This window comes from Ischnura elegans (genome assembly GCF_921293095.1).
Source record: "Ischnura elegans chromosome 13 unlocalized genomic scaffold, ioIscEleg1.1 SUPER_13_unloc_2, whole genome shotgun sequence".
Classification (NCBI taxonomy): Eukaryota; Metazoa; Arthropoda; class Insecta; order Odonata; family Coenagrionidae; genus Ischnura; species Ischnura elegans.
In genome coordinates, this window is record NW_025791658.1 from 8,683,879 (window position 1) to 8,828,057 (window position 144,179).

The 144,179-nt window shown below is 38.9% G+C and overlaps 1 protein-coding gene across 1 annotated transcript; it reads left to right on the top strand.

Annotated features, from left to right (window-relative positions):
* Positions 1 to 19,425: 19,425 nt before the first annotated feature.
* On the top strand, positions 19,426 to 98,959 carry LOC124172780. The gene is made up of 5 exons (XM_046552275.1): positions 19,426 to 19,500; positions 20,071 to 20,200; positions 41,624 to 41,969; positions 88,384 to 88,870; positions 98,817 to 98,959. Exons 2-5 carry the CDS (start codon positions 20,100 to 20,102, stop codon positions 98,837 to 98,839), a joined length of 957 nt encoding a protein of 318 aa, XP_046408231.1. The 5' UTR covers positions 19,426 to 19,500; positions 20,071 to 20,099; the 3' UTR covers positions 98,840 to 98,959.
* The last annotated feature ends 45,220 nt before the right edge of the window (positions 98,960 to 144,179 follow it).

Sequence of the window (144,179 nt, forward strand, 5' to 3'; positions counted from 1 at the left end):
GAGCAGGTACCTGGACCCTTCGTCTTTTATAATCCCTCTCAGCGGTATGGGACAGCGGTCATACAATTGTTTATAGAGTCAATTTTCGAAATAAATATTAGTTCATTTCTCAAGAAATATAAACTAAGAATTGAATTGTTTGTCTTTTGAGCAGCGTTTACAATTTTTAAACGAAATTCTACGACAAATAATAACTTATATCTCGAGTTATGTATAAACATCAACATGGAAATTGTTGCTGCGTTAAATGCTTTGATGATGGCCTTAGAACTTCGTTTAAAATTTGACAATGCTCAGATAAAAATGAGGAATTATATTCAATGTCTGTAATTTACGTGCAAGCAACAATTATCCATTTGCTAAATACATATAAGCAATACATAAGTTGACCGCGAACCAATGCCGCAGGTATTGTCATAAACCTGGAAAGGAGGGAGCACAACTACTCTTGGAGTCCGAGATAATGCGGAGTCCCACCGTGGAGGGGTCGAAAAAGGTTCAGCGAGACCCTTCTTAACGAATGCCCTCCAAAAATGCTCCGTACCACGAGAAAGAAGAGTCTCTTGGGGCTCGGTACAGCAGTCAAGCTAAGACGAAAACTCCGCCGTCTCGAAAGGGTTAATAGGGTTATTTCCTATTATTTTTTTATTGCCTAAATCGAAAGATTATTGCTCCCGGAGTATGCATTTCATGCTTTTAGATTTTTAAATGACAATATCAATTTTTCACGACTAAACGAAAAGTGAAAAATTTCAAATGTGTGAAAAAGCGACGGCTAGGTAGGAATGATGGGAAAAGTCTGTGAGACATATTTCTGGTTCCAGCTGTCGGCACGTGAGGTGACCTTGGGGCGAGGCTTGAGCACTGATACGACGCGGGCTGCTAGCAGGTAGTTGAGTACCCTGCTAGCTGGTAGCGCTTGTCTTAAATAAGGATTATTATTCCCCTATCAAACGAAGGAAAATTTTCGAAATTAGGTATTTTTAACGTGTGATGATTAAGAGATGTTTCTCTGAGCTCTATGCCTCATGCATGCATTGATAATCTCAGACGATGTAAAACTCTTATCTACTCGCACAGAAACTAGGTCCCTGTGATGTCACGTGGAGTGGCATCGCATGGGTGCCGATCTGGCCTTTTTCAAATGAGGATAAAATTGGCCATTGCCAATAGTCTAAACTGGGTTTTCTAAAACCAAATAATTTGTATATGTATTATGAATACAGTAATGGTGTGTAAGGAATCTCAATCAATGTATTTAGTTTTCTTCCATGAAGGAAACTACCCTTTTTTGTTTTTTGGTCACCCCATGCAAGTACGTTTGCCTACGGACGATGGTATTGTTTTTATTACGTCCCGTCTTGTGCCTCTTACAGGTGACGCGCTCGGATGGCTATCCCCAGACTGTGTGCTCATCATGCCTGGACAAACTGACTGATTTCAAAATGTTCAAGGAGCAATGCAAAGGTTCGATGGCCGCGTTCGAAAATGGTTTTGACCCAGACAAGTTCAACTTTGTGGATGGACCTGAAACGGTGAGTCACTAAAGATATTTTTCACTGTGGCAATAAAGATCTAACGATTTGATCGTTGGGTCATTCTTCCTCATAGAATGATCCTCCAAGGTCGTTAGAATATTAATTGCGTAAGCTTGGTTTCGCTGTTAGTAGGGCCCGCCCGCCTTTGTGACGGTGCGGGACTGCTCGTCATCTCCCCTCCTCCCCCATCCTTTCCCTGGAGGTGTCGTCGGGCTCTCATTGCGGCGATGCCTCCCTTCCTTTTTCCTTCCTCTGTCCTCCCCCTCTTGAGAGGCACGGGTGTATAAGTCTCTGAGACTATTAAGAGTCTTGGTTCCCGGTCCTCAAGAGCGTATCCTTAGCGGGGCCCGCCCTGGGACCCCCGAACCCACTGTGGTAATAAAGATAAGAAAACAATATTTAAAAATTTAAGCAATGATATCTTTAACCCCTTGGACTGTAATGATGAGTCTAGCTCTTCACAAAATTTCGATGCCAAACTGCGCAATGACGAGTGTACCTTGTCCTTAGATTTTCATAATTATAGCACTACAGTAGATTCCGGTTAATTGGGACGTACCTGGACTTGTGCACTTTGCCCCAATTAGGCGAACTATCCTGTATATGGGCGTAAACAAACATTGAAATGATAGAAAGAAGACTAAAGAATGTTTATAATGCAATATAAGTTTATTAATCCATCAATTTGATTAATAAATCAGCGAGTTTAGTTAATTTAGTATCATTTTTAAGAATTATCACAATTTAGTTAAAAATATTTTTCTCATATGAATGTCTTTTATTGTGTCCTATTAAAGAAAAGTCCTATCCTCTTGCGGATAGTATAACAATAAGAGCTTTTAAAATAGGGAAAGAATAGGAACATTTGTGAAAATAAGAGCAAATCAAAGGGGAAAAATATAAAAGAATACCGTATAAGCGCGTGTAAGAGGCGCACCTTTTTTCCCAGAAATTGCAGCCGAAAATGAGGGTGCGCCTTTTACGCAAACTTCTTATCTTCCCCCCTCCTCTTCACTGGTCGCAAGTCTAAGGGGAACTGAGTAGCCTTTGTTTTTCAGTGTGAGTCATCTGTAATCCTAAGTCAAAAACAAGCGGCAGGCAGGGGAGTTTCTCCCTAAGTGACGTATTTTTAAAATGCTCCTGTTTGCTTTTCTTGTAAGCATCGCGCTGTCACGACGGTACCCCAGAGGTGAACATGGAAATGATTGCGCGGGGTTTTTCGCTCCGGAGGGCGTGCTAAATTTACTGCCACGAGTGGGCATCCGCGGCATTTATACTACATATAGTAATCGGTTATCAAACGTAGATAAACGCATATTTTTGAAGGACATACCTGGTTAATAGTCAATATCTGTCTTGCCGAGTAAATTCCATTATGCTGAGGACCTGATTTTCCAAAAATCATCTTCAGACGCTAATATGAGGATGAATGTAACGGAAAATTATATTGGTGTCAAAACCTGCGCTTTAAAAAATTCCAACGAGTGTTTTCATTGTTGGACTAAATTGTGGATGGAGGAAATCAGAAATGCTTATAAGTGAAGAGCGTGGAAGGAGAGTTCAAGGGTAAGGAGCGCGATCCCTCCGTCTTCGAAGCAAGCAATGAAATACGGAGGGGAAGGAGCGCGCTCCCTCCCCTCCGTATTTCAAGCTACTAGTCTATGAGCGAATGGAGCACGGGAAGAACACGTCCGATCTTGCATGTGACGTCGTTGCCTTCAAAGCGATGGGGCGAAGGCGCAGCAATGTGATATACGCTGTTTGCGTTGCCTGAAGTTTCCAGTCCGTCTCGTCTTGTTTGAACGCACTTATGCTACGCTTGTTTCTTCCGAAATTGTGCTGTTAGGACTATTTTGAATATTAGTAGCCTTGTTGTAACTATAAATCTTTGTGTCTAACAGTTAGAGCTTAAATACTTAAATTCTGTCAGATATGCGTCGCGTTAGATCTCTTTCCTTTTTTTGAACCTCGTGCGTGTCATACAATTATTGAAAGCTATCGAGATATCTTCGGGCTCACATCAGTAGATGACTCACCTAGCATTTGTCCTCCATAAACTGGGAGATCGATCAAGGTCAGTTGGTGAGGCGGGGTAGGGATGAAACACGTTTCCATTGTTCCCCTGTAACTTGATGTTTTCCTATTTTCCTGTGGGGTCTCCGAAAGGAAAAAAAACAGCAGAGGCATTGGCTGATGGAGGGCCAAGTGTGGCTCCGTTAAATCTACGACGTGGTTATTATCCTACGGTGCTGAGATTGCCCTGATTGTTCTCCCAGCTCTTGGGAAGGATCATGCTATGTGCCTGTCGTGTTTTGCCTTAAAATTTTCCACGGCTGCAATTCTATTGCAATACTCCTGCGAGAGCATTTAAACAAAATTGTTTGAGAATAGGACAAGCGTCGTAGAGCAACGGCGTATGCGAAGAGAGGATCGGAACTCTTTCTACTCCATCTTATGCCGCTATTACCGCCGCAATTATGAAAATTTCTCTCAATAAATATTGAAAGAGGAAAGTTCAATAACTGTCGAAATTCCAGGCGTACGTCTGCAACACCGCGTGATAGTATAAAAAAAAATGCCCCAAACTTTTTTTCTTCATAGCTCCGATGCTCAAAATAGGGGTGCGCCTCTTACACACGCTTATACGGTAGTATTCTGAAAACAAAAAATTTTAATTTCGTCGTGATTATGGAGTCTATGTCGCCGGCTCATGGCCCAATAATAAAGCGACATGCTGTCCGAATTAAGCAGAGAATACTCTGGGATATTCCTCTATCGGGTTCTGTTCTTCAAGATCTGCCCTAATTAAGCGGCAAGTAACTGGTGGACCCATTAAACAGAATCTACTGTATTTAGAGGAGCAAAATAATTATTTTGAAAGCTTAAAAATGTTAAAACATAATAATAATAATAATAATAATAATAAAATGCCTTTATTCGGTCGAGGTTGAGACTAAGAAGTCCCCTCTTCCACCTAGCCCCTCGATAGCGTCAATGCTAACTTATTGAAAAATGGTAGACAAACGTTTACAATACAAAGAATATACAATATACACTATTTGTGAGTTGTCAAAAATATAAATGACTATATGTGAAAATTTTATGTAAAAAAGATATATGTTTGTGGGAAAAAACATGAGGGTAAGGGTGTAGTATCCTTCAGGGAGAAAAGCCAGTGCAGGAAAATGCCCACACAAGGAGGGGGGCGTGAAAAATCTGTGAAAACCTATTGAGTGAAAGCTAAAGTCATGTTATTTGTAAAATACAACATAGTTAATGAGGTGCAAGGTATACACAAATATTACACATGCAATTAAGATGTAAAATATAACATGCATACATAGCATATATAAATAATTCATATTTGTGAAACATGATGCATTGGAAGGATTAAAATGATTTTATTCGAGCAGCAATAGCTGTGTTCTCCATGTTTAATAGTAATCACATTTTATTTCACGGTATTTCAAAAGCAAATAAGATGCAACATCAGACAAAGACAAAGAGCATGACGAATAAAAGTACGAGGGTTGTACCAAAAGTAAGGTTCTCATATTTTTTACAAATAAACTTTTTTATTGATATCAGTTTTCACATCGTTGAAAAGTTTACACTCTTGCCTATTTTTCAACGTAGTCTCCATTTTTTTTCGACACACTTTTAAAGTTAGTACTCCAGCTTTTTTATCCCTAAGTTGAAGAAGTCTCCCGCCAACCCGTTGAGGAAGTGTGTGACCTCTGCTCGGACTTCATCGTCGCTCTTGAAGCATTTGCCATCTAAGGGTTTTGTTTCGGGGATATAATGCAATACCCACGCTTCATCTCCAGTGACCAAGGCCTTAGCCAGAAAATATTTTCGGGGGGGGTATGGAATAGTAGACAAAAATGACATTATTTTTATAAGATAAATAAAATAGCGAATACGGTTAAATATACATAGTTATTATAAACCTTCAAGGAAAATATAAAAATATTATTATAAAATTGAATTTAGCCTTCTAGCTTTCTTTAGAGTGAACAAATGAATTAACTTCTCGGTGTCGATGTCAATTCTGCAGTCCCTCCAGGAGGCTCATAAGTCACTCACCTCTCTACTAATTCACAGCACTATTATTTCACACACTGCACTACAACTACACACACTACACATACAAATTCGCTTAGATAATTACTGACTTGATTCGCATTGGACTACTAGTGTCCCTGCACCGCATATAATATCGTCGTATGAGCACCAAGCAAGCATAAAGTATCTATTTTTTTTTTTCATTTCGGGGTGGGGGGATGAATCCCCCTTGATCTCCCCCCCCTTGCTACGGCCTTACCAGTGACGGTAGAGACCAACAACTTCCCCTTGTTGTCCCCCACCATAAAATTGTTGAAGAAAGGGCATAGCCGAGTAAGAGATTGAAAAGACCCCCTCACGGATTTTTCCCAGACTTGGGGCATAGGATTTGGGATCAAATAGGACTAACCTCCCAGCACTTCCAGCCCGCTAGAGGCCCACCAGGGCCGGCTAGCTCGAAATTTCAATTTCCACTCTTTTTTAAATATCTCGAGATAGAAAGCGTATTTTTCAATGCAGTTTGCACCGTTTGATGGCTTTCTTAATGGAGCGCACCTTTCCTACAACTTTTCAGGCGCATAATGAGAAATGGCGTCGATTTGAAAATTTCAAACGTTAGTTTTAATAAAATATTTTTGAGAGGGCCACAATTAAAAAATGTGTTTTGAAGGAGTATTTAAATACCTATCGGCTAATGCAATGAAAAAAGAACATTTAGGTGGTGGAACACCCCGGAAAAAAATAAAATATGCCATTTTGGCCATTTTTTGCCGTTTTTCCTGCGACCTTTGTCCCCATAACACCCGTTTCATACCATCTTGTTCAATTTTGCAACTTATTTACTGTTAGGCATACAAATAACAAAAAAAACTTATGAAAAATAAACCTGGTGGGCCTCTAGCGGGCTGGAAGTGTTGGGAGGTTAGTCCTATTTGATCCCAAATCCTATGCCCCAAGTCTGGGAAAAATCCGTGAGGGGGTCTTTTCAATCTCTTACTCGGCTATGCCCTTTGCGAGCAGTGTCAAGGTGTTGCTCCATGAGTCCGTCAGTCAGCATGCGGGAGACCCAGCAAGCACACATCTTGCGAAATCCCAACGTTTGTGTAAAAGTTCTTTCAATTGTGCCGTGAGAAGCTTCCGAAATGCGTTCAACAAATTCACGGACAGTGACCCTCCGATCTATGAGCAGCTCACTGTTGATCTTCTGGGCAATCCAAAACTGTCGGTCTTCCACTCTGTTCTTCATCGTGGCTTCACTTCCGTGTGGCCCTCAGCAAAAGCCCTGCAATATTTTCTGACGTGCTCAATGGACATGGACTCTTCACCATAAACGTCAGTCAGTTGCTGATGAATCTCTAATGGCGGTAACTTCCTTGTTAGGAGAAATCGGATTACTGCTCGATCCTCACACTTGGCGGGAACGGGGATCATCACTTTCATTGTTGACGGTTGCTAAGCCAATAATAAGCGACAAAGTGAATCCTGGACTGGCGGACTCGGGGAGTAGGGGAACCACTGCGCACGGCAATGTTGTGGGATTTATCTAGCACCTTCGCTCAACATTGTAGCTCATTGGGATCCTTACTTTTGGTACAACCCTCGTATATCATATGAACAGGCATGCAACTTCCGAGTTGCTTCCGTATTCATTTTCTAAGCACACAAATTTTATCAGTAAATCTACTAGCGCAATGAAGTCCTCCTTGCCATTTGTCGCACTATGCCAATAATCAGAATATAGGGCAATCAATCATTGATTCATTCTCCATGTTTAATGATCACATTGATACATTGACACAATGATAATGGTCTGTATGTCATGATGATACACAGACCTTAAGGCTGTGATTGGACGACCGTTAACCAAAGTGATCATTAACCCTGGCGAGAAATCAGACACCTCTTCACTTCTCTATCACCCTCCATTTTCTCACCCACAACCTTTAGCCGGCCCTAAATTTTGCTAACGATAGGCGACGTCATAAGTGCACTTTCATTGCTGCGTTATGCATTCCCGGCATTTATCGCTTTTGCTATATTTTAAGTTAACGTGCGGCCAGTGATTTATATGAGATCAATATTTCTGCCTGAAATGGCTTATCAAACAGACTGTGAATTTCACGGAATTTGGACCGTGAAAACCTGGAAAAAACCGTGAAATTTATAATTTAGTCAGAGTGGGAACCCTGTAATATGAATGCCTTTCGTTTTCTTTGATGAAGGAAATAACTAGTGATGGGTCGATTCCAAAATTTTATCGATTCCGATCCCGATTCCGATTCTGACATTTCGATTCCGGTTCTACCGATACCGATTCCATCGATTCTGATGCCATAGGCTCCAAGAAAAATAGTCAACTAGACAACCACTTAAAAAAATGTTACTCTGTGAAAGAATCAGTTGACAAAAGCATCTTTCATATCATCACTATGTAATTAAAATATAATAGCTATATTTCAAAACAGAACATACCTGAAAAGTGGTGTTACATGATAGGTATTACTTTAGAATATTGGCACTCATAATATGTCGACCATATATATGTATCCAAACTACAAGGGAGAGCCATGAGTACAGAAATTCTCATAGCTGTAATAAAGATTGTATACTACGTATATAAATCATGTAATATTTGGCCCTTTCAAATTCTCAAGCAGAAAAACCAATTATTCTACATGCTCACCCAGCAGGTTTTGACGTCTCCATGTTACAGTATTGCTGCTGCAGAAAATTGCCTTTTGCGACAAACTTGTGTGACTGAGCAAGTGCTTTCCTACCGAAATTGCAAGATTTCGGAGACTTTGGATTTTTTATTAAAAATTATATCAACGATTTTTTAGGATCTTGAATCTTCATGGAATTCAAGTGGACGAAGCGAACGAACTAAAGAACTAAACTTTATTTTGTAGAGCCAAAAAAATTCTATACTTCTCACGTCATTTAATCAACCTTAAAATCTCTTCCTTTTTTCCCTTCAAGAAAGAAACTAAACGCTACAAATGAATATCACATCGGTCGGACACAGTAATAAAAAAGGTTAAAAGAGCCTTGTGGTGTGAAAACTCCCCCTTCCGCGCGACTCGCCTCGGCGAATGTGGAAAGGGAAAAAGGGTATCGGTTGTTGCCTTTCACGGAAACAGTTCATTTTTCTCTCTCTTAACCCTTTCATTGCGTAACATTTTCTCAGAGTTATTTCACGTTGGCGGAGAATTTTTTTTCACTGCATTCACTTTGTTTTTCGAAAATATGAAAACATTTTCAATAATAAAAGGATTTTTATATTCATTTGACTATTTATTAAACAATTTGTTTATGGCATCACAGTGATGCCATCCGCACCCATATGATAAATGCTCCGGACATTTATGCAACCCGTTACACAAACATTAGGAACGACAGACAACATATTTTTACGTAGAAACTAAGAAGTTTTAAACAATTTCTGAAATGATGGCGGAATTGAATTATAAAGAAGATACATATTTTTTCAGATGTCATCCACTATCCATGCATCAAATTTTGGGTAAATAAAAGTTTTCGAATTTTAATTTTTACATTTCTAAATTTTTAAATTTACTAGTAACTTAGATTTGCATGCAAACATATGAAAGTTATTTTATTTTTTTGACATTTTCTTTTGCGTTAATGCTGCAAAAATTAACTAATAATTGTGAAATTCTTTGAAAAAAGGGTTCAAACACAGCCGTGGAACTTCTGCACATCATACACCATCAGAGGTATACTGATTCGCCACTTTTTAGTCTTTCTTGGAACGTGAGGAGGATTATTTCTTCCTTTTGCCCTTAGATTTTCAGTGGTGTGTCTTTGTTGAGTAACTCAATAGATATTTGAAAAGATAATTATAATTTTCCATGTATAAACTCAGTAGGGTAGCCACGGGAGGGGGGTTATGGGTTACAAACCCCGGTGAGGCGCCAAAAACGGGTAAAATGGCCCCCGCACCATCCAAAAGGGCCCCAAAATCTCCGGCAAAAACCCCCCATTTCAAAATCGTAGCTACACGACTGTATAAACTGTGCCCACGGAGGAGAAATCTATAAATCTATAGATTAATTTTCGCACGACTTTGTTTGCATGTCCCCTGCCTCCAACATCAGTATCCTTCGCCCCAGTGTAAATTATAGCATCTTGCACGAGGCCATTAGGCTCAGAAAGCATATGTAATGTTATGCCGTGTTTGTGACGCCAAAGCAACATGGACTCGTGAAGCAGAATTCTTTACCCAGATAGTAAATATCTTTGATTCTGTGAGTGAATGAATTCAAAAGGGGTCGAATTTTATGAAAGAGGTCTCTTTGTATCCGATCATGTATTCCAGGGTTCCTGCCAAAATGCATGCAACGGAAAATTAGTTGAAATCGGTCTCGGGAAAAAGTGCTGTGAAGGAGGGAAAAATCGAAGATATTTTCCTACCTTTTTCAATAATCTGGAATGGATGGCCATCTTACAATACTTCACACAATAATACATTTGGTATATCAGACCAAAAATGTCTCCCATGCCCCGGAAGTAAGATTCCTATGCTCGATTATCCTTGAAGAACTGAATGTTGAGACGCATTGGCAATATGGATTGAAGCCATTCAGACGAGAATTTTATATTTTACGTAAACGAAAGATAATGTCTACTTTATGTCAAATTTCACGTGAAAAACGGGTTGGCCATTTTGCGTTGTAAAACCAGACAGATGAGAGCCAAAATCTTCTAAAGTCATTGGAAGTATAGGCAAAGCACCAGATCGAAGGAATATTGTGTTTTTATTCCATAAAACTCGAAACTCAAAGGATTAACGAGATCGCACATGGTTTTGAAAATTTGGTCGTGTTTGGGCCACTGTATCATCACTAAAGGGTCGTATTTTTGTAAAGTGGCATATAAATCTATATCTGGTAATGATATTTGAGTATTTACGCTAAGTTTCAAGTCTCTACTCCCAAAAAGGTCATTTTGAACTTTATACCAGCTTTTTCCAATTTTGGACCGGTGTGCGCCGGGTCAGAAGACGATCGGCCGCAGCGGCTGGCGTAAAGGTATTCGGCGCCCACTTCGACAACTATAGAGTATACAGCAAGCTGAATCTACCAGGCCAAGGCATTAGAATGACTTATCGGCTTTAAAAACTGTATTACTACATGAGTTTCATGATAGCACTTCCTGTCGGCAGATTGCTGGACCTACTAGCCTCGAAAGCTCTGTAACCTTAACTACTCGACTCGACATTTGTGATGCTACTCGAAACGCTCGAGTCGAGTACCAACTACTCGACTCGAGTAGTTGGTACTCGACTCAACCGGTACAGTGACACCATGGATAAACTGTGCGGTCTTGAGTTATCGTAAAATTGCAATGCAGTGTTGCATTCTACAGGCTAAACACACTTCGATTCCTTGTATAGGTTTATCAACTTACGAACGAGCATTCAGAACGCATCTTGATCGTATATCGAAGAACTACTGTATATGTACATAATATAATCGTAAGACCGCTTTCAGACGAAATGATTTTCTGCTGGCTGCCATTAGGTAGAGAATATGCACTGCTCACGGCGTCTCGTCTGAAAGCCATCTGAATTTCTCGTGTACGGCAGCCAGCAAAAACTCGTTTCATCTGAAAACAGCATTGATGTAGCATTGTCTGTATTTCACGCCATTGACGACGCATTGCCGGGCTGGATTGAACGGCGGCACACGAAAAGTCAGCTCGTTTGAAAGCGGCAGCTTCAGAAATGTTACAATGTCGGCGAGAGTGACAAACTGACGATCCCTTAAATGCACGTGCTAGCAAGCAACTCTCAAAAGAAACAATTGTAGGCGACATGCGATCCAAACGTTTTTTAAATCTTTTTTTGTTTTCTCTTTTTGGCCTTGAATACACTGCAGACCATTGGGTGCAAAATTCAAATCCTTGCCACTGTTCCGAGCCGATTCCAAATAACCGACTGTACGCGATCGGTTCTCGATACTGGTTCCAAAGGCCAAGAACCGGCAGAGCCGAGAACCGGGTATGGGAACTGACCCATCTATATTCTATTTCTATCTTGACGGAACTCATGAATGTTTTATCCATGAGTTTTGTCAAGATACACACATATAATGAAGTATTATTTTTATTATTATTACATCCGGTACCTCATTCTGGTGATCAATGGTCTTACTTCCTAGGAATTTTGATAGACTCCATAAGCATCGTTGAGCTGATGCAGATCTTTATAGAATTTCATCATCTTGTTTATTTTCATTTGTTATTTTAGCACCCGAATCTTCAAAAGTATTTGTTTTTCCAAACTTAAAATTTAGGGCTTTAAAATCTGGTTAGTTATCAAAGGCAATGTTTTGCGGTGAATAAATTCTTGGAGTGTCGTCAAATAAATTGTAAATTTTAGTTTACTGTGAAAAAAAAAACAAAATTTCCTCATGCACATAATGTCTTTAAATATATTAGCTCCATTTTTACATGGCAAAAAAGAGATTTATCTAGGATTTTTGAAGGATGTGTGCTAGGGAAAAGCAATGAAATGAATAAATTAGCTGTTATCTGTAAATCAAAACATATTTTTTAGCGTAAATGAACAAATACAGTCGGATCCGGATTTAACGTCTTCTCATTTAACGTTTTATTTTTTGGGGTCCCGATTCATTCCCTATTAGGATAATGTAAAAATTATCCGTATTTAGTGTTTCCACATTTTGCATTTTCTGGATTTATGTTCGTAAAAATTTTTCCGCACAAGATTTTTTTTGCCCGATTTAACGTTTTTTCATGACGGCTCATGCAAATGATTATCCAAATCTTCGAATTTCTGCTCATCAACAAGAAGAGTCTCATGAAAGTTTACCAAGCGTCAATAGAATCTACGGGGGAACGCTTCTTCAACTGCTTTCTTCCGCGAGCGCAGCTTTGCGACCTTCAACTCGCAAGTTGGGTGATTTGTCTTCTCGTAATGTTTCGCTTCCCTTCTGATCCAAACGCCAGACATTTTTTGTATCAGATCCGATCTAATGGAGCTAAGTCATCCCTTGATAACCTCTAACTACCTTATCCTTCACTTCGTGAACTTCAATGGTACGTGACGACTGATGACACGAGTTATCCTCCGAGGGCCGCTACAATGATGGTTTCCTCGTAATGTTTTCAATTGATTGCTTATGCCCCTTTCAACTCTACTCTCTACGGGCAGTCCATTGTTAGCCCAATATTTTTCCAGTCAGCTGCTTTCTACTTTCAAAAGAGGCCCAATATCATTTGCACAGTTCACTAGAAGATTCTTTCTGTAATCCATTCCAAGGTCACTTTCCTCAGAGGAACAGCGAAAGAACCGAGGAAGTGTTTCCCCTGTCATGATCGTGAGTGAGAGCATTCTTCCCTAACGGAACAACATTATTTTACATCGTAATTTAGATATCCCGGAGCCCATATACCGACATGCGGCTGGTTGATATCGCTGTCGATTCAAAGATATTTATCTGGTGCTATTATATGTCAAAAGAGAATGACAATCAGAGTTTTGATGAACTATCACGGTCCATGACTCTAAATAAATCGCTCATGCTGGAAAAAAATCACCTCATACTCACGGTAAAATAGATGAGTGCGGAAAAATATGAAAATCCGGCAGGTATCCCTTGGTGGTTGACTTCGACATCATAACCCTGACGAAATTGCCAAACTCCAGAGGCACTGACAATTTTTCAGATGAAATCCAGTTCTGTTGAAGATTAAACCTTTTCACTTAACTTAAAGTTTAGCTAATCGTCATTCAAGGTCTAACCAAATTTCATTAAAAGCTGCCGGGAAACAAGGCGAGTCAGAGTTAAGGTGATCAGCGTGCCGCGTAAGCAACTTCTCCCGGCTCCATTCGACATGCATAAGGCTGCGGATATATGACAACAAATCTGGTGTTATCATCGAGTTGAATCACCATCGACTTGCACGCATACTAAAATAAGATTCTACTTTTTTGGATGACCTTGAAATCCAAAATGTGCGCATAGGAGGCTTTTTAAATGCTCAGAGATGTTCGGGAGATGCCTTAAACACATTGAAGTGTATTATTTAAATACTTTTATTGAAATTAGTATTTACATTTATCCTCTAATGCACAGTAAGAGCCTAATGTATTTTGATACCAATTTTTCCATAAACTAAACACTTGAAAAATGGGTAAATTCCAGGAAAAAAAGCATCATTTCACATTTCTGAGCCATTTGGATTTTTTTACCCTAAGCTGCCACAAGCCAAGTATTGCTATTAGAAAAAATGTATGAACAAGAGCCACATTCACTAGACTACATGTTTGGTCTTAGATTTACTGACCAATATTTCAAATATATCCTCATGAAGGTATGGATGCACTTATACTTATTATCTTACAGTACGTGTCCAAAATCCCTCTCACAGGGGCAGAAAAAAAGTAAAACCTGAAATACTCATAGTGGCAGTCAAAACACCACCATTTTTATTTCACAGTATATTGGAGCACATATTAACCTTCAATTTAAAAAAAATTGGATGAGTTAACTGCTCTGCCTTTTGGTGATAATTCTGAAAATATGAAGTAATGTTTTTGAGCTAAAAAAATCGGTTAATTGACAACTGTTGACATCATTTTGGCCAACATAGCAATGCAAGGGGAATAAAAGACATTACTATGGAAGCTATGTACTTGGGTAGATAAGGGGTCAAAATTTCATTCAAATATATTACATATTTGGTTTCTGAGTTATGAATTTTTACCCTGTGCCCTGCACTCTGGAATTTGACTCACACTAGCGCCACTTCTGAGCAAACATCTCAAACTTTGACTCCTCATATCTTGCAAACTATGAGAGTGAGAGAGGAAATATTTTACATGGGTCATTAGATAGGTGATAGTAGCTTGTGACAAAAATTTCATCAAAATCCGAGTCGGTGGGTGTAATTTTGAAAATTTCTGGGTGATTTGACGTGGAATGACCCTGATATAATTGGCAAAATTGAGATAGAACGGTATGATTCTACAGAATATTTCTTTCCGGATTTGAAGATTGGGAAAATGCTGAACAATTTTCCACACTAACGGAAAATGTGCCTTTGAAAGCCCAGGAAAGCCACTGTTTCTTAAATTCAAGATAATGACACTACCATGTTTGTTTATTTTTTATTGTGCACTATTTGTCAAAATGTATCCTGATTTATTCTGTCCGAGCTCTACCATTCATGATTATTTCACTCGGCGCAGAAATGATGTTCACCTGAGAAGGCAACCCTGTGCCTTATCTAGAAAGGGAACTCATCACTCAGCTTCCCTTATTTTTAATAAATTACCACCGCATGTAAAAACTCAGTCCAACATTGCAACCTTCAAGCGCGAATTGAGAAGGCTGCTTTTATCCAAAGCCTATTACAATCTAGACGAATATATGTGTGATAATGTATAATTGATCTGTGTCGTTTTTTGTGTGTTTGGTATCTCTTTTTACCTGTAATATTCTCTTGACCATGTTCTATGTTCTATTCCTTGGACCAACAGAACAATAAAAATTATTATTATTATTATTATTATTATAAAAACATCTGTTAAAAATGATGGATAGGGGTACAGCCAAGGATGGGGCTGCATTTTTTAGGAACAATGCGGCCAGCTGCTCTGAACCAGTTACACGGTTGGTCTTAAAGGATATCAACAATTTAAGACATTCATCGGGAGAAGTGGAAGGTGAGGAGAGAGAGTGGGAACTAATACAATTAATATAAAGAACAGAGGTATCCAAAAGTTGGTTAGAGTTGCAGGTGGATGAAAAGAACTTGGAAAAAAGGTCAGCACACCCAGGACCAACAGCAGTTTCATCACCAAAAGACATTTCCTAAGGTGTGGAAGCAGAATAACGCCTCGAGTTGATCATAGACGAGAACCGTTTTGGGTTGGAAACACATTCGGAGGAAATTGAGGATATATAGTTGTTAAAGTCTAACTTAGTTAGATAATTGGCATGGTGCCGAAGGTTTTTGAAAGTTTTTTTTATGTGCTGTGGTTAGGAAAATATCTGTACTGGCGCCAAGCACTTAGATTATTTTTTACAACAAAAACTGTCTCACTGGTCATCCAAAGTAGGAACCTTCTGGAACAGGTTTTCCGATGCGGAATGCAGTCCCTCAGGACACCTGCCAACCAGTCATTAAACATATCAAGGGCTTCGTCCATAGAGCCTTCTTCCAAGAGGCACCATGGGAGGCAGATGAGGGTGTCATTTACATGAACCCAATCCGTTCTTCTCCAGATGGGGGTTAGAGGACGTGGAGAAGGGGGCGGAGTAGACCTTGGTGTAGGGGTGGCCACCCGCTGGGTTCAAGCAAAATTTCTAGGGACTCGTGGTCGGAGCAGAAATAGTCGCCAGCAGGGCAAACTTTCAACTCAAGCGAGGATAAGACAAGATCCAGGACTACCAACCCTCGTAGGAAACATATTGCATTGCTTGAGGCCCAGGCCATTAATGAAATGATCAACAAAAAACTCCTCAAGGCCAGATAAACTCTTAACATTCACAGGGTAGGGCCAGTCAATGCCTAAATTAAAGTCACCTAGAGAATAACTTCACCCACACTGCGGGCTAGTGACACAGAGTTGAAACACCTTTCCAAAGTGTTCTTCTCATCAGAAGGTGGTCGATAAAATGTACCAATTAATAGTCATCTCCCTACAGAAGACATTGTATTAAAGGAGAGAGTTACTTCGACGCATATAATCTCGGGGCCTAACTCCAAATCAGGGCGACGTAGCGCCAAGAAACGATTGTCAACGCCAAGAAGGACACCTGCGCCACGCTTACCGACTCGATCACATCTGAAAATTTTATGAGAAGTGGATATAGATAATTCGCCATCAGAAACATTGTCGCAAAGCCACGTCTCCGTGAGGGATATCACATGGTGACTTCGTAGTTCATGAAAAAACGAGTCCATTTCCCCAAGCTTGTTTCTCAAACTACGTAAATTTTGGTAATATACACTCAACTTCGTTGCACACATTTTACGTAGAGAAAGGACGCAAAGAAACTAACACACCATTCATTGCATAACACTCAATTAGAACCTATGCACAAAATTTTTGGGATGGACTTGAAGTGACAATGGGAAAATACCGGAAGGGACGAAAAACGGTCGCCGGGGTGGAAGCAGGCCAAATCCCGGGAGCGACGAGTCACGTTGACCGAGAGTGTTGGGCCCGATTGAGAAGGGTGGCTAAAAAACACCAAAACCAGTATAAAGCACAATAATAAAAAAATTGCATTAACAACATTTCTGCAACTCATCCCAATAAAGTGAAACACTATCTGCGTTGGAAAAACACAAAACATAAACGAAGACGTTGTAACCACAGAAATAAAATAATACTGTGGAGAGACATGCACGCCTGGCTTGCCTCGCCACCATCTTGCTCTCGTAATTAGCAACCAGATATTGACTATGTAGATAGCTTTGAAAGTATTAAAATATCTCTTTTTCTGGCATTTACTCAATTCCACCTCGGGACACTCTTGTCAGTACCTGAAATTGCAAATGTTTGCATCCGGATTACATTGAGGACAATCATTTTAAAGAGTGACCTAATGGTACATATTTTCCCTATTCATGTACGCCTCCATTGGTTTCGTAAAACAAATACGGATAGAGATTAAATTGAAAGTCATCCGCTGTGCAGCATTTATACGGCGGAACTCTTCGCAATTAAAATGGCTTTGGAAGCCTTGAGTGACGAAAATGGCTCGTTTGTCAAATGCACCGACTCCCGTAGCTCCTTACAATCCATTTCTGACTTCTTACCCATGAATCCAGTTGTTCAACACATTCATGCCACGCTGCTGACTCTCATGAACAAGGGAATAAGTGTTTGCTTTCTTTGGGTTCCGGGACATGCGGGGATACGCGGAAACGAAAAAGCAGATTTGTTGGCCAAGGAAGCTCTTACTAACGAAGAGATTAAATCAACGCTAGTTCCGTACGAAGACCTAAGAGGGTCACTAAGAAATGTTGTACTTGAACAGTGGAGGGAGTCGTGGAGGACTTTGAATAACAATAAACTGCGAAGCATCAAACATACAACGTCAGCTTGGCCTTCCTCTACCAGGATCAATCGAAGGGAGGAAGTAGTTATCACTCGTTTGATGATAGGGCACTGCCCTCTGACTCATGGCTTTCTTTTTACCGAAGAGAAGCAAGCTCCTCAATGTGACGAGTGTAGGTGCCCTTTAAGCATCCGACATATCTTGACAGAGTGCGACAAATACCGTGATGCGCGGACACGGTTCAATCTGAATGGGGACCTAGAATCTATTCTAGGAGACCACCCCACCAATATAAATAGTACAATTTTGTTTCTCAAGGAAATAGGTCTTTTCAACAAAATTTAAAAGCTTCCCTCTTTTTTATGTTAAAAAATTGCATAGTAAAGATCCATTTATAATGAGTCTTGAATCAAACGATTGAGTAGTGGTGCAAAATGATCTTGCCGTCGACGCACCCTTTATCTCAATTCTACTACTACTACGAAAGTCAATTTCAACCAATACTCACACTTTTTAATGCTAGACTAACGTTTTATATGTCAAATATTTTGCGCAGAATTTAGCCGCTCCTTCGGCTCTTAACGCCGAATCGGGTACTCCCGGGCCGTAGTTTTGGTCCGCTGATAGGTCCTGCATCTCCTCTTGCCCTAAATCTTTGTCTCGACTTCAGCAGCCGGAGACGAGGAAGCATTTTACCTGTGGTAAAACTTGCACGCCGTAATGGATTGTCACAAACTTCCAAAAAGTGTAAATAGGGCCAATTTGTAGCTCTAATACATATATACATGTCAAAAGGCAGTGGTGCCAAATACATATCAAATAATACACAAATTGATATACTTCCAAACCAAAGTACATACCTGTTTCCAATGCATAATATAACCCACATATTTGTAAGCCATTACGCTATGCATTCCAACTTATTTCGAAGTCTGTGCAAATATTGTCTAATTTACACGATAATTAAATTCACTTACATCTATATTACTCTAGCAGAACATCCAATTATATCAGCAATCATGAAAAAAGTGGAATTATGTTATTAAGAGCCAAATGATTAACATAAACAACATCATTATAGATCACTCTACGCAGGATAAGGTGGGATGACACCAGAGTTTTATGGCGATTAAACGAATTTTGGGATTGTTAAGCTGAAAAGGCTATAGAGATAAGACTGGTAAATGAAATGTCTGGATACTGGATATCCGATCAGCAGCTCTTGGAATCGACCTCTGAAAAGAACATTGATTTCTAGAGCTTTTTTTACGCTGGTCCGTGGTCCTCCGCAACAAAAATCGGGAGTCAACAAATCCCGCCCCTCCTGATGCAGAGCTTCAATGGTGACCTCAAATATTCCTTAAGTAGCCTTGGGAATGGGTGACGAGTCGGAATACGAAAAGTCGGTGCTCATCGCGAGAGTGATGTCTGAGTGCAAGGAGGCATCGCGAGAGTACATAGTTTCAGAAAATAATATCGGCAACCAGATCAGATCCCGAGCATCATTTCAACATCGCATTAATCATTTATATTCTTGTGACCATCGGCACTCCTTAGCATTGCAAATCGTTGTTGTTTTCGAACTGAATGTCCATCTTGCTTATGACTGGTGGATGGAGAATACGGTGTAGATCCTCGCGAAAGGAAATGGTGAAGCAAGTAGAATTCCTTCCTCGTGGGGGATAGATGTGTAAAGGGACACGGCATCAACTGTTTCCATAAGGATGTCGCTGCCATTGGGAATGTGGGAAAAATTATGAGTATCAAGAAAGTAATAAAAGCAATAATAAGAAAGTAATGAAAGAAGGGAGCAGCATTCCATGCCCACTTACAAGGTAATATATCATATTAGTATCTGGTAAAATTCAATTTTGTGTTTGTATCTGAAATAGTTTAACTAGTCTTAATTAATTGCATATAGATAGATAGAAGAAGGTAATACTTAGTTCACCGGGTCATCTAATCACTAATAAAACTGCCAACCTTCCCGAAAAGGGGTCCAATTGCTTCTGAGTCGTTGCGCAAGTCTAGTCACGTTGCGAAGTACTCACACCACACTTGTCAAACTTGCGTTGGAAGTGGTTGGTGGTGTTGCATATCACACATCAATTACGCATTTCTTTATTGAGCGGCATGCGGAAAGGCATTTTCATGTTTTTCATCGTTGCGCGTGTTTCCAACGGGGAACGAGGTTACCTCGGAATGTGCTCTGGATATGTTGTTTCGTAATAATCCGCACGCATTGTCGTCTGTCGGACCTTGTGCAAGGACTACCTTTCATCCTCTACTTTTTTCTTATGGCAAACAAGAGTAATTATATTGTTGAGCAATAAATGTAAATCACATTTTCAGAATTTTAACTTTCTCTTCCTGCATTAACCTGTGGTTTTCTTCCGTATCCATAGGTTGCAGGTTCATTGCACTCTCGATTGCCATGGCCCTCTATCCATTGTGGTTCTCTGTGGCTGCTATTCTCTACCTGGGATTCCGCTTCATTTATCTCTACTACTGCAGTGCCGACCGACATAGTTACAGGTAAAGTAATGTTTTGCAAATTTAAATCATAAGAAAAGTCATAATCATTTAGTTTCTATTTCTTGCTCTATGGTCAATCCTTCATTAAGTGGCATGAATTATAAAATTTAGATTAGTGTTAGATGTAAAAATTTGAATTCAAATTTTGATAAAATTGACACGTCCTTTCCCTTGGTGAATTTTTTTACCTTAAATAATCTAGGCAAACTATTTTTGTCCACCCATTGGTATCAAATTCGGTGTGGTTCAACAGGATTGAGGAGGTACTACATTTCCATCAAAATGGATTAAACCAACGAATGAAATAAAGCCTCTTGTATCTTAGACCAATTATCGCTTCTTTCGTCGCGTGGTGTGGTCCTGAAACTGGAAATGAGCTAATATTGATTGTCAGATGCTATGGAAACTCTCATTAAGGCAAGCCGTATTTAAAAGTTCATATAAATTACGTAGGAAATTACATTTTATAATCAAAATGCAAGAAGAGGTATTTCCGAAAAATAAATGAATTCCTTAAGGAATCGAGACCGAATGCTACAGGCTACCTTTTTCTCACAATATATTCACTTTGTTTTATAATATTCATGGCTATTTCCTTTCGTAGATGTCCACTGCCATGTTAAAAGATTTCAGTCAATGAAAAAAAAGAAAAAGCGCTGCAAATGGCTACCATGGAATTTCACGCAGATAGAATCCATTCACCCCTACAGTTATTATTGCCGTTATTTCACCAGGTTTTCTTCCTTGTTTTTCTATAAGCCTTCACTACAACACCAGGGCTTCACTTTAAATACCTTTTGCTCAACATTTTGCACATGGCGCGCTCGCTAAAGACCGTGCTTTCAACTGCTTCTTACAACTCTTTCCCTGCTTTACTACAACTGCCTCGTCTACAAACGGCACTTCAGTATACATTTAAAAACTCATTTCTGCTATTTATACTCAACAATGGCCCTTCCGTTCACACAGGGGTACCTACTTAATTATGAGTCGCACTCAAGAGTCAACTTTTTTATTCCACTTTTATTTGCGTATATTTTTGTGGTAACGTGTATATTTTATGGCAGTAATTTTAAATCGATGGAAAATTTAGATGAGTAGAGTAAATTAGCAGTTTAATGAGTTTTGCGGGTAAATAAGATAAAATTACGAATTTTAAAGAATTAGTTTTTGTTATTTTTGGCGAACATTGGAGTTATTTTTATGCCATTTTCGATTTTAATGCTACTACAGGTCATTTCATGCGGTACACACATTGGTCACTCACACTTATTTACTATCGTTATTCGTGCAATCTTATGCATTAGTCCTTGTTTGAAGAAAACTATGCCGTGCGCAATAGCAAATGAATAGGCAAGAGTTTGCCACTTTCATATGAACACTAGGAGGACGGGAGTTTCGCGCTACGTAGAAGGACGGCTAGGGGTTATTTGACCCCTAAAATGTATTTGGGAATAAAACGCCTAATTTTCAACCAATATTCAGTTTAATCGTAATAATTGTTGAATAAGTTCATTAAAAACACTATATAACATTATTAAATATTATTTCCATCGTCAAAAGTTAATAACAATTATTTTAAAGAATCATGAATTAAACCGTACGTAGTATGTAGTTGATTGCAAATCAAATAATGAAAATACATACACTCAATACAAAAGTTGTGCTACATGTTTAAACAATAGGGGTACTGGGTTTACAAAATTTACATTAAAATTTTTAAAACTTATTACTTTGTTGTAAAGCTCAGACAGGCAGTATTTTTTCAGCGCTGTTTCCACAAAATATTTTTTTGCGCTGAATGCGTTCATTGGAAGATTTATTCATCTACATCTTAATCTACTCACTAACCTGCAAGCCACTTAAAAGCGTGTGGCAGGGGGTGTTAAGACACCAGCCATTTGAACATGAAAAGGAATTTGGAAAATGGAAAGGAAATTGGTGCAATGATTCAATTTGACGGTATTTGGCACCTTTTTCTTTTTTGTGCCCGTGGAGATATGGCTGTTGGATTTGGAGACGTGTAAATAAATTGATACATGTTATCCATCATGTCTACTCCCGCTTTGTTTTTATTATGAAATAGGATGGTCTCTGGTATTCTTTTATTCGTTTCGGAAATGGTGTCGCCTGAGATCATGCTGCTGAGTGAAAGTACATTATTGTTCTATTTTGCCTGATTCTACGTAAGAGTATGGCCTAAGGTATTTTTGAACACTCGCGTTGAATGGATTACATGGCTATTTTAGGGGTCATGGATATTTGTGCGTCACGCCTGATTTTTTCAGATCGTCCATGCAAGAGAAGTATTCCATTTTTTTATGACTTCCTGCCAGCTGGATGGATGGAAAATAATTGTTACAAGTTACATTTATTCCTGCATTCTTGTATTTTACGGTCACTTTAGTAACTATTTATTTCCCCAAAGCTTGATTTGATGGCATATCAACATCTTCGCCACAATGTGGAATTTCATTTGTGCTGTATTTTCATTTCACATCTGTCAAAACCCAGTACTCGATTCCAAATTTGTCTGGTTTATTTGGAAATTACCTCATAAAAGGACAGCTGCATTTTGTTGGATAGAGCTAAGCATTTGCTATCACCCCAAAGTCGCCATCGGATTCACTATCTTGGACTTCGTCGCTTCCATCACACGCAGATATTGATGGATTGGTCTTAATGTCCTTGAACTGATGTTTACGATTCACTTCCAGACTGATCTTCAATATTCCCTACAGGGTCATTCTATGTCAGTTCACCCAGGCATGGCACCCACCGACTCGGATTTTAATGAAATTTTTGTCACAAGCTACTATCACCTATCTAATGACCCATGTAAAATATTTCCTCTCTCACTCTCATAGTTTGCAAGATATGAGGAGTCAAAGTTTGAGATGTTTGCTCAGAAGTGGTGCTAGTGGGAGTCAAATTCCAGAGTGCAGGGCACAGGGTAAAAATTCATAACTCAGAAACCACATAATATATTTGAATGAAATTTTGACCCCTTGTCTATCCAAGTACATAGCTTCCATAGCAATGTCTTTTATTCTCCTTGCATTGCTATGTTGGCCAAAATGATGTCAACAGTTGTTAATTAACAGATTTTTTTAGCTCAAAAACATTACTTCATATTTTCAGAATTATCACGAAAAGGCAGAGCAGTTAACTCATCCAATTTTTTTTAAAATTGAAGGTTAATATGTGCTCCAATATACTGTGAAATAAAAATGGTGGTGTTTTGACTGCCACTATGAGTATTTCAGGTTTTACTTATTTTCTGTTTAAGGCATCTCCTGAACATCTCTGGAGGCTCTCTCGGGCAACTAAATGCTTTACAATACCACCAATTCCATCACATGGGGATTTTCGATATGGGTACATAAATTTCACTTTCACATCATGTTCTTCCTCGTGTTTAGAAATCACTAATCCAAAAAACCAGTGGTCATCATAAGCAAATGCAATGTACAAGTTTGTTAAGATCTGTGAAAAAGTGATTAAATGAGTCCCGCTGAACTGGAGTTGTACAAAGTTAGCCTCTCTTTCACAGAAGAAGTACGGTCTTCCAAACCCGTTAGTGATGGAAGAGCTGGCAGAGCAAATGGTATTACTTATAGATATGCAGCAGGTTGTCACCAATATCCACATTCCTTGATGGCAACTGGAGTATTAAATTTCTATTTCACTGGGAGAGATAATGCTGACATTATGTGCCCTTCTCCCCTGCCTCACATATGATTGTATTACATGACAAACTTGAGAAGGTAATGCAATCCCACCCATTCAGCCTCACTTTTCAGTGTTATTCCATCTCCCCAAGGAATAAGTGAATTAAGTGCAACCTCTAGGAAGAATAAAGTGTTACAATGTATCGCAGTGAGGGCATGACAAATCAAAATAGATTCTAGGGTACCACTTTTAATCTTCTGCCAAGTCTTCTTGTGTAAAGATGCTCCACGGGTGTCCAAGTTTATTCTGTGTGTACGATCAGTGTATTTTTACCTGTACATTAATTGTGTGTGCTATGAGTTAGGCGAAGCTGCTCATTGTGAACTTTGACATTAAAAAAGGTTAGTGTCTCCACTATGCTTCAAAATGAGCAAATTGTTGAACTGTGCAGCATTGGAAAAGTAACTGCATCTGATTGCCTCAAAAAAAGCTACACACCAGTGGTGCAACTGAACAAAATTGAGATCATGAGTATGCTTGAAAAACAGCTGTTATCTCTCAGAAGTGGTGTACCTGGGGAAGTCCTATCCAATGTCTGCAAACATCACAGAATATACTAGTTGAAAAAGTATGAAACCTACCAAATATATTGTCTTGATCCTTTTAAGAGCCACAAGAAGAAAATATCAAAATCACTGAGAAATATAAGTCTTGAATTTACAGAAAAGGCCTGTAAAATCCCAACTCTTCGGAAATTAGTGCCAGGAATGAAAGTATGCCAGCCATGTAGGGAGGAAGTACAGGAACACTCCAGGTTTGGAAATGAGCTTTCTGATGTTGAAGCAGTAGATAGTGACAGCAGTGATAGTATTTTGAATTTTCAAACAACAGTATCCCAAGAAAAATCAACTGAGCTACTTAACAGAACGCTGCAAGATATAGAGGCGTCACCTTTAAAATTTCATGGCATATCATCTCACAGAAGGTCAACCTACGCTAAAAGGAAAGTAGAGTCAGCATGCAGTAATTTTAAAAGGAAAGTTAAAAGAGTTCTTGATAAAGAATTATCTCCAGAAATCTCCAGAAAAGGATGACCCAAAACTGCCAAAAGAACTACTTCAGATAGTTCATGATATAGATGTGCTCATAGACTTAACCCGTCAACGCCCACGGGTGCCATAGGGCACCCAGTGCTGAGCCAATGCTCCGGCAATGTATTTAATACGCGAATTTTAGCATACACGTCGGTGCACATACTTAGTAGAAGGTTTCCTCCATTATTCAGTCAGTTTGAATGGTGTTCTTTGTGTGAAGTTCATATGTATCATATTTTTTAAAAGTGAAATATGTGTGAATTTAAAAAAAAACTTTGGACGCTGATGGGTTAATCAAACAAAAAGTTGACTCATCAAGCACCCATAAAGGAAAGGTACATCTGTTATCATTGGTACCAACTTCATGGAGCAGGAAGAAAGTAATGGAAGAGTTTCATGTGAGTGAGTACACTGCCCGCCAAGCAACAGAACTTTTCAGAGACAATGGAAAATTAGCTGCACCTGAATTGAGAAAAGGGAAGGCAAAAATAAAACATTACAATTAGTTAGGACTTTCTATGAAAGTGATAAGTACTCCAGAATGATGCCTGGAAAGAAAGATTCCATAAGTATCTCCAAAAATGTACATGTTCAGAAGAGATTATTACTTGCTAACTTGAAAGAATTGTATTCCACTTTTAAATTTGACTTCCCCAGAATTAAAATTGGCTTTTCTAAATTCTGCAACCTAGGTCCAAAATGTTGCAGGTCCAAATTGTGGTAGCAGGATGTCCTGGAACACATTCAGTGTGTTTTTGCATAATTCATTAAAATGTCAACCTATTGCTTAGTGCCTGTAATATAGAGGAAACAAGCCAGGACCTAATTGGTTATTTCGTGTGCTCTAGAAATAATAGGGACTGTATACTGCGACATTGCTCTCAGTGTCCTTCACGTGAAAAATTGAAAAGCTTACTGCTGAAAAAGTTTGAAGAATGTGACCCCGGAGATGAAGTTTCATACAGTCAGTGGGTTTCCAAACTGGTGAACTTCACGGTGACATTTGATGAGTACCCATCAACTTAAATTGAAAGAGTGGAAAAACTGGTGCCACATTCATTTATTACGAAGGTGCAGGCAAACTACCTTAAGAAAATGAAAGAAAATCTTGGACCCCATGAAGCAGCTGTTCTCTTTGACTTCAGCGAGAACTACTCATATGTTATCCAGGATGAGGCGCAAGGGAATCACTGGACAAGTGATAGTTGTACGGTACACCCTGTTGTGATTTATACTCTAGATCACCTGACTAAACAGCTTATTATTTCCAGTTTATGCATCTTGTCAGATGATTCAGAGCATGATGTAGCTTTTGTTTATGAAACCCAAAGAATAATATTTTGCTTTGTTAAGGAAAATTTTACTATAGTAAAAAAATTGAGTTACTTTAGTGATGGTTGTGCAGGACGGTACAAGAAATGCAAAATATTTCTCAACCTTTGCAAGCATTACCAGGATTTCTCCTTAATGGCATCATGGACATTCTTTGCTACAAGCCATGGAAAATCCCCATATGATGGAATTGGTGGTATTGTAAAGCATTTAGTTTGCCCGAGAGAGCCTCCAGAGATGTTCGGGAGATGCCTTAAACACATTGAAGTGTATTATTTAAATACTTTTATTGAAATTAGTATTTACATTTATCCTCTAATGCACAGTAAGAGCCTAATGTATTTTGATACCAATTTTTCCATAAACTAAACACTTGAAAAATGGGTTCCAGGAAAAGAGCATCATTTCACATTTCTGAGCCATTTGGATTTTTTTACCCTAAGCTGCCACAAGCCAAGTATTGCTATTAAAAAAAATGTATGAACAAGAGCCACATTCACTAGACTACATGTTTGGTCTTAGATTTACTGACCAATATTTCAAATATATCCTCATGAAGGTATGGTTACACTTATACTTATTATCTTACAGTACGTGTCCAAAATCCCTCTCACTGGGGCAGAAAAAAAGTAAAACCTGAAATACTCATAGTGGCAGTCAAAACACCACCATTTTTATTTCACTGTATATTGGAGCACATATTAACCTTCAATTTAAAAAAAAATTGGATGAGTTAACTGCTCTGCCTTTTGGTGATAATTCTGAAAATATGAAGTAATGTTTTTGAGCTAAAAGAATCTGTTAATTAGCAACTGTTGACATCATTTTGGCCAACATAGCAATGCAAGGAGAATAAAAGACATTACTATGGAAGCTATGTACTTGGATAGACAAGGGGTCAAAATTTCATTCAAATATATTATGTGGTTTCTGAGTTATGAATTTTTACCCTGTGCCCTGCACTCTGGAATTTGACTCCCACTAGCGCCACTTCTGAGCAAACATCTCAAACTTTGACTCCTCATATCTTGCAAACTATGAGAGTGAGAGAAGAAATATTTTACATGGGTCATTAGATAGGTGATAGTAGCTTGTGACAAAAATTTCATCAAAATCCGAGTCGTTGGGTGTCATTTTGAAAATTTCTGGGTGATTTGACGTGGAATGACCCTACAGCTATTTGAATCGCGACGATTCTCTTCTCTTGATATATTTCTCAACTTCTTACTTTGTTCCTCAACTCGTTATTGATATGAATGCAAAAAAATCTGCAAACCAAAGCGCATTATGGTAGAATCTTCTCTAGTTTTATTGGAGCTATAGAGAGCTGGAGAGCATTAGAAATTCATACAAAAGGACAACATTTTCAGAAGTAACGCTAATTGCCGCTCGAAAGGCAGGGACTCAACCGCCAACCGTATCCTGATTCGTGTCTTCCAGGAACTTGCAGTAATTCTTCTTCTCTGACCTACGTGCGGATTGCAAGGGTAGGATTTACAGTAGAGTTTTACAGTCCACCCAATTCCTCCGCTCTCTGAAAAAGAGACAGGATTTTTCCCCAGGAAGCAGCGTGCAGTCAACCCGCCCCAAACCCCGACGGCGTCAGGCGGCATAAATGCTGGACACACGGCAAAGGGGCCAGGTCAAGTGACAGTGCTGTCAGACCAGAAAAATGAAAGTTATTCGTAAACCTGATGAGTCGATATTTAAAATAATGTCTCTAAGAGCTCTGAATCTTGGACGACGGAAAACAATTCTTGGGATACGTGACGATTTTCCGGTGTGGGTAATATAATCATTGAACAATAATAATCATTGAACAATAAATAAAACAAAATTAAAATACCATAATTACATGAATTTACACAAATCAAGGATTGAAAAGGTTTTTTTCCCCCTTTGCTGCCCAAAAAATATCGAAATATTGTGCACAACAAGTCGCTATACCTAGGTTTTCGAATACAGATAGGAGCCCTTGGGACGAAACTGGGATTGAACCGGGTACTTCCAGATTCAAAATAAAGCAAATCATCTACCACACTAACCTCTTGCTGATTTTATGATATACATGGCACTCAAGTACCCACGGGCAAGAAAATAGCGCGAAAACTAGTTGTGGGTCAAATGACCCCCAACCGTCCTTCTAGGCATAACACGTCCTAAAAATTTAAAACAAAACATTATTGTTAAATTTTCACTAATTTATCAAAATATAGACCAAAATGAACAAAGTCAAAAAGTTTCAAAATTAAAAAAAATATTTTAATAAGAGGAAAATAAATTTGAATTCTGAAAATGGGTCAAATAACCCCTGCCGTCGTTCTAGTGTTAAAATAATACTTAATAATTTGCTCACAAAAACTTACTTATGGCATTTGAGTATTCCTGTTTTTCAGTCGATTCAATTTTTATATTCCTATGTCTAGAGCAGGGAACCGCACTATTCATATTTCATTAACTAGCATATGTACTATTTGTAGTTTTCTGAACTCCGTGAAGGTAGATGGTCGAAGGTTATTTTAATTTATATTTATTACATACAAATTAGAAATTACTTGTAGTGAGCATAGTGATTATTACGCTGTGTGCAAGATTATGGCGGCCCCGTGGCATTTCATGCCCAGCAAGTTTTACATCTTTTCATAGAAAGTAGGTGTCGGAAAAAAAACTCGCATGCTCATACTCAACGCACAGGCTCTTATCTTAAGTTGGTATGGCAATATGGGGTGCAATTAACAGCCTTCTCAGGTCACTTTTGTTTGTAAAATATTAGTTTAATTTTTTAAGGAATCCATAGTCTTACTGAGCACTATCTATAAGGTAAAATTAATTGCTTTTAATCGTTTTGCGGGCCATTTCGAAATGCAGTTAAGGGATAAGTACGGGCCGTGGATTACCCACGCCTGGTCTTCAAAAATGAAGGTTGTATTGGTGGAGATGAAGCCTAGGCTACTGAAGTGTTACGTAGCTGCTGCTTAATTGGGCAAAATTTCCGGTTTGGTTATACGAAAACGTAAATTATTTCACCTTTTTTTGATTATTCTAATGTGTGAAGTATGACAATTTTAAGATCCACCAATCCCACTTCCATGTTTTTTCTAAAATGCTCACTGAAGAGTTTTTAAAGCGAGGCCTTCGTAATGGAACATGTACTAGAAAATCAAAATCGAAAGGCATATGCGCTAGTTGCATAAATTATGTTATTGTGATAGAAAGCTACGCATAACTATATCTCATAAATGCAGAAGTAAAGGAAATGACGTCAAGTACTAAATTTTGGGGAACACTAAGTCCATTGTGGATTTCGTTTCCAATTTTTTCAAACTAAGAAATTCCAGAAAAATTATTTTGAGGACCAACGAACGAAATGAACGTCGACTAATGAATTTTGGATCTCGATGTATGTAGCGAATCTCGATCATAAACGCACACCTATCACTAACCAAGCTTGTCATGACAAGCCTGCAAGCTTGCGGCAAGCTTGAATCAAGCCTCCTAGTTACGCTTTTTCAAACTTGCAGCAAACTTGTCGCATCAAACTTGCAGCAAACTTGTCGCATCAAACCTGCGGCAAACTTGTCACATCACACCTGCTGAAAAAGTGTAGTGCCACACCTGCTACATACTAGAAAAACTAGTTCCACACCTAGCATTTCTGTAGTGACACTTGCTGAGGAAAAACTGCCTTAACATTTCTGCTAAATAAAATGCTCTCCCAAATAATGATCAATTTACAACAACAAAATTGAAGATTTTCCACTCTATCAATTGTTAGTCATTTCACATGCACAGAATTTGGGTGCTAAAATTATACAATAAAATGGGCAACAAATAAATGCTGAAGAGTTTATTTTTCTCATTATTTATGTACATGTTGAGGCAGCGGTGGACATACCAAAGATAGATATCTAGTCATCGATAGTTAATCATTATTAATGAAGTGAGTGAGATACTTACAAACTGAATAGGAAACATCTAAGACAGAAACACTTAAAAAAATTTATGACCCCCTAGGCCACACATGGTAATAACTAAATTACAGAAATCTTCAAAAGGTAAAAACATATTGCTCGAATTTTATCAAAACATTCAAAAGTATGCTGATTGGCTTTGAGGATTTAAAATTAAAACTTCATTCTTTTGAATTCTTGTTAAGTTATGGGAGCACAAGGCTGGGTATGGAACTTACATGGTTACATACTTATAGATCGTTACTGATGAACTTATTAAGCAAAATTATTGTCTTCATCAGCCTGATCCTCGGTCTGTTTATCCTGCCAATCCCTGAAGAGAAAATAGTAATTACTCCTTGTGAAATGATATATCATGCAGGGGCGGATCCAGGATTTCTTTCTGGGAGGGGCACAAGCAAGGCCGTATCCAGGATTTTGTTCTGGGTGGTGCATAAGGATACCTCGTAATACAAAACGAATGCAATGATAATGGGACCGTATTAAAAACCTTGCATATTTTTGAGGGTCTGGGGGGGGGCACGTGCCCCCGTGCCCCCCCCCCCCTCCCCCTGGATCTGCCTATGATATCATGTATCATTTGCTTAAATCAGGGAGGTAAATTGAGAACTTATTAACTAATATTCCAAAAAGAATAAGCAATCAGATTCAATAAATAAGATGTCCATATTGTACCCCCACATTCTCATAATGGCAGTAAATGATTCAACTTCCATGGAACATTATAGTGTATACCTATTGTAAGAGGGAATGGAAAATATGAAGAAAATGTCTGGGATGATCGAATTAATGTGGCAGGGAAATGAGAAGCGACTACTTACATTCTTATTTTCCTGACTTTAGCCAGGTTGAGCCAATTACTCAGACACCCTTTCAGCACCACATCTGATGCATCTGGGTAGACCCTTCTGCATACACCTATGAAATTATAAAAAAAACATACTTAATGCAGTACCTTAAAAGTTCATTTCAATGATCAATTATTATAATAATCTTAGAATATCTTATTGGATGCACTCACGAAAATTAACAGGACACACTGAAGTGCTATAACATGATTTCTTAACCGAATTCTTCTGAAGTTTGCCCGTAAGGGAATACAGCTCTGCTACATAGTCAATCTAAGACGACGCAACATATTTTGTAGAAGTGTTCATTCATTTCTTCTACCAACTGCTACCAAACATTGCATCTAGAGATAAAAAAGATCAGATCAATTAAGAGTTAACAGCTTATAAAAGAATAACAAAAATCATGTTTATAGCCAGAAGAAAAATTCACCAAAAAAATTAACACAATTGTCATGGTTAGTACGCACATGTAGTATGTGTGCAGAAGTGCATATGAAATAGCATAAGTCCAATCATACCATAATTGTTTAATATTTCATTGGACAATAATCCATACGCACTTCAAAATTATGTTGTACTTGAGTATTTTTATAGCACTTTAAATTCCAAACACCGAGTGTCTGGCAAGCTCCAGATTTACATCGATTTTGAAACTTTCTTACAAAAACTTAATTGTTGTTTCATTAAAAAAATCATACATTGTTTGAATCAGGATGGCAGCACACAAATTATCATTATTCACTTACCAACTTTGGCTCAAATGAGGGATCTTCACTTATCCTACGGCAGAGTTTGATGAAATCCTCATCTGCTGTCAATGGCAATTACGCCTCGCAATACTGAAAAATGAATTTCCTTCCTCCTACTGCCACTGAATTTTCGGCACAATATTCCACGAACCGATAGTAGTTGAATGATACTCGTTCTAGGATCGCAGAAGCACTACTTCTTCACTAATTTTTCATTGTGTCGTGCTCGCTGTCGCTGTGTTTGTTGTTCACTAACTCGTAGCATTCTTAGCTTATCCGCTTCATTTCCAGTTGTTCTATAACGAAATTCTGCCACAGCAACACGGCTATTTATTATTATCTGTCTCTCTCTGCTCATCAGTGCGGTTAGCTCGTCTCACATTTGATTGAACTCAACGACGCAACGTAAGTTTGGTCGCCATCTCCTTGGCATTGTAAAAAATTAAAGAATAGGAAGTTCTCGTGCAGTCAGCAGTTATTACAGGGTTCCCACTCAACCGTGAAAACCTTAAAACCGTGAATTAGCCGTGAATTTTGTCAACCGTGAAAAAACTTGGAAAAAGCCGTGAATTTCGTCCTAAAACCTTAAAAATCTCTCAATCTTGATAATAATACCTTCCCAGAAATTTTCAACTTCGTTCGTAGCGAGGGCACTTCTATTCATTGTGGCGAGCATCGTCGCATGTGTCAGAAAAGCGTGGGAACGAATGTTGCCTGAAGAAAAAAAAATATTTTCCCAGCGCAGGCCTTTTCTCTCCCCCCACCTGAAATATGACACCAATTCTCATCAGCTTGTTTATTTTCCTCGACTGTCTTGGTTTCCCCTCCCTCGGTCACTGCTTAGTCCCCCTTCCACCCAATTGCGCTTCCCACTGGCTGCAGCGACCAGTTTCGAAACTAAATCTAGATGGCCTTTGTGTTTGAAAAATTTGAGCGCTTATTCAACAGCCTCAATTCTGTGATTGGAAGACCGCTAACCTTGACAACCTGCCATGCGCTGTGGACACTACGCTCTTTGCGTTTGAACCGGGCAACAGCGAGCTTTCGGCGCGACGTTACTAATTCTCGTGCGTTGCGGCCTTTAAGCCCCTGAAGTCTCCGCTTATGGCAACACAGCATTACACGATTTTCGCATGCGTCGACCTGGGACTTGCCAGTTTTACGCCGCAACCGGAAAGTTTGTGTGGAGTTATTTATTGTCGGTGGTGATCCAGTTCCTCCGCTTTGTGCTATCTATGGTTATGCTGTTTGATTGTGTCCTGATCATACTGATACATTTGGGGACATAATTTGATTTTTTAGAAGCCTTCAGTGAAGGAATTGGTGAATAAGGTAAATAATACATTTATTGTATTTACAAGCCGTGGATTTTCCGCCAGTTAAGGGTTTCCAAACATCGTTTCAATTTAAATCTGGGTTTTCATTTCCTTTTCAGCCAAAAATGTGTCTTCATTCTAAACCAAGTTCGACCACTTTTCGGTCATCGTACCGGGAAGAATTTCCATGGGTTAGAGAGCACCCAACTTCTAAAAGAGTTACTGACGAAGGGATATCTTCTCAGGATTTTTGTTTCTCCCTAGTAACAATCCGAATTCATCTGCTCATCTGGCGCTACGATAGTTAGAAAAGAATGGGTATCTTTAGGGTAAAACATATCATGGCGCAGTCATATGGTCACGCTTCGCCCTGTACAGTATGCTCTGCGTACCCCCGTACGCGATAGCATCAGTTCCGAACTTCACCTCGTACGAGTGGTTCCCTACTTTCCAGGGTGGCTGGTCTTCGAACCACCGAGTGTTTTCCATGTGGGATTAATAAAGTCAGGTTTCATTTTCACTGGATTAATTTTATTCGTCTTCGGACCATGGCCCCTCCGAAGAAGCTATGGAGAACTTTAAGACATGGACTGAAAATAATTGAGGATGAAGAAAAGGATCCGGGCTAGATGCACGTGAATATTGCAGAGCGCCTTGGGTTGTCCGCTAGCACATGACGGTAGGGGTGGGGGTAGAGTGAGCTTCCTGGAGAAAACAAGTAGAGATATGAAGGCGAAGATCCGTATGGGCGTGCCACTGATGATTAACGCAACATTGTTCATGCTTTACACACTACCTCAATTATATTAAAAATGTATTCATTAGACGGGAACAATTCAAGTAACAGACTATTTTTGGCCTTCGTCATCCATCTCACAACCAGTCACTGTGCCGGCGAATGCGGTTGTTTTAGGCACAACATGCACATTGCTCTCGTGAGCACGTGTACTGGAAATGGTGTTTGATGGATAAGAATTTTTACATCAGACTGAAATCCATAATAGCAGTGTAAATGCCGAGTGGAGAGCAAACATTTTTTTAGTGAGGTGGCGTTTTCCTTCAGAATTTTGAAAGAGATATGGGTCGAATCAACAATATGACCTGTGTGTCTTGATAATGTACTGTTATTATCTAAAATATTGTTTGAAACCTTTAATGAATATCTTAATTACTCGCCAAAATCCTGCGTTTCCTGGGACATAGGCAACCTAGCAAAAAAGTAAAGAATTGATCGTTTTTCCGCATTCATTTTGTAATCGTATCGTTATTAGGAAAAAAATTTTTCTCCTAGTGGAGTTCCAAAAAAGGAGGGTAGTCTTAGAATCGTGTTCGCCTTAGATTTGTGCTAATACGGTGTATGAAATTGTTTTTCGTTTTATAATGTTCTATAAACAATTTTCATAAAATATTTTCCGTTAAATAAGAAAGAATCAATTTATTATATTCTATAAACAATTTAAATAAAATATTTTCTGTTAAATAAGAATGATTGGGGTGGGGAAATTCGGTTACTGTACAGTAATAACAACGTGCGCAAAAAACAATCTCTCGGCGAGGAATTGAAAAAGGACCTCGGGTGTCCGGACGGAAGAAGGTCCGAAGGGTATTCGGCGTCCAGTCAAGAGCGCGGTTGGGCTGGTCCTTTAGTCGGCCCTGAATTTAGCAAACGATAGATCACGTCATAACAGATATCACTTTTCATTGCGGCGTTAACATTCACGGCGTTTGTCGCGTACGTTAATTTTCTGTTGATATACGGCCAGTGATTTTCTTGTTGTTGGCTTATTAACGGACCGTGAATTTAGCGAAATTGAGACTGTGAAAACCTGAAAAATAACCGTGAAAACCTGGAAAAAGCCGTGAATTTCATTATTCAGGTAGAGTGGGAACCCTGATCGAGTTGAATCACCATCGACTTGTACGCATACTGGAAAAAAGATTCTCCTCTTTTGGATGACCTCGAAATCCAAAATGTGCGCACGGGAGGCTTTTTAAAGGCTCATAAATACCTTGTTTCGCCGAGGCAACAGATAACGTTAAGTTGGCAAAATTCCAGAAAATCTCCCTTTTACTAGATATTCGGTAGTTTAGAATTCGGAATTAGCGATCTTCTGCTGTCTCTTTAGTTCACTCATCTTTATTAATGCAATGACGATTTTTCGAGTACCTGCTTACAAATTTTTTATTACCTATATTAGAAATGCTTTAGTCACCTACATGCCACTTTTACAGAAAAAATTTTAAAATTTCTTTGAGGCCACTGAAATATGCGTAAATGGAATCACTAATTTCAATAATAATATTCCATGTGGGAATGCTTTTAAGTTGATCAATATTATAATTTTCTAAAAATATTTCGTTAAAACAATTGTCATCTTCTCATTACTTATTTTTACTACCCATTTTTTTAGCTGATTCCTGAAAAGTATTTTCCAACCTTAATTGGGCAAAGAACATTTAATCAATGAATTTTTTGCTGCATTCAGCACCTTTTAGTTACTTAGAATAATATTTCTTATTCATAAAAATCCATTCAAATCATTACAGACCCTAAAACCTGAAAAAAATGGCAGGTCCTCATTTAGTGTTTTTCCGCATTTAGTGTTTTAAATTTTGTCCCCGCTGAAAAACCTTAAATCAGGATTCTGCTGTACTGTGTCCATGGTCAATTCAGAATGGATTAAAATAGTGCTACGAAATTTTAACTCTAGATAGCTGATGCCAGATTCAACCAAAATTACTAATGATATGGTAAAACCTCTTCACATCGTAATGGAGGGGAGCAAAATTTGGGCAATTCGATGCATGGAGGTTCACTACAGAGAGGTTTTAGTGATAGGCACCATTTTTATGTATCCTTCGGAAATGAAAGGCAATACTGTCTTTTAAACCATTATATTTATGTGCTTAAACAAACATGCATGCATCAGTGATTAACATTGAACATATATAAAGCTGGTTTTAAAAAGTGTCTTCGACGCGAGGATTGGGAAGTCGTCAGACACTAATGTTCCTCTGGTTTAAATAATTCAAAACCTATGGAGAGTAATTCATTAAGTCCAAATAAAAGCCCGTTTTGGCAATAAACAGTGATAAATATAGCATTAAAGGTTATATTGACGAATTTTATAGTTTATCTAAAGAATTTTATGGTTTTACTATGAGTGAGAATGATCAACAAATGTAGAGCATATGCAACCCGCGTGCCACCAAAGATGTTTTCCTGGGGTGGGGCGTGCTCACTCTTGTGACCGTATCTCGAGAACCACTGGTCACAATTGGAATATATTTTAGGAGCAGCATTCCAAATGTCCAGTGTATCATTAGTTACTGTAGAAAAACAGTTGAAAAATACCATCACCTTCGTATCGCCATTCCTATCGGAAAAACAGCCGAAAATACCAAAACTTCTCAACTTTGAGTGCGATGCAGCACTTTCTCCTGTCATCCAATTGCAATAATATTTTACAGTCGATATGTTTTCACACACCAGTTAACATAAAATGAGGGGGCGTCCCAAAAGAAATTCGAAAAATCAAAAAAAATAAGGACCACCCTAATGCCATTGCATTCTTCTATTGAGAAACTGAGACGAATTCTCTTGTTTTTATGTATTTGTGCGTAATTTAATCATGTACATTTGGTATGGTTTTTTTTAACAAAAGCGTGGTTTCCTTCTTTTTGCCTAAATCGAAAGATTATTACTCCTGGAGCACATATTTCACGCTTTTAGATTTTTTAATGACGATATCTAATTTCGCGGTTAAATGAAAAGTGAAAAATTTCAAGCGAGAAATTACGTGACGGCTAAGTATGAATGCTGGGAAAACACTGTGTGACGTCGCTCTGGTTCCCGCTGCTGCAGTGAGGTGACCTTTGGGCGAGGTTTTGAGCGCTGATACGATGCAGGATGCTAGCAGGTAGCAGAGTACCCTGCTAGCTAGTAGCGTTTGGCTTAAATAAGGATTATTATTCCCCTATCAAACGAAAGAAGTTTCCGAACTTAGATATTTGTAATGTGTGATTATTAAGAGATGTTTCCCTGAGCTCTGTGCCTCATGCATGCATTGGTAATCTCAGACGATGTAAAACTCCTATCTACTCGTATAGAAACTAGGTCCCTGTGACGTCACGTGGAGTGGCATCGCATGGGCACCAATCTGGCTTTTTTCAAATAAGGATAAAATTGACCCTTGCCATTCATCTAAACTGGAATTTCAAAAAACCAAATAATTTGTATATTATGAATAAACTAATGGTGGGTGACGAATCGTAATCAATACCTTTCGTTTTCTTTGATGAAGGAAACTACCCTATTCCTAAAAAATAAACGGTTATACGAACATCGTTAATACGAACCTCCGGTTTTTCGCTCTCACAAACTTCGTAATAATGACAGTCTATTGTAGCTCTCACAGCTATGTTTGCATTCGCTGTGTCTTTTGCGTTTGATAAATTTTTTAGTTACCCTGCATCCAGTGATTGTTACGTGATCAATTTTTCTTACTAAATTGACCTGTCATAAGACTGTGAATTTGATGGCGTTAAGACCCCGAAAACCTGGAAAAAACTGTGAATTTTATAATTTACTTGGAGTGGGAACGCCGAAATTACTAATGGTGTTTATTACTGAATCTCCGGCAGGCAAAGCATTGGAAGTGGAAACGTACTTTGAGGGCCGGGGGTGTGCGGAGGAGTGTAAAGCACAGAAAAAAATAAAAAGGTACGGTTGAACACAAGTATCAATCCATTAAATAACAAAAGAAACTGTCGATTTAGAATAAAAATCACCTCTCTGAACTTTGGTAGCGAGGAAACCAATTAAAGGATGTGGGGAAAAGACGAGGTTAGGAACAGGGATGGAGGATTGCTCTACCTTGGCTGTAGGAGGTAGCGGTGGTCGAAAAAGGTGCCTTTGGTCGCCTCCCAGGAGCAGCTCTTCTCACGCCCAGACACTCGACAAGAGTTCAACAGATTCAGGCTTCAAGTGGTGGAAGTTAGACATTATAATTATAGTATTCTACCGATTAAGGTAGGTTTCCATGGAGTACGCAAGAAGTGATCTGGGAGCCTCCCTTTCCTTCCAGCACTGCCTTCTTTAACTCACAGTAAGGCCTTCTCTCTTTCAATCTACCTAAAAATCCTATTCTTTTCCTTCCCCTCCCTCATTTCCCCAACATTCTACCCTCCAACACCATTTTCAACATCCCCTCACCGCTAAGCACTAACTCCATCCAAACCTTCTGTCTCCTGCGTATCTCATCTAAAAGCTGCCTCTCCTCGCCAACCATATCCAGCACTTTGTCGTTCCTTTTCCTCTCCGTCCATTTCACCCTCTCCATTCTTCTCCATACCCACATCTCGAACGCCTCCAATCTTCTCTCGTCTTCTCTCCTCAGTGTCCACGTTTCCGCACCGTAGAGAGCTACACTCCAAATCAAACTCTTCACTAACCTCTTCTTTAAACTCTTACACAACGATCCTGTCAGAAGCTGCTTTCTGTTCATGAACGCCTCCTTTGCTAGTGCAATTCTCTTCCTAATACCCTTACTACTGTATCCGTTTTCCTCTAATGTGCTGCCAATCTGCTCAACCTGCTCAAGTTTTTCACCACCCACCTTTATCTTGACTCTCACATTTCTCGCTCGTGATGCTTTACAAAACCGCATAACCTTAGTATTCTTGTGATTAATGGAAGTTAGACATATTTAAGTTAATAAAAGATCGTAGCACTTTTCCACAAGAATTTTTAATGCATACATTGCGTTTCAGCTCACTCAATCTGGCATTTACAAGGTTAATTGTGATTCATGCAACATGTGTTACATCGGTCAAAGAGGCAGAAGTTTCATTACCAGAATGAAAGAACATAGAAGGTGCTAGAAAAATGGGGATGAAACGTCACTTCTCGCCAAACTCCTTCTACAGACTTTGCATTGTTGTAATTTTAAACCTGAAATTCTACATTTAGAAAGTAAGGGCACAAGACTGGATGTTTTTGAGCAATTCGAAATTGTACAAAGTGATTTGAATACGCTCGTGAATGAGCAAGTGTTTTTCACCCATGCCCCTCTCCTAAAGATACCCTTCCCCAAAAACAAATGGGGAAATTCTTTCTTCACCCACGCCTTAAGTGACCCCAACATCCACGGGGTGTTTCCTGTCCGCCCACCCTTTCTCCGTATTGTGTTTGACCATTTTCTTTTGCTTGCAATTTCCTCCCTTGTACCCCCGCTAACTTTCTCTCCTTCTCAGCTAACCCTAAGGGACTCCTCACCCCCGCCTCTTTTCCTGCGTTGCTACTTACTCCTCTCAATTTCAAAAGACACGCGGCCTCTTTTTACCCTAAACCGTCCCTTTTTTCACTCTTCTCAACACCCCCTCCTCCCGTTTTGCTATGGTTCTTCCCCACGTGTCGTCATTTTACAGTTATGACCAGAACCCTCCCTCCAACGTGGGTTCTCCACATCCCGTAGTTGTATCTTTTCCCACTGTCTCTACTCTGTACGCCTATTCCCATCCCCCATCCTCAAAGATGTCAAATCCTCTCCTACCCCCTCCTTTCTCAAGGGTTTTTCACATGTTCTGAAGTGTCTTGTACCAGATGATGGCTCAGTGAGCTGAAACACGTTGTACGCATTAAAAATTCTTGCGGAAAAGTGCTACGATCTTCCATTTACTTAAACTCGACTAGAGCTTTAGCAAAACAATGCACACCGCTCGCGGACAAACATTCCCTTATACATCAGACTCCCGAATATCCGGCTGCGGTGTATCTGTGTTGCGCATTATCCGTATGCATGATCTTCACTCCCACTCAATTTTTTCTGCCATCTTTATTTTAAGAAATCGGATGCAAATTCATTGGCATTACTGCATTAATGCGAAGATACACCAGGCTTATTATTTCTGTTAGAATCCCCTTCATAGAATGGAAGTGATCGCGCACTAGCTGCATTTAGTGGAGTACCATGTCTCTGTTTTCCAAGCTTTGCAGTGCGCGACCGTGGTCCTTGATCACGGATACACGTCCCGCAGCAGTTGCAACCCCGGCAACTAGTGCCAGACGCGACTACGTGGCGTGGTGCCTGACAGTGTAGTTTCCGACGTCGAACAGTGGTTTTGAGGCATTCCTGCAAACCACTTTACTGTATCCGTGATCACGCAGACACCGATGAGGGGTTTTTTGAAACCAGGCCTTACGTGGAGCATTAATGATACGACTACAACCATGTTATCATCGCTAAAAAAATTCAAAAACTGGCAAAGAAAATTCTCATTGAGTCCGGGGAGCACTCTAAAATAACAGAATAACTGCATAAGTAGTAGTATATTGTTTGTTTTATGTAAATAATGAAAATTAGAAGAAGTTTAAGCAAAAGTTTGGATTGATGTTTTCTGATTTCCGTATTTCTCCGAATATAGTCCCCCTCCGAATATATTCCCCCCACCTAATTTTGGGGTTTCAGTTTCAGGAAAAGTTAAAAAAATGCATTTGAATATAGTCCCCCTCCCCTTTAATTTTACCACGGGCATTTTTGGAAAAAAGGGGCGACAATATTCAGACATATACATATATGGTATTCGTGCCATCTCTCCCCATCATTAGCCCATATACAGTGAGACCTCATTCTACGTCACCGCGTTTAACGTCATTTTGCGATAACGTCACGAAAATTTTGAGATCGTTATTCATTTATCGCACCTTCGCTTCAGGATAACATCGAGTCTTTTAAATTTTGCACGAGAAAAAAGGTTGCAGGTTGTTCGTTTTGTGGGCGGTAATACAGTCAGTCTTTACAAAGTATAAAACGGTGTGTTAATTGTTAATTGCGATGACGGTTTTAGCAAATTTTCTTCAAAATGCATTCTTAGGTAGGTGCGCAAGGTTTTACTTGACATAATGGTTTTCAGGAACCTAAAAAGTTGTTTCAAGGAATTTTCCTTGTAGAACTCGGGAGTTTTTGTCGTCACTTTTTTCGCCGTCTTCACAATAATTTTGGTTCCTGTAACTGCGACGATGTTTCAGTGATGATAATGCCCAGGCGACACTCGCCCGGGCGGCCACCATAGCGAAGCCGAAAAGCAAATGCGGGAAGATGCGAAAATGGAGAAGGATTTACGTCACTGCTGCTATTGTCGTCGATGAAGACAGGAACTCGTATTTATGCCATAGTTTGGCATTCCCATCGTAAAAAATGCCCCAGATGTGATACGCTAAAATTTTTTTGCATAGGAATTGTGAGGTCTAGGAGCCGATATTCACTTTTAACATTGTTTCTTATGGGATATTATGTTTCGATTAACGTCATTTCATTTATCGTCATTTTTTTCAGGAACGGTAATTGACGTTAAACGAGGACTCACTGTAATCAGGAGTGTGCTGTATTTTATTTTGCATGGTTACCACCTATTGTTCATTGTTGTCTCCCTCCTAGATCTGTGGTCGTGCGTTCAACCGCAAGGACAAGCTGTCTCTCCACCGCAAGACACACAACGCAGAGAAGCCGTACCAGTGCCCCACGTGCCTCAAGCGCTTCTGCCACAGCGACTACCTGCTCATGCACCGCAAGACTGCGCACCCGGAAGAGGAAGTGTCGCAATTCCCTTGCTAGGCGTGCGGCACGGTGTTTGGCAAAGGCAAGGACCTCTCGGCACACATACGGACTGCGCACTTCTCGTGTGCTGACTGCGATGCGGCCTTTCTCACGGAGGGGGAACTTGCGGCGCACGCGGAAGCGGAGAAACACAACAGTGGCCAGCAGCTGGATTGCGTTGACTGTGGTAAGACTGAAGGGTCACTGAAATGCCACCTTATTTACAGTAATACCTCTTCACATCGTAATTGAGGGGACCAAAATTTGGGCAATTTGATGTATGGAGGCTCACTATGGAGAGGTTTCAGTGATCGGAACCATTTTTTCATATCCTTTGGAATTGAAAGGCACTACTTTCTTTTAAACTGTTATATTTATGTGTTTAAACAAATATGCATGCATTAGTGAACATATACCGTATATCTCCGAATATAGTCCCCCTCTGAATATTGTCCCCTCCCCTAATTTTGAGACCCCAGTTTTGGGAAAAATTTAAAAATGCAAAGGAAGGCAGTTTTTCTGTGGTTAGCAAGTTAAGATTCTAGAGTCAATAAAAACTATTTTTTTCTGTGAATAATAAGAACAAATCTGTTTACACATTTTCCATCACAACAAAATAACTATTCCTAAAATATGTTGTTATCCATTGCATGTATCAGTAATTTATAGTTCCTTAACCAGATGTAATGAAGTAATGAGAAAATTTTTCAACTATCCAAGGCTATTGTATTTTTTTAAACATTCACAAATTATTAATATTTTTGACTTCCAAATGACTACAGACAATGTAATTATATAAGCTTTAACATAAAGCCCATAAAGAGTATTGCATTTGGCCCTGAAACTTCCTTAGACCCAGTGTAACACACCCATCAAGTCATGTCAAATCCAAGTGACTAGAATAATTTAGGAAATCTAAATAAAATTGTGTTAAATAAATTATAAATATTATAAAAATATTGCCATCTAATGCCTGCTAAGCAAAATAATTAAACTACAGGACTTACAAATATCAAAGTAATAAAATTAAGAAATAAACTTTTTCCAACAAACATAAACACCGAAAAAATATGTTATCAATTTTCAATGCCTCGTTGCGAATCATTGCATAAGTTACACAAAGAGTTTCTGCTCTGCATTTGCGCACAAATTCGACGATATTTTCCTCTAATTCTATGAATCTGACGCATCGAGACCCCTGAAATGACTTCCACGATGTATTAGTGCTTTGCAATCTTTCCAAAGACTTTCTTTCCACGCCAAATTTTTCAGCCGTCATATGAATGCTATGATTTACGGTGCATTCTGCAATGTCTATTTTTAAATTGGCATCGAAACTCCGTCTTTGATGGCCTCTTATCTGCCGCAGGATTGATCCTCATCTTTCTACTTGATCCATCTCCTCTCTGTTCAACGTAAAATTGTTTTTAATAAAGAAAATATCGCGGAAATAATTGCGAAATATTATGTGACGTAATTTATCGATCCTACTTACCCTGGCAAATTGAAGATATTCCTCCATAAATTGATCGCACTTTCGATGCTGAGTCGCTGGATTTCGATCAAATGCAGTAATGCTGGCGCTTCTGGTTTAAAGCCATTGATTATTGTGCCTTTTCAGAAACAAATGCATAACTATTGCACATTCTTGTTCTGTGAAGGCGGTAAAGGCAGTGGTTGTAAACACGAACCGCACAGGCACATGGACATATAGTAGCTACGGCCGCAATGAAATGCGAAATCGTCACGAAAGGTTTACTTTAGTGATGGGTCGGTTTGATTCCTCGATTCTCGACCAAGAACCGGAATCGAAAACGAGTACTTGCCAAGGTGAAAAATCGATTCCGATTCCAGTAGTACTTCAAACAACAAAATATACAACCACGTTTCCAACAGTCATTTGAATTTTCGCACCACGTAATCGTAATGACAAAACACATATCTTCTAGGGATGTGCGAGTACTCGAAAATTCAAGTCGATTGAGTAGTTGGTACTCGACTCGAGCGTTTCGAGTAGCATTACAAATGTCGAGTCGAGTAGTTAAGGTTACAGAGCTTTCGAGGCTAGTAGGTCCAGCAATCTGCCGACAGGAATCGCTATCATGAAACTCATGTAATAATACAGTTTTTATAGCCGATAAGTCATTCTAATGCCTTGGCCTGGTAGTTTCAGCTTGCCGAATACACCATAGTTGTCGACGTGGGCGTCGATTACCTTTACGCCAGCCGCGGCGGCCGATCGTCTTCCTACCCGGCGCACACTGGTCCGAAATCAGAAAAAGCTGGAATAAAGTCTAAAATGACCTTTTTGGGGATAGAGACTTGAAACTTAGTGTAAGTAATCATAAATCATTACCACATATATATTTATATGCCGTTTTACACATATACGAACCTTTAGTGAGATACAGAGGCCCAAACATGACCAATTTTTCAATGCCACGCGAGATATCGTTTTTCCTCAAAGAATCTTTGAATTTATCCTAGTGGTTTTGCATTGGTATGAGTTTTATGGAATATAAAACACAATATTCCTTTGAACTGGTGCTTTTGCCCAGGGGCGGATCCAGGATTTCTTTCTGGGAGGGGCACAAGCAAGGCCGTATCCAGGATTTTGTTCAGGGGGGGGCACAAGGATACTTAGTCATACAAAACAAACGAAATGATAATGGGACCGTATTAAAAATCTAGCATATTTTTAAGGGTCTGGGGGGGGCACGTGCCCCCGTGCCCCCCCCCTGGATCCGCCTATGCTTTTGCCTATACTTTCAATGACTTTTGAAGATTTTGGCTCTCATCTGTCTGCTTTTACGACGCAAAATGGCCGACCCATGTTTCACGTGTAATTTGACATAAAGTAGACATTATCTTTCGTTTACGGAAAATATAACTCGGAAAATTTGAACCAAATTATAAAGTATAGATTTCTAAAAAGTAATAATTAGAAATCTTGGAAAAAAAAGTCTGTGACGAAGGAAATAAGAGCGATTTTTCAATCGCGCGTAAAAGCTCAGCTACACGCCGCGGAACTCTAAGGCTCGGTACCTGAGGTCGATTTTTCACGATGTAGAATAATTGGTTTTTCTGCTTGAGAATTTGAAAGGGCCGAATATTACACTATTCATATATGTAGTACGTAATCTTTATTACAGCTATGAAAATTTCTGTACTCAGGGCTCTCCCTTGTAGTTTGGATACATATACATGGTCGATATATTATGTGTGCCAATATTCTAAAGTAATACCTATCATGTAACACCACTTTTCAGGTATGTTCTGTTTTGAAATATAGCTATTATATTTTAATTACATAGTGATGATATGAAAGATGCTTTTGTCAACTGACTCTTTCACAGAGTAATATTTTTAAAAGTGGTTTTCTTGCTGCCTGGAATTAAGTCATATTTTTCTTGGAGCCTATGGCATCAGAATCGATGGAATCGGTATCGGTAGAACCGGAATCGAAATGTCAGAATCGGAATCGGGATTGGAATCGATAAAATTTTGTACTACTGTATATTCTGTCTTAACGAATGTGCTAACTTTGTGAAAACATTGTTTCTTCTTCTTCTTTGTGCCCCACCAAAATTTGTGTTCGTGTTGTCAGCACACAATCAGGGTTGATTGATTTAAATTCACGATTTAAATTACTTGATTTTTATTTTAAAAATCAGGTGATTTAAATCATAATGTGATATATATGTTTGATTTTTAAAGAGTCAAGAAAAGGAAGCTGTAAGTGTATAATTTTGATTTTTATTTCTTAATTAATACAATGAATCGACAGTTATCAGCACAATGGTGGCTCTTAAATAGAAATGATACTGTAGGAATGCATGTAACATGAACAATAAAAAAAATGGCCTTGGTTAGAAGACTAGTGTATCCGTTGAAAAAAATTGTTTTCTGATTTAACTTCTAAGCGTAGGCACCATACAAAGTTGCAATTACAGAATTTTTCTAAACTTCATATGCTTTAGAACCGCATAATATCGCACATTTGATACTTCCAATGGCAATTTTATATTATGCTGGTGTAATTTTTAATTTGATACCATTGGCATTTCCATAGTTCTGTCCCCTGATTGACTAAGTGTTGTATTAAGTTTAGAGTATGTTGCCTCGTATTGTCTCTGCAAACGATCATTCTACAATATGCTGCCCAAATAGTTAGTTTTGCAAATAACTGAATTTTTGATGAATGGAGAATCATAAAAATCTCATTTAAATCAATAAAATCAGATTTAAATAAAAAAAATCAACAAAAATGATTAAAAAAAAAAATCATGATTGTTATCAACCCTGCACACAATGCTACCACTTTATCTGATATGGAATGTTTCTCCAATGTATTGGAATTGTAGTTCTGCTGTTTCTCCTGGCAAGCCCTGCAATTCTAATGACTTTGTTTGCAATCCACTTGACGGTAGGAAGAACCGCACAATTATTCTCACAATTTTTAAAGCCTTGTGGTTTGAGGCATCAGCTAAAATAGCAATGAACTCTGATTCTTTAAGTTCCTTTTGCAGTGGTTCCATGGCAAAAGGAGGAAAAACATTTGTAACAATAGCCTCAGCTTTAGTTCTAGCACGTGCAAACTTGCCATTAAATAACTTTTGCTCAAGCTTTGAAGTGCAATCCATAGAACGGAAACTGTGATTGTGATTGAGAGTATGAAATGCCATTGCTTCTCCTTCAGCAGCTGCTGTTTGTAGTTCCTCCTTTCCTGCTTCTGTATTTCGAAATAAATTTGTTAGAACTGATGAAGAGGAAGCTGCTGTTAGGGTAGACCGGGGCAATCCCGACACCCTACTTTGCGGTCGTATTTAGAGGGCCAGGCGCTGCTTTTTAGTGCTGATGCATTGCGGACGACACTGCAATTAGTGCTTGGTATGCTCCTGTCGTCTGAGCAAACAAGTTGTTTTATGGTGAAGCATAATTCATTTTCATAGTTTTTCATCTAAAAATTGACTCCCATACAAATCAATGTAGCACTTTAACAGCACGTGTCATTGTTATAGCTCTTAGATTATTAAAAATTACGTAATATAACTAACATTTTGGTATATCTCTTGTTAAACTTCAACGTTCAGAGTAGTCTCCAGGGTTTTGTAACCACCATATTGTTCTTTCGGGGTAATGCCGACATCCTATGAGGGGGAAATACCAACAGGGTGTCAGTATTTCCCCATTTATTCTATACTTTTGCATGAGACTGTTAGGGCCTTATTGTTTATTTTAAATGACCTCCAGATGGTGAGATTGAGGAAACAGACCACGGAGAGGGGGAAATGGAATAAGGAGACTTATAAAAAGGCGTTTGAGTTGGTGCAAAGTGGAGGAACTGTTAAAAGGGTGGTGGCTGAATTAGATATTCCCAGAATCACCCTTAATGGCCGTCTGAAATCCAACTCTATGGCCAAACCAGCCTTGGGAGAAAATCTTACTTCACACCCGAACAGGAAAGCATACTATCTAATCATATTAAACAGTTATCAAACCAGTTATATGGCATAACTTTGACTGATTTAAGGCAATTAGTGTATGATCTTCCTGAAAAATTAAATGTTAAGCGTAATTTCAATAGAGAGACCTAAATTGCTGGCGAGGACTGGGCTAGTGGGTTTTCAAGTCCTGGTGGTCGTTTTTAAAGATCAGGCAAGTATTTTATTATTATTAAATAAAAGAAGCTATCGCCGAAATATCACGCGAATTTTTTCCTTCCAAAAGAGTAGTTACTTCTTACCTTCTAGTATTCATTTGTTTATCCGTGCTCTTCAATATGCCCAAAAATTACGTAAATAGCGTTTTCACAAATAAGCAATCAGCAATCTAATTATTTTCTTATTTTTTACCACTGTCGGGATTACCCCTAAGGCATGTCAAAATCACCCCAGTGACCGGGGAAATACCGACATCTGGTAACAGTCACAGAAAACACTTTTTTTACTTCATAAATTACATTAGTTTGTTAACATGACATATCATACGGATGTATAAAATTCGAACTAATTTGCAAGTAGTTCAATGAACGATGTAGCTAAATTAGTAAAAAACATAAAGTTAAAAATGTCTTAAGGTGTTGGAATTGCCCCAGTCTACCCTACTGTATTTCTGTGTTTCTCAGTCTTTAAGTGGTTGGAAATGTCTCCCCCACCACCAGGAGCTACTGAAAATTCACATCTGCACACTGTGCAGCATACATCAGAATCAGTCCTGTTCTTTTGAACGAAAGGAAATTCCTTTTGCAGTTCCCTGGCAATATTTGCAATGCCGTTTCCCCATTTTTCCTAGGCTGAAAGTTTCAGTCAGATTTTCAGTGGTGAGTGATGAGGAAAGACTAGGAGGAAGAAAGTGAGATAGCTATGCAGTAATTGGCATTTGTACTGTGTTGTCTTTTAGTAATTTATTAAAAAAATATATTAAATTTTGTACTTAAAATTTTCAGCATACCTGTCGTTTCAAAACGCTCAACCTTAGGTATGGTAGTTATGATGTTAAACTTGCTGAATTCCTTACTGAAGACATAAGAGTTAACCCTTAACCAGTGACGTGCAATTCTTGTTACACTACCAGTGACGTGCGGTCTGGGAGACCGCAATAAATCAAAAATTCATAAAATATTGCTACGCCATTTTTATTTCTTTGTTTAATTTTTCTTTGAATGCTCAACTATTTTAAAACTGATATTAAAACTTTTACACTCCCAATACGAACCAATTTGTCAAAAAAATTGTGATTTGAAGCAGGATCAAACAACTGATGCCAAAAACACTAATTGAGTTATAATTATTATATTTATGTATCAGTATTTCGCCAGATTCAAAAAAGGCCTTAAATGTTAAAGTTGGAAGCTAAGTAGTAAGTAGCCATGAAATTTATCCCGCTTATTCCTTTTCTTGATGCATTCTTAGTAAGTGAGGTGCGGTCTCACAGACCACTAATCGAGTTCAATTGCAAATTTACATAAATTAATAAAAGGAACCTTGAATTTTAAGAGTGGGATGTCCTTGTTATGCAAAAATATGAAGCTAACGAGAATTATAGACATTTTGAAATCTTAATTTTGAAAATATTCATAACTTTAGAAACGCAACGGCCTCTCAGACCGCACGTCACCGGTTAAGGGTTGAAGTAGGGAGTCAAATAGTGAAGTCTCGAAAATTAACTGATTTGTAAAGCAAAAGTCCAAAGCCTATGAAGATGACTAATCCCAATGGCCCAAGCCAAAGCCCAAATACCAAGTGAAAACCTAGCTAAGAATAACAAACGAAAGCACTGTCAAAGGCAAAGTCAAAAGACTAAATTCTAAAACCACAAAGAACATGCCATAAAATTACAAAGCTTTAGCTTAGATTCACAACTTACGGTCTGCTATGGTGTTTACCGTTACATATCAAGTTTTTTTTAACTTAGTTTTTCAGCATTCATTTAGAAATCAATGAAAAAGTCAGCAAACGCACAGTCAGTCTTCCGAAGACCGTTGAGATATCCATACTAGACGACGCAACCGCGAATCTCCCGCTTTGACGTTCAGACAGATCTCTGAGATTGAGCGATATACCAATACATAGTTCAATTGATACTCACTTGTGACTGTGCAGCACTTTGGCAAGGAAGTTAATTTTACTGCCGTAATTAAAGAGCCGTAAAATGTCCCGTTATTGTAGACGGCTAAAATAATAAAAGTAAAAAGTTGATGGGATAATTTTTCTTGTCTCTTGTTAATAATAACCCTGAATAAATCCCAGATTTTTGTTTGGGCAACAAATTTATAAACTAACGCAAAATAAAAGTTTCAGTATTTCACACAGATGCAAGTCAAAAACCAGGTCAATTGCCTGTCCCGGGGAACATTGCAGGGACACCGGGACAAGCATTCTGAAAACGGGACTGTCCCGGGTAAACTGGTACATACATATGGTCACTTTACTGTGGAGAGGTTTCAGTGATAGCCACCATTTTTTTCATATCCTTCGGAAATGAAAGGCACTACTGTCTTTTAAACCATTATATTTATGTGTTTAAATAAACATGCTTGCATTAGAGAACATATATTTATTATTTAATAATTCCAGAAAGCGAGTGCTATCGCGTGACTTTTGCCAAGATTCGAGAGAAAACGATGTGATCTCTCTTAATTCAATAGTCACTTAATACGATTAGGATACAGTAAAACTTCGATTTTACGCACTTTGATTTTACATCAAGGCTCGTTTTTACGCAGCAACACTCAAGTCCGACCGGAAAGCATAGGGAATTCCAATGATGAAACTTCGATTTTACATCTTTTCTTGATTTTACACAGTTTTTCGATTTTGTGCGGCATAACCCTAGTCCCACAGAGGCCGCTAATCTTGATTTTACATAGTTGTCTTTCGACTTGTTTTGAAAATTCCGACTGGAGCAATATGAAGTTAGGTTATGTATTCGTCTAAATGAGTTGCAAAAATGAATACAAGAACGGTTGAAATGACGTTGCGCTGTTGAGAGTGAACCTAAAAACATCGCAAATCTAATTATTGCTTCCCCTTACACCCTCTCAGTAATATTTCAGGCTCCTTTACGAACGCAAATATCGCTCTTATTGTTAGTTAAAATTTACCATAGATGGATATCGAAACCTAAAATATATGGCAATTGCAGACAGATGATCGCCGGAGATATTAAAATTATCACCTTTCGTTTATTATTCGACTTATTGATCGACGCTATTTATAACATTATTATTATTACAGTGTGTCCTCGTTTAACGTCGTCCCGTTTAACGGCGAATAGGACGCAAGCGCATCTGATGTATAGTAAATATTACTATATTAATGCGATTGGTAATTTTCGTTCGACAGAAAAGGTTGGCGTGGGTAGCGTATGTTAAATATGTATCTGAGCGAATAATTATCGCCTCCTTTACCCATTATTCGTATATTTTTCTGATGCCAACTGAAAACAATGTCCACGAAGAAGAGTGGCTATCCTGGTGGTTCTTCAGACGTGAAGAAAAAACGGCGACATTAGGACAAAAACTTGGTATTATTAAAAGAATTGAAGAAGATGCAACTGCTGGAGAGATTGGTCGAGTTTTAGGTTTGCAGGTCGAGTTTTTACAATAAAAATTTCTTCTGTTACTGAAAATATCGATGTTTCGCCATTAAAATACTTTCTTTTTAGTTTTTATATTTCATTTAATAATGCCTTCTTCCCAACCTTTTCGTTATGAAAATTCGTTTCATTTCGAATGAATCGTTATCATGCTGAAGTGAATAATCGGTAATGAATGTTTCTCGCGATTTCCGCCGCGTTAAAGAATTCATATCATCACGAAAATTGACTCGCCCTTCATCCTCGTGCTTACGAGTGTAAGATTCAGATTTTTTCATTTTGGCCTGATTCGATTGGTCACGAAGTCTGCTTAAAGTTACGGCTCCGATAATTGGCCTCCTTGGATTCTCGCCCGGGAAATTCTGGATTCTTCACGAAGAATGGATTGTTGTTAGGAGCATGGCTAGGAACGAAATTAAATTTTTTACATTGTTTCATTGCTGCATCGTTTAACGTTGTTTTGCTTAACGTCGACTTTTTCGGGAACGAATCAACAACGTTAAACGAGGACTCACTGTATAGTATTCTACCGATTAAGGTAGGTTTCCATGGAGTACTAAAGAGGTGATCTGGGAGCCTCCCTTTCCTTCCAGCACTGCCTTCTTTAATTCACTGTAAGGCCTACTCTCTTTCAATCTATCTAAAAATCCTATTCTTTTCCTTCCCCTCCCTCGTTTCCCCAACATTCTACCCTCCAACACCATTTTCAACATCCCCTCACCACTAAGCACTAACTCCATCCAAACCTTCTGTCTCCTGCGTATCTCATCTAAAAGCTTTCTCTCCTCGCCAACCATATCCAGCACTTCGTCGTTCCTTTTCCTCTCCGTCCATTTCACCCTCTCCATTCTTCTCCATACCCACATCTCGAATGCCTCCAATCTTCTCTCGTCTTCTTTCCTCAGTGTCCACGTTTCCGCACCGTAGAGAGCTACACTCCAAACCAAACTCTTCACTAACCTTTTCTTTAAACTCTTACACAACGATCCTCTCAGAAGCTCCTTCCTGCTCATGAACGCCTCCTTTGCTAATGCTATTCTCTTCCTGATGTCCTTACTACTGTATCCGTTTTCCTCTAACTTACTGCCTAAATAGTCGAATTGTTCAACCTGTTCAAGTTTTTCACCACCCACCTTTATCTTGAGTCTCACATTCCTCGCTCGTGATGCTTTACAAAACAGCATTACCTTAGTTTTCTTGTGGTTAATCCTCATCCCAAACTCCTCGCAACGTTCATATAACGCATCCACTAGGGCCTGAAGCCCTCTTGCTGACTGACTGATCAACGCCTGGTCATCCGCGAATCTCACTGATTTGAACATCATTCCTCCCACTTTTATCCCAGCTTCTAACTCATCCCATGCTTCCCTTACCATCTCTTCAGCATACACGTTAAAGAGCAGTGGCGATAGAGGACAGCCTTGCCTCACACCTCGGCCAATGCTTGCCCACCCAGATTCTCCGTCCGCTATCCTCACTTGCGCAGTCTGGGCCATATACAGATTACAAATCAGTCGTCTATCCCTCCAGTCTACACCTATTCTCTTGAGAATATCCATTAACTTTACCCAGTTCACCCTATCAAACGCTTTTTCAAAATCCACGAAACACACATGTACGTCCTGCTCATATTCTAGGTTCCTCTCCACGAGGGCCCTCATTATTGCTATTGCATCACGAGTTGACTTCCCTTTTCTGAAACCAAACTGATCTTCGCCCAAATACTCGTTTGCCCTTGCCTCCATTCGTGTGTTCAATATCCTCAGCACTACTTTAGCCGCATGGGATATTAGGCTGATAGTCCTATAATCTCCGCATTCCACAGCTTTCTTCTTTTTCGGAAGCGGAATTAAAACCGTCTTCACGAAATCCTCCGGCCAACATCCCTCCTCATAGATCTTGCGCACTAGTTCGAAAAACCTTTTCTTACCTTCCTTCCCTAGATTCTTCAGAAGCTCACACGGGATGTTGTCCACGCCTACTGCTTTCGTAGCCTTCATATCACGGAGTTCTCTCTCTATTTCCGAATCTAATATCCCCGGCCCAAGATTGTCCTCCTCCACTGCACTTTCATCCTCTAAACTCAATCTCTCCGGCCTGTTTCTTCCGTCATACAGATGCTCCACGTATTCCTTCCACCTACTCTGTACCTCTTCTCGCTCGGTTAGCATCCTCCCATCTTTAGCCTTAATTTTAGACATGGCTTGTTCTCTTTTGCCGCCTGATAGTGACTTAACTTTGGCGTACAACGCGCCTACTTCTCCATCCTTCTGGAACTTTTCCATTTCCTCACATTGTGTTTTCCACCAAGCCTCCCTTGCCCTCTTAGTTTCACGTCGTAAACGATCATTCAATTCCCTATACATTCTTTTGCCCTGTTCTGTGTCCACGTTCTTCCACTTCCTCCTCTCCTCCATTTCATTTACCATTGCCTCCGTTATCCACGGCTTCTCTATCCTTCTACTGTCAACATAACCAATTGACTTCTCCGCCGCTTTGACTATTCCCGTTTTTATATTATCCCATCTTTCCTCTACCGTCTTGGTACTTTCAATCTCCCGTATACTAATGTCCACTAGCTCCTGATATTCTCTCCTCATACTCCCCTTCAGGGCTTCTACGTTCCATTTCTTCGCCTTCCTAACTTTCATAAGTCTTTTGAATCTTACGTTGCATTTCATGAGCACTAGATTGTGGTCCAAATCCGCATCCGCTGCAGGGAAGCTGCGTGAGTTTTTCACACTGTTACTAAACCTCTATCTTACCATAATGTAGTCTATTTGATATCTCCCCGCATCCCCTGGACTTTTCCACGTGTACCTTCGCCCTTTATGATGATTGAACCACGTGTTTGTGATGAATAATTTGTTTCTCCTACAAAATTCTGCTGCTTTCTCTCCCCTGTCGTTCCGTATTCCTAGACCAAAATCTCCTATTTCGTTTCCATCCCTCCCTTCCCCGACTGAGGTGTTCCAGTCCCCCATCACTACCAGATTTTTCTTACGCGGTGTGTCTCTAATTATTTCCTCGAGCTGTTCATACACCTCGTCTACTTCTTCCTCCCTATGATTGCTAGTGGGCATGTAAACCTGGACCACCACAAGGTTGGTGGGCCGCGCCTCAATTTCTACCACCAGAATCCTATCGCTTACCTGGTCTATACGTACCACATGCTTACCCATCTTCCCGTTTAATACTAAAGCTACCCCTCGCTGGCTTTCTTCCCCTCCACTGTATATAACCCTATACCCATCACTCCAATAGTCCCCCCCATCCCTCCACCTCACCTCGCATAATCCTAAGACGTCTATCCTCCCTTTATCCATTTCCCTTTTGATATTTTCTAATTTCCCCGCCCTCATCATAGTCCTCACATTCCACGTCCCTACATTTAAAGCCGACTTCTTCTTCTCCATCTTCTTGGTCTTCTTTTCTTCCTTCTTCATTGCTGCTGTTGATGATGATGATGATGATGATGATAAGTCTCTGCAAGGATATCGCATGTTGACGACCCCGAGGACCTTGCCGACCTCGCTGCCGTGCGCGACACCCGCCCTATGCGGACGGGTCCCGGGCGATGAGATTCCGAGGCTCATTTGGTTGTACTCCATGTGTTCAGGGAAGAGATAGTTGGTAGGGTTTCCCACTTCCATTCCAACAGTGTTTTTCACGTGACACCATATTTATTGTAATTACAGTAGATGGTCATTAATACGGAATTATGAACCACGGAATATCTATCCCTAATGTAAGGTTTTCTAGAATTTTGCCGGCGCTATGTTTTCCTCCGCCCCAGCGAAATATAACAGCGAAATGAGCCGTTAAAAATCCTCCCGTGCCAAAATTTTGGCTTCCAAGGTGATCCAAAAAAGACGGTTGTACTTCTAATATGGACGTAAGTCGATGGTGATTCAACACGGTGGTATAAGCAGCATGCATTGTCTCATTCCGCGGGGTAACCCCACATCTGCGGGACGAATGGAGGCGAGGGAAAGTTGATTGCGCGGCGCGCTTATTAGAGCTGATTCAACTTGTATCTCACTGTCAGTGGGTTTAAATGAAACATGGTTGGAACTTTAATAGCTAGCTGCTTAACTCCGCTAGGTGGCAAGCGTTTATTTTTAACGGAACGGGAGTTAATGCCCTCGGAGAATAACTCGCGTCGTCATTGAAGTCAAATTCAAGATGTGAGTGATAAGGCAGTCCCTTTTAAACTCATGAATGGCTTAGTACCATTAAATCGAAATACAAAAGTGTCCGGTGTTGTTATCAGATATGGGGAAGCAAAATATTACGTTAAGATGAGTCACATGGCTTGTGAGTCGAAGGTCCCGGCGCTGAATTCGCGGAAGAATGCCGACAGAGAAGCTATACCCGTTAGATTCTATCTACTAATGCTAAAATTTCATGGGAAAATGCTTTTTAATGCGTAAAAATTATAAATAAGGAAAATTGTTCCGGACTATTAATGATTTTTTTTTATTCATCACTGGCGGCATGACGGTAGTTGCGCGGTTATTTAAATAGCTCACTTTAAAAAAGTGATCTAAACACTGGAAAAATCTGAATTTCCGAATTTCCCGGGTCCTGTGTGCTCCATATTATCTATGATACGCTATTTGGAAGAAGGTAACTGACAGCTGGGGTCATTAGTGCCATGAAGTAAGGGCTGGGGGGATAAGAACCCTATGTTGGCATTAGCCAGGTTGTAATGATAAGCTTAAAAGGTACGAGGACTTAACGTCCCATCTGATAGACAGAGTGGTGCACTGGAAGTGCCCTCCACATTACACTCAAGTAGGGATAGGGCCATCTCTGATAAGTTTCTGCAACTCCCAGGACTTGAACCCAGGCCCACAGGGTGTAAAACCTTTGTAATGCATTAGCAAAATTTTGCTCCCTGTTAATGGGATTAATTTGGATGACTATCCTCAGATATCTCATTTCTTTAATCCCCAATCCTTGTTTGTTCGCAGGTGGTTAAACGGATTTCCTGAAAACTGCTTTTAATGAGAATATTTTCGAAAATTAGCTTCTCTGCAAGCATTTAGTATCACCATTCCGAAATTTCTCCTGCGTAACAGAAGTAATCTTAGTGCCAGAAATGCTAACAGTTCAACCATTTTAGACATTGTTCAGGATTGCAACTGTGTTTCTCTTAAGGTAACACGTCATCTGTGGTGTTGCTTGCGAGAAAATAAGATTATTAGGCTTCATTTTCTTGCCTCCAAATGAGTAATTGAATCTGGGAAACATATACCTGATGCGATTGAAAAGGATTTCATGCTCTTTTAGTGTAAGGCCTCACATATGAGACTTTTTCTGGATCCGGTTCTGGCTCAAATCAGAACTGTACAAAAGTGTATGACTAAGCGTTCTAAAAATAATGATCAAGAGTTATCCTGAAAACTATACTTCGCCTCAATACCAACTCTTGATTTTACACACTTTGATTTTACACAGTGCCCATATTTCGGTCCCTCCAACTGCGTAAAATCAAAGTTTTACTGTAGTTGGATATCTTTTTTCTTATTTACTGTTAGGTATGCTCTCATATGGAACAATAAGGCCATAACTAATGGTTAGAGGTCCGCGAAAGTGGTTTTATTTTTTGCTCAAATTCGTTTTAAAACCATGTCATTTCGGTGTTATAGAAAATCTTGGCGGTGTTATTATAATGCTACAATTTTTCCACGTTTACAGGCATTTTATTATTTTATGGTACACATTTCATGAATACTTATACTTTCATTAAGCATTTTACATAACATTTAACACAAGTTTGATTGTGCAAAATTTCTGATAAAACTAAATGAAAGAAATGGTTCAACTTATATTGGTTCAAGGTATATGAATGGTTCAAGTATGTAGTCTTGGTGAATACGATCGGCAAATGGCAAATTCCCACTACACCTCATATGTGTATACTTCGAGAGCCATTCCAGAATTTTTGGATTGTCAAGTTTCTCTACCCTAAATAAATCCTTTAAAAATGCTTCTGTAGTAGCAACAACAAGCTCCTCCTTTGCTTTCTTTGACTGAGTGACTGTGTGTTCAAATGATAGCTGTCGTGTTGCGGGTGTCCCCTTTCTTTCGAATGTTTATATGCATCGCTACTGATGTGCTTTTACAAAGTGCCACATCTGTCAAATTAAAATATTTTATCCCAAACTTTGCACAGTAATACTCTGTCTTTCGCATAAAATCCTTCTCAGCTGAATTCACTTGCCCTGGTATGAGCGGTATCACTAGCTTTTGGCATTTTAAAATTCCCATCCTTCGTTTGATATTTAAAGCTGGAACTACGATAAAAAAAACAGTCCAACCGCAAAACACAACCACTCACGATGGTGTTTTCAAACTTGAGTGCTGTGTAGCTACGGTATAACCATAGTGCTGTATAACTTAGAAATTGGCCGAAATGTTTCATGTCGTGGGTTCCCTTTCGGTACCCCTCACCGGGACGGTTGACAGCCCCTGTGGTCACCACAGCGCCCATTTCAATCCCGGCGGTGTGCCGTCTACGGCGTGAAATTCAGGCGGCTTCCAGGCGAGACGACTCTCTGCCACTCTCTGTGAGCCGTGCCGTGAACGGCGGCCCGTTCCCAGCCAGCGGTCGTGTTTCAGTCAAGAGAATTGTTACATTTGATCCAAACTCAAGGTTTACCTGCGACAAGTTATCCATTAACACTGTCTAATGTGTCGCGATGAGTCACCGGAATTACTGCTTGGCATCGACGCGTGCCGGGTGCATCAGCTTACCTATATTTCCGCTCTTCGCGGCCGCATTATATTTCTTTCAGCCCTTTTTAATTCATAATTTCTAATTCTTCAGGTTAGAAAGCGCCTCATTCTAAATATTTAAGGATTGAAACATGTATGGGAATCGAAGAGAGAGACTGTGATAAATTTAACGGCAAATTCTGGTGGAGAAATCACTATGGTGCACGATATTACGCGGATGCGTTATGCACGAGACTTAACAAGCCAATTGACCTTGGAATCGTAATAAGGTTGAGCAAATAAACGTCGGCAGTGTCAAAAAATGAAGGCACAGGCTTTAATAGATTATGACTCATTGGATGCTATTTTTTTGCTAATTCACCGAAAATTGCAAAAAACGCGAAATTTCATTTTTAATTACATACCGATTTTGCATTATTTCGTGTTATTTCGCGATATCGCATCTCGCGAAATTCACAGACCTCTACCTATAGGGTAAATAGGGAAATCAATGAAACACTGTGTTACATCATGAAATTGTTTGTATTTACTGTTCACCACAACGTGATAAAATTGTTTGTATTTACTTCAGCATGATAATACAGGGTTCACTTGTCAAATGGAATTGGTCTTCATTTTCTTTCCCTTTTTTCCTTGAAGCTTCTTGTGTAGCTTTTTCCGCGATGAATCGCTTGCTGAACTTCTCGGTGAAGTACCAACAGTAATCCCCCATTATCTTCGTTCATTAGACTTACTTTTTCAATTTTATTATGACTGTAAAAAAGCTGTTAATTACTTAAAATATTGCTTGAGTTCATAAATTCAACTGTAAAAATGTGAATAAAAGGTGGGTGATACAACTTTAAAACCATCATATTTGGATTCAGCAACTTTAAAAACATTAGAATAAGGTATTTTCAGTAAAAAAGTTTTTCATTGTTGGCCTGTGTAATCTTAAACATTTTATAGATCCACAGTAAAGCGTAAAGGTTACATACAGAACTTCAACTGACACATGGTTGTACGCAAGGAATGCGGGGAGGCGGCAAGCGCACACAACCTACTACTACAGTGTACGGCAAAACGGCCCTTACTTAAAAAACAGCCCTCGTGGTAATAGGGTGGTTTCCTATTATTTTTTATTGCCTAAATCGAAAGATTATTACTCCTGGAGTACGTATTTCACGCTTTTAGATTTTTATATGACGATATCTATTTCTCGTGATTAAATGAAAAGTGAAAACGCGACGGCTAAGTATGAATGCTGGGAAAACCCCGTGTGACGTCGTTCTGGTTCCCGCTGCTGCAAGTGAGGTGACCTTGGGGCGAGGCTTTGAGCACTGATGACACGCAGGATGCTAGCAGGTAGCAGAGTACCATGCTAGAAGGTAGCGCTTGGCTTAAATATGGGTTATTAATACCTTATCAAACGAAGAAAACTTTCCAACCTTAGGCAGTTTTAATAGGTGATTATTAGGAGACGTTCCCCTGAGCTCTGTGCCTCATGCATGCATTGGTAATCTCAGACGATGTAAAATTCCTACCAACTCGTATAAAAACTAGGTCCCTGTGACATCACGTGGAGTGGCATCGTATGGGTACCAATCTGGCCTTTTTCAAATGAGGATAAAATTGACCATTGCCATTCGTCTAAACCGGTATTTCTAAAACCAAATAATTTGTATATTATGAATACACTAATGGTGGGTAACGAATCGCAATCAATGCCTTTACACCCATGTCTCGTATAGCGCAATTTCGATTAGCGCAATTTCGATATAACGCAAATTCGTTCCTCGGGGAAACATTGCAACGCAGTTTAGCCTAATCAAAAATCTTAAACACTCTCATGATAAAACGTGGACTTTCACTAAGTACACACGGAATTGCTATCATTTTACGCATATTAATATTATTCCTCGCCTCAAATATTCTTTTTTGTTTATATATTAATCGAAATCCATTGCTGTGCAAGTGCCAAAAGTATTACTCGTCATTTGGTCCAGATAGCCGGCCTACCGAAGTAATTTATCTCGTCTCCTTAACAGAATGATAATAGTTAATTTAGATCATTAATTAAGCGTGGGGCTATTGGAAATTATTATTATTATTATTATAGTATTCTACCGATTAAGGTAGGTTTCCATGGAGTACTAACGAGGTGATCTAGGAGCCTCCCTTTCCTTCCAGCACTGCCTTCTTTAATTCTCTGTAAGGCCTAGTCTCTTTCAATCTATCTAAAAATCCTATTCTTTTCCTTCCCCTCCCTCGTTTCCCCAACATTCTACCCTCCAACACCATTTTCAACATCCCCTCACCACTAAGCACTAACTCCATCCAAACCTTCTGTCTCCTGTGTATCTCATCTAAAAGCTGCCTCTCCTCGCCAACCATATCCAGCACTTCGTCGTTCCTTTTCCTCTCCGTCCATTTCACCCTCTCCATTCTTCTCTATACCCACATCTCAAATGCCTCCAATTTTCTCTCATCTTCCTTCCTCAGTGTCCACGTTTCCGCACTGTAGAGAGCTACACTCCAAATCAAACTCTTCACCAGCCTTTTTAGACTCTTACACAACGATCCTCTCAGAAGCTCCTTCCTGTTCATGAACGCCTCCTTTGCTAATGCTATTCTCTTCCTGATGTCCTTACTACTGTATCCGTTTTCCTCTAACGTGCTGCCTAAATAGTTAAATTGCTCAACCTGCTCAAGTTTTTCACCCCCCACCTTTATATTGAGTCTCACATTCCTTGCTCGTGATGCTTTACAAAACCGCATAACCTTAGTTTTCTTGTGATTAATCCTCATCCCATACTCCTCGCAACGTTCGTATAGCGCATCCACTAGAGCCTGAAGCCCCCTCGCTGACTGGCTGATCAACGCTTGGTCATCCGCGAATCTCACTGATTTGAAAATCATTCCTCCCACTTTTATCCCAGCTTCTAACTCATCCCACGCTTCCCTTACCATCTCTTCAGAGTACACGTTAAAGAGCAGCGGCGATAGAGGACAGCCTTGCCTCACACCTCGGCCAATGCTTGCCCACCCAGATTCTCCATCCGCTATCCTCACTTGCGCAGTCTGGGCCATGTACAGATTACGAATCAGTCGTCTATCCCTCCAATCTACACCCATTCTCTTGAGAATATCCATTAACTTCACCCAGTTCACCCTATCAAACGCTTTTTCAAAATCCACGAAACATGCATATACGTGCTTCTCATATTCTAGGTTCCTCTCCACGAGGGCCCTCATTATTGCTATTGCATCACGAGTTGACTTCCCTTTTCTGAAACCAAACTGATCTTCGCCCAAATATTCGTTTGCCCTTGCCTCCATTCGTGTGTTCAATATCCTCAGCACTACTTTAGCCGCATGGGATATTAGGCTGATAGTCCTATAATCTCCGCATTCCACAGCTTTCTTCTTTTTCGGAAGCGGAATTAAAACCGTCTTCACGAAATCCTCCGGCCAACATCCCTCCTCATAGATCTTGCGCACTAGTTCGAAAAACCTTTTCTTATCTTCCTCCCCTAGATTCTTCAGAAGCTCACACGGGATGTTGTCCACGCCTACTGCTTTCCTAGCCTTCATATCACGGAGTTCTCTCTCTATTTCCGAATCTAATATCCCCGGCCCAAGATTGTCCTCCTCCACTGCACTTTCATCCTCTAAACTCAATCTCTCCGGCCTGTTTCTTCCGTCATACAGATGCTCCACGTATTCCTTCCACCTACTCTGTACCTCTTCTCGCTCGGTTAGCATCCTCCCATCTTTAGCCTTAATTTTAGACATGGCTTGTTCTCTTTTGCCGCCTGATAGTGACTTAACTTTGGCCTACTTCTCCATCCTTCTGGAACTTTTCCATTTCCTCACATTGTGTTTTCCACCAAGCTTCCCTTGCCCTCCTAGTTTCACGTCGTAATCGATTATTCAATTCCCTATACATTCTTTTGCCCTGTTCTGTGTCCACGTTCTTCTACTTCCTCCTCTCCTCCATTTCCCTTATCATGTTCTCCGTTATCCGCGGACCACCACAAGGTTGGTGGGCCGCGCCTCAATTTCTACCACCAGAATCCTATCGCTTACCTGGTCTATACGTACCACATGCTTACCCATCTTCCCGTTTAATACTAAAGCTACCCCTCGCTTGCTTTCTTCCCCTCCACTATATATAACCCTATACCCATCACTCCAATAGTCCCCCCCATCCCTCCACCTCACCTCGCATAATCCTAAGATATCTATCCTCCCTTTATCCATTTCCCTTTTGATATTTTCTAATTTCCCCGCTCTCATCATAGTCCTCACATTCCACGTCCCTACATTTATAGCCGACTTCTTCTTCTCCATCTTCTTGGTCTTCTTTTCTTCTTTCTTCATTGCTGCTGCTGCTGATGGTGATGATGATAAGTCTCTGCAAGGATTTCGCATGTTGACAACCCCGAGGACCTTGCCGACCTCGCTGCTGTGCCCGACACCCGCCCTTTGCGGACGGGTCCCGGGCGATGAGATTAAATTGGAAATGAGTTTTTATAAACAATACTGTTTGAGATGTAATTTTGGCCGTCATAGGTTATTGGGCAATTGACTTCCAGGTAGAGTCTACGCTAAAGCCTTCAAGGTCATCGGTATTCACGGGGGAGAAATGGAGCGGTGGCCGAGTTGCGCATGAATAGCATCAACATATAAGAGGGTCCGCTATAGGGTCTCAAACACAATGGCTTCATTCCCTCCCCGCAGTTATATGCCCTCTGCGTCTCAGGAATACAGTTCAGCAGTAGCAGGTGATTTCGATAGAGCCATACAGAGTAAAAACCAAGAGAACAATGGCAAAAAATAGGAATGCGGGTAGAATAAATCAAGAATTTATCAAGAAAAACCATAAATCTAGAAGAGAAATTGAAAGAGGTCAATTGCTTTGAAAATGGAGCATGTCAAAGCGATATTGTGTGGAAGTTTAAACGCACGATGCTTTATTCTGAATAAAGACGAAGTTAAAACATCAATGACCTCAGCCGCACCAACATCAACCAAGCGGTCAAGACATAGGGAAAGTTCATTGTGAATCTGTACAAAAAGACGAGGGCGGTAATGGCTCCGAGACATTTAGTGAAAGCTTGGTTGCTTCCAGAATTTTAAACTGCAAGCAGGTATTTTCACTGCGGCAATATTAGGTGGATCTGCAAGTTTTGATAGCGCAGTCACCGCAACATTTTCTGATGAACTCCAAGCTGTGATTGAAAGTGGCTCCTTTCCCCTCGACTAGTTTCTAGTGTTGACGAGACGATATTGTTTTGGAAAAGAATGCATTCTCGTTCATTCATTTTCAGGGAAGGAAAACCTGGGTCAGGTGTCAAGGCATTTAAAGACTGTTTCACGTAGCTGCTAATGACTCGCAGGACTTCAAATTAAAATGATTTATCATTCATAAACTCCGCAAGCTATGAAATGTTATTCAAAGTAGCATTTTCCTGTCATTTTGATGAGTGACAAAAGGGCCAGGGTGACACAATAGTTGTTTTTAGACTGGTTTGAAAAATCGTCAACTATTCGCAATGCATTACAAACCCCTGAGATAGCAGATGTTAGCCCACCCGCACGAGAGGAGGAAATTTCAAAAGCTCATAAGAATTTTTATTTAACTTGAATATAAGTCTTTGAATGCGTGCATACTATCTTTAAAGATATTTTAAACTATAAACATTTATATAAATAATATTTTCTAAGGCTATTTATGCGAATATATGTTTTAGAGGAAATTCAGTACCCAAGACCTGTGCTACCAGGAACTATAGGGCCGGACTGGGACCTCTAAAAGGGCGCTGCCTTCAACTTAAGAAATGGCGCAGTCCGAGGGTACGGCTGTGGGATATTGCTTTGAAATTTAAAAAGTAAATTTTGAAAAAATAGGGTATTTTTTAGCAATGGTTTCAAAAAAGTTATTTAACTATTACAACGCGAATGCGATAGAAGGTACGCTAATTTAACAAGCGAATACTCCAAATGATCATGTGTAATTGGCTTCTACTTAACATGGATGTATTCTAAATATGTTATAATTTAATATTTTCAAAGATATTCATTATTAATATTACAAATTACACTACAGCCACTATTTACAATGTTTGAATGATGGAAAATATAAAACTTGTAAGTAAAATTAAGGCTTTTACTTATGTTTACATTTATGCAATCCAAATCGTACATGAAAGAAGAGACGTATTCAACTGTTTTATGAAATAAAACTAATACAAAATGAAACATATCTTTGTATAAATACAAAACAGCCTCTGAAAACTGAAGTTATCACTAATTATTGTGAAGGCCACTTTTTTGGAGCCCACTTTAATTATCAGAAGGAAAGTAGGCGCTTCATTTCCTTGCTTCGGAAACAGAGCTCATCTATAATTGTTTCATTGCTTATCTTTGTGACTAACTCTCATTCCGACTGCATCAAGAGGAGAGCTTCCAAATTCTCATCGCTCATGGATGAACGAATTCTCGATTTTATGAGCTTGAGCTTTGAAAATGCACGTTCGCTGCTCACTTGGGTCATCGGTATTGTTAAAAGGAACTTGTAAGCCTTATGGAGTTGCGGATACATTAATGAGTACATATTGTACTGATAAAGTATCTTGTATGCACATTTAATACAGGAGTGGCATTTGTTGTTGCTTTTAGACCAAATTATTTCTTCATCTTCATCTTCTGATTTAGAACTTTAGAATTCACTTCAATGTCACTGGAGTCCTTCTGAAAGTGATCTTGTAAATTCATATTAAAGATTGGCCTTTGCTCAATGAATGGTTCCAGTTCTTCCTGGAGCTTGCCTTTGTCAATGTTGGGGGGATCACAGAGCATATTTTTTCCAATGCAGGTTCTGGTATTCCATTTCTTCTTCACTCAGAGAATCTTACAGGATCAAAGCATGAAAGATCTTGATAAACCCGATTTTGATCAGAAAACCTTGCAACCATACTGGCGTTAATTTGGTCAACAACCACATAAAACACATTAACTTTAAAACTCCCTTCACTGCTGAATGGAGTTTCTACGACCTCATCACTTGTTTCATCTGGCATTTTTTTCCGTTTCTTCTGTCTCCTGGCTGGCAATTCTCTCTCTATGCTGATGTTGTTGGAATATTGATCCAAAATTGGATTTTCTTCGATTTTATTAAGCAGACTTTTTGACATGAACTTGACAAAGTTTTTTGCAGCATGGACAATGCCTGAAAACTCTTCTCTGATTCTCTTAAGACTGTCTTGAGCTGATGAAATCAAATTCCAAGCCTGTGCATGATCCAAATTTTTTGTTTGAAGATAGTCCGACAAAGGCGTTGTTGATTTGATAATAATCAAGAACATCATAGCAGTTAGGATTGTTTCAAACGACAAAAACTTTTGAAGAAGACTGTTTGCTTCATTTCTTGTTTTGGAACTGAATTCTTGGGTATTTGCCACGATAGAAAGAGAAATGATCAACTCTATGTACACAGTTTTAGGTTGTTTTCCTTCATCTTCCACCAATTTCATCCAGAAATAGCCAAAGATCTTGGAAGTGGCGTCACTCTTTGATCTCCATCTAGTTGCACCAATAGCACCCAACCTATAACTTGGATGTTGCTCCAAACAAATATCTAGTCTCTTGTGAGATTCCCTTACAAACACTTGAGTTTGCTGCAGTAAACCAAAAAACGAAATCGAAGCCGTCACAACTTGTGATGTGTCTACCATAACCAAGTTTAGGGAATGGGAATAACACCACGTATGAATGTGGTGTGGGATCTGCTCTTGCAGCCTGGCTGAAACGCCCTTATATTGACCACTCATGTTTGCAGCTCCATCAGATGAGTTGGCAATGCAGTTGTTGATATCAAGTCCTGCTTCCCTTATTACTTAGGTAAATGTCTTGAATAAACTTTCTCCTGTTGACGACGACTGCACGTTCTGTAAGCCAAAAATTCTTTCTTCTACTTCCGTTCCCAACACGTATCGTAAAACAATGACACATTGGTCAAAACCAGAGACATCTGTAGTTGAGTCCATTAAAACAGAGTACGACGTAGCTTGCTTTACTTCATGAGCGATAATTGATTAGATCAAACATTTTATAATGCTCATTATTTTATTAACGGTGGTTTTACTCAGAAATGTCACCTGGCTTCCCCTTCCTCTGGCTTTAGAAATATCATCATCGTCTGCTGATTTTAACGCAGCTTTACTCGTTTGAATGGTTTTTTGCACATGATTTTCTAAGTTTCTGTCATAATTGCAGAGAAGAAGGATTATATCTAAAAAATTTCCATGGTTCAATGAATGGTTATCAAGGGAATGGGCACTTTCTTCTGATGCCCTGTAAGCAAGGACTTGTTTTCCAATAAGTTTTATAACATTTATAATAGCAGACACCACTTGCCGTCGATCCCCTGTCATGCGCCACCTTAGCCTTAACTGATTCTTTGTGCGATACTGAAGCCTCATGTTCAAGTACAGTTTGTGTCAAATGTCTGTAACGGTCAAACCCCTGGCAGAAAACTGATGAACAATCCGTAAAAACTAAGCATATACTGCAAAACAACTTTTTTGAACTAGTGTTGTAAGTAAGCCAGCTGCGTCTAAATTTTTCGCCATCAGTATCTACCGTAAAAATGCTTTCACTAAAAGGCAGTCGTTTGGCGTTTCTGTCAAACTGAACAGGATGAAACTGGAAAAACGAAGTAATGTCCAAGTCTGTCCGATTTGGCTTTTTATAGTACTTGTCATTTTCGTTGTCCAACATTAACTCTTCATTTGTTTGACTCTGTACTGTCAGTGAAACTTCATTGTCTGTTTTGTCTGTCGCTGCTGCCGGTTCACTTGGCTGTACTACTTTCACTTCGGAAACTAACAAATCCACTTGAATATCACTCCCCGGGTCATCCTCCGCCACGGAATATTCTGAACATGAGATTTTTTTAAGTTTTCGATAGTCCTCCCCGATTCTCCATCAGCATTGGAAGAATAACTTGGCTGTAAACCATGACCATAAAAAGTGGTTATCTTTGGCAAATTTTGAGCAACTTTTTCCCTCTGCCTATCGTATTAATCTTTTCTGTATCCATTTCCTGATTTTCTTTTTTTCTTTGGCCTTTCTGCTTCCATTGTTCCCTAAAAAAGAAATGTATGTATGCGAAAATGTCCTCAATAATCGCTTTAAAGAAATACTGTATTTGCACGAATCTAAGACGAGGTTTTTTTCCCTCGCAACTCCTGCGGAAAAGAGGGAGTCTTAGAATCGGATGCAAAATTTTTGACGTCAAGCGGGTTGCATAATTTACGTCGGAAAAATTATGGACACCTGAGGTTGCCACCTGATAGCAATACAACGAAAAATCAACGTCAATAATAGCTTAACAGTAATTTAGCATATTTAATTTTGCGTTCAAGTAAAAAAATTTCATTTTTGGGCAGCAGGCAAAGATTCGGTGCGTGCCGATCAGCCGCCGGGTGCACTTTTGCCGTGTCCGCGAGATTGCCTGCTTTACCCTGGGTTTGGCTCCATTCAAGTTAAAGCTCGATCAACTCACAAAATGTTCGTGTGATTGGTTACAATTTACCTAAATTGTAACGTTAAAGCCTCAATGCCGTCGCGGAATAAACTGCTACGAAGTCGTTGCACTTTTCTCAGAGCAACGGTAAGAAGGCAACATGATTTGCCTCTGATTAGACAGATTGATTCAGTTGTGATTCCGTGCCTTTCAGAGTATTACGATGGCAGAGAAAATAAATTACCACACTGCAGCTTTCAAAAGAAAAGTTATTCAGTGGAACCCCGATCTATTGTACCCGTATTAATCATTTTCCCGCATTCATTGTTCGCCGTTTCTGGTCCCAAATAAAGTTCCATATAGACAATGTAACTTTTTCCCGCATCTCAGAAGTATTTTTTCAGCCTACTTGCTTCAAAGTTCCCAGTTTCTGGCGGTCAACCGCTGCATGCAATCACCTGTTAGCTCAAAAGGTGTCTCACAATGAATTTCGGCAATTGGTATTATACTTTTATTAGGCTGGAATATTTTCAATGTGCTCGTAATTCAAAAAAGAACGAGACCAAACACGACGTATTTCTAACGTTATTTAAGCATTTTTAAGCAAGGAACTAGTTGGAAAAATACAATGGTGATTTTTGGCGAAACTCAATATCCTCGTAGCTGAGCTTCTCGGCAGTAAATGCGGCATTTTTTTCCGAAAACACGATATCAGGTTATTATCAGTTATCAATTTACGAGTTATACCATAAGTTTCACTTGTCAGAGTTACTGAGGAAGGGATATCTTAGGATATTTTGTTCCTCCCTACTAACAATCCGAATGGGGTGTTTGCATGGATTTTTTTAGCGATATATACGGAAACTTCACTTCATCCTAGATACGGAAATGCTATTTAAACTTAAATTTACGGTAATTTTGGCCATTTCTGGCTGCGTAAAAATTACCCGGTTTGAACGTCCGCGAAAACAAGGAAAAAAGAACATGGCCGCCCGTGACGTCACTTGCCCGTAACTTCGAGCAACGGGTATGTTATAGTTAATGGTTTGACCTTGTTACGCGCTCTCTTGCACGAAAGTCAGAGATAAACTGTGCGTAATGTCGGCATATAAATGGTGTTTTGTACCTGAGTGTACAAATACTAGCAGCAGGAACCCCAGCAAAGTGTTTTTCGCAGTTCCAAAGGAAAAGAAACGGAGGAAGAAATGGTTTCGAGTTGCAAGAAGAAACTTCGATGTCTCTCTGAAATCAACCCTTTATTGCTGCGAGGACCATTTTGAGGTATTTTAATATTTATTACTGACTCTTATTGAATAGATGATAATGTATGTATATGACGCGTAAATTATTCATGATGAAGAGCCTTTAACATCTGCTGAATGAATCCGTTAATCGTACAAAATAGCCAACGTAATGAAATGGAAAATAGATGCTTCCAAAAAACTGCAAATCAAAGGATGTAAATTGTTGACGAAGAAAACCTTGGAAGAAGCATTTAGTAGATCATAAGTCAATAGTTTGAGGTATGATTTTGGTATGTACATTTAAAAATATATACCTAATGCTTTTGTTCATAGATGGAGGACGACATGGAAAATTTCATGAGGTACAAAATGGTAGGAGGGCATAAGCTAATGAAAAAATGTGCTTTTCCCCACATATTTGGCTGCCAGAAAGATCGGCAGAGAGCATTTGCGTCAACCACCAGAAAATTACCCATGAAGAGGACTCAGCAGAGATTAGTAGAAGACGCACTGAGTGTAAGTTATACATATGCAGCCCTCCCTAGGCTGGATCTAAAGATATTTGTAGCCTCAATGTGAATTGATGAATATTACTGCCTTATTATGGGAACTCTTTACAGGTACCTACTTTAAGTGTAGACTGCATTGTTTATATTTGCCCTTTAAATAAATTAATATTTTAATTAATTAATGAAATAAATGATAATCACTAAATAGAAACAGTTACAGAGACATAAATGTGTTCTACAGGCATAGACTGACTAATATATGATATGCTGCCACATTGAAGCCTAATAACAACACAGCAGTTAATATTTCTGAAAAATATTTCATATTAAAATGTGAAATCCATATTCTTGGCTTCTATAACTATTGGCTATACTTGGATTCTAACCCCATCATATCTGAAATAAAATGGGCAAAATAATAAGCTTGAAATTGAAATAAAATGTTGTCAATCATGTATTTAATTCTATACTTATTTGCCCAGTAGGAGTTTGTATATTTTCATATAAGCTCAAGTTATTATTGAAAATTTGAAGTGAAGAGTTTGGTACTGCTCAGTTACTCAAATTAAAAACAATCAACTTGGTACTATGGAGATAAGGGTCTCGTTAAATGTATATCAGTTACTTGAAAATTATTGCCTGAATTATGCAACTCATAAAATATATGCTTTTCTTTTAGGTTGATAAACATATCCCTCCCCATATAATAAGTCATAATTTGGATGAGGAGCCAGTGGACATAGAACTAGACTGCTCTGAAGCTCATGAGGGTGGAAATGCTGCATCCAACTATGAGCCATTGACTCTTACAAAGACATTTAGTGATTCTAGTGCCCAAACTTCTGTTTCTCACAGGAGTAAGGGTATTAATTGCAATATGACAAAAAAGGAAGTACTTAACATTGCCACATCACCCATCAAGCTACAGAGAGATGTGTCGACATCTCCACTGAAGAGAATAGGTGGGGCTGTGGATGAAGAGGAAATGGAGTCTGTCACAACAGACTCAGATGAAATGACTGAGGGTGTGGAAAATGGCAGTGGGAGTGAATATGAGCCACACTCATCTGAGAGTGATGAGTCTGCTCATGAATTTCAGGACCCTGATACAATTCTCTCTTGTGTAAATAGGAAATCCAAATTGTATATTGGCGTGCCAGATGAGTGGTTTCCTCATGCAATGTCTTTGATAATGAAATACACTAAACTTGGCCAGAGAGACATTGTATTGACTCTCATGAAAATCAAGGTAAATGATTCTTTTGAAAGGCTCGCGGATCAATTTTGCATATCATGTGGCCATGCATGTAAATTTTTTAACAGAACTGTTCCAATCCTGGCACACACATTGAAGGAACTGATCTATTGGCCGGATAGGGTGACTATAAAAAGGCAGCTTCCCATACCTTTCAGGTTCAATTTTTATGATGTGCAATCTATAATAGACTGCCTTGAAATTGAAATAGAGAAGCCTAGTGATCCTGTCAAACAGGCATTGACATGGTCCCAGTACAAAGGCTGCAATACCCTGAAGTACCTTGTATCATCAACCCCTGATGGATTTATAAATTTTGTGTCAGAAGGGTTTGGAGGCAGAATCTCTGATTCCCTCTTGGTAGAGGAGTGTGAGTATTTGGAGAGGCTACCAAAAGGGGCTGTGGTAATGGCAGACCATGGATTTAAAGGCATTGGCCAACTGCTGCAAGCCCGAGGATGCCAGTTGGTAAAGCCTCCATCTGTGGCAGCTGGCCAGATATCCACAAAAGAGGACGTTCTGGCAACAAAAAGGATTGCCAGCCTTAGAATTCACATTGAAAGGGTGATAAGAAGGCTTCGTGAATTTGAATTTTTAAAACCTCACTCTATAATCCCTAGCAAGCTTATTGCAAGCACTAATGATGTCATTGTCATAGCTTGTGGTATAGTAAATACTCAATCATCAATAATTAAAGTGGAGCTTATTTGTTAGTAGCCTGCATTTTTCTAGTTTTGAAAAGTTATTTGTTGTTGCACATGTCACGTTTGTGATTTTTTTGTTGTCCTTTTGAGATAAAGCTATTCTTTTTACTACAATGTAGCAAAATATTTTTTTTGAATTCCTGAGAGTTTCCCACCTTGTCCATCTGCTTCATCTCTGATTGATAACTCTGCAGTAGTTCTACCTTTTAAGTGAGATACATCAAAAAAGTGACTTCTGTTGATCATGTAATTTCAAAGATCTTATGTGAGGGGCTGAGAAGGCAATGGGTGCAAGGGACCTTTTTCTAAACAAAGCTAGACACAGAAAGTAGGTAAAGAAGACAAATTAGATCAGTAGATATTTAGTAGTACATTTGATTTTGAACTCTATGTCAGCACGGAACAGATACTTACTCACTCGTATTCCTTTTCTACCAAGTTTGTATATATTTATTCTATAAACTTCTGCACCTAACTCTGTTTAAGATAAAAATCACTTTTACCCCTTGGCTTCTAACCTCATCATACCTGAAATACTAATAACAATGGGCCAAATAAAAAGCTTTAAAATGAAAGTAAATGTTGTCAATTATATATTTAAACAATAATTGAGCTGAACCACTAGAATTAAGTAATTATGAACATCTTTATATATTGGAGAGGGTCATGAACAATAGCCTTTTACAAATTTCCATAAATACAAATTCATTATTTCTGGCTAATAATTTTTATTTATTTAAGCTTTACTTAGCTGCATTGAGAAGCTGGGGAAAAATATATTTTTTCCAGAAGTCCTTCACCTCCTCAACCATAGCTTCACAATACTCCCTATCATAATCAACCCAAGCAAGGTCAATGTGCCTACTTTCTTCAAACTGCCAATCAGCAACACAAAACAGGCCTCTCTTCCTCCCACTAGCATGCATCTGCATCTGTATCTGACTGAGATACTTAGCAGCAATTTTCCCATTTTTTAATATATATATTTTTTTGTGCCTTCGAACTGAAAGGACATTTTATTTCAACGACATATTCCTTGGCTATGCCATCTGGAGATGCACCTGCTATTGGACACCCAGGAAAAAGTAAAATACCACATTGGTTAATGTTTTCTTTTACTCTCGTCATTAATTCCCGCAGTACCAATAGTTCTAAGTTCCTCCCCCTGGCCATCGCCACAGTCTCGTGCAGTTTATTTGTTCCAATGATGTTCTGCACAAAAGAATTACCTACTGATTTAGAGTGAATTACACCATACACTTTAGATGCAGTCACTCTACCATATCGTAGTTCTTGCCACAGGAGATTGTAAGACTGCCCTGCAAGTCGATTGGGTGCTTGAATTCTTCAAGCGGGTAATTAGGAGGGTGGGAACATTGTTGTGACACGTGTTGTCGAGTATTGTGTCCATAAGTGTTTAAAATATTCAAAAATTTCCCTGCCGGTTTTTGAAAGGGCAAGGAACTTAATTGTTTACTTTTAAAATTATTTGTTGACTGATGCAATATCACCACAGATTGGATTGGTGAGCTTAGAGGCAGAAAAACTGAGGAAGTCGTCAGCAGAACCAGCTCCATTCATTGTAATATGGAGATAAAATCATCAGGTAACTTACCGAAGTGCCTTCGTTCCTCTAACTTCCGGAATGCTGAAGCAGTCATTTCCCTTCAAATACTCCGCCACCATAAATATATCTGCTTTTGGTAGATTATTTGTATTTCCTTTATCAAAAAACCTCTAATGCCATGTTTTCGACAATTTTCCCAGTCGCAATGAGGCCTCATATGGGTAACTACGGGCAAGTGACGTCACCAACCGATCGACGAATCACAGGATGTATCTTCTCCCGCCGATTTCCTTGGCATTTTAGCTATTTTATTATTCATTTAATAATATATTTCTCCATTTTACTGCATTAAAACCTATTTTTTCGTCATCTACCTCCTTTCCTCTATACGATGAAGAAATATTTAAGCGCAAAAAAATTTTATGCAAACACCCCATTCATCCGCCCATCTGACGCTACGCTAATTAGAGAAGAATGGGTAAGTTGCCCTATCTTTGGGACAAAACATTTCATGGCGCAGTCATATGGTCATGCTTCACCCCCTGCAGTATGCTTTGCGTACGCCGAATGCGATAGCATAGCTCGTACGAGTGGTTACCTACTTTCCAGGGTGGCTTGCCTTCATACCACGGAGTGTTTTGCGTGTGGGTTTAATAAAGTCAGGTTACATTTTCACTAGTTTAATTTTATTCGTCTTCGGACCACGACCCCTCCGAAGAAACTATTAGTCGAATCAACAATAAGACCTAAATGTCTCGATAAAGTACCGCTATTCCTGTCATTACGCGCCAAAAATCCTGCGTTTCCTGGGACATAGGCAACATAGCAAAACATTCCCGCATTGATCGTTTTCCCCAAAAAATTTTTTTTCCCATAGTGGAGTTCCAAAAAAGGGGGGTCGTCTTAGAATCGTGTTCGTCTTAGATTCGTGCAAATACGGTATGTCTAGTTTTGTGGATAAGTCCACCATAAATTATTGACGGTGACACGAATGTGAAGGTCCAAGGCCAAATATCGGCAATATATGATTATTGAAGTTTCTTGTGTAGTCAGAAGTAATCTTACAACAAATTAATGGATATTACCAAAATCAAGTAAATCAAAATATAGAGATGGGTCGAAAAGCAGATTTCTCAAACTCGAATATCGAATTCGAATATTAAATCATTGCTCGAATACCTCGGATTTCAAATATCTCGAATACTAAACGAAGAATGCGAGAATTTTTGACTCAGTTGCCTATGCAGCAGGAAGCCCTAGATTTTGGGGAGTAATTTTAATTTCCTTTAAAGGATTCGAACAGGAATTAAGCTGATTAATAGAATATTTTAATTTTATGGAATCAATTGGGCATACAGTTCATTCAACTAACATCTCTTTCAAATATTCTAAGGGGACACACCACCTCGCGAAAAAAGATTTCATGCCGTCTAGGCATTTACACTGCAACGATGGATTTCTGTCGGATGTATGCATTCTTATCTACCAAACGCCATTTCAGCGGTATGCCCATTTGATACTCGGCTTCATCCAACTCCTTATTTTCAACAGGTAGGTCGCTTTACTCCCTCTCCTGCTGTCAAGTGCTAGCGGACAATCTGAGGCGTTTTGCAAAATACACGCGTTTTTCCACCGGATTTTCTTAAATTATTTTCAGTCCATCTTTGGAAGTTCCAAGGAGATAAAAAGATGAATTCGAATTGCAATCAGAGAGAAACCAAATATCTTGAGAAAATATCCCTTTGTATGTGACTGTAACAATAGAATTTATAGCACAACTCATAAATTTTAACTTGAAATATGTTTTCGGAATAAAATACCGCATCAACTTCCGAGAAGTTCTGCTGCTCATATCGAGTCTCGCCAGAATGCTAAGTCTCCGTAGTATTTTGACATTTATTTCCTCGCGTAAAATGCTTAACCCCTCAACGCCGCCATGCGTACCCAGTACGCGCCCTTTAAATTTCGTATGCCGCCGTCATGGGACCCAGTACGCTTCCTGACCTATTGTATATGATATTTATTCTCCGCCAGATATTTTATTTTTAATTAAAACTAATTACTCTATCTTTTGAAGAAATGTTTTTCCTCTTCAATAATATATACATAGCGACTTTATGCCCTCAGGATTTTTTTAAATGTTTGGATGAAATTTCGTTTTAAACTAGCGCATTTACGAATTCGATCCAAAAACTCAACGACTTCCTTCAACTGTACTATCTTGAAAACTGCCGCCTATTCTGCTTGCGAGGCGTCAAGAAGGGTCAGCTACTTAAGATTGAGATACGGTATCTTCTAAGCTCACTGCCTTCTCTCCGTCTTCTCCTTTTGTGTTGTCTCCTCGAGCCCCAAGTGTGTTTGGTCCGCATCGTTAGTGCTAAACGTCCTAAGCGAAGGGGCCATGTTCTTCGTTGTGAATTTATTTATTTTTTCTGGACAGTAATCAACAAAGATAAGATTCCTTCTAAACAGTCAGCATATTCCAGGACCCCTTCGAGATATTTTCTCGTCTCTTGATGGAGCTTCGAAACCACACGTGCTTCAGTCCACTAGAGTCATTCATGCTGTGTGGTTTTCTTTCAGGCAGTGTGTTGAAATTCTCATCGGGTGTACTTCCTGTGGGTGGTATTGTTATTTATAATTGGGGATCCTTCGAAATGGGAATAGTATTGAAAGGCAAAAAAGAGACTCGGAAGTCTGTTAGTGTGTTAGGTTATAGTAAATTCATTGGTGGGGTGAATTTCAAGGACCTGTTGTTGCATTCGTACCTAATGGAAAGAAAGGGCCATGAAAAGTGGTGTACGAAGTTATTTAGGAAACTATTGAAAACATGTATAAAAAATTGGCACTTATCATTTTGCGTGCAATTGGTCGAGGTAATATTTTTGAAACATCCAACTTCATAAGGACTGTTTGCATAGGGCCGTCATTCTTACACAATTTAGTACCAAGACTCACAGAAATGCATTTCTTAAGGAAAATTCCTGCAGCTGGGAAGAAATCAAAGTCCCAAAGGAGGTGTGCAGTTTGTGCCTAATATGGGAAATGAAGAGACAGCGTGTACTGGTGTAAAAAAATGCAGTGGGCTTATGTTTGGATTGCTTCAAATCATGTCGCAGAAAGCAGATTTCCTAAAATGATATCATTTGAATATTCACATATTGACGTTTGAAACATTAGCACGTGATTACCTATATGGAATGATACGGTAATAAGAGAATAAAGTCAGATAAATGGGCGAAGTGATAAATTTTCAAGTAGGTGAAATGGGTAAACCTATCACAAGTATCCAAACTGTTATGAAATTTTCAACCCCAAATAACTAAAATAAATCATGTAATTGTGTTTTGAAAATGAATGGAATGTTAGAAGTCTCACGGCTTATTCGAAACCAAATTTTAATCTTTCAAAACTGAAAATTTATTCAATAGTTCAAAGAAGGAGATACATAGAATAATAAATATTTATTCAAATCGCTTGAAAAATTGATATATAGTAGCGCATTATACGACGCAAGTTCACAAACATTGTCAACGATACTGGTCGTATATCATAAAAGATATAAATTATTGAATGATAATATGCGAAAAAGGCGGTCATTTAAATATCATCCGGCGGCTGGAATGGGATTTAATTAAATTTCTAGTATTTGAGATATTCGAGTATTCGCGGATACTATTCGCACATCTCTATCAAAATATCTTATTTGACTCACCAACTTGGCTGCGGCGGCACGTCCGCACTTCAGCCTTCGACGCTCGGCGTGGACTATTCACAATGGAGGACTGTTGGTGGCAGTGGTCGGAGTAGTACTGGTCCTCTGTCGCCCGGGAGGCTGAGCTAGGGTGTTGCCTATTTTTTTATTTTTTTCTCGGATTTTTTTATTTCTACCTCTTAAAATATGCTCTGGGGTGCAGAATGGATATCCTAAAAATTTCAACTCAATAGTTTAACATTCAGAGGTCGCTCAAAGAGCATAAATGCAATAACATTAAATTTTCCCGATTTTTTGAAGTAACATCATTTTCAGGGGTAACGCACGATTTTGCAGATCTTGAGAAACAAAGTTCGCTCCATTTTATCGTCCGCTCAACAGTTTTCCAGGAATACAATACTTTTCCGCGAGCTACAGCAGCGCGTCACACCCCTGACGGCGAGCTGGTCGCTCGCAAGCCGCATCACGGTCAACTGATAAGTCCTCACTGCCTTACTCCCCCTCGCGCCTTCCCTAACGAGAGTCGGTGGAAGAAGGGAGGAGTTGCCTGTATTGTTTTACGTTGTAATAAATTCATGAGACTTTCGTTGAGATTAGGCAGAATAGATGGAACCATGGAGAATGATGTTTAGAGACGACTATGTGTATGTTTTCTTACCCGAGTTTGCGTGTTTCACGCCCCCTTTAGCCTAATCGCACTTGGATTTTGAATGGCGTAGAGTTAATTTTCGGAGTCGAGACGCTGTTGATAAAAACAGTGTCGTTTATCGCGCGCAAATATATTGAAATGTTTGTAATCGGTGTCCAAGCAGCTAAGGCCGCTTGTTTCGCGAAAAATAAGCTGTCTTTGATTCGCAAAGTGCTGCAGGTGTTCTATCACCACCACTTAACCCTGAAACAGGGAGTGTGTGCAAAATACGAGACTAACGATGAGGTTCGTGGTTCCATTCAGGAGTATTATGTCGAGAATTCAAATTATTCAAGAAATACGTGGAATATGTAAAATAGAGGCACTGTGCAGTGAGCTGTTAAAATTCAATAATTATTTTTGGCGGCGACCTATGCAACAGCTAACGAATGACATGGAATTGAATGAAAAATTGGATCGGTTGTTTGATATTGCCGCGGTAAGTGCTCCGGAAGTTATTCAAAATGATGTGGATAAAGTGCTCTTGAAAATAAAGAGGCGACCAGGATATCCGCTTCAAAAGATACTAAGTTAGCACTAAGAGTGTTTTCAAAATATTTTTCTTTCAGAAAAACTTCCTTATAATTATTAGTTTCCAGTTTCTGATAGCACAAAAAAACTAATCTCCCACGACATAGACAAATGCACATTATGAAATGCATTGTAAACTGGCTGATTGGGGTGGACTTGGTTTACCAGGACAGCTATAACGTGCCTTGGCTTGCTAAATAATGAGATGCTTATCTAGCAATTAAAGAGAGTGGGGAGTCAGAGAAGTCGGCGCGTCGAGTGGAGAGGAAGAGAAGATATGACGAGTAGATAGAAGAGAAGATAGATGGGTAGGAAAATCCTAATTACACCCCAAATTGCACTGATCTTTGATGCCTTGGGCATTGGCGCGAGAGGAGCGACAACGGTTCTTGTTGTTGCTATGTTGTGGTAACAGGGGTTACTGTCTACTAAAGGAAATATTTACTCATTCGTTGAATAAAGTAAGTAAATATTATTTTGCATATTACGACATTAAATGGTTCTATTAATCTCATGGCCGATTGAAGAAATAAAAACAACATTAAAGATTCCATAACTCACCGGAACTGCCAGTGGGTGGCCGGGCCACTACAGAGATTTTTCACGCCTGCGTTGAAGAGTGGAGATTAGCGAATATATTAAAGCACTTTCAATTGATTTGATAAGCGTAAATAGAGCAAATTAACTACTTTCATATTTTAGGTTCTCAGTCTATCATATTTTTTGGATTCTTAACATGAAAATTTCTTTTTTTATCATTAATTAGGCTCGAAGAACAGTGATGTAGTTATTTTAAAGGGTAAACTACAACATACACTCGGTATGAAAAACACCAACATAGTATTCGACTCCTACATTCTTAATCCGACTTTCGCTCGTAAAGGCGGAATGGGCGTGAGGCAGTCAGGGGCACAGGACTTATCAGTTGACCGTGATGCGGCCTGCGAGCGACCAGCTCGCCGTCAGGGGTGTGACGCGCTGCTGTAGCTCACGGAAAAGTATTGTATTCCAGGAAAACTGTTGAGCGGACGTTAAAATGGAGTGAATTTTGTTTCTAAAGATCTGCAAAATCGTGCGTTACCCCTGAAAATGATGTTACTTCAAAAAATCGGGAAAATTTAATGTTATTGCATTTATGCTCTTTGAGCGACTTCTAAATGTTAAACAATTGAGCTGAAATTTTTAGAATATCCATTCTGCACCCCAGAGCATATTTTAAGAGGTAGAAATTAAAAATCAGAGAAAATATAAAAAAATAGGCAACACCCTTCCGAGTAATCCCTAATAGCCGCTGGAAAAACTCGAAGAACAATCGCCTCTCATTTGGCGCCATGTCGTCTGCATCATAGGTCTGCATTCAGCGCCACCACAGCTGCCAACGTTGTCTCGTAACGCGCAAACCTTAGCAATGGCGCAGCGTGTCATTGCAATCATAGCATGTCACTGTCGTCTTAGTTACTGTATTATCAGTATAAGTTGTTTTTGTATACAAGTGTTGGGTTTTTAATTGACTGGAGCACCTTTTAGAAAAGACGTACTTGCGCCTTGCGGGTGCAGGAACGCATTTTTCTAAGGGCGCACCCTTAGACCACGTTGGTCTAAGGGCGCACCGGCCCATGGGCCGATGGGCTGGCGGGCCAGTCCGGGCCTGCAGGAACGTATCCCTATCTTCCCAATGTTAAAACGCTCTCGTATGGCGGAAATTTGTATAGCGCAAAGACCCCAAGGAACGCATCCCTGGCGCTATACGAGACATTGGTGTATTTCGTTTTCTTTGATGAAGGAAACTACCCTATTATGATAAAATATTTAAGTTTTCAAGCAACAGCATACCCAGGATCTAAACTAGGGCGGTGAGGGGGGAGACGAGCCATGGTCTTTTAAGTTGTAACATTTTAGCACAGAAAAGGTCAATGAGACCAAAATTGTAAGAAAATTTATTAGTTCTTATTATTATTTGTTTGGATAAATAATGATCTTTTTTTTAAGATCCCTGTCTTAAACTTAAATCATTTTTCTTCAAAAGAAAATTTATTCAAAAATTTCGTTTTGAATTCAAATTATTTTCACTTCTAGGGGGGTCTAGCTGCTGCTAGCTGGATACCCCCATGTTTTCAAAGAAAGACAGCACAAATAACCTTTGAGTGATCTCGTAAATATCGCTGAAATTTTGAATATGCTTTTAAAATGCATATTCTGACCAAATTAATTAATGCTACAGGCGTGCACAAGACAACATATGAGAACTTCAGTACTACATCTTATGTATAATTATTTTTTTTTCTTCTTACCTCGTTTAATACATGTTAAAATAAATGATTGACTGATTCATCAAAAGTCGCAGCCCAAACTGTGATAGGTGTGGGTATTTGGCTTATTGGACGTAAAAGTAAAAATAAAAATTCATCGGGAGGAAAAATCTGAAAACTTGAAAAAGTCAATTAGTTTTCGAGATATAGGTATTGACTTGAATTAACATGGTAGCCTCATGAGACTAAAACTTTTTCTCTTTTATTTTGTACTTTGTACAATAGACAGAAACAAGATTTTTTTGGTCAATTTTTTGGTACGGTTGACATTGCGACGAATTGATATTTAGTATTTTTTATGATTTTTTGAACGTTTCCAATGCTTTTCTTATGGGAAAAATTCAGGAATTTTTTAAATTTACTAAAACTTTACTTGTCTGTCGCCCGGGCGTAGCTTAGACTCAGTGAACGTACCGATGCTGGTAGAGATGGGGGTGGTTCCCCAAAACCTTGGTTGAGAGATAGACAAATAGGGCGCCAGGTGCATGCATTGGATGCACCACCAAGGTAGGTACGTCACAACCTTTTACGACGAGATGAAATGTAACAGATACAAGTTGTATTTCTACAAGACTTTAATACAAGCTCATTAAAATTCTGGGAGTAATGATGAATTTCCTCCATACACAAACAAGCCTCCAATGGGGAAGTTTCTAGACTCAACACACATTCACTCTCCAGCAACTTCATCTCTTCATCTTACCACACTTTGTAAGACGAGGTGAAAATAAAATAAAATTATGACTCCTGTCATTACAAAAAAAAATTAAGGAATGGCTGCATGCACCATCAGCTTTTTGGGAGAGGAAGAGAAAATCCACCTCACAGCCACATGGCGACTAACGCCAACCAGAGAGTAGCAGCTCTCTGCACTACAAAAAAAAACCCGAAATCAGGCGGAGCTGGCAGCTTTGTGGAGAGGACCTATTACTCGCAAGTCTGAGCAGTGCAAGAGCGACGGTCGTTCGCGCATGTCGCCAGGAAGGGAGGACTCCGGGGAGGGGAGGGGAGGTTAGGAGGGGAGGTAGGGGGAGGGGAATGCCAGAACCTGTTCTTCTGAGGTGGTCGGAGCGCATTGAGACCGCATAGCTAAAATTTTCCTACGGCTTGCAGGCATGCGCAGGAGTCGCGGCGGAGACCGTGACATCATCCGAAAATAAAAGCATGGTCATTAGTGCAACTTATGGTCTCCACTCCCATCCACCGCTGAAAAAGTGTATAATATGTATTGCTGGTGGAATTAAGAGACCCTAACATTTTCACAGTAAACTCGTTTAAACGTTTATACCATATCACGTGAAGTAGATTGTGAGGGTAAACAATACTAATCTTGAGAATCATAATCTTTTTACTAAGCATGTGAAATAGATTCGGTCATAAAAACAGAACGACAGAATTAAATATTTTAGTGAAAACATACTAGAAAACGTGAAACATTGAGATTAAAAAAATGCAAGAAAAAGACTCGGATGTACGATTTTACAGCCTTTAAAAGTTAGTTTCACAAGTCATCAGCAAAAGGTGGTATAACACTGGGTGCCTTCCATTCATGCGACTCATGAGTCGACTAGTGTTGACTCGCGGTAACTGTTTATAACTCTCCAATTCCTGCGCGTTATCGTTTGTTGACTTGTGTCACAACAGTCGGCGACACACATAGAACGGAACACGAAAACCGCGACACAAGTCGACTTGTGTTGACGTGTGTCAATGAATGGAAAGCACCCATTGTGTGCTCTTGCTAGCCATAGCATAAGCAATGGCCATGTTTTTGATTTTGACAGTGACGAAATTTTAGATCATGAGGTTAATTTGAGAAAAAGAATATTCAAAGAAATGGTTCACATATCTAAATCAATTTACAGTTGTAATAAAAAAACTGACAATGAAAATATTAGCAAAAATTATTTTTATTTAATAAATCAAAATTAATGGTAAATAGGTTTGGTAATAGCTTAGTAATGTAATATCAATAAATATGTACAAAGGTATATATAGTGTGCCGGTCCCGCCTCCCAGGTTTGGTTTAGCCCTAAACCCCCCCACCTCCTTTCCTTCGATCCGTTAGGACGAGTGGGTTGCACAAACGAGAAGACACGTAGAAATTTGTTTGGGAACTTCGGTTTCGGGCGACCAACGCCGTTGGATTTGCTATAAAGCTAGTAAAATTGGTGGGGGGCAGAAGAATCGCTACCTGCGGTGACCAAATTCCCACCTTAAATAAATTATATTCCGGTTCTTTTCCTTTTACCATAAGTAACTTTTAATGAACCGTCAACAATACAACAAAAAGAAATAATCCCATAAACATTTGAAATACCCCTCCAAAAGAAACACACAAAAAAAATATACCCTTAAACACAAATATACTCAAACACTTAATAAGCCCTCGTACATAATATTGATTACACAATGAAATTGCGAATAATTCAGTAATGCCTTCGAGCACAAAAGCAGTATTTTAGTCTTTAAGGCAATTTAAATATCTACCCATCTGTAATGATGAGATCAACACTCGTGAGCAATATCAGTTTGTTTGAAAAAGACGAATTATCGTCAATGCAATTTTGAGAAATCATTAAACAATGAGTGATTGACACAAATCACTGGTCCTTCCTCTTCTTCGGACGAGAGATAGGGAGAGAGAGCACGAAACACTCACTTTTTTCTTTTTGGGGCACACTACTTTGGCTATGACCAGTTGCACGAGAAGGGAAATTGGGCGTATTAGCTTACGCGTTCACTCTGTGGCGGGGAACTGTGCTAGAAGCCGAGCTCAGAGCGCGGGTTCAACTATTACATTTTGTTATGCTTCTTGATATGTCTTTTTATTTATAGTGGACGTAATAAGTGGAATGTCAACTTAAATGCCAAGAGGATGTTTCACTCGATAGTCAATGCATTTCTTTTTTTTTTTAACTTTTATTTACATTTTCTGCGTATTTTCGAAAGAAATTAGATGATTTGAGGAATTGTATTAACATATGTTATTAAAATTTAGTGAATTGAAATAAAATCCGTGAAAAAAAGGTTTTAGCACGTATGTTACGCTCTTTTGGAACGTAACCCCTAATTAGTATGGAAGTCAATGGTTCGACTTTCGTACATTCGACTTTCGTACACATTTTCGGGAACGCATTGTGTGCGAAAGTAAGGGACCGCCTGTATTTCTTGTCCTTTTATATATTTAAATAATACCTTCCTTGACATAAACATCCGCCTTGAAAACAATACCTTCAGCACCTCCATCCACAAAAAACCCACCAACCATGAACAATACTTGCACTACACCAGTTGCCATCCACCTCACACCAAACACGCAATCCCCTACTCCCTATCAGTCCGTGCCCATCGCATCTGCAACAATTCACCATCTCTTCAAAGAGCCACACAGAACCTCCATCATGCTCTCCTCAAACGAAAGTATCCAGAACCCCTGCTTAAAAAGAAAATACTCTCTCCCTCCGAACAGTACACCCCACGCACCAAAAAAGAACAAAACCACAGGAAACTGAATCTCACCACCACATTCTTCCCGGGCTCTCAAAAAATTAAAAAAATATTAAAAGATCTGTACCCTATCATCAGCAAAAACAAAATCACGGCTGCTCTTCTTCCATCCTGCCCCTCCATTGCCTACAGAAGAGCATCCAACTTAGGTAATATTTTAAAATCCACCCGCCCCCTCCTACGGCACGCTCTGCCCCCACCTTCCTCCCTGACTCCATGCAACCGCCCCCGCTGCAAGTGCTGCCCCCTGCTACGCCCCACCACTTCACCTGTCATCAATAGATCCTCCTCCACACCATCTTGCACCTCCTTCAACGTTGTATACAGGCTATTTTGTAATTTTTGCCCCGCGTACTACATAGGAGAATGCACCACGCCCATATCCATCCGTATGAATAACCACAGGCACTCCTGCAAAACTCCCCCCTTTCATGAACCCATCCCCATTCACACTTCCTCACACAACAGTACCTTCGACCAATGTTTTTCCCTAACCTTCATTGAAGTTTTGCCAGAGAGGGCAACTATCATCGAGGTGAGGACGAGGGAGATGGCCCACATCTGGGTTGAAAAGGCGTTTGAAACGCCCGGGCTAAACATCGCCCATTAAAAGCCGAAACAAACCCTACCCTCCCTTTCCCCCCCTCTCCCCTTCCCCTTCTTCCACCCCCACTACCTCACCAAGGAGGGCGACTGGAGGAACTTACCCGGCCTGCAGCAGTTCACCTTCAGCACTGAGGATAGCGGATCAATCCGCTGAAACGTCTGAACGTTTATTTGTGAGTGTCCCTTTTTTACGTGTGTCTATGTTTTTAGTAGTACAATTTTTGTTCGTTTGCCTCGATCGGTCACATTTATATTATCGCTTAGTGCGCTTTCATCAAGACTTTATATATCGGCTATTTAGCCCAAGTTCTATCATCTTCGTGTTCGTCGTCTCATCAGTGCTTCCAGCTGCTGTGACATCATTCTTGTGAGTGTTCCTCCTCTCCTTTCAATCACTTTCACCTTCTTACTTTTTTCCTTTCCTAACTATTCCAAATGTGCAATCCCTCACCCACCCATATTTGGCTCAAACATGCTCGTACCAACGCGCACAAAATCGCCCAGTACACCAGCCACACCGAGTTTCTCACCTCATGCTTATCCTTAAATATTCCCCCCAATGGCTTCACCATCAAGTTCCCTCTCACAGGTATTCCCCCTAGTATGCACCCCCATCTACGCATATCAATCTTTCATCAATCTCTTCTGTTCACCAATTTAATATTATCCCACTATCAATCCCTCCTCCACAAACACACCAGCAATCTCATATCCCTAACAAAAATCATTGCAATGTCCGAACCACATTTACTAACCGAGCTTAATCAAATTCTTTCTTCCGCCCGGCGACATCTTGCCCGTAGACGCGCCAAACATCTACATAAATTGTCGAATCTGTGTGTTTCATGCCTTCGCGCCGGTCTTCACCTCCCCCTCACTGGTCTCACACCCCCACCCCCACCCACTCCCCCGCCTCTCTTCCTTTACAAACCTGACCTGGCCACTATACTCAAACTCCCCCCCCCACCAATGGACTTTCCGGCACCACCCAACCCTCGCCCCCCACCGCGACCGCCTCCAGACACTCAGAGTGAGAACGAGGGAGACAATGTTGCGAACCCTTCCCCCCAAGACAATGTAGTGAACCTTTCCTCGCATGTCCTCGACGCCAACGAGCGGGCAGTCCTCAGCAAAGGATTATCTTTTTCACCCACGCCGAGAGTTAACCACGTGAGCCTTGTGACTGACGCCCTGAATTTTTGCCGGAACCTGCGATGGAAAGCATTCTGGCAGTCTCAACAAAATACATCTTCCAACCACGACACTCTTCACCCATTGGCTCAATTCGCCCCACCGTCTGTACGAGAGCCTAAACCACTCCATGCAAACCATCCCGTAGAGATATTCATCAAACTTTTTCTCAACAGAATCAGTGATCACAATTTCCTCCATTCTCTCACCCCACCCAAAAATCTCACACGCCTGGAATTTCAGGCCTTAAGAAATCTCTCCGCCAACAAAGACATCATCATAACCTCAGCGGATAAAGGCTCAACGGTAGTCGTTCTCGACAAAGAGAAATATGTGGCGGAAGGTTTAAGGCAACTGAACGACCCGACTTCCTATTCTCCCCTCCCCAATGATCCCAATCCGAAATTTCAAAAAGAAATCTTCTCCTTTCTTAAAAATTTCGGCCCCGCAGAAGGACTAAGCCCCTCCGATATTAATCTTCTATCACCTGCCGATTTCAACACTCCACAATTCTATCTTCTCCCCAAAATACACAAACCCAATAACCCTGGCCGTCCCATTGTGTCTAGCCGCAATTCCCCAACCGAAAGAATATCAGCCCTTCTAGATCACTACTTGCAACCTCTTGTCACCACCCTCCCATCTTTCATAAAAGACTCCTATCATTTCCTAAGCATACTTAACTCAACCCCTATCCCTACCGGTACCAATCTCCTAATGGCGACAATTGACGTCGTTTCACTTTATACTTCCATTCCCCACCACGAAGGCCTCAATGCCCTCAACCATTTTCTTGCCCAACGCCCTCAGCCTCACTCTCCCTCCACCAACTTCATCACCCAATTAGCTGAACTGATTCTAAACAAAAACGCCTTCAACTTTAACGACACCTTCTACCTACAGAAGCGAGGAGTCCCGATGGGAACCAGAATGGCCCCAGCCTACGCAAATCTCTACATGGGTCACCTGGAAAACTCTTATTTAAATTCCCAAACCCTTAAGCCTCTCCTGTGGGTCCGCTTCATCGATGATATTTTTTTACTATGGGCCCATGGGCGTGACTCGCTAGACACTTTCATTGCATCCCTCAACTCCACCTCATCCGTTTCTTTCACTTCATCAATTTCTGATTCCTCCCTCACCTTCCTTGACATAAACATCCGCCTTGAAAACAATACCTTCAGCACCTCCATCCACAAAAAACCCACCAACCATGAACAATACTTGCACTACACCAGTTGCCATCCACCTCACACCAAACACGCAATCCCCTACTCCCTATCAGTCCGTGCCCATCGCATCTGCAACAATTCACCATCTCTTCAAAGAGCCACACAGAACCTCCATCATGCTCTCCTCAAACGAAAGTATCCAGAACCCCTGCTTAAAAAGAAAATACTCTCTCCCTCCGAACAGTACACCCCACGCACCAAAAAAGAACAAAACCACAGGAAACTGAATCTCACCACCACATTCTTCCCGGGCTCTCAAAAAATTAAAAAAATATTAAAAGATCTGTACCCTATCATCAGCAAAAACAAAATCACGGCTGCTCTTCTTCCATCCTGCCCCTCCATTGCCTACAGAAGAGCATCCAACTTAGGTAATATTTTAAAATCCACCCGCCCCCTCCTACGGCACGCTCTGCCCCCACCTTCCTCCCTGACTCCATGCAACCGCCCCCGCTGCAAGTGCTGCCCCCTGCTACGCCCCACCACTTCACCTGTCATCAATAGATCCTCCTCCACACCATCTTGCACCTCCTTCAACGTTGTATACAGGCTATTTTGTAATTTTTGCCCCGCGTACTACATAGGAGAATGCACCACGCCCATATCCATCCGTATGAATAACCACAGGCACTCCTGCAAAACTCCCCCCTTTCATGAACCCATCCCCATTCACACTTCCTCACACAACAGTACCTTCGACCAATGTTTTTCCCTAACCTTCATTGAAGTTTTGCCAGAGAGGGCAACTATCATCGAGGTGAGGACGAGGGAGATGGCCCACATCTGGGTTGAAAAGGCGTTTGAAACGCCCGGGCTAAACATCGCCCATTAAAAGCCGAAACAAACCCTACCCTCCCTTTCCCCCCCTCTCCCCTTCCCCTTCTTCCACCCCCACTACCTCACCAAGGAGGGCGACTGGAGGAACTTACCCGGCCTGCAGCAGTTCACCTTCAGCACTGAGGATAGCGGATCAATCCGCTGAAACGTCTGAACGTTTATTTGTGAGTGTCCCTTTTTTACGTGTGTCTATGTTTTTAGTAGTACAATTTTTGTTCGTTTGCCTCGATCGGTCACATTTATAATATTATTTAAAAGTATATAAGTAATTTTGGGTGTTTTAAAATTCTTATCCATCGTGGTAATAACTTGGAATGTTGTAAAATTTCTCCACTCGGGGGAGCTCCCCTTTGCGTGTGGGGATTGCGGACGATGGTACGTCAAGGCGAGTGACCTGAACCAGCACGCAAAGAGCCATAGTGCCGTCAAACCGCACAGGTAAAGTCATGAACTGAAAGTCTCCTCTCATGGAAAATGCTTCGAATTGGAGGTGTAAGGAATTCTAAATTTTCTCTCATCCAATTCGTGAGAGATTCTCAGAAGTTCCCCGAGGGTGTCTGCTTACCTGTGAAGCTGTGATATCGTGGAATCATGTGGGCCTTTTTGTCTTTTCAGAATACTCTGTGAATTTAATGAAGTAAGACCTGAAAAAAGTCTGCTTTTGCTCCACACAGCAATCTGCAAAAACTATTCAACTCTATTGAATTTGTGCGATGACTTGATTTGATATTTCATATTCATATTTCTGGGTCGAATTTGGCAATTCTCCAACCCATACGCTCTCATATACAAATTTAATCAGTTACACAGCCTGAAAAAATTGATTTCACCCTCGGCCATGCACCTATTGGGACGGCTTGTGGGGTAATATGTTGATGTTGTAATTGAGATTGTTGATGCTTTCCAGGTGATTATAATATTTCAGGGCATCAGAACTCTTTCAAGGGCTTGGGAAAAATCATAGGCTTGACAATATTAAGAAATCTCTTCTTTTACTATTTTAAAGGTCGTTTTACAGGGTACATGGAATTGTGCAATCTGACGTACGTCCAAAGGCGCGATCAAAATTGTGTTGTGTAAAGCGGTGAATTGCTGGAACAAATGTGAGAATGCGTGGATGCGAGATGGCAGAATAGCCCCTGATCTAATTTCGTTCATGCATTCGTGCAATTCCACGCCATTTTAGAAATTAATGCACCTCTAATGTGCGCAATTCCATGCCCCGTGTAAAACGGCCTTAAGAATTCATTATTTCTGTCATGTAGTTTCTGTTTGCTCAGCGTGACATTTAAATTTTTACGCCGATGTTTCTCCTATCATTACAAAACCATTGCTGCCTTCCACACAAGAACCATCGCAATACCTTGAGTCACAGCCTCCGGCATCGCAGCCAGCTCCCCAGGCCCTCTCCCTGGAACAAGACTTTCGACAGCTTCTCCCGGCCACCGCGCCCGGAATGCTGCCCACACCCGCAGACCAGGAGGTTCTGGAGCTGCTTACGCTCCTGGCAAACAACAAGGACTCCCCGAAGCTCACCAGGTGGGAGGGACACGAGCTCCTTCTCTTACTCACATTGGGGTCTGAATGGCCGACTCTTTCGACCACTACGAGGAACATTGGGTACAACCGTACTAGGATCCTTGCCATCGCCGCCACCCATGGGTGGGAAACAGCATCACGGGTATCGACCCCAGAAGAGATCCTGCGGCGCCTGCACACTCTCTTGTGGGTGCAGACGGGGGAGAGGCCCTTTGCGTGTGGCGTGTGCCACAAGCGCTTCTCGCAGAAGAGCACGCTCAACCACCACGCAAAGATGCACTGAACGCTGTTCGTTGGGTGAGGGAATAATAATAGTAATAAATGCTCTCTGGAACTCTGTGGGATATCATTCTGGTTCCCGCTTTCGCCGTGTGAGGTGACCTTGGGGTGAGGGTATGTGCGCCGCTGCAATGCAGGCTGCTAGCAGGTCGCAGAGTACCCTGCTAGCAGGTAGCGCTTGGCTTAAATAAGGATTATTAATACCCTATCAAACGAAGGAAACTTTTTGACCTTAAGTAATTTTGATAGGTCATTATTAAGAGACGTTTCCCTGAGCTCTGTGCCTCATGCATGCATTGGTAATGTCAGACGATGTATAACTCCTATCTACTCGTATAGAAACTAGGTCCATGTGATGTCACGTGGGGTGGCATCGCATGGGCACCAATCTGGCCTTTTTCAAATGAGGTTAAAATTGACCATTGCCATTCGTCTAAACTGGAATTTCTCAAACCAAATAATTTGTATAGTATGAATACACTAATGGTGGGTAAGGAATCGCAGTCAATGCATTTCGTTTCCTTAGATGAAGGTAACTACCCTATTGATTCCATATTTCGCAAGGGGTGATACAAAAAGAAATAGCCTAGCGTAAATAGATTTGTGATAAGGTGGGGGGGTAGGGGGAAGGTGGTGGGGGGGGGTATTTCTGAACAAACATTTAAACATTTCCTAGATAACAATTTGAAAAATTGATATAACCATTTACTGCCAACAGGCTGATATATCAGTCCTTGCTGGTTGAGTGAAATTTTTGCACTTTTTTTGTGATTTTAGCCTTTTTATGGGCTGTAATTTAAGTAAGCCCCCATAATCTATCTATGGTTATAAGATATAAATATATCTTAGGAATTGGGAAAAAATCTAGAAGTATTAAATATTATTAAGTAGCTGAGAAATTTTTAAACCTGAAATGTTGCTAATTCCGGAAAATAGCCTTGGCAGTCTTCGTACATCCCACCTGAAATAGGCTGCTGCAGTAAAAGGGTTAAAATCAATGGTGTTTTGCATAGTGAAAATTATTAACAGGTGATATAATTGATGAACCATTTCTGGCGATACTACGTTATATCTTTCATGGAATACGGAAAATGTATTCCGTTTCCTTTCCTTGGAGATGATGACAACTGAAAAATTTTTGTTCTCACAAAATATTTTCTTCGAAACCATGTGATCATGTTAAAAATGCATAATTAATTTCCTCAATTAATCTTAGTTGTTTGTGTTGGAACTAATTTTCATTTTTGTCTCGCAGATATTATTTTCATAAATTTGCTTTTCCTGAAAACTTTTACATGACCATCTTCCAGCATTTTTATTTCACGATGAATGGAACATGCAGGAGAGGGAATTGCAATAATGGTCGTATGATATTCTTTAGAGTAATACTCCGAAAATGAACCAGGAGAATCTTTCAGAGACTAAAAGTTAGTCAGAAAAAGTCACAGATCTAAGACTGCAAAATGGCTGTTCCCCAGTGTAATTAATGATCAATATATTGTGGCATCCCACCCCCGACTCGCCCGGATACCACAATAGAACCGGGGGGAGACGTCGCACAAAAATAAAAAAAAATATACAAATCCGCGAAGATCCCTCCCGCATGGGACCTACGGGACAAAACTATGCCACTCACTTCTCGTAGTTCACATAAATAAAAAATATTCCCCTTCTTTGGAGATGATTGCGGGTGGGGGGTTCCCGATTCAAACTGATGGGTGACGTTCGGGCGCTGATGCACTCGTCCAACTCGCATTTACGGGAAGGAAAACGGACGGGGCGAAAGGAAGGACGAAGGATATTTTCCATGGGGTGACCCGTGGAGGAATCAGAACAAAACACTTACTCAAACACTTTCAATTAAACAAAATATAATTCACACAAATAAGGTTGCATATGACAAAAACAAAAGAAACCCTCTTATACGCTAATGAAATATGAATTGGTGAAAGCCACTCATGAAACATCAATGATAAAAAAAAAAACAATATAACTTGGTTTCTAGATGAAAATCAATATAGAAAATGATGATAACAAAGTAAAATTCAGTGGTGAACACGTAAATATGATACAAATTCAATGATTTCTTGACTGGGGAGGTAAATGATAGTCCATCCTGTCGAATGTAAATTTGTGGTGCGAACATTAATTGTACTTGGTGACTAATTTCACTTTCACTAATGTAACGGGTGCGTTCCGTGACTGTTTGTCTTAACTTGGCTTGGCAGGAGACACGAGGGGGCTTTGGGGGGGGGGGAATAGCTGCAATCTTACTTTATCGTAGTCCGAGTCTGGACCAGGTTGGATCCAACACTCTCTCGTTCCATTTACTGCACTCCTTTCTCCCTTGTTGGAGGAAGCTGCATCCGGAACGGAGATAATGCGTCCTCTTCAGCTGGTCCTTTGCTCCTTCGGAAGGGGGGGGGATTCTTCTTCCAGATCAATCTTTCTGAAAATATTTGGGCCCCTTGTCTCCTCCTGCCGTGCGTCGCACTGATTTTGGGCATAGGCTCCGCCCGACAGTCACTTAAGAATTCTCTCGGTTCTCTTACGCGCACCACCTTTTATTATACCTCAAGTTGGGGTGGGGTAATGCACAATGAAGAAAGGGAGGAGTAACACGCCACTCACTCAGGGAAAACCCGAGCTCCCCTCCTCCCACACACACACTCACACACAACCATTCAAAAATCGGCGAAAACACATTCATCCCCTCTTACTCATCCACGCCTTCCTCCACGGGCCATGGTCTGGGGGTTGGGTTTTGGGAAAGGTCGTGGAACGAGCGGGTAAACTGGTAGGGAAGAAAATGCGCAGAGTAGAAATGCATTGTAATGGGGCTTGAACCATTACAATATATAGCATGAGTATATAGAGTCATGCACGAGGATGGATCCCACGCAAGAGGTTGCAACGTGTTATGAGTTTCAGATACTGGACCCATCACTCGAACGTGACTCTGCGATTCTTCCATTACCCCGAGAGCGGAACCGAGCTGACACGAGACAGCAATCAAGACACCCTTACAAATATTAAAAAAAATTAAAAGTCAAAGTTTGGTTTATCCGTGTATTCCGATTGTTCGTGCCGTCTCTTCTCCCTGTCATCTCAGCCCACTAGGATATAATTGGGAGTGTAACGTACCTCAATGCGGCCGTTCTTGCACCGTGTGAGATGGGCTGTGGTTATGAAACACGTTCATGTGCAGGCAGGAAAGTTTCATTTTCACTTGCTATCCAGTGGTGTAGCGAGGAATTTTGTTCGGGGGGGAGGTCCGAAGCCATGGGGGAAAATGTTTGAAAAACAGGATACAAAGTAATGGTTTTTCAACTAATTTTAATAATCGACAAAACTTTATTTATTAAAGAAATAATTTTTAAATTCATGATTTTTCAATGTTTCATTTTCTTTTATGAAGGAAAATAATTTTGTTTTTAAATCCTGGGGGGGGGGAGGGGGTTTGGATCCCCTGGACACCCCCCCTGGCTATGCCAATGATGCTATCACGAGATATGAATGAATTAAATGACTACCTCTGTAAATGGAAAAATATTCATTAAGCTGTCCTAAGGAAATAGACGTCATAAAAAGAATATAAGCACAGATTTGGAATAAGAATGAAAAATATATCTAAGATCGACCAACTATGTCTCTAGGACATAATCTATGTTGAACAGTGAAAATAATGATGTATATAATTTTCACGATTATTTTAACAAAGTTTTAAGTTTATCAAAAGAGTTCTATGGTTTAACAATGGGTGAGAATGAATAACAAATTTAGTGTATGCCGTTTAAAATATATGGCTGTGTGTGGTATGACTACTTTTTGCCTTTTTGGAAGCTGAATTTTGTGGTGAATTTTCTTATTTTTCACGTATTATCCCTCTTCGAATACAGTGAAATGTCTTTATAACGAAATTGTATGAATTGCCATGATAGGTTTGTTAAACAGAAATTTCATTATGCTGAATTGTGCAAAAAATATTGCATGGAACCACACGAATGAAAGTACATAAAAAAACTTAACACGTTCAGGGCGGCATGACCCACCGGTGGGTCATGGCTGGTCTATCCCCGTGGGCGGCATGACCCACCGGTGGGTCATGCGTTTCTAAGCTCTATGGGCGGCATGACCCACCGGTGGTCACGTTTCCCATGCGAATTAAAGGAGCTTCTGGCCACGTACGACCATGAGGACGGACTTATTACGTTCTTCATCGCCCATGAAGGTGTTTTTAGTTAACTTTTTACTGATGCCAAACCGAACTTTTTGCCTAGAGAAAGGTAGCAAGTAAAATGACGGGCAATGATGTAAAGATTCAGTATTAGATGTTTTATTTGCATTTGTGCGTGAAATATTTTCAATTTTAGTTTAACTAATCGGAAAGATATTCAAATGAACTCGATCATCGGTAATCAACTTCCATAATTTTATGAAATACGTAATGCTTGCATTGCGGGTTGCCTATTCGTCGATTATAGGATTTTTAAAAAATTCTAGCTGTGTTACGTACGAAGTTCTCATTCATATCAATTCCACAGGCAGTATTATGAAGCTTATTCAATAATAAAAGAAAATAAAGAATATTGCAGTCATATTGAAGGTAGACGAGAGCTACATATAGTTGATTCGTTATTGAGCCATTATTTTCTATGACACGGCAATCTCTAGACGTAAATTTTATGTTTTGCATCGTCTATCAAAAGTATATCGAAATATAAATCAAGTTGGTTTGGCTTTATTCACATTTTACGACGAAGATAGGTTAACTACTATTTACGTGGCTACTATATATTCCTACTATTTACGTGGCATTATGCATCGCTAGAAATGCTTTTTCGTTTTCCATAAGACTGTAAGATGGCCCTACAAGAAGGACGATTACCTTCCTTGATTACACGTTGAAATACTACTACACTCATCGTTTCAATTACATGGCTTTCACGTATCGAAGATGCTCCACTTCCGTAGATATTTAGGAGGTAGCACAAACCGGAAAAATTATTTAGATCGAAAACAAAAATGGAGAAAACATTTCAAAACTATAATAAATGTCATTTTCAGTTTGGATATCCTAATTGGGTCAATGGAAACAATTTTATAAATGGGGAATACAAATGAGCACAGCGAAAACTTGCCGAATCTCAAATATAATTTCAAACTATTTTCTATATAATCACTTATTTACATTATTTTCAATATATTCACTTATTTTCTTTGACAATGTCAATGATGAATTTTGTTGAAACAATCCAAGCACAATGTAGGGTGTCCATCACATTCCTCACAAAATGTGTTCACTTTTTTTGCCCTCTTGCTTGCCTCTTTCGTTCCCTTTTCTTTACGTATTCTCTCGTACCAATTGAGGCATCTCTTCCTACCTATCCTCGCAGTACCTTCATATTTACTTAGGTTGTGCAAGGACTTCCACTTCTTCGAAGCTGGAACACCTCCCCCAGCCACATCGCTAAAGACGACATCTTCTTTCAATAATCCATCAATAACTTTCTCTTTGGCACTTCACTTTTCCTAGAGTACACTCTCAAACTATGCGTGAATGAGTCAGGGCTACACAGTTTGTAGCATTTTATTCCATATTAATGAGACTTTCCAGGCAGGTACTGCCTATAATGTAATCGACCTCTCCAAAGTACCATCTGTACGATTGGTGCAGTCTCCCCATTCATCGGAGCTTGATAACGCGGCATGCTCTTCCTCTTCAGGTGAATCTTCTCCAATTTCGTCCTTTGAATATGAAGATTCACTGTCTTCTTCGAAATCGGATGGAATGTATGAATCATCGGAGTCAGAACTAAATTGAGATGCATATGAGTAAGCCATCTCCTCTAATTTTTCTTTGCCACTAATAACACAAAAATCACTGCTCCACAAAAAGACAAGGAAAATGGACTCGTATATCCAGTGGCACTCGTTTATTAGCCAAGACTGAAAGTTCTTCTCTCACTGCAAGGAAAATTTTGTCACCATTGTACATGTAAGGCCTTCCGCTCGGCTCGACTAATTTGAAACTCGACGTGTGGATTGCGTTGTTGCGACAAGGCCACTATGTGAGAAGCGATGCCGCACAAGATTATTCAAAAACGAAACTGTCGGATTAGCCTCCTAAGGGTTACTTGCAACACCCAATTGTGGGTAAGCTTACGATAATAACTGCACCCACGAGTGGGTCTGCCTGCAATAAAATTGTAAGCAAAGCTTCACCTATGCCAATAATAATTTGGTTTCTTATCCGCAGACTATGGAAATAATAGATTCAAAGGTTCCGCCTCAACCACCACCCCTCTCCTAGGAGGCGTGAGGTTGGGTGCGGAATATCGTCAGCCCTAGCCTTTTCTAAGCGCCGGACAAGTGCGGTTAGGCCCGTCTTGAGTCTACAAAATCCCATGGAACGTCCACCCCGAAAGGCGAGAGAAAGGGAAATCCATTGTTTCGTATCGGGTGCTACGGACTGAGCGGTCGGTCGCCAGCGTCACAAAGGTAGAGGTTTTCCCGGTTCTTTTGGGGATAATCATTTTCGCGACTTTATAAAAGCATAGAACCTCTAACAATGACAGCAGGAACAAGATGTATGATTTCCTCCCGCTGCATTTTGTTCCCAAAGCAATAAAACCGAAGCAAGGCATCACAGCGAAATAGAAAGAGAGTAATGAAGGCTCAGAAGATAAATTCGAAACAGTTGCAAAAAAACTATGAAATACCGAATTTTTTCCCATACTCATAACTGAATTATTCCATTCTGAGCTTATAAGAAGGGTAAATAAATTATTTCATCGTTTTTATACCTAAAATCACGTCTTATTTGTTCATTTTGAAGGTATTTACGTGACAGTAAATAAATATCGAAGAAAATAAAACGTGTAATACGTTGTTGCATATGCAAAAGGGGATTAATTAATAGCTAAATATTGCATTCTGGGCTTATAATAAGAGTAAGTGTATAAATTATTTCATTGTTTCCATATTGTACGTTTTGAAGGTATTTTAGGCGACAATAAATAAATACAGAAGAAAATAAAACGTGTAATGCGTGGTTGCATACGCAAAAGGGGATTAATTAATTACTAAATATCGGTGCATAGGTTTTCCAAAATTTATTGCAATTCATCATTTTCAGCTATACCAAAGAAGTGTGCATTAATTTTAACATGATTGGATCGATTTAATTTTTACGAAAATTGACGCCCACGGGGAAGAAACGGCAAATTTCACGATAGCCGCGAACGTGTGAAACATCATTAGTGAAAAATATATTTTGTCAAATACAATTGAAAATAACTAAAATTCAAATTCATGTACTTACCAACAGTATCTTCGATGGTGCTTATCAGTGAGGTGGAGGATTGAAAACTTTTTATGTCCACACCACGTAAATTCAATCATTGACACTACTCCTTCATGGAGAATGTCCAATAGGGGTTTCCTTCATTAAAGAAAACGAAAGGCATTGATTGCAATTCCTTACCCATTATTAGTGTATTCATGATATACAAATTATTTGGTTTGAGAAATCCCAGTTCAGACGAATGGCAACGGTCAACTTTATCCCCATTTGAAAAAGGTCAGATTGGCGCCCATGCGATGCCACTCCACGTGACGTCACAGGGACCTAGTTTCTATACGAGTAAATAGGAGTTTTACATCATCTGAGATTACCAATGCATGCATGAGGCACAGAGCTCAGGGAAACATCTCTTAATAATCACCTTTTAAAACTGCCTAAGGTCGGAATGTTTCATTCGTTTGATATGGTATTTATAATCCTTATTTAAGCCAAGCGCTACCAGCTAGCAGGGTACTCTGCTACCTGCTAGCAGCATGCATCATAGCGGCGCTCATAGCCTTGCTCCATAGTGGCTTTACACGGCGGTAGCTGGAACCAGAATGACGCCGCATGGGCTTTTCCCAGCATTCATACTTAGCCGTCGTGTTTTTGCACGCTTGAAAATTTTCACTTTTCATTTTATTGCAAAAAATATATATCGTCATTTAAAAATCCAGAAGCATGAAATACGTACTCCAGGAGTAATAATCTATCGATAGAGGCAGTAAAAAAATAATAGGAAACCACCCTATTATGAACACTTTTTATATTCACTGTACACAAATCTATTTACACACGACACTTTTTAAAATAAATCAGTTACTTTTTTTCCACACTGTGTTTCACACAAGATCGTTCTACAAACTTGCTTACAAATTCAACTGAGTGCTCCCGACAATTGATTTAACGTCCTCCTTCGACATTAGAAGTTTATGCATATTCAGAACAAAGTTGTGTGTCATTGTTGTATGTGAATGACTGTAACCAATTGATTTTTTTTTTAAATTGCAGCTGATTATATTTGCTATATGATTACAAATTTTTACAGTGGAACTTGGTTAGTACGTTCCTTGTTAGTACGTTTTTCTCCTTAGTACGACGATTTCTCTCGGTCCCGGTACCATCGGAACAAAATACAGGCAAAAGTATTTGGTTAGTACGTTTGAAAAAATTGCGCTTTCTTGTTAGTACACTCAATTGCTAGCCGTGATGCAACCCGGAATTTGTTCACCAGTATCTTCTTAAGGGTCGTAAAGCTCCGAATTCATGATTTAATTTATTATTACTAGCCATTAACATTCTTTCATTCATTCTACATATCTATCTTCGACCGTGATTTATCCAAATGCATTTCTCAATTCCTATGACGTGATGAATTTATCAGGAATGTCTGACTATGCAAAACTACAGCCAATGAGAAGCCCCAATTTTCCCCACCCCGAGCTCCTCACCTTCTGTTGCCTCTGGAGTGCCCACTATGCACAAATTTAACAAGTGGGCAACTGTTGCTATTACACGAGTTATCATGATGAAGAAATGAGTCTTATCCAATTCCCACTTTATCTAAAGCAGTACTGCACGTACTTCATAAACTCTATGTCAGTGCTACGGGGTACGTGCGTATTTGACTACTGCTGTGGGAGCAGACAATGCTCTGGATCTGCATGCGAAGCTTAGCTTAAAAATACTTGATCTCGGCACGAAAGCAGACGACATTACACAAATTTTTAAAGTAAATTTCAATTGTATAATATAAAGTCTTCTTGTAATTACGTCATATTCTAATAATCTTGCGTGTTATTATTCGATATATCGATATATTTAAGGTTAATATAATTTTGTCCAATTTCTATGATGTTTAAATACAACCCGTTGACATGCTCAGGTTTGTTGTTATATTCTCCGAGTATGCTGTGACAAAAAAGAAATGACTTAGCCTTACTTGTCCTCTTTCTATAAATACATATAGGATAAATCACGGGAGAAAGACGCCGTTTTCATGTAATTGTCTTCGGGAAATCTATGAAACATTGTGATTTTTATTCACATAGTATTGTTTTTCAATGTAGCGCCCATTTTCTTTATTTTAAAGGTGAAAAGAGTTCAGGAAGGCGATCCTACGAGAACTACCGATAGTAATTGTAATTACGACGACTTTTCCACAGATTGCAATTACCTCGACTGCTATTTTTTACTTTCCTCGTTAGCACGTTTTCCTGGTTCTACTGTATATCTAAATACTTTACGCATGGCTGATGATATTCATGAACTATTAGCTGATCAAAATCATTTAAGTTGAATGTCAGATATCTGATATTTTCTTCTACTCTTGTTTGAATACTCTAAATTATAAGCATTATGCATTTTGCGGATACATAGTAAATAGTCTTAAATTGTTGTTAAAATGAACTAAACTCACTATGGTCCACAAACCTATTGTTAAATTTTTAAAATGCTCAGGATAGTTATTTTCAATATACTTGTAATGGTAACCAATTAATTTATAAAATAATAATGGGTTCTAGTTACTGATTACAATTTTTATTGCCAAATATATTTCACGCACTCATGATAATCTTCTTGGACTGATAGATGATCAAAATTTTCTTTTCATTCCAGGTGAATTGCAGTTGAGTGTTTAGTCCAACTGATGCCAAAGAAGATGAGAAAATGCCCTAATACATATTAGGCGGAGAGAAGGTGCCATTAGCCATCTGGGCTCTGGTACAGGATTTTTTAGTTAATAAAGTGAATAATTACTGGTCTGGAAGTTTCTATACAGTCAATTCATATACATCGTTTTGCCTCATTTCTGTTTTTTTTTATAGAATTCTTTTTATAAGATTTTCTTTTATATTATTTTTTTTCAAGAGTGGGGCTTTACTGGAGGATTTGCGGCGTTTATATTCCCTTATTGTTGATGCCAGTTATCCCCCAAGAGAGATCTGTCTCCGATGCAACAGTTTACGTCCCTCATATCAGTTTATCTTTAGGCTGCCCTACATCAGGCGGCGATTCAGCCGAGAGTGACTTGTGTCCGGACAACATCATCATGGTGGTGATTTAATAAAAAATTCTGTGGAAAAACAAATTTTTAGGTATTCATTAAAAAATGTCTTGCCAGGTACAAGATGGTTCCTTAACCAGAGTAATTTTTAATAGGAGAATACTCAGTCAGGTTTAAATGGAGATCATAATCACTTAATTAACCACGCTTTCACTTAGCTCCTGCTATAATTAAGGTTAGCAATGCTCAAGTAATGCAACGCCTTCATTTACCTGCAATGAAACAATTTACATTAACTTATCCCTGTAAATGTATGTAATCAGATGTCAGTTGCCTACTTCAAAAATATAAGCCCTGGTTTTTCCTGAACCTGCTTTCATGACGGCGTGGGATAAGTAAGTGTTATTTTTTTTTGATTTGGTATTGCAAGAATCATCAGTATCTTCAGAGAAATATTACCCAGGATTCCAGGACACATACAATGGTCTCTCAGGTCGGCCTTTGGTCTGCGTTGGGTGGCAGTGACATGGGGAATACGATCGGGGTGGGACTGTCGTTCTTGTTCTCGATATTTTACCATAAATTCCAAGTTTCCCACTTGTATGGGTCCTCTCCTTCCCTATCAATGCGAGGGTGGCATGCTTGTATTTTTTACAATATTTGCTTTTTTCAAGCCAAAAAATTAAACAAATAGTGTGTTTTTTCAGCACGTCATTCCATGTATGTATGTATGTACAATTGAGCAATGTAAACACAGTATGTTAGGGAGGCATATATATATGGTCATCTGCTATATTGCAAGTTATTTTGACTGCTAATAATCAGAGAAAAAGATGACATATGCTTACTACTTCCCTTTCAACAGAGGATATATGTATTCAATGTTTTATTTAGAATCTATCTGAAATGGATGATAATTTTTACCATAATTACTTGTCTCAGGCGTGACATCATGGAATTGAATCAACATAATAAATAATTTGGGTTGATTTTATTAATAAGTTATAAGTTACAATATGTTAGAGTTCCTCCAGATTAGATCTGAATCATTTCTCTCCATATACCTAACATTGATTTCTGACTCTATATTGTTCTCTGGAATTCTACGTTCCTATCCTTACTCTTCAAAAATCACTCCCCATTGTGTTGGAAATTGTCCTCTTAGTAAATAGGAAATATAATTGCACTGTAATACTCGACACTCCAGTAAATACACCTTTCTCCAACCTTTTCTTTTGCCCTCCTGTACTGTGCGTAGAAAACTTTTGTGAAGGACATTGTTGAGTATTTCGTGGGTACCCCATTTACAATTCATAAATTATATGCACTGTTTTAGTATTTCCTGTAATTCAACGCCATGTCTTTCTTTTTTAATTATATAATATCTTGTTATGCATAATTCATAAATACATAGGAGGCTACATTTAGGTTTTTACATTTATTTTCTCCGAAATGGCAGTCGAATATTTCATATTAATTGCTATTGCATGTAACTGTGCATTGACTATCATGGAATGGAAAAACAACTACTAAAGGTGCCATCATGTAGAATGTTGACATTGTTGAAGGGGTAAGTTAATAAAATTTATTGCATTCAACTTTTATCCGTGCACTCATATGAATAAACAAGTTTTTTTTTTCTTCCCACCAACAGCTGTGGGGTAAATCTCAAAGTTTTCAAAATAAAAATTGAAGTTTTCAAAAACAATATAAATGTTTAAAAAATCATCCATCATCTAAATAATGACCAAGTGGTAGAGCTCAAGTACAAAAATTGTCTAAGGGACAAAATAATTAAAAAGTTAACAAGATTAACGTAATTTGGGGTGACTGAGTTATTCACACAGCACAGTCACGGAAAGGTTGAAATTCTTATGTGATGATCCTCTCAGAAACTCTTTCCCGTTCATGAATGCTTTGGTTAAGGGTTTGCCCCCTTGTATATTGTATTTATAGATATGCTTTCCGTTACATATATATACCTACTCTAACGAATTGATATAGAAACTAGCTCTAAACATAGGCCCTATTTTACGTGCTTTTTTATTATGTTGCAATTGAGTGGTATAAGTTCTTTAACCTGGATCCGCCCAATGTAACATAAATGTCACACCCTGTATCGCTCCACTGTAATGGCTCTTGCATCGTTCGGGCACGGTATATTGTTGTGTTTTATACCTTATAAGAAAGAGGAAGCTAAGTGCTTCAATTCAAGGCAAGAATTGTCAAGTGAGAGTGAAGACCTATCCTTTGAGTACCCCTGGTACTTATGCGCCTTCCCTAGACACTAAAAATGGACGTTCGCTTTGTGTAAATATTTAATTTTTTCATTAACTATATGCGCTACAGCGACAATTTTTGGTATGTATCAACATAATGATACAAAATTATTAATAACACATTAATATGTTTGGTATTGCTTTCCATTTCTGTAATATACTCTGATAAATGTTACTGTGACATAAATGTCACATTGGGCGGATCCCTATGCAAATCTTCAAAGTTTCGAATTTTATGCTCTAGTTAGAATTTATTCCATTTTCAACGTTTTTTCCTTCGTATTCCCGCCAAAAGACTTATTATTTATCAATTAGTCGATAAATTTGCATTTATTAACTTTTATTCCGGTAATTACTTTTGAATTAAATTTCTTAATACTAGGGATATCGATAGCTCAGAGATATTACACTGTGTGAAGCCAAATAGCTTCCGGAAAACGAAGACTTTGACGAAGTACAATATACCTTGAGCTACCAGAAGCAGCAATTGTCACTGATGAGGACATTGCAGATGACCAGGCTGGTGGACTTGTGGAAAATTTAACGGGAAGACAACTTCGGGCAAGAGTGGAGCTTGTTTTGCAGCTTGATAATGATAATACTAATGAATTTCAAGAGAAGTCCTGAAGTATTTCGGTACCAGTTAGATGTAAGGAAAAGGATTTGAAGTCAACGAAGCTTACATCACTTCTTCAATAGAAAAAAGTAAAAAGAGAAGCTGCCAATTTGCGACAAGAAGGTCATTTTGTAAGAAATAGGTTATTACCCGAAACAGATCTTCCTGAATAGAGGGAAAAATTAGGTGTAGAAAATTTTTAAATAGTTTTTTCGGATGACATTCTTTTTTCTCATGGCAGAATTAGATAATTATACTACTTCTATTGTTTTTTCATCTTCTAGTATCAGTAAAGAGGAGATGAAAATTTTCATTGGGATTTTACTGTTATGAGGTTGTAACCGGTTTCCATCCAAGCGATGCTCCTGGGAAGATTCTGGGGGTGCTCACAACTCAATGGTTACCGTAGCCTAGCGAAGGAATAGGTTCTTTGTGATGAGTAGATACCTTCACTGTGCAGACAATACGATGCCCGGCATAATAGACAAATTGTGGTAGCTTCGCCGTAGATCACTAAATTGAAAGAACGTTTCAGAGGGATTTTTCCCACTGAAAAAACTCTCTTTTGGCAGGAGTATGATTGTGGAGTATTTTGGTATCCATCCTTGCATGTAATTCATTCGGCGGAGGACAATCAGTTTTGGTGGTAATGGTGGAATATTTTCCTTGACTTTTGGATTTAGCTGTTCACAATCTGAAGCTGTTCACAATCTGTTCACGAGCGAAATCTGGTCATTGCATGTCACAATTAGAGATCAGGCGTGTAATAATGCAAACATTACTGACCATACATCGATGCAAAGGCAAGTATAGCCGCCGTACTACTTCATTTTCAACAGAGGCAGACAGTGAAATATGTTACGATGCTAATAATCAATTAGTCTCAAAAGATTGCGTCGCCGTACTGGAGAACATTGCGCTTCCGTCAAATGCACTGCATGCAATGCATGAAATATGGACAAATATTGCTTTACTACTTACCACTCAAAATGGTACGTATACACCGGCATTAAACTCTAAAGAAATCTTAAGTTTATATGAAACAAATTGATTCAAATTTAATTCAATTTTAAAAGGTATTACACCCTTATATGTTGTGAGAATATTTTTCAAACATGTATATTTATTCTATGTATTTTCCAAAATTGGGAAATGTATTTTCAACTATTTTACTTATTAGCCATGTAAAAATATTATTTAAATGTACCTTCAACAAATCCATTGATTGTGTCAATTCAAGGTTCTGTAATTTCATAACACTACTGCCGAAAACTTAAATTTATACATAAATTTAAAATAATTTTTCTTGATGTGTATTTGACAAGTTTATAATATAAACATTATAAATTTAAATATACCCCAAACTTGTGAAATAGCATTGAAAAAATCCAAAACACTTCTACATCTTAATAAATCACAATTTACATCGAAAAATTTATGAATCGCGGGCAATGGAACTCTGAAAATTATTGCTAAATTTTTAAACAATTTACTTTAAATTTAAACAAAAGCTTGAAAATAGTGTACGTAAGTAATAAAATGTTTTTCTAGTGTTTTTTTATCATTTATAAGAACTTTGCAGCTCAAATGCGAAAAATATTTGCTTTTTCTGGGGAAATATTACCTTGCACCAAAAGACAACAGATCCGCCCAATGTGACATTTATGTCACAGCCCGTATCTCGGAAACTACACAACCGATCAATGTAATATTTTCAGAATGTATTAAAGATGAGATCCTGACCATTCCCCTAGAATATGAATTATTAATCTCAAAAAAAATATTTTGGGCGGATCCAGGTTAAAGGGCCACAGCCCTCCCCTTGGGTGTCCAATGTATGTATACACACTAGATAGAGTGGTGATTTTGTTCGAACCCCCACTAATCCAGAGAGGTAATAGATACCTGCTTTGGCCCTTATTCTGCATCCACCGCTGGCAGTTACAATTATACATGCAGAACCTATTGTGCGTGTTTGGTTTTAGTATAAGAAGCAGAGAAGAGTTTCACAAAGAAATAAGTAAAGGCCTCTGGACTAATATTACCTTGCGTTCACGCTTTTTGGCCAAGATCCGCCCAGCTGGGAATAATTCAACCCCTTTACGACCCTCCCCTATCAGACCGTTGTGTTTTTCAGTGGCACAGCGCACAGGGGGATTTAGGGGGATAAACCCCTCCCCCCCCAGAGCTCATAAATTTTTTAAAGTTTAATCCATCTCACTTAATTAGATCGATATTACTAATAATATAGAATAGTGTAAGGATTAATAAAGTTTCCCTCAGAAAGCCATAAAACTCACCATTTTGAACCATTTATCTTTAACAAATATTTCTTGGGTTTGCATCCAGGTTAAAGCTTTTATGCAAGCCTGACGTTTTGGAAGACGACTTGTCTTCCATCCTCCGAAACGTCGGCTTGCATAAAAGCTTTAACCTGGATGCAAACCCGATAAATATTTGTCAGAAGTATTCACCAGGAAAAACTGAAATCGTTTATTTATCTTTAAAATTTCTCAATTTATTAATCTCGCACCTACTGCTTATCCTGGTGGGTATTCCATACACCCACACACCCCGCGGTATTAGTTGCACGCAAACCTCCCCCCCCCCCCCCCCCAGCCTTAATTGCTAGCTGTGCCCATGGTAACTGCGATTCTTACCCGTGATTGCGATCACCGATAGGAGAATCACTTTTAAAAGTCAGCCGTGATTTGTGGCGATGCTATTCTTGCTATGTATTTTGCCCGATTCCAATTAATGAACGAGCTCCATAGAAGACCTTTGTTCGTGAGATAAAAAAAAAAATACTTTTGTGTGTGTGACTGTTTATTCTCTTGTCTTCTATGCATCTTCTGTTCCAGGCGTCGAAGGCTTAGGTCGTAGCATTTTCGCATCGAACTTCGGGTTAAGCAGATTGACGTTTTCATACTCAGAAGACTAATGACGTTGGGTATAGTTGTCGCGGATGTTTTTGATGTAAACGATCGGAGGTTGTGTCTTGCTGTCGAGAGGGAAGGGAAGCGACCGCTGAGGTAGCAAAATCTCTTTTTCTAAGATCGTGGTAGCCATTGCCGGATGCATTCAGGCCCAGCCTGAGACACTCAGCTTGGCGAGTCCTTTAGGGCCATTCTTCGACAATTAAACCCAACCCTTCAACTCATTTATGATCATCTTCACTGCAGGAATCCGTTGCTATGTGGTTAAATAGTCGATAGTTTTTTTTTCAATGAGAAATTTCGATGAATAGTACTATTTTTTCTACTTTGAAATGAATTCTTCGGCTTTTTTCTGTGAGTAAGCAGTTTTTAAACACAATTTTAGAATTAAACATTAACAGACTTCTTCGGAAAATGGATTCTGGGGTTCCGTAGGGGAACATATTGAGCGATCCTTCTGCGTCTAAAGAACGTGAGTGTACATTGTATTTCGATAATAACCATTAATAAATAGTAATGCCAAGAACGCACCATAACCAATCAACCAATGAAGTGTGTGCATCAGAAAAAATCACTATCAAGTGTTGAAACTTTAAAAGCAATTCAATGTGTGAAATATAACTAAGCAAATTCATGTGAAAAGTTTCATGACCTTTTCCACACAAGAAATTAAGAAAAAAATTGCTCAAATATAGCATATATGCCAATGAAAAAATAATTTTGCAATAAAGTATGCGTTCTAAAAATACGCAATAGCCATTTTATCTATCTGTATTAATGTTTGCAACTTATTGCGGAAGACGAATGTTGTAGACGTATTTGTTATACCTAGGTTGAGTTGCAAAGCTCACGAAGTTGACAAAACGGCTAATTTTATGGTGCGCGGAGTCATTTATTGCACTGGCGTGTCTTGATTTTTGAATTTTTCATAAAAGAAAAGTATGAATCAGAATTGAGAAAAAAATCATTAAAGTGACGTATTATTATTTACTTTCTTCACCAATATGTGCGGTTTTAGAAATCCGAGTTGAGACGAATGGCAACGGTCAATTTTATCCTCATTTGAAAAGGCCAGATTGGCGCCCATGCGATGCCATTCCACGTGACGTCACAGGGACCTAGTTTCTATACGAGTAGATAGGAGTTTTACATTGTCTGAGATTACCAATGCTTGCATGAGGCACAGAGCTCAGGGAAACATGTCTTAATAATCACTTATTAAAACTGGCTAAGGTCGGAAAGTTTTCTTCGTTTGATAAGGTATTAATAATCCTTATTTAAGCCAAGCGCTATTAGCTAGCAGGGTACTCTGCTACCTGCTAGCATCCTGCGTCGTATCAGCGCCCAGAGCCTAGCCCCAAGGACACCTCACACCGCGACAGCGGGAACCAGAATGACGTCGCACGGGCTTTTCCCAGCATACATACTTAGATGTCGCGTTTTCGCGCGCTTGAAATTTTTCACTTTTCATTTAATCGCAAAAAATAGATATCGTCATTTAAAAATATAAAAGCGTGAAATACGTACTCCAGGAGTAATAATATTTCGATTTAGGCAATAAAAAATAATAGGAAACCACCCTATTTATAAATTAGGAGATATTTTCAGCCGAACGCATAGCTATGGGAATTCATTTTCCCCCCGACAACAAGATAGGACTTCTTCTTTAAATTCTAATCGTAATAATGTTTGAGTATTTGTTTTTTCACGTGTACACATCTGGTATCCTAACACCCCCTGCCATCTTGCGGCTTGCTGGGTAGTTGGTAGATGTAGATGGTCGCCAAGTTTTCACTAAGAATCTTTCTGATGCCTTCATCAAAATCGATGGTAATTTTATTATCTCAAATAGAGAAATTGACTGCTACGATCAATAATTAGATTCCATTTAAATCACAAAACAGACAAATTAGAATTCACTTAGAAATTCAATCCCCATGGTAATTAGTAATGCATGTTCTGTAAAAGTAAAATTACTCTATAGCGATTAAAAAGGCGATGAGAGATGTAATTTTTAATTTAAATTTTAAAATTATTTCGAAAGAAACAGCTGAAATTTCGCTCTCGGTATCCAATAATGCTTTCTCCATAACTCCATTCGTATATCGTGGGCATACCCAGCGAGGGGCAGGAGGGGACAACGCGACCCCCCCCCCCAAGAATCATAAATCACCAATGTATTTAAGGAAAATAATATTTTTTGAAGCAAATAATTTTAAAAACGAATAAAGAGCTGTTACAGTTTCCTTAAAGTATTGATTTCCTTTTTCAAGCTTAAATCTTAGCTACAACTTGAACAGCGGAACTGACTCCATGGGACCTGAGGGGACCCGAGCCCCCTCAAAAATTCGCTACGGTTGTGAGGAAAAAATGTGTCGGGCTTGTAGATTTTCCCTGGAGTGTCCAGATATTGATATCCGAGTTATCAGGGTTCTAATGTTGATCATCTGACTCTTTTAAAATGCTTAAAAAACTTAAAACTCACCATTTAAGAAATTTCCAGGGACAAAATCCCCAGTTTTGGCCCCCCCCCCCAATTTTTTGCAAGTCGGCGTCCCTGAACTTGAACATCCATGGCGTCCCCCCCTAGTTTTTTGATCCTGGTACACACTTGGTTCGGAGGGCACAATGTATATACAATGTGGCTTTTTTTAGTGAACCCCCCCCCTCCAAAATTTCTGTGCCTCCGAACTATGCTCTCTGAACCACAGGCATACCTGGAGATAAAGACTTCTTTAGCAAGTATTAAAACTGCAGTTTGGGGTGAGAAGTACTCCATTTTTCACCTATCATAATAACTCTCTCTCCCTCCTTCCAAGGCCTCGTCCTACCATACGTGTATATCCTATCCTTAATCCACGCAGCACAAAGTGTATAATATGCACATAATACTATTCAAATTTTATGCGAATATTGTGCCACCAAAATGGTATAAATCGTGCATAAAATGTGCATATAAAAAAAAATAATGTCCTCATAAATGGCGACATATGCTCATAAATTGCGGAATATACGCACTGATGGAATTGCATTATGTTTTGATATGTACGGAATATATGAGGACATTATACCATTTATATATACCTTTTATGTACATACATTTTATGCACGATTTATACCATTGATGTGGCTATATATATGCACATATTATTCCCATATATAACATTTATATGCACCTTACATGTACATATTAAGCACAAATTTATACCATAGATGTACATAATCGACGGAATATTATTTGCATATTAAACGAATCCATTTACGCAACTTTTATATGGTATGAATTTTGAGTGTGCTGTGCGGGGATTGACTTCCAATGGCTTGCCTCAACCATGCGTTACACCACTTTGCCACGTCTCCAAACCAGAAGAGAGACAGAGGAGAGGAAACCCGGCGCTACGCCGAAGAACCGCGATATTGTTGTGAGGTGACCTTGGGGCGAGACTTTGAGCGCTGATACGACGCAGGATGCTACCAGGTAGCAGAGTACCCTGCTAGCAGGTAGTGCTTGGCTTAAATAAGGATAATTATTACCCTATCAAACGAAGGAAACTTTTTAACCATAGGCAATTTTAATGGGTGATTATCAAGAGATGTTTCCCTGAGCTCTGTGCCTCATGCATGCATTATTAATCTCAGATGATGTAAAACTCGTATAGAAACTAGGTCCCTGTGACGTCACGTGGAGTGGCATCGTATGGGCGCCAATCTGGCCTTTTTCAAATGAGGTTAAAAAATGACCATTGCCATTCGTCTTTAACTGGGATCACTAAAACCGAATAATTAGTATTTTATGAATACACCAATGGTGGGTAACTAATCGAAATCAATGCATTACGTTTTCTTAGACGAAGGAAACTACCCTATTGGTCGTGCCTGTTTATTATTATGGGATAGGTTGCCGCCAATAGTTCTCTGAACAACTATGTAGATAAAGACGTTTCTGAAAAGTAGGTGTAATTATTAAGCTCAAAGTTATAACAATATGGCTGTAAAGTCATCTATTTTTTTATTATGAGCATTTAAAATACGTCTTACAAGCCATCAAGGAAAAACGTAATTCGCACCGCCGCCATCTTCAATGACGTCGGCTCATGCAATAGTGTTGTTCTTAACCACCTTGACCGTGCACATTATTGAAGTTTACAGTGGAGATATTGTGGTTATTACGCCGTAATTTTCGTGTCGTAGTTATTCCTCGATATGTCGCAGCGTATAGCTTCAAGTACTGCATTGTGCCTAAGTGCAGAAATACGACTGGAAATGCTCCAAATTAATATTTTCATACAGTCGTCCAAGACGTAGAACGAAGATTGGTTCAGATGAGAAAGTGCCGACGAATGTGAATGAATGAAAAAAATGAATTCTAATATTAACACAATGTTTATCATATTTGACACAATCCTATACCTATTCATCTTCACCAGTGGAAAGTTTTTCACTTGCTGGCTTTATCCACTTCGAGGGGATCTCTGTACGACACTTTTGAAAAAATTTATATTCCTCAGGGAGACTAATTCAACCATATAGAGCAACATTTGAGAAGTTTTACTTTAAAAAATAAAATATATATTTTTAAAACATACCTATCTCGTGTACTATTTGTAACTATCCTTACGAGCAAAAACAGGTTAAATATTTTTTAAGATACCTATCTTAGTTTCCATAAGGTGAGGTGGGGTAAGTGCGACTGCGGGGTAAGTGCGACCCCCCTTCAGGTAAATCGTATTTCCGTTCTCGAAGCAGGTGGCGGTCGTGCAACATGTTCCACACATTGTTATGAAACCAGAGCGAACGACTTTGTAATACTTATCCCTTAATTTCTCGTTCCCCATGCTTAGGAAATATACCCGTCCGTTCATCTCGTAGTCTTAGTTGGTTGTGAGGAGAGGCTACACCGCAGTTCCCTCTGAATCCATACCTCCGAAGAACTCAAAACTAGTAGGTATCTTTTGATATCGTGAATATTTTCACTTGTGTGCCACCAGAGGAAGCAACCGGCCTAGCAACAGATCTCCTGGGGGCAGCCAATATTGCAGAAAAAACGAAGCACGAATTATCCACCCTTCTCAAAATATGTGTGGCGGAAAATTATGCCAAGTTCAATGGTAAATTTTACAAACAAAGTATTGGCCTCGCTATGGGCTCACCACGTCCTCCGTTGTTGGCAGATGTTTTTGTTAATTATTTGGAAGGAAGAAGTTTTTAGCTCAGGACACAGCCATCTACATTCGGTGGTATGCTGGTACCGGTACATTGACGATATTATGATGCTTTGGAATGGAACCGATCGGCAACTGAATTCGTTCTTGAGTTTTTTTTATTTATAAAAAAGTAATTTTTATAAACACAATGCAATGACCGCCGTGAATTGGACTCAAGAGAAGAGTTAGAAATTTTAAAAATTATTGAAAGTCAGGACGGTACTCTTATAAATGAATATCTTTACTGCCGTGAACTGGACTCCAGAGAGTAGTAGGAAATTTTAAAAATTATTGAAAGTCAGGACGGTACTCTTATAAATGAATATCTTTACTGCCGTGAACTGGACTCCAGAGAGTAGTAGTTTTACGAAGGTGATTGCTTGTTTGGTAAAAATTATCAAACTCTAAAATGCTATGCAAATTTGGTTTGATAGAATTTACCAAGTGTTTCGTAATCTATCGAACGGTCTATCGTTCCTCTTATGTTTATATCAATACACATTTGCAGTTGAAAGATTCTTAAACAGGCCTTACATAAAAGATAGGTTGGTAGAAGTGTTTTTTTTTTCATTATTTGTGATGGCGATAACGTTTTAATTTTGTTTACGTTCATTTTTCTGTTATTTCCTGCTTTAAATTGCAATACTACCCGTTAGCTGGTGCATCAAAGACATTGATTGAATAGCATATTATCATAGATATTAAAGCTGTAAGGAGATTTTTGTGTGTTTCGACACATTAAAACTTTAATTAGAGGTATTCCTGAGGTATAATCATTCGCGATCATGTTTAATAACATGTGATAAAAGCCGTGATTCTAGACCCAATCCATGCTGAGGATATCACCCAGCACGTTAAAGCCATCTCTATATCGATGTAAAAAGCCTGCAAATAAAGTTTTCTTGCGCACCTGCACTAGATATTCATAAGGAGTAACTACGTAATGCAATTGTGTGCATCAAGTATTCCTCTTAAGCATACAAAAGGAAACTGTAGTCACACCTTATTCACATTTCAAAACAAAGGTTAAATACTTACAATGATAATATATTACAGCGTTTAAGTAAGCATTTATTATGGCAGCCGATTTAGACTAGTTGCTAGAGTACGTTGCTACCACGCGGGGGGTCCACGTTCTATGCTTCTTGAAGGCTTGTTATTTTTCCACTTTTTTTTGTATTTCTTTTGCAGAAACTTACGTCAAACTCCTAATTTTATGATTTTCAATCAGAATAGTGTTTTCTGGGTTGAAAATCTTTCACATGTGCACGCTACGTCGGTTTTATTACCCTTTCGATTTTGATAGTTTTTATCGAACTGCTGTAGCCATTTCGGTAACAATTACCAAATCAGTTTGATAGAATTTATCAAACTGGTTTGGTAATAATTACTGAATTTTTCAATGTGCCATATGAACCCAAAAGTTTGATAAATTTCATCAGAATTCGATAGTTCTAACTAAACTTTTTTTTCCGTGTGTAAAAAAAGAAGTGTTATTAGTAATTGTGTGATATCCAAGAGAACCAATAACACTCTCTTTATGGCAATTTTGGAAGTGGAAGGTTCGCCGTGGCGTACGTAGCAAAGAGTTAACTTTTACTTCCGCGGTGATTAAATTGATGAAGGATTTTATGGTTAATGAATGAAATTAATCATTAAATAGTTTTTTTTCCACCGAAAATGAGTCGGCGTTTTATAATCATGAAAAACCATCCTCAAAAAGTTTACGATTTGAAATGGAGGCCACTGATATTCGCAGGTGAAAATTTATTATTTCGGGATTTCTTTCGCAGAGTTTTATTTTCTTACAATTCCCATTGTTTTTTTTACTAAAGGCTGAATGACGCAATCATTGTTTTCCATCCTATTCAAGGAACAGGCTAAAATGATCGCATCAGTGATAGTGGAAAAATGACCGTTTCCCTTATATCACTATTTTCCGCCTATGCTCCATAGGGATGGCAATCCCATCCCTTATCCCTTCATTGGGCACGCCCCTTTTCCCATCGCTGACACGGTCCTTCAACCAATCAGAAGGCACGGCTGCTCACCGCGACCGTAACACCTATTTGATTGGCTATAAATTGAATGACAGGGCTAAATTCAGAAACAGAGTGAATAAGCGATTTTCAAAAAAACTGCAGTCGATGTGAATGACCGAATGATGAGTCAGGAAGTGATAGGTCAATGAACAATCACATTCAATGTCCCTAAAAAAACCTATCATAGGAGATATCAGTCAATACCGCTACACACTACCACGGAATTAGCCGCCGCAAAAAGGCGTGTGTTTGTGTGTTGAAAAAGGCGGGGGTTTATTAAGCCAAGAGCCGATCAGATAATAGTGTGTTGGAAGCCAAGGGATACAGGTGGTTATTTTCTCAACAGAGTTAGGTGAAGTTAATTGTTAGAATAAATACACAAAATCCTGGTTGCCAAGGGAAACGAGTGAGTCTCTGTTCTGTGCTGACATCCAGTGGAAAATCATATGCACTACTAAACAAACATCCAATTGATCCCGTTTGTTTTCTATACCTTATTTCTGTACCTAACACTCTATAGAAAAGAGAAATCACTTGTACCCCTTGGCTACCAACCCACTCATATGAAAATGGAAGCGCTCCATCGAAATCACGGCTAGCATTAATAATAATAACATTAAGTTATAGCATCATTAATTTTATTATACGCTTTATTTATTAGTTTTCTTTTAGTTCTGTTTGGTCAATTGAAACGCAATTGCGCAATGTTTTTATTTACCATTTGATAGCACTTATTGTCAACACACGAATCACCCGTTGCTATGCATTAGTTGAGGAAAAATGAACTCCCATATCCATCCGTTCAGCTAAATAAATATCTTTCTTAAATTATCGTTTCTTTCGGAACTGGAAATATCGTACGGTTCTCTATGTCGCTCTGAAAGAGATTATTATGTAGACGAAGATGTAGAATGGAGGGTGATAACAATAATTATGAATAATATTTTCTTAAACCCAGTGAGTTTCATTCCGTGAACGCATGATTTCGCATTATTTCTTATAATGAGGAGATCGTCTAAAATCCAAAATCGATTCATAGATACAAGCGTTAATAATATTTCCCTTTTGATTCGAGAAAACGTGCAAGTATAAGTGTCCAAAATTGTTTGAAATTCGTTTTCTTAGAGGTTGCTGTATCTAAAAGAGTATTGATGCTGAAATGAATTTGCATAAACTTTTCGTATTCAACTCGTGATTGAATACGAAACCGTTTAGAACGGATGGATCTTGTGATGCATGCTTCTTATCTTGTTCCTCTCTATTTTTGTGTTCAAAATGAAATAGAATTGGATTTAATGAACAAAATGTGTGGTCATCATTCAAACAGTGATTTAACTCGGTTGGTTGGTTGGTTCGTTTGTATACATGATAGAGATCCTTCCAGGCTAAGCAAGGGGTGTACGAATTTTACGTATTAGGGCAGGGAAACCACTCTCTTGACTTCACCGAAATTGGCGAAGTGGCAGTGTAATTTGTTAGTATGCGTGACTTTTATTGGACCGTGTGGTGTGCATGTTGCATCCATCTGCATGCTGGTGATTGATCACCCCCTGCCAAACACCCCAGAGGTGGCCCGAAGAGTATTATGCAGATGTAGATTTAGACATCAATACTCAATTGTTCAGGCAATCTGTTGAGGATAAGTGAATAATTTTGTGTTATTAGTGCCACCTGGTGTATGTTGTGTGCGCATGCGCATACTGATGGTACATGTCCGTTGTGTGTGATGTACGTGAGCAGGTGCAGTCACCACGAACCCACCAACCGGTGAGGAGCTATGTTGAACAATCTCCTGTATAGATCATCAGTTCGTGGCAATATTAAACGTATCTTTATCTTAACAATAGTGATGGGTCGATTCCAAAATTTTATCGATTCCGATCCCGATTCCGATTCTGACATTTCGATTCCGATTCTACCGATACCGATTCCATCGATTCTGATGCCATAGGCTCCAAGAAAAATATCACTTAATTCCAGGCAACAAGAAAACCACTTTTTAAAATATTACTCTGTGAAAGAGTCAGTCAAACAAAAGCATCTTTCATATCATCACTATGTAATTAAAATATAATAGCTAAATTTCAAAACAGAATATAGGTACCTGAAAAGTGATGTTACATGATAGGTATTACTTTAGAGTATTAGCACTCATGTTTAAATTTAAAATAAAAGTATCTCCTTTAATATCTATCTTTTATTGATAATATCTTATCATTATCAATAATGTCTCACAAATTTAGTCTCCTTTTACAGACTTTAAATTTTTGCTCAGAAAGCAAAGCATCTTCACTCTGTCAGCTGACAGAGTTAAGATGCTTTGCTTTCTAGGATGTCCTAGGATATCCAAGGATAAAGCCTGTTGCATTTTACATCACATACTTTTCCTGCAGAACTAAATGTCTTTCGCTGAACACAGTGGATGGCGGTATGGCAAGAAACCTCTTCGCTAATACTTTCAGCCTTGGGTAGGAGATATAAGTCTTTCGGTATTTCCCAGGGAAGGAATTTGGTGGTGCATTCATCTATGATAAATAAGCTTCCACTTCAGCTTCAACAGTGTTTGCTATGGTGACTTTGGGTACTTTCCAAATGCATCACTGTATCTTGCAAGATACTATATACCTGTCACAGGCTCCCTAGTCTGCATTTGCTCCTTTGGAATACAAAAGGGATTTCCAAGTAGCACTTTTTGATCTCGAGTCGAGTTGAAAATTACTCGCAAGTATCAAGTCGAGTATGATAATTTCTGAACCAGGCAATACAGCAATGCATACTACAATTCCACGCGACTCACCTCAGCGAAGGTGGAAAGGGAAAAAGGGTATCAGTTGTTGCCTTTCGTGGAAACTGTTCATTTTTCTCTCTCTTAAGCATGGTGACTTAATTTCTTCACTTTACTTCAATACCCGAGCCATATTTCTTATGCGTGGGATGGTTCCGAAAAATATCCAATCCTTAGTATTTTCTTTCGAGTAATGCGCTAAATGGCCAAGTCGATCTATACATAATCCTTGTTAACATCCTCATTTTAGTGTTTTAAGTCAATTAAGACGATTATCCATGCTTTACATGACGATTTTCAAGACTAATGTTTTAAAAAACTTGAAAAATCGGCCTCAGTTACCGAGCCACAGAGGTCCGCGGCGTGTAGGTCAGCCTTGACGCGCGATTGAAAAATCGCTCTTATTTCCTTCGTCGCAAACTTTCTTTTCAAGATTTCTACTTAGTAATCTTTAGAAATCTCTACTTTATATTGTGGTTCAAATTTTCCGAGTTATATTTTTCGTAAACGAAAGATAATGTCTACTTTATGTCAAATTTCACGTGAAAAACGGGTCGGCCATTTTGCGTTGTAAAACCAGACAGATGAGAGCCAAAATCTTCAAAAGTCATTGAAAATACAAGAAAAGCACCATGTCAAAGGATTATTGCGTTTTTTTATCCCATTTAACTCATCCAACGCAAAACCACCTGGATAAATTCAAAGATTTTTTGAGGAAAAACGATATGTCGCGTGGCATTGAAAAATTGGTCATGTTTGGGCCACTGTATCTCACTAAAGGGTCGTATTTATGTCAAACGGCATATAAATCTATATCTGGTAATAATTTATGAGTATTTACGCTAAGTTTCAAGTCTCTATCCCCAAAAAGGTCATTTTGGACTTTATTCCAGCTTTTTCCGATTTCGGACCAGTGCGCGCCAGGTAGGAAGACGATCGGCCGCCGCGGCTGCCGTAAAGGTATTCGGCGCCCATGTCGACAACTAGTGTATTCGGCAAGCTGAAACTATCAGGCCAAGGCATTAGGATGACTTATCGGCTTTGAAAACTGCATTATAACACGAGTTTCATGATAGCACTTCCTGACGGCAGATCGCTAGGCCTACTATACTCGAAAGCTCATAACCTTAACTACTCGACTCGACATTCGTAATGCTACTCGAAACGCTCGAGTCGAGTACCAACTACTCGACTCGACTTGAATTTTCGAGTACTCGCACATCCCAGGAAGATATGTGTTTTATTATCACGATTACGAGGCGCGAAAATTCAAATGAATTTTGGAAACGTGGTCGTATATTTTGTGGTTTGAAGTACTACTGGAATCGGAATCGATTTTTCACCTTGGCAAGTACTCGTTTTCGATTCCGGTTCTTGGCCGAGAATCGAGGAATCGAAGAATCGAGGAATCGAACCGACCCATCACTACTTAACAACTTACGTTATTTATCGCAAACCATACCTTTCCCAACACAATCTAAGCCTTTAATTATATAAAAGTGCACAAGCAAAATCATACTACGCGCACTACTAAATCAAAAGCATTCATTTAAGTCTTTTATGGTTCGAGGGAAGAACGAATAGTGTAGTTTCCTTCATCAAAGAAAACGAAATGCATTGATTGCGGTTCGTTACCCACCGTTGGTGTATATATTCATAATATACAAATTATTTGGTTTTAGAATTCTCAGTTTAGACGAATGTTAATGGTCAATTTTAACCTCATTTAAAAAAGGCCAGATTGGCGCCCATGCGATGCCACTCCACGTGGCGTCGCAGGGACCTAGTTTCTATATGAGTAGCTAGGAGTTTTACATCGTCTGAGATTACCATTGCATGCATGAGGCACAGAGCTCAGGGAAACATGTCCTAATAATCACCTATTAAAACTGGCTAAGGTCGGAAAGTTTTCTTCGCTTGATAAGGTATTAATTATCCTTATTTAAGCCAAGCGCTACCTGCTAGCAGGGTACTCTGCTACCTGCTAGCAGCCTGCATCGTATCAGCGCTCATAGCCTCCTCCCAAGGTCAACTCACACGGTGACGGGGAGAACCAGAATGACGTAACACGGAGTTTTCCCAGCATCCATACTTAGCCGTCGCGTTTTCGCGCGCTTGAAAATTTTCACTTTCCATTTTATCGCGAAAAATAGATATCGTATTTAAAAATCTAAAAGCGTGAAATACGTACTCCAGGAGTAATAACACTGGACGGAAAAAAAAATATTTTTTTCTCGAGCCCTGGTACCATTCCTGCTGATTCTTCTGTAAAATGACCTCCTGAATCCGAATATGACATCCCTTTTTTTCCATCACCCACCATTTTGGGGGGGGGGCAGCCCCCCTCTGATTTTCATCACTTTTGCAATAATTTGTAGGAATGAAAAGGATTATATCAACATATATATTTCTTACTAGGCTTTCGAGAGGTAAAAAGTTCTAAAACATGATGACTAATTATAAGGATGTAGATTTGGGGGGATTAGTTTCCGTTAATGATTTTAAAAACGCATTAAAATTATCAACCTTTCCTTTTTTCGCAATTTTTTCACTTATTTTCTTCGTTTTTAAGCTCCCATTTCATCTTCCCCCACCCGAAATGTCCCAGAATTACGGAAAAATATATCAACAGCTCATATTATCAATTAAAAAAATATTTAAGAACACGGCATAGGTAAAATAATGAAAATTTGTGCCAACAGTTCAGAAGGTACGCTATCACGCTGGCGCCCTCAATACCACACGCGCATCAACAAAGAGAAAAATAACAAATGTGAAGAATGATGAATAACAAAAGTTATTTGGTATTTGATTTCCCTTCATACACTGAGGTAGAAGTTTCTCATACAAAACCAGCAGTAGGCCGAATATACATACCAAGATGCCCGCATTCAACATCTCTGAATATCTCCTCTCCTTTGGTGATACCTTCATGGAACCATTCCCTATGTTAATATTGAAACTGCTCCAAAGTATTCTATGAAAAGGTCCAGGTGAGAATAAAGGAAATGCATTTTCATAGTGATGCGTTTCACCCCATGGCCTAATACGCTGACAGCAACTCCTCTACATGGGCGACATAATCATCACTTCATTGTCACCCAAAAAGTTCTAACACACGTTTCAGAATCCAAGGCAAGCACAATTTTCTTTATGATTCAGGTGTTTCATAAACGTCGAACCTTGGAAAAATTTCCTATGCTGGGGCCCACAAATTTCTTCCTTGGTTTTAGCCTCACTGAAACGAGGACTTTAAGTTAAAAATTGAAATTCAGCTACTGTCTTGTCGATTGCTTTCACAAAATATTTCATCGGTCCTAGTTTGATGTGCAATGGTGGCAAGTGAACATTTTCTGTCGGAACCAGGGAAACATGAGCGACATTTTTATAACCATGTGTAAAGCTTTCTCGCAGAGTCCATGTAATGTTTTTTCTCAGGCTGTTGTAATCACAAAGGAAGCAGTTCAGAAGCAGCAATAGTAGTTTGGCCAAGTATTTCGTCAAATTACTATAACAGGTGGTGCAGCAAACACTCAGAGCTTAATCCTAGCCCTGACCGCCAATTTGGCAGTCAGAGTAAAATTTATATGCAGTTTTAAGAATTAAAGAAAGAGGTTATTGTTGCGATGTTTAAGTCAATTCACCGCAAACATAGCTGAAGCGATGAGGACGATTTTTACACACGCGTGACATAATTACACATTAAATCACGGTAATAATTACAACTCAAGTCCACATATTGACATTCACTCGGAAAAAGCCGGAGTAATTAGAAAGTATTACTTCTCCTTTTTTAGCTGCGAAAGCAAGAGAATTGCCGTTCAAGCCTGAGCGGGACAGGCGGGAGAGGCAATCGCAGTAAAGTGATTCTTTCGAGCCATTGCCATATTTTTTGATTGCTGTTGCTGTGCTATGAAGCAAAATATTTTTATTAATACTGATGTTTCTAGTTGTTATATATTTCATCATTCGGGACAGGATGATGTGAAATGGAAGTTGAAATTTTTTTTATATACGTGAAAATTTGCGAAAAAATGCAAAATTTATCATTTTTAATGCGTTTTTAAACAAATTACGGAGACCAATTCCCCCCAAATCTACCTCTTTACCATAAATAATAATTTTTTAGGATTTTTCTCCCCTCAAAACCTCTAGAAAAAATTTAAATGCTAAAATAATCCTTTTAATTCCTCCCAATGACCGAAAAGTGATGAAAATTAGAGGGGGGAGCTCCCCCGAAAATGGTGGGTGATGGGAAAAAACGGAGTTCATATTCGGATTTAGGAGGTCATTTTACATGAGAATCAGCAGGAATGGTGTCAGGGCCGATTTTCATGCCGCCCAGTGTAATCTTTCGATTTAGGCAAGAAAAAAAATAGGAAACCACCCTTTTTCCACATCTATCCTTTGCAACAGAATCTAGCAAAAATCTACTGTTACTGAAAGACCACTGTGATTAAATTGATGAAGGTTTTTCTGGTTAATGAATCAATCAATGGATTGATAAAAATCAGTCTTCTATGGGGTGGAGTCCCCTTTTAAAACCTATTTGACGGTGCGATCAAAGGGAAAGATTTCTCTGGATTCCAAATACGAAGACATCGTGAATAACCTCTGTCGTTCAGCTCGCCGCGTCGTCGCAGAAAATTCTTATCGTGTTTGTTTTTCTCTTCGTGAAGGCGGCAGTACGCCTGCGATTTCTAATTCGTGTTTGTTTATGGGAAACTTATAGGTATGCGCATCTAAATACGCGCTAAAATCTGCAGGAGTGGCTCAAATGGAAATGACGAATACTATTCACTATTGTAACGAATATTAACGAATACTAATTCGTTATTCACTATTATTTCCAAGTTTTAAGCAAGGATATTTCGAAAATTTACTGAACGAGAGATAAATGTTAACCCTAGATTAGACTACAATCACAGAGGAGCATAGATTAGCGTTGCACATACCCGAAGAATCACTGTGGATCCGACACAAAGTCATCGTGAATGATCGTCAATTTTATTCAATCGCGCTGTTAACATGACGAACAACTGCCGTTCGGCTGGCCACATTTTCTTAAATGTTTGCGGGCTTAAAATTGCAGAGAGCTGTGGTCACGTACTAACCGTAGGAAGAGATCGTGTCTATAAGGCATTGGGGCATGACTCAATTCAGAGTTGAGGGGTTGAGGGTGGAGAAAAAATATCGCATCGACTATGCGAAGCGACTCCGAATATTGTTCAGTTGCTGGGCAACCGTGTGACGAGAGTGTCGAATTTTATTCACGAGTGTGCCTTTTCTGTCCAGTGAAGAAATTATTCCCGTGTTCTGACAACATGAAAGAAGTGTTTCACACTTATCCAAGATGTTTATCTTTCGTGGTGCAAAGTGAATGAGTGCATTGGTGAATGTGGATTTATAAAATAATGCGAATTTGGAAATCGCTGGATTAGCGCATGGTTCGTATAGTGTCAAGTGTGTTCGATGGTATACGTGTGGAAGCATCTTGTGGTGATTGTGTTGTATTGTGTAGCTTGTTGTGTTCAAAAATAAGTAACGGAAAAAGAGTAAAGTATTAAACGATTTTCAGATCTTACGACTTGGCTTCTTTCTGGTGGAAAGCGTCTAAAGGCTCCAATTGCAAGGAAAAAATCAAGTAAGGATAATTTTCATATTTAATTGAACTAATTATGTTATATTTATCTATACTTTTTCTTGTGGGAATAAAATTTAATTGGCTATATCAATCACACTGAGTGTAGGTATTTAGAATTATTTATCGCCAAGGTGTAGCATAATTATACTATAAAACCCACTGCCCTCCTCTGATTGACTGATTCATAATAATGTTTGGTGTGAACGAACCGGAATACGAAAAAAAATCATGGTATCCACCCCTTCTGAAATTTGTAGAAACACAAAATTCTCCATCTAATTTTAATCAAGCGAAAGTTGGGTATCGCCTACACAAATCCTTAGACCAATAGAAATTATCTTCCCACATCGCCTCCTCCGTGGCGAAATCGGCTGGCGCGTTCGGCTGTTAACCCAGAGGTTGGTGGCTCGAGTCAAGCCGGGGGCGTTATTTCTTGGCGATGTCATTAAGAGTGACTGGAAAAGGAGAGAGGCCTTTTTCGGGGGGGAGAGAGTGTTTGGGGGACCCAAACCACCCAACCACGGGAGAAAGCGATTGCAGATGAACGAACGATTTGAAAAAATGACGTATTTTTTCTCACAAGGAGACTTTACGTAAGTAATGTCAAAAAAGGAAATGAAACCATTTTTATTTGATAGTAGACACTTAGTAGGTACGAATACTGTCGAAGGGTTTTGTGCATATACGCACGGGTTTGAAGGAAAAAGGCATTTGAAAATTTAAAAATACGGTCATATTGGATTTTGGTAGCAGCCCCGAGTTAAGTTATTGGGCTACACAAGATGTGAACTAACCTATTTCTAAGTAAGTCCTAACGCTGCCTTTATAGTATCGTCTCTATCTATCGTGGAAAAACCGACATTCTGAATCAATGTGTCCTGCAGTCTATTATATCTCTCATTTTATTTTTATGTTCTGATCTACCGTAGAATGTTGGCGCACGTAATATAGCTAACTAACTCCCTCTATAAACACACTCATTACTTCTTTACAAGGATACAAAAATTGTTGAACCAATGAAAATAAATGTTTTTTAGATAGAATTTGGGGGGTTATGACCCCTGTTACTCCCCCCTACATCCGTGGTTAGTCGCATCTGTTTTCGCAGGATTAGGTCTTCAGTGAGGGTAAGCTGAAGTGCAGCCATGGGGTTGGGGGGGTTGGCACCCATGTGTAGATTGAAATTTCACTTACAATCAAATAAAAATTCATTTTTTTACTCACGTGTTTACTGTTATTTCCCCTGAATTTCTGCTCCGATGCCATATTCGCACCAAATGCCGACACCTTCCTTGCTTATTTCTCAAATCTTTGACAGCAGCCCAGACGAACACCAGGATCAATGCCCAGGAAAACGATTGGTACAGCGTCACTGCAAAATCACACCAAAGAATAAATACAGCATTAGAAAGGATTTTTGAAGTAGATGCATGAAACACATATTGCAAGAATCCGATAGTTTGAATAAATATTATATCATTATCGTTATTTACATCACTTATAGGGAATATATTGATAAGATGATTAAACAAATAAATGGTGCGTGTAGGTAAATGTCAAAAGTGACTTCATTTTTTACGTTGATTTTCATTCAATTTATGGGAGGTTATCCCATAAACAAAATTCACCGCGTAAAACAATGTCGATAACCCATCCTATGCAACCCGATAAGTGTATGGAATTTATTCATGAGGGATTCCTATTGACAAGACAACACAAAGGGCGCCATTGAACAATTGCAACACTTACGGCCTATTTACACGGAACATCAACCATTTCGAATTAATGTCTGAATGTATTTAAACGCGTGAATGAACAATGGAAAGCACCGTGTAAAATACTGAAGCGAATGCATCTATAGAAAATAGAACCTGTTGTAATTTGGTTCATTCATTCGTGAATGCTCCGTTCATATCGACCGAACTCGTGCGTGTTAATGTACCGCTTAAATATGCCTTAAGAAAGAAATACCGTTCGAAGGGAAACCGATTTTCCCGCTGATAAAACGCAGGGTGGCCAGATTTATAATGAGTTGTCAAGATAAGAAGTGCAGCAAATTGAATCATATGACGCCAACAGTTCGCATTAATGTATTTTGATGGAAATTTGCCAAAAAACGACGAATCAAGCAATGGAATGCATATTATACGATGGCAATTATAATGATAATACACATTAATAATAATATTCTACTCACGGACCCAAACACTGCCGATCACGTTAATGTCGTCCCAGCAAGCAGCTTTTTGCACCAGGTTTTCTTCCAACTCTGACCTCTCATGCACACGATATTTCACTGTTTTTAAATTTCTCCAGCAAACTCTGCGTGCACGAAAAACAGTCACGTCGCTGCATCCGTGTATCCATTGGGTCGTCATACATACGTCAATGGAGGTAGAAACAGGTGTCCGTTGATGTAGACAATGTTACGCTATAGCGGTGTGCAAGCAGTTTGAAATGAGACAAAAGATAACGAGTCATACGGTGTTAAGAAGACCGTTGAGCTGTGGGTGGGGGAGGAAAGTCAGGGAGTTGGGGAGGATTCGAAAATGGAATGAGGAGACGCTTACAGTTGAATAGAGCATTTAAAAACCGTCGGAGAGTCAAAAGGACCTAGACACCGAGACGGCCGAATTTGTTCCGCCTCACAAGGAAAGCAGACGTGACGTCAGGAAAACAAAAGCCAATCGGTGTTCGAAATCGTTAATCAAAAAGTGGCGTAATAGTTTATAAAATTATTTTAAATGAATTTATTTAAAATATTACATTTAAAAATTAATTAAAATTTTTTATTACTTATTACCTGAACACTGATATTCTATTTTTATTTTTTTTACGAAATAAATGAGACTCAAATTTTCGTGACGTCATAAACGTCCTTCACTCAGGTGACGAATCGCATCCACGGAGCCCCAATCTTTCTCAGTGTCCTGCTAACCACCGTGGAGTTAAGACGTAAGTAAACAAGCCATTCATTAGTTCACGTTTTTATCGTGTCATACATATGTCATTGCTAAATCATTTTAGTGTTTAAGATATGAGTGAATCTCCTTTTATCAGTGCTTATAATTATTCGCGAGTTTCTCTGCTTAATTGAGATTTATCCCGCCTATGATTATTTTTATTACCCAATGCAAAGAATCTCGAAGGTTTGAAGGTAGCTTAATTGTGATATATTCGCCAGTGATTTGTGTGTTTCCATTGTTCCTATACGACGATATTGGGGATGTATTTTCTTTTTTTCGATTTCCAATCCGTCCCTTACATTCACCGCTCATTCGCTTTCACGAGTTCGATTGCTATTACGAAAGGAGATACGTCTGAATTGTTCATAAATTGAGTTCCATGTCTAGTGATATAGTTTCAGTAATGTCGTCGGAATGTCTCACATATCAGATGTTCGTAAATTGTCCGTTGCAGCGATCCATTGGTCATATTGCGATCTTATTTTCACTAATGTAAGGCGGATTCTGATCAATAAGACATGATTGTGATAATATGTGAACTGCTTGCTAAGTACTTTTTCCCTAAGGTCATACGAACTAACTCCTCCGGTGATTTCTTTAAGAGGTTTTGAGAACAACTTACACGAAGGAATTCGTCCCCTATCGTTTGGTGGAAGGGATTGTTATCTTGTATTCTCGTATTCGTAGGTAGCTCTTGCCGCAAGAATATTCCGAGTTTTATGGGCCTTATCACCAAGGAGATGGAATTCTTGCAAGACTGCCCCATTTGACCGCCGACTGCTACACCCAGATGTTTTCAGTCACAAGATGTTAATTGGAGATCTCACTGGGCTCATTTTTAAATATACTTCGTGTTGATATTTGAAGTAGACGTCCCTCTCCCTTGTGTCGTCGGCAAGCAGTTGTGATCGCTTAAATTTATCGTAGTTATTCGGATATTTCGTCTGAATTCAACCGAAAAAGACTTCTCAAGTTTTATTCGCTAACTTTCTCTTCTTTACCGTTGAATCACACGACTGTTGCAAATTATAAGAATTGAATTGAATAGTTAAGTGGATTGACTATCATTTTTCACTAATTTTTTATTTCCGACTTAAACTTTTCCGTGTTCACAATAGCCGGACGTTGCTTCGAAAATATTTAATCATTCGTATTTTGTACTCTTGGTTTCTGCTTGATGATAGCATTATGTTAATGCGTGTCTATTTCTTATTATTTCCAGTAAATTGTTTCCGCGTGTAAATAGTGCTGTGTCAGTTATGCGAGTGAAATTTCTGGGAATTATATTACGTCGGAGAGAGATCCTGAGGGGAGAAATGGTGAGTGGATTTCATTTTTTAATATTATACATCATTTCATTATGTTATATGCCAAAATGTTGCCATTAATATGCTAACCTTTACTTCAAATAGAAGTATTTATTTTTTTATTTGCACGGTGTTTATATTCTTTGTCTACGTATTAGAGATTTTATTTTTCTTTGGCTTGTTCCTCCGCGAATGGAATTATTAGAAACAATTGCAGGGAAAGTACAAAATAAGATCGATAGAGCTTTTTATGCGTTTAGGTTTTTTTGAGTGGATCTCAAGATGGAGGTGACTGATTATTTTAATTTCCCTTTCAGAATTTACTTGTTTCAAAATTAATCATTTTACCACTTAGTGGATTCTAAAATTTTACCTACACTTGAGTATTCGTCATGGATATTAGCGTCTTGTGAATAGGCTTAATAAGGGTTTTTTTCCGGCTATATTAGCATTCGGTGAAGGATTGGCCTTATTCATTTCGCTGCTGTTATTATCTGTGGAAAGTATTATGTTTCCTTGGCAACATCAACACGTTTATGCCTCAATGCTACTAATTGATTCGCCTGCTGTTGTTCGATTATATTTTAAATAGTGATGAAGTAATGTGAATAGTCTTGTCTAGTTGGCATTTACTGAAAACCTACACATTAACCTTTAATGAACGTTATTCTTCACAACGGAATTACCTTTTCATATGTTCTTGCGTCGATATCCACTGAATGTTTGAAAGCATGGCAAAGGCTCCTAACTTAATCGTTCACTTCTTCCTAATGCATTTAGTTATTAAATAAGTTAATGAATTCTTAGTTATTAGGAGATCCTTGCTATAGATATTCAAGTTAAACTCTTAAAGAACCTGTCCAGCTGTTTTCATTTACACTACGGGACACCTACCGTCACTTTATATATTTTTACGAAGTCATTTAAAAGGGCAATCTTTCGTCGCATATTGCCAGATTTGGAGTTAATGTCTCCACAATAAAATAATAATAATAATAATAATATTTATTATACGGACAAATGTCCTTTTACAAAAAATTACCATAGAAATTGTTACATTGAAATAAAATACAAATGAAAGTAAAGTTACACATTTTGGCGAACAAATTTTTTGAATGCATTTTGGGATAAATGAAAAATATCTGATGAGTTACAATGTTTGTTAAAATCCCTCATTATCTGAAAAACTGGTAGGTGAAACATGTAATTGGTTCTCAAATGCGGAATATGAAAAAGGAAGTGACATCTGGAGTGAACTGATGGAACCCTTAGGTTAATTAATGATAAAAGATAAGAACACTTAATGTGATTATTAAGCAATGAGTGTAAAAATATTAGTCCTATTTGTTTTCTACGTGCAGAAAGGGTGTGGATATTGAGTACTTTCAAAATATTGTCATATTCACCACTTTCCCTTACCATTCCGGCCTTAAAGGCCACAAATCTAAGAAATTTATTTTGAACCTTCTGTAGGCCTAACTCATATTTATGATAGAATGGAAACCAAATCATAGAGCAATATTCCAGAATCGGTCTAACTAGGGTGATGTATAGGAGTCTAATACAAGCCATATTATTAAAGTCTCTGGAATTGCGAAAAATGAAGCCGAGAGTTTTGTAAGCTTTTGTAATTGTAACTTCAATGTGGCTGTTAAAAGTTAAATCAGAGTCAAATATTACTCCCAGGTCAAGTTTCTGGTTCACTCTAACAAGGTCTTGTCCAGACATAGAGTAATCGACAAGAACCGGAATCTTAGATTTACAAAAGGTTAGTACATTACATTTACTAATATTTAAATGCAAGGCATTCATTTTACACCATTCGGAAATATTTGTCAGACATCTTTGAAGTACAAGAGCATCTGCATAAGAGTCTATAGTGTGAAACAACTTTATGTCATCAGCATACATAAGATAATTAACAGGTTTAATTACAGTTCCAATATCATTAATAAAAATTAGAAATACAATTGATCCTAAATGTGACCCCTGGGGGACACCAGATACAGCTTTGAAGGAAAAAGAAGTGACGCCATTGATTATTACCATTAGTTTTCTGTTTGCCAAGTAACTGCTAAACCAGGATAGTAAGTTTCCACTTATGCCATAAGCATTTAGCTTTGCTAGGAGTATTGTGTGGCATACCTTGTCAAAAGCTTTGGTAAAATCACAATAAATAGTGTCTACTTGATGGTGTTCATACGCTGAGGCAGTGACAAAGTGCTGAAAAGTTAGTAGTAGGTTGGTGACGGTAGACAAACCACTCCTAAACCCATGTTGCTCTTCGGCAAGAATATTTTCAGTAAGTGGGGTGAGTCTATTTGTCACTAAACTTTCAAGCACCTTTGCAAAAACAGATTGGATAACAATAGGTCTGTAGTTATTCACTTCATTTTTATTGCCACTCTTGTGCACAGGAATTATGTAAGAGGTTTTTAGGAAATCAGGAAAAATGCCATTCTGTAAGGATTTGTTGAAAATTATGTAAAGGGGGAACACTAAGGCTTCACAACAGTTTTTGATAAGCAGTGGAGGTAAGTTGTCAGGACCAGAACTCTTTGATACATCTAGTTTTCTCAATATGTACAGAATTTCATCGACAGTGACATTCACAGTTGAAATATTAATATTATGACTAAAATTAAACTCGAGAGGGGAATTACTCTCGATAGGTGAGTAGACCTCAGAAAAGTACTTTGCGAATAGATTTGCGATATCACCATGATTATCACACTTAATGCTATTGTAGGACATTGTTGATGGGATGTTTTTTGTATTTCGGCGATTATTTACATGCGACCAGAAATGTTTAGTATTCACTAATATATTATCCTGCACCGTGTTTAAATAGGAAACATAACTGGATTTTGAAAGAATTTTACATTTTTTACGAATATCTGAGAACTTTTGGTAATCTACAAGGTTCCCAGAGGCTTTATAAATTCTGTGAAGGATTTTCTTTTGATAGATTAATCGCTTTAAGCCCGTATGACACTTGCCAATTTATTGGCCAATATATCGGCGTGCAATATTGGTTAAAATATTGGGCTTTAGGCATTGTATGACACGTACCAATATTTACACCAATATTGGCCGTTATAGTGTTCTAATACCCCACTAGAGAACGCCACATAACACAAAATGACAAAAGAGCATCTCAAGACGCAGATTGATTGCCAATGAGCTACAGAATGGGAGGTGGCATAATAATTGTAAATTTAATAACTATTTCGAGGGGCTGCAAAGATATTTTCGAATTGCTCGAAATTTCATTCGGGTGAGTTCCTTGAATGATGAGAGATAGGAAATATTGTGATCTCATAGGTGAGCCAAGATAACGTAGCGGCTCGTTTTGGCTGGAATATGTTCATCGAATAAACAGAGATTGTGTCATCAATTGGGACTTTCACCCGAAACTTTAGCGCCCAAATCATGAAAAATAGTTTAATAATTGTAATTTAAACAAAATATAGACGCAATCGAGGAGAATCACGACGTTTTTATTCATTAAATATCCGAAATGTTATTTCCGAATTACCCACTTAAGACAGTTGATTTTTGTGAATTTATGTTCTCTCAAAGTACATATTAATTATTTGAGCTATTCCATGGATTGCTATGCTTCTAAAGTTTTTATATATGATATTAAATTTCCGAGGTGAAATGTTTTGCAAAGAGCTTCTAGATTTGGCCACTAGGAGTCGACAAGACTGAGTTCTGATTGGAGATTGGCCTCGAGAAAATAGAACCCGTTCTAAAATCTAGATTGGCCAAGAAATTGTGCCCAATATTGTGAAACGGAGATTGGGCTAGAAATTGGTGTGTGTCAGTGGGTCCACAATCCAATATCCAATGGATTGGCCAATAAATTGGCAAGTGTCATACGGGCTTTAGGGTCGGTGTAAACCATTTGGGATAACTACTGTTACAACATAATATGACAGGAGTAAATAATTCTATAGCTTGATATATTATTGAATAAAAGGAGTTCACTGCCTCATTACAATCTGATTTACATAATACCATAGGCCAGTTTACTTCATTGAGGTAGTTATTTAAGCCAAGGAAGTCACAGTTTTTATAGTCAAGAATAAGCTCATTTTTTTTACTATGTCTACTTTCTTTGGTACAATCATCACAAGTTCAATGGGCGGATGATGAGAATCACATCTTGTTAAAGGATCATCAACCATAACACATGAAACATTAGCCGAATTAGAAAATACAAGGTCAAGTAATCTGTCGTATTTATTTTTTATAGTATTAATTTGTGCTAGACCCAGGAAAGAATAGTTGTCAACAATAATTTTTAATTTTGGTGGAAATTCACAATTAATGGGAACTACCTCGTTTTCAAATGGAATATTACAATCTATAAAAGGTAAATTGTAGTCTCCCAATATTAAAATTTCATCAAATTCTTTAGTTAGAATGTTTTCCACAACAATGCAATGACTATCATAAAATTCAGCTGGAGAATTAGGTGGAAAATATACAGATCCAAATAAAAATTTTAAACCAGCAGAAGAAATACTGACAAACACATGTTCTACATTATAGTCTGACAAAATTAGTTCATGACAATTAAGCGAAGATTTTTCTGCAATTAAAACGCCGCCACCACGTCTTTTACTTGAATGTGTGGAGTCGCGATCTCTTCTAAATACGTTATAGTTTGGCCAATTGAGTTCAGATGTTAACACGTCACTCGTTAACCAGGTTTCGGTTAGCACTAAAACATCATAATTGGAAATACTTACGGCTAAGCTGAGTTCCGTAAGTTTTGCTTTGATACCCCTGACATTTTGGTAATAAATAGAGAGATGAGAGTTAAGCCGGGAATTATTTTGAACATTAATCTCACCTCTCACAGAACCCTGTTTTTTGGTACGATCTTAGGCATACCCTTGATATATTTAATCGTGAGATCTTGTTCGCCAGCTTCCGATCTAGTTCTCAGCTCACTTATCAGGGTTTGGAGGTAGTTTCTTTCCAATAGAGTCCGATCTCGGGAGCAGGATAATGGACGGATGAAATCATTTCCAGCGGATTTGAGGGAGTTGAAATTCTTGAAGAATTCAAGGACTTCCTCCTCATACGATAGCGTGATCTTAAGCGGTCTCATTTTGTTTGACACATTTCTTCCGAGACGAGTGCTACGGAAATCAAGGTTTAACGAGATATTCGGCAGCACAGTATTTATCAGTCGTTTTGTGATTTCTGAATCATGGGTCGCATTATCTCCAACCATTTTCTCCGGGACACCATAAACAATTGTGTTTTTGCACCTTCGGTTTCGTTCATTTACCTCATGAATTACGGAATTCATTGCGTCACAGTCCAATGTATTGGATGATGCAGCCGAACCATTCTTCATTGATTCGATTTCTTTTTTTAGTTCCAGTATAATTTGTTTCAACTCACTGATTACTTGTCCATAGGAGCTGCAGTCACAGTTACCATGAAACACTTCATTGTTTACTTGTTTCGGATTGCACTGACTACAGAACCACTCGATATCAGGCTCAGCAACAATCATTTTGAAGATATTGTCCTTTAGATTGGAACACTTTTTGTGATAGGCATTATCACATTTGCTACACACTATGTGCGAATTTTTTAAATCAATGTGCTTCACACAAGCCGGTCATTTCACCTTGTCGGCCATCTTGATCACCGACAATGAGACAACATAATGCAACAGGATGCTAGCAGGTAGCAGAGTACCTTGCTAGCTGGTAGCGCTTGGCTTAAATAAGGATTATTAATTCCTTATCAAACGAAGAAAACTTTCTGACCTTAGCCAGTTTTAATAGGTGATTATTAAGACATGTTTCCCTGAGCTCTGTGCCTCATGCATGCATTGGTGATTATTAAGACATAGGCAACATAATGTTCAGCAAAATATATGGTTGAGCGTACGAGGGAATGAAGATAACTTTGCTGCTTACTCCTTGACGAGAGAGAGAGACGTTGACCTTCAGATATATTGACTTCGAATTTTCGTCTTTCGAAAAGCTTTGCCGGTTCGAAGGACTGGTTGGTTTGGGTTCTTCTTCTTTTGGAGGTCGACCTTGTTGCAGCAGACATGATGTCAAATTTAACTGCTTTTTCAACAATTTCTTTATCTTTTCGATGTCATTGTTGGAAGAGAATCTCATTTTCATCGCTAACACTTTTACGAATGGAATTCTCGGTCGTCATTTTTTTTATTTTTCTACGAATCATTTCTTCTGTAGTACTCTTCATTAAGAATTGTTTTCGTATGAATCGACTGATGAATTTTCCTTTCTCTTCGGCTATTATTCTTTCTGTCGTTATGCTAAAAAGGCGTGTGGCATGGGGTGTTAGGACACCAGCCGCTTATATATGAAAAGTGAATCTTCAAACAGAATTACGCCTAGCATTTATTAAAGTCCGTAATGATTCAGGGCAAAAGAAAATTCCCATATCTATCCGTACGGCAAAATATTTCTCTAATTTTATCGTTTATGAGTAACTTGGAAATATAGTGGCCCTAATATTAAGTTCTCTGTATCGCTCTTAAAGATATATCCATTCTCAATTGTTCAAGCAATCTAAGCCTAGCGCGCAGCCTCCGAGTCTCCAGCGGCTCCCAGCCTAATCAACGCCACCTAGACTAAGGCCTGAGTGCTGAAGGCTTGAAATCCTCTGACCTCACGAGGCGGAGGCCTAGCGAAGTCTGTCAACCCTCTCGTTGCTAGGGAGACCTAATAATAAATAACGTGAAAAGTACATTTAAAACGTGTATCCTGCGTGCATGCCTGCTTGTATTAGTGAAGTTTTGCGCGGATTTCGGCGGTTTTAATTAAAAAACTTGAAGTGAACGAGTGGATAAGCGGATAATGGTGAATAAGTGCTGTGTACCTCACTGCCGAGGCAATTATGCGGGTGGTGAGAAGGTTTCCGTTTTTCGTTTCCCGGAAGACGACGAGCTGAAGAAGAAATGGATTAGGAGAATTCCGAGGGAGAATTTCATTCCTACGGCATATTCTAGGGTAAGTTGACAAGGGTATGAACAATCTTAATGCCTGGTTGTACAATTAATTAATATTTACGAGTTAATATACGAGGGTTTGGACGAAAATTGAACCGATACTATTTTATGGCCATCCATAATCAATGCATTCGTGCAGGTTGTTGTTATTTTTTGGAACGTGCACTTGTACGTTATCTCTTATGTTTTCATTCATCTTGTGTAACCAAGCAATTACGAGATATATTTCTGAAATATTGTAGTATTTAGTTTTTCGCGGAAATAACTTAATGCTAATGTTTGTAGAAGGCTCTCATAATGGCGCCTAGTTTTTAGTTTATGGAGGTTCTGTATTTGTATACTGTAATCATGCAATACTATTTTCCCTTGTACTTTAGGTATGTATTAAGCATTTCCTGGCTCATGAAGTTTCCTCGGAAACATCCGCCTTTGATGAGAAGACTGGCAAGGTATTTACAGTGAAATTGCCAACACCCAGACTGAAAGCTGGTGCAGTACCTTCTGTTTTCCTTGGCTGCCCGTCTTACTTAAGTTCGGCTTCATCATCACGTGAGGAACCCGAGACGAAGCGACTGAGATTGGAGATGAAGCACCTGGAGAGGTGTATTAAAGAGAGTGATGAAGAGAGAAGGCTCTCCGAGGAAAAGGTGAAGTTTAAGGATTCATGTGAACTTCATAACAAATTGGGAGAATGTGACTGGTTGGGTAATTTTTCCATTGTCAAGAGAGATGATGAATTGCTTCTCTGCTATATCACAACCGATCCTTTTCCAGAAATTAGGGCGAGTGTTTTGGTGGGAAATGATTTGGAAGTCAGAAGCTTTTTAGGCACTGTTTCCTTGAAAACAGTTGGTAAATATAAGTTTCCCATGTATGTTAATGATATGAATGTACTGAAAGAAATTTTGGATGGGCTAAATGTTTTGATGGGGAATAGACCCAAGGTTGAAAAGTCAGAAATGTGCCTTAAGTTAGAGGTCATTTTGTCTATTTTAGATGTTATGGCAGCAGATGATGAAGTAGGAGTGAAAGTTAATTTTATCATTGAACAACTGAAGCTTATGATGATGAACAAGTTTACCTATCGTTATAGAAGTGAGACTTTAGTTTTTTCTTGTATATTGTTTACAATTTCTCCTCATGCCTATAAATTTGCTAGGAATTCAGGAATGTTCTCTCTTCCACATCCCACAACCATTCGTCAAGTGTGTTCTAGTCAAAATTTAAGCCCAGTAGCAGATTTATGTAACTCACTTACATATGCCAAAATTGTCTTTCCCAAACTTAAATGCCATGAAAGAAATGTCATCCTCATGATGGATGAAATTCATTTGAAGACATATGTTGATTACAAAGGGGGTAATGTAGTTGGCTTTAGTCATAACTCTTCCTCAGTTGCCAAAACTGCACATGTTTTCATGATTTCAAGTTTAATGTCACCATTCAAAGAGGTGGTTCACATACTTCCAGTGTGTAATTTTTCGGCTAGGGAATTGCATGATGTAACAAAAAAAATAATCATCACATTGGAGGGTATTGGATACAGAGTGGTGAGCATTGTCTCGGATAACAATGCTATTAATAGGAAAGCAGTTTCAATGTTCACAGAACCAGAGAAACTAAGCATTGTGTATCCACATCCTTACGATACAACACGGCCCCTCTTTTTTGTATTTGACTCCGTTCACTTAATCAAATGTGTTAGGAACAATTGGTTAAATCAGAGTAATGGGCAGTCATTCTTATTCCCTGATTTGAATGATGACAGTGCACCAAAATTGACTGCGTCCTTTCAGACTATCAGGGAATTTTATTTTATTGAGTGTGGTGAGATTGTTAGGTTTGGGCATCCACTCGCCTTGAAAGCACTCTACCCTTCAAACATAGAGAGACAGAATGTGAAGCTGGCGTTGCAAGTGTTTAATGACTATGTGGTAACTGCCCTTAAGACTTTGGGGAAAGATAAAAATTTGAAGCATCATAATGAAACTGCTGAATTTGTTCAAATAATTTCAGATTGGTGGAAGGTGGTTCATGTAAAGACTCCCAGGAAAGGGATTAGATTAAAAGACCCCTTGCAAACACCTATGACTTTGGATTCTGTAGGGAAAAAGGTATTAGAGAAAGTGTTCGATTGGGTGCAGAGGTGGGATGGTACCAAGGGTGGGTTGTCAAAAGAAACCCATTCCGCCTTCATGCATACCACACATGCCCTCTGTGAAATGGCATCCTATTGTACGGTGGAGTTAGGGATGGAGTTTATGCTGCCTGGCAAAGTTCAAACCGACTGCCTTGAAGAGCGATTTGGTCTCTACAGGCGGCTTGCTGGCTCTAACTATCACATTTCTATCAGGCAGTTGTACGAGTCAGAGACCAAATTAAGGCTTCAAAACTACTTACCTCTGAAGCTTACGTCTCAATTATTCAAAAATATTTTAGTGGACAGTGTAAATGATGATGATGTTGATGATGCACTTGAGCCAAAACACTCAGTTGATTCGTTTTTACACTACAACATATCAGTGGAGTCTGACGATATAAAGAATGTAAGCAATGCTCTACCTTTGTTAACATACATAGCTGGGTATTGTGTGAGATCATACTTAAAATTGATTAATTGCCGATTTTGTAAAAAAATGTTAGTGAAAGAAAGAATGTTAGAAGAGGTAGACAGTGATAATTTGGTGAAGTGCCTTAGTCGAGGTGGTCTTTTTGTGCCTCAGGAAGTTGCTGTGAATGCTGTTGTCCATGTATATGTTGCGATGAATAAAATAATCAGCAGTGATTTAGAAGAAAAATTTCTAAAAGAAATCAGTCAGAGAAATGTATTACACAGTGTCAGCATAAATGCGTTGATTCTAAATGACTACCTAAATGACAATGTCTGTGAAAATGGGCACCAAATGAATAATGCAATCAAAAAAATTGTATATGTTTGTGCCAACATCTTTTAAAAAAATTACTGTTGTAGAAAGAATGACGAATGCTGTCGTGTTAGTAATTCAAGAAAGATATTGAAATTTGTGAAGTGATTCACCATCAATAAATATAGCGATATAATGAATTTGTATTCTTGATTATTTATAACAGTTTTTTATTAGATCATGGTGTCTTATTTAATCGCACGTTCGCATTGTCTTTCTTTGAGAACCTCGAATGAACACAAGAATTAACAATGGTAAGTGAAATTTGGCTGGTTCCTGTTGAAATTCTTCCAAGGGTCTTTAATATTTCTAAAAAGCTTTCCAATTGTGAAGGAATTTATATGAAGTCTTTCTACTATCTGACGAATCCGATTAATGAGTTCTGATATTTCATAAAAAGTTCGGCTTCCTACAGTTTGTTTAAAAGTGAAAAATATGCATTTACGGTAAAGTTTCATTGAGTGGGTCATGGTTTGCATAGACGCGAATTTAAAGGCTATGATAAATACGCGGTTGCACTAGTTATATTCATCCTTTGATTTTCGGAGTTGGACGAAATAGGTAATTCCCGTACATTTACAAGAGACGAGCTTTCATTACAATTAATGGTTCACGATCGGCCGGATGGCCTTCGGGTTGTGACGTCACGCGCGAGTCCTCAGGCCTTCTCTCTAGGTGGTGTTGGCCTAATTCGCTTAACATCTGGGTAACACTGTCTGTACGCCCGTAGCAGTTTTTGACGAAACGCGCAGCCTTCCTTTGTATTTTATTCAGTTCGCAGATTAAGTATTTCTGCACCGGATAACATTTGATATCGCTGCATATTCTAGGTGTTGTCGGACGAGTGCGAAATAGCACCTTTCTTTTATTTTCTCATCCGAAAATCTCCGCACAATACGCTTGACTAATCGTTATTTCTTCACAGCTCTACCTCAAATATTCCTTATATAAATTCCACACGTCTTGCCCCCTTTGATTGCATGCGTAGTAAGAAAAGAAAACACAATGGTCTGCAAAATATGGTTGAAAATACGATCAAATTATTCTAATTTGTTTACTTACACCTCTGTGATTGAGAGACGTTGACCTTCAGGTCTTTCGCGAAGCTTTGCTGTTGGTATTTGTTTGTTATTTTAAAGGTTGACCTTATTTTAGAAGCCATGACTACCAGCATAACTTCATTTTCAAACGTTTCTCCCTTTTTTATTCTATATTTCGAAGAGGATTTAATTCATACCGCCAAGACTGTTACGAATGAAGTTCACATTCGTCATTTGTCTTTTTCTTTTAGTTTTTTTCTTTAATATTCTTTGTCATGATATATTGCCTGTGTGAGTGACAAATGAATTGTGCTTTCAGTTGGGATATGTGTATATACTCCCGTATCTATCGTACAACAATGATCTTCATTAATTTGTTTAGATTTTTGTTTTGTGGCCCATGGATACCTTTGTTTTTTTTACTATCGTTATGAAAACGGTACCGTCATTTTTAGCTTCGTCCACTTTTTTAGGCTGTGATTGCGTAAAATCAAATACGTTCTCATTCTGATCTTTTTCCATCGATTATTTCACAAACTGGACGTCATGTGGTATTTGCAGAATCAGTTTTCTTTAGGTCCACTTTGTTCTTGTACTTCTCCTCCAAAATTGCATTCCTGAAGTTTAAATTTGGTCACTCATGTTATCCATTTCGATCTTATTGTTCGCAATCACATACATGCATCAACACACACTGCATGAAAACTATTCAGGTATTCCTTCGTAGAAACAGGACAAATGATAGTGATGTGTTTTTTTGCGAGGAGATAACCATTATATGTACATACATTTTATATGGCATATGAAGACTAATTATTATGATAGAGGGTACGTTATTTGGAAATCTGATTAATATTTTATCGTGGGCGTTTTCTGTTGTTTTTTATAATCCCTATTTTTAGATTGAAATGATTTTCCATTCTCGCCTTTTTTCATACGTGGGATTTTTGTGTCTACGATGCGGTCATGAAATAATAATGCTAATTTGCGTGTAACTTTATCACATCTACCTTTGTGATGTACATTTCGTGCCGTTTTCAGTTCGATAGACTCAGTTACGAACCAACATTTTGCGAATATAAATGAGTAACGCTCTACATATATCTATATTTTCTGCCTTTTTCGTGTGAATTTTTTGTCCTTTTTAAGTTCAAAAGACTTAGTTACGAATGAACATCTTGCGAATAAGAAATGAGCGGCGTATTACATAGTATATCTATCAGAGAATAGAATTTATTATATTGTTGTGATCCGATGCATTATCTTCCATTGCGGTCATTTATCTGTATTTTTATTTGAGGTTAAAGTGATCCCCATCCAATGAAGTGGTACGTTTGAGTTACTTAATTAGCTCTTGAATAGTGTTTATTCGAATTTTGCTAATTTCTTTGCAATAAAATACTATCCAGCAACCCGCCAAATGTATACAACTAAAAAGTGCGTCATGTATAACAGAATTGGTTTCCCTTCAAGGGCATTTACTTACGTGATATTTCTCATGCTGCTAATACCTTACTAATTTGGTCACCTGGCTTTAGTCTCGTATACGGGGGACTATTGAAGGCCCACCAAAGAACCATGAACCCTAACATTTACTGAGAGACTTTTCTTTAGATGAAACGCTTTCTTGGTTGACAATATATCCTTCTTTTGACCTCAGAGGAACAGTTGATATTATGTTCGGGGAAACGTCACAAAACTAAGTCCTGTCCACAGTCGGATTCAAAAGTACTGCAAAGAATTGAGCGGCGCCACTTTCGCCGCAATTTGGAAATTGAGTTTCATTATTTTCTATAGTACCAGTAGCAGTGGCGGCTCGTGAGTCTAATGCTTGTGTAACGGTCTTTAGACACTTCTTCATTTAGCTTTTCAATTCTTAATCTGTAAGCACTATCTAATTGGACGCTTATGTCAACTTTGTCTAACACGGCGTACGCAATGCAAGCATTAATGTGTTTTTCGCTAAATTTGTTTTTTGACTTTATCATTTAAATGTTTTAAATCCGAGCCACCATCCATGCACTGTCAGTAACTTCCATTTCCACAAGGCATAAGCTTAGACGCGTCATAGCACCAGCAGCCCCCAACACTACCACTATATCATATAACTGCATGTTAATATGGATTGGGACACTCTGGCCAGCGCCCCACGGCTACAAATTAATACTTCTCGCGCAATTCTTCCTTTTTTTCTACATTTTCGATGCATGCGATTGATAAAATACTTTATTGAATTATTTGTATAATTATAATTGAATGGGTATTTAATTTTTTTTCCTTTTTCAAATCTTTGGGAGGGGCGGCGTCCTCATGGGCAAGCCGCCACTGACCAATAGGAGAGAAATTTGATCAACGTTCCCATCTCCCGAAATATCTTCATCATTATTACACCTTAAAAGGGAATTTTGCATACGGGATGTGAGCAATCTTTAATGCTACATAAATTGTGCAGCTCATGCTTCATAATAAATCCACCTCCATAACTTCAAATCACTTTATCTCGTAAAATTGGCCAATCCGTCGAAGTACTTTTTATTACAATTAACTGCGTAGCTTTTGAGATGAGAGATAACGAACAAAACACACGCATAAAATATTCGTCGCAACATCACGGCAAGTATTGGCACAGCGAGTTCCAATTCAATTTGATTTCATGACACTAGAAGACTGGTTCGTTCTCTTGCATGATTTCGGAAAGCCCGTACTGAAACAATATTGAAATCAGTGAGTGAGTTGGCTTAGTGGAAAAGCAAATTATTTTTCACAGCAGCAATTTGAAGTCACGGATTCTGATCTCTACGAAAATTTTTTTTCCGAAGCACATGATGGCAGTACCATATTTTTCTTATCCACTCTAACGCAAATTAATCACTCCTCTCGTTATAACATTTTGGATGGCGTAAATTCATTTTGTTTTCCACAGATATCGTCATTCGAAACAAAATCTCATTTCAAGATGAATTCGTAAAAATTTTCCTGATAGTTATTCTTCTCCATCAAGTCCTTTTTCGTACTATACGAATGTTCTATCGTTTTCCATAATATGTAGACAGCAATGACTCCCACTTAACTGATGTAGCCGGGTCGGTGAATAAGTGGGAGGTTGGCACGTGAAGCAACTTATATCCGAAGTCTTAACGGCACTAAGAGCCGACAAGGACGGACGCGACAGAGCTACCGAAGCAGGAGTCAAACTCCAGGAGCATAAGCCCAATCAGAATTAAGATTATCGGATTGAATGAACTGAGGTACTCACGTCGGAGTGTTTTCTTTCGGGCTCCGTGGCGAGGTTTTTTCTATCTTTATAGATTCGTATTACGTCTTGCTGTTCATGTCTCACTAATGATAAGTTCCTTAGGCGATTGGGTCTATATTTTGAGTAGTAGTTGCGGAAGAGTTCTGGGAGTGATCGATTCCGAGGTAATTACACATTATTCGTTTTTTAAAAGAGGCATTCTTATAAATGACCGTAAAAAATTCACATTACTCAAAACAATGTAAGTGTGGAAACTGTATGTAAACGACGAAAGTTATGAAAGTAATTATGACTCCATCTACAGTTTGTGGATTGGGTCAAGTAACATGCTATGAAAGAAAGGTTTTAAGGATCAGATCTTGGCGACGAAGGTTGAGGTATTGCACGCACCATGTGGGGTCAATTTTCCAATCTAAAAAACTTAGCGGAACCTCGTATTAATCTACATCTGCGATGTACCGTGAAGTCACCACCTAAGGAACCATGTTGTGTGTTTCACTGCGGGCATGCCGCACCCATTCTATCCACCAATCAGACACACGCTTGCTCGCCAGACACAGGACAAGCACTAAAGAACACAGCGGTCTGAACGGAAACTATAAGAGAGAGCTAAGAATACGAACTTACACCATGCTAATAAAACTACTAGTCAGCAATAGGAAAATGAAATGTTAGCGTAGTGAGAGATTCAATCCAGAGTTATAATACGCCAAGAGAAGCATGCAAATATATCTAGCAATAGATAGGCATAAGCTATTAGTTGGTAATACTAGCTATAGTGAGTATTGAAAAATACAGTAAGTTATTAACTGTAAATTCATAGGCTATATTTTACTTAGTCCCTGTGAAGTTATTCTAGAGCTAAACTATAAAGTGTTGTGAGGTGTGGGGGATGTCGCATGACTACTGAATTCTCAAGCGATTAATTATTCGTTGAAATGTTAAACTCCTACATTGCATAATCTTTTGGACAGTTGACTGTGGAGTGATTTTTGACCACCTTTTTCTGTTATCTCCAGGCCTTATTATGGTCTTACTAACGGTTCATATGCAATGCATCACGGCCTCTGCTTCCTCCACCATAGGAAGTACATTTTCTTCGAAGTTACGTATAGTGCACATTACATACCTAGTAGGGAGGTTTCCTATTATTTTTAATTGCCTGAATCGAAAGATTATTACTCCTGGAGTAAATACTTAACGCTTTTAGATTTTTAAATGACGACATCAAACAGTGCGTGAAAACGCGCCGGCTAAATATGAATTCTGGGAAAAGCCCGCGTGACGTCATTCTGGTTCCGGCTGCCACCGTGTGAGACCAACTTGGTACGAGGCTATGAACGACGCTACAATGCAGGCTGGTAGCAAAGTACCCAGATAGCAGGTAGCGCTTGGCTTAAATAAGGATTATTACTCTCCTATCAAACGAAGGAAACTTTCCGACCTTAGAAAATTTAAATAGGTTATTATTAAGAGATGTTTCCCTGAGCCCTGTGCCTCATGCATGCATTCGTAATCTCAGACGATGTAAAACTCCTATCTATTCGTATAGAAACTAGATGCCTGTGACGTCACGTGGAATGGCATCGCATGGGTGCCAATCTGGCCTTTTTCAAATGAGGTTCAAATTGACCATCAATATTCGTCTAAACTGGGGTTTCTAAAACCAAATAACTTGTATATTATGTATACACTAATGGTGGGTAAGGAATCGCAATCAATGCCTTTCGTTTTCTTTGATGAGAAGCTCTCGCTTGCTAGACACATAGTGTAAGACGCTTATAAAATAGACATTATTTTTAATGTGGTTATCATTTAATTCATTTTGTTTTGTGCATTACGGAGCCTCAGTCCATTTTGTTAGTAACACTTTCATATTAAAATTAAAAGAATATTTCGTATTCCGTGGCAATGCCTTCTACCTAAAAGACTATTTTCGTCTTTTTTGGTTTTTATTTTAATAAAGAGTAACAACATAGACATTTCCTGGCATGAAAAGTTTGGAAATATATTTTTTTCGTGTAGCATACGTAACTTCAATATTTATGTACCCTTCTAAACCTTGGAAATGAAATCTACCTTTCGGCCATTAAAAAAAATCAAGGAATGGGTAAAATTTAATTAAAAAAGCTACATGTAATGCGAAGATGTCGTCCTCTCCATAAAAAAAATACGATGTACCATGGGGGAAAAAGTATCCAAACAGAGTTTGTGCCGCCAGTATCGTTTCGCAGGAGAATGGATTCCCTTTCTAACGGTAAGAAATCCTTGGAATGAGACGAGGGAAATTCAAATACGGTCGTTTTTCAGCCACCAAACAAGGTCGTGACGGTGAATTTACTAGCCTCGAACCGAGGATAATATGTATTTCGTACTCTTCTCTAGAATGTTGGCGCATTCGATATCCTTAGGGATTGTGCCTTCCTTTTACCCGCTATCTCCCTTTAGCCCTCCTTTCCGTTCCTTCTCCGCACCTCCTCCGGCACTCGTAATAAAACTCACTGAAAGCCCATCTCCACTTCCTCATTTTCTCGTCTCTGAAAATTTACGGGATAAATATTCGCTAGACGTAATCTGCAAGGCAGCAATGGCGAGGAGCGATTTTGAGCATCAGGAATTAATTTAAATGCACTAGCCAACAAAAGAAAGCTTTTTTCTATCCTAGGGATGTTGTTGGGTGATCCAACAGGTACTTTTCGTCCTGATTCCAATTCTAGACTCAGATAATTTCTATCACGTCTACTTTCTTTAGGATAACCGAACTAAATAAGGGTTCGAGGATATTTAAGCAAATAAATCGTGATTTTAAAAATGTGAAAAATAGGTACTTTCATATGATTATCTCGTATATTGAGCATCTGGTAAGTCCCTGTTCAGTGTCAAACAGTAATCTGCTAACGTGGTGCTGAAATTTCCTTGGTTCTATTTTTCCAAATGTAAATATTTCTGTCGAAACGCTTACTATGTTCATCTTTAACGGACTAAGGTTTGGTGGAAAATGGTAGGGTTTGAGTCGAGAAAATAGATTTTTAAATTCATATTGCAGCCCATGTTTTGGTACGATTTGATTATTAATATAGCCGCAAGATCTTGATAATTTTCAGCCATAATTTTTCCTAAAAATTGCTCTGATACATTTCTAAATGCGTTCCACGCGCTTTTCTCCGTTGACCTCACTTGCTGTTGAAATTCTGAATCCTTAAGTCCTTATTTAATACGCAGAGGTGGAAAAAGAATATTTCGTATAGCCAAGCTGTAATCCTAGTATCATTTCAATTACTTTAAGTGGCCACAAATTTTCCATTTATATTTTTGGTAGTGATTTTTTCTAAAAGTAACTGCATATTCTCGTAAGATTATTTCATTTCAGTTTCATGAGTTAACAGTATTGATGGTAGCTCGTTGCCATTATGTAAGAGATTAGCCTTCGAGGAATAACCTTGCAGGAATGAATGAACAAACGCTAATCATCTGTGTTTAATTTAAAATTAAGAGTGTCCAAAACAGAGAGAACATCATTGCAAAAAGCAAATCGTTTTTTGGAGAAGAAACCAAATCAAATTCGTCATGGAGAGGAGCGGGACATCAAAAGTTTCGAATTTGGATCCAACAATTTTCAACCCTTTAATCGTGATCCTAAGATTTTACTCAGCTTTCTGGATAAAATTTAAATCGTGCAGTAGATCATTAAAATCCTCTTGCGTTATAAAATGACGTCCAGCAGATTTACTCGGTCCAAAATTTGGGTCCTTCGAGTTTCCGAATCCTTCATTATCACGTTCTTGATAACTTTCTGAATCTTTGATAAGATTAACATACTCCATTGGTTTCGGCACTTTTAAATTTTCGGAGTGAGGGAACGATAGTGTCGCTGTTTCCAAGTTGTCTGGATATTTTACCGTGTGTTTCGACTTCGTTGTAATTCCTTTCATTTTTTCAACAAAAATAACAGTCTGAAAAATTATCTGCCAAATCATGGGGACGGTAAATTCCTTATGACGCTTTCCCTTAGTCCAACCAGTAAGAAGCTCTTGCCTGGTGCCACACAACACATGGAGAGCCCATCCTTTATCTTGGCCACCCAATAGGCAGCCAAAATAAAGCTTATAACCCTGTCTGAAAAAGGGAGTAATTTTCCACCTTTGAGCCGTTTTAAGTAACTTCACCGCATGCATAATAAAAGTCATCAGGATGGTTCACGCACTATCTTGGCCTGATTGAAGGTAACAAGGAGACGTTGCCTTATGGATGTCAAGAAAGAAGATGAAACCTTTTTTATTTGAAAGTAGACACTTTGATAGGAAAACTGTTGAAGAGTTTTGTTCATATACGCCCGAGTTCGAGAGAAAAAAGCACATTAAAAATTATGGTCACGTTGAATTCAATTTAAAAAATTTCGCTCATTGATTAACGTAGGTTTGGACGAGTGGTAGCGTGCCGCGCTTCTGTTATGAAAGCCAGGGTTCGAGACTGGGAGAGTGTAAATTTTTTCCAGTCTACCACCTCCTACATTTTTTTGTAATCTGTTTTTTACTTCTTCAGATTTGTTCTTTTAGAACGTTTTACTCGACTGCTTTTTGAGAATAAGCCCTAAACTGACATTTATGCCGCTGGTTAACCCTTGCTTCCATTTATTCTTTCCGTGCCAAGATTCATCAAATCAGGAGTGATAAAACTGTGGTTCTACCATCGAAGTGAAGGGAACTCATTTCCGAAGCAAAAGATTTTAAACATACTGTCTCCGGAGAGTTTCCCAGGTGCCTCCTGCGAGCGAAAACAAGAAAAGCAAACAATTGAAAAGCACCATGCTAATTCTATAATACTGCTACCTGAGCATTCGCCCTTATCTTTAAATCTTCAGGGAAACATATTTCCCTGAATATCAAGCCACTTCTCAGCGATTACATTGCTACAAGCTGTAATTTCCTGCGAGCAACAAAACATGGAAGTTTCCTTCA

What these genes read in the sequence shown, in the direction of transcription:
- LOC124172780 (XM_046552275.1), top strand. Translation starts at nt 20,100, where the DNA reads ATGGCCCTCTATCCATTGTGGTTCTCTGTGGCTGCTATTCTCTACCTG. An exon ending in GCTGGATTGCGTTGACTGTG is followed by an intron (nt 41,970 to 88,383) that starts GTAAGACTGAAG and finishes CTTCCACACAAG; the next exon opens with AACCATCGCAATACCTTGAG. An exon ending in CACTGAACGCTGTTCGTTGG is followed by an intron (nt 88,871 to 98,816) that starts GTGAGGGAATAA and finishes TTTTCATTCCAG; the next exon opens with GTGAATTGCAGTTGAGTGTT.